Consider the following 143,154-nt stretch of genomic DNA (forward strand, 5'->3'; position numbering starts at 1 on the left):
GAGCAGTCCGTGAAGAGGGGAACACAAAGCTCTGAGATTGGGGAATGCGGGAAGAGAGATGGAGCGAGTTTAAAGGCTGTGAGGACTAGAGGGAGGGGAGAGTAACTGTGTCATGGGAAACAAGTGTTCAATAGGGAGCTGATAGTGAGATAGCCCATAAAAGATGCATAGTATATAGAGTTTTAAAACAAAGGATGAATTTGAGTCCTGATTCTAATTATTAGTGGTGTGTGAACTTGGACAAATTTTCTGGGTCTTAATTTCTTCATTTGTAAAAGATCTCATTTTTAGAATTTTTATGAAAGTAAATGATATGATAGAAATAAGCATCTACCATGTTGACTCTTTACGAATGGTAAATTATAATCCGGGTAGTAATTTAGAAACAAGCTTAATAAGGTTAGGGATGACCGGGAACATGAAGCTCAGAAGGTGAGGCATTATTAGCAGTTGTCCTAACAAGTCTTCCCTGCTCTCTCCTAATTCCATCTCCCTCTTCCTCCCTGACTTTTCTCACTGCTTCACCTTTTTTCTTACCCTTTATTTTTCTTTCTTTTCTTCCATCACAAATTTCTTATTTGTGCTTTCCTTCACATTATTTCAAGTCGTATCGTTTCAACTAACCAAACTTTAGATTAAAGACGTATTTAAAAACATTGATTATTTAGTATAGCTTTGTTTACCTTTTAAAATTAGGTGTGTTTAATGCTTATACATCTCTTTAAGCTAAAAAGGAGCAGCAGCAGCATCCACACCTAACTTAAGCAATTTTATGTGATTATATGACCCACGGATGTTTTGTTTTTTCCACTGAGGTCACTGTCTCTTAATAGAAAATGGTCCAACCTCCTGGATTAAAGGATTGGAGAGAGATTGTTTCAAGGCATTTGAGGACTGGTGTGCTGAGAGATCGCTCCACCACTGGGGAGTGGAGGTCTGGATGTCCCCCAGAGGCCAGTGACCTCTGAATCACTCCAAGGATGCTCTGGAGCACAGCCAGAACATTATGCTCAGCTGTTGGCTGGCTGTGGCTCTGAGGCTGCCCCTGCCGATGTGGAACAGGGCAGAGGCAAGGGCAGGGAAGGCCTGGTTGAAGTCTGCTAGCGGAGATGGAGACCCTGAGAAATATGTTAAGACAGATTCTGGCATGAAGGGCAATGGAAAATCCCCATTCTAGTGTTGCAGCTCCTTTGCTTGGCCAAGGAAGCACGAATTTCCTATGCATGTGTGTGTGTGTGTGTGTGTGTGTGTGTAGGAGAAATTCACAGGGCATGTTCCCAACATTCAGCTCAAGACTTATATTAAAAGTGGCCGTTCAGTTGGGAGAACAGAGTGAGGGGGAATGTTTAAGCCAAAAGGAGGTTCTGGCCTCCCCATGCTGTTTCCTGGGAAGAGGTGTTCGGTGGTTGGTGGTGGCTGGTTGTGGCCAGTAAGTCTCACCACCCGCTGTACAGCAGGACACTAATGACTCAGGATCAGAAGTGACTTGCCCAAGGCCGCACAGGGAGGCCGAGGTAAAGCCTAGTATACGTTCTGCCTTATCGAGTCACTTTTCAGTCTGGGTGACAGTGGTAGGAACAAGACGGGGTGACAATCTCTCCGTACTCTGACTTTAGGGGTTCCAGATGTCTGGCTTCAAATCCTGCCCTGGCTCGTGTTACACAGTCTGAGCTCCTCATATTTGAAGTCTGCCTTTCAGGGGGGCAAGGGTGAGTGAAGGAGCCTTGGGTTGTACACTGGAAGGGAGCCCAAGACTTACACATGGACACAGAGAAGCCAAGAGTGTTAATTGAGGGCTTACTTTAAAAATCAATAGGGTGAAGTTTTCCAGACCTACAGAGGTCCAAATAAGCTTGCGTGAATTATTACTATAGCTCCAGGCTCTCATATTTAATGCTAGGAAGGACCTTAAGGAAAACAAGACCCAAGGCCTGTGGTCTGGGCTGGTTTAGACTGGTCTGGCTCCCCAGTACCACAGCTGTTTTGTCTCAGAGGAAAGCCAAGGGCAAGTCACAGTGATGATGGAAGTTATGGACACTGAGTCCCTCTGCCCTTTTCATCCAGGTGCCTCTCCTTCTGAGGTTGCCCCTTCGGTGTCCTTTCTTGGAGCATGGTCTCCAGGAAATGAAGGGGCTGAGAGGATGGGAGGACTGGGAGGACATCCTCAGCTAAGCCTGGGCTCCCGGCTGCTTTGAGCTGTCAGTTTGCTATTGGCTCAGGCAACAGCTGGAAATAGCAAAGACACTCTGAAGTGGATGATGGTGGGGCCATCCTAAACGCCCAAGATTTCACATGCCGTATGGTGGGGGCCAAGGAGGAGAGGGGAGTGCCAGGAAAGTCTGTGTGTTTTCTTCTCCCTACTCCCAGTGCTAAATAAAATGAGGCAAGGCCCAAGGGAATCTGAACAGTCAGCTTTCAGAAGCTATGCTTTTCTACTTGAGATGTATTTAAAAAACACTTTTTTGTCTGAATGACTGAGTTAATTATTGGCTTAATTAATATATGACTGGCTATTTTCACTTTGCACCAAGATCTAAACATGAGGAAATGGGTTTTCTTAACAGCAGAGAAAGGTGGAATGAACTCCAGGAGTGCTTGTTGGAAGGGACTCCACAATGACCTGTGTGGTGGCATCCGGTGAAGATGCTTAGCAAAAGTACTGTATTACTAGCTGCCCGGGCAGCATGACACGGCAGGGGTGTCCAGGGGTCCTTTAGCAGCCCCCAACTCCTGATACGGCCTCCACTAGCCTCTTAGAAGCAGCTCTATCTAAAATGCCTTTCCATACCTCTCCATTTGTAGCTCTCATGGTGCTCATCCCTTAGCCACAATCCCTTCCAGTTTTCCCCAAACTCATCAATAGCGGGCCCTAGGGTCAAGGGTTGCAAGTGTTTCCCAGGTCTTACACTGGAGGGAGAGTGGCATCCAGAGGCTTTTGCCTTCTGGGTAGGAGTTGGGGTCAGGGCAAAGGAAGGAAGCAGAGAGGCATAGGCGAGGCTAGTTCTTTGAGCCTGAACCCCCTGGAGATCCCTGGGGGTATCTGAGAACTCTTTAGTGGGAGGAGGCAAGGATGGTGTGTCTAGATGGGCGGCCTTTCCAGGAGACTTGTAAATGTCCATGGGACCTTCAACAATCTGAGTCCACCCCACTGACTTCTGAGATTATGGGTGTGCAACCTGACCCAATCCTCTCCAGGGCCACTTGGGAGGGACAGATGGGAAGAAGAGAGAACCAGTAACCTCCCCAACTTTATCTCAAATGAAGGCTGTACCAGAAGCACAGGATACTGTACTCTGAGTAAATAAAAGCAGGCTCTAATGCCACCAGATACAACGCTTAGATTCACTGAAGAGGAAGGGAAGAACTTTGGCCCAGAGAATAATAGAGTTTCAGCCATCAATCTACTAAAGGAAAACTAGAAATTTCAACAGTCCTGTAACCACAAAGAGACATTTAATTAGCAGTTACAAATCATCCTCTATGAAAGTATGGCACAAACACTCAAGAAATAGATGAGTCCTTCAATGAAACTCAGAGAATGGAAAGATTGAACCTCTCCAACTCATTTTATAAGTTTAGCAAAATTCAGTTTAAGCCTAGAAGGCAGCAAGAGATGGCAAGGACATCCTAGAATGTAAGAAAGAAAACGTACAGGCCCATCTTATTCATTAATAAATAAGTGCAAAAACACGAGACACAATATTAACCATATCCAGTGATATACAAGAACTGTAAGCTATCAAGACTCAGATTTGCCCTAGGAATGCAAGATGAGCTTAAGAGAGAAAACTGAGGACTGTAATTTACTATGTTAAGAGAATAAAAGCAAAAAGTGTTATAAATGAAAACCATATGATAAAATTCACAGCCCTTCTACTTATTTTCTAGAACATTACAATGTCTCAGCTTTATTCCTTAGATTTTTTCTTACAGCTTTGAGATATAATTGATATACAGCATTGTATACAAGTGTACAACATAATGATTTGATCGACACCATGGAACAATTATCACAAAAATTTAGTGAATATCATCTCATATAGGTGCAAAGCTAAAGAAACACAAAAAATATTTTCCTTGTGATAAACTCAGGATTTATTCTCTAAACTTTCATATGTAACATTCAGCAGTGTTATTTGTATTTATCATGTTGTACATTACATCCCCAGTACTTATTTATCTTATAACTGGAAGTTTATATTTTTAGACTGTCTTCATCTAATTCCCTCTTCCCCCATCCCTGCCTCACTCAGTTCAGTTCAGCCGCTCAGTCATGTCTGACTCCTTGCGACCCCATGGACTGCAGCACACCAGACTTCACTGTCTATCACCAATTCCCGGAGCTTGTTCAAACTCATGTCCATCGAGTCGGTGATGCCATCCAACCAACTCATCCTCTGTCATCCCCTTCTCCTCCTGCCTTCAGTCATTGCCAGCATCAAGGTCTTTTCCAGTGAATTCGTTCTTTGCATCAGGTGGCCAAAGTATGGGGTTTCAGCTTCAGCATCCGTCTTTCCAATGAATATTCAGGGTTGATTTCCTTTAAGAGCGACTGGTTTGATCTCCTTGAAGTGCAAAGGACTCTCAAGAGTCTTCTCCAACACCACAGTTCAAAAGCATCCATTCTTCAGCACTCAGCTTTCTTTATGGTCCAGCTCTCACATCCATACATGACCACTAGAAAATCCATAGCTTTGACCAGACAGAACTTTGTCAGCCAAGTGATGTCTCTGCTTTTGTATTATGCTGTCTAGGTTGGTCATTAACTTTTCCTCTAAGGAGCAAGCGTTTTTTAATTTCATGGCTGCAGTCACCATCTGCAGTGATTTAGGAGCCCCCCCAAAACAGTCTGTCACTGTCTACATTATTTCCCCATCTATTTGCCATGAAGTGATGGGACCAGATGCTATAATCTTAGTTTTCTGAATGTTGAATTTTATGCCAACTTTTTCACACTCCTTTTTCATTTTCATCAAGAGGCTTTTTAGTTCTTCACTTTCTGCCACAAGGGTGGTATCATCAGCATATCTGAGGTTACTGACATTTCTCCCGGCAATTTTGATTCCAGCTCCCACTTCATCCAGCCAAACATTTCCCATGATACACTGCATATAAGTTAAATAAACAGGGTGACAATATACAGCCTTGATGTACTCTTTCCCCTATTTGGAACCAGTGTGTTGTTCCATGTCCGATTCTGTTGCTTCTTGACCGTCATACAGATTTGTCAGGAAATAGGTAAGAAGGTGTGGGATTCCCATCACTCTAAGAATTTTCCACAGTTCGTTGTGATCCACACAGTCAGCTTTGTTGTAGTCAATAAAGCAGAAGTAGATGTTTTTCTGGAACTCTCCTGCTTTTTTGATGATGCAACAGATGTTGGCAGTTTGATCTCTGGTTCCTCTGCTTTTTCTAAATCCAGCTTGAACATCTGGAAGTTCACAGTTCATGTACTGTTGAACCCTGGCTTGGAGGATTTTGAACATTACTGTGCTAGAGTGTGAAATGAGTGCAGTTGTGCAGTAGTTTGAACATTCTTTGGCATTGCCTTTCTTTGGGATTGGAATGAAAACTGACCTTTTCCAGTCCTGTGGCCACTGCTGAGTTTCCAAATTTGCTAGCATATTGAGTGCAGCACTTTCACAGCATCATCTTTTAGGATTTGAAATAGCTCAACTGGAATTCCATCACCTCCACTGGCTTTGTTTGTAGTGATGCTTCCTAAGGCCCACTTGACTTTGCATTTCAGGATGTCTGGCTCTAGGTGAGTGATCACACCATCGTGATTATCTGGGTTGTGAAGACCTTTTTTGTATAGATCTTCCATATATTCTTGTCACCTTTTCTTAATATCTTCAGCTTCTGTTAGGTCCATACCATTTCTGTCCTTTATTGTGCCCATCTTTTCATGAAATATTCCCTTGTTATCTCTAATTTTCTTGAAGAGATCGCTAGTCTTCCCCGTTTTATTGTTTTCCTCCATTTCCTTGAACTGATCACTTAGGAAGGCTTTCTTATCTCTCCTTGCTATTCTCTGGAACTCTGCATTCAAATGGGTATATCTTTCCTTTTCTCCTTTGCCTTTAGCTTCTCTTCTTTCCTCAGATATTTCAAGGCCTACTCAGACAAACATTTTGCCTTTTTGCATTTTTTTCCTTGGGGATGGTCTTGATCATTGCCTCCTCTATAAAGTCATGAACCTCTGTCCATAGTTCTTCAGGCACTCTGCCTATCATATCTAATCCCTTGAATCTATTACTCACTTCCACTGTATAATCATAAGGGATTTGATTTAGGTCATAACTCAGTGGTCTAGTGGTTTTCCCTACTTTCTTCAATTTAAGTCTGAATTTTACAATAAGGAGTTCATGATCTGAGCCATAGTCAGCTCCTGGTCTTATTTTTGTTGCCTGTATAGAGCTTCTCCATCTTCAGCTGCAAAGAATATAATCAGTCTGGTTTCAGTATTGACCATCTGGTGATGTCCATATGTAGAGTCATCTCTTGTGTTATTGGAAGTGGGTATTTGCTCTGACCAGTGGGGTTTCTTGGCAAAACTCTGTTAGCCTTTGCCCTGCTTCATTTTGTACACCAAGGCCAAATTTGCCTGTTACTCCAGGTATCTCTTGACCTACTGTTGCATTCCAGTCCCCTATAATGAAAAGGATATCTTTTTTGGGTGTTAGTTCTAGAAGGTCTTGTAAGTCTTCATAGAACCGTTCAACTTCAGCTTCTTTGGCATTAGTTGTTGGGGCATAGACTTGGATTATTGTGATATTGCCTTGAAAATGAATAGAGATCATTCTATCATTTTTGAGACTGCATCCAAGTACTGCATTTTTCAGGCCTTTTTTGTTGACTATGAGGGCTACTGCATTTCTTCTAAGGGATTCTTGCCCACAGGAGTAGATATGATGGTCATCTGCATTAAGTTTGCCCGTTCCAGTCGATGTTAGGTCACTGGTTCCTAAAATGTTGGTGTCACTCCTGCCGTCTCTTGTTTGGCCACTTCCAGTTTGCCTTGATTCGTAGACCTAACACTCCAGGTTCCTATACAATATTGTTCTTCACAGCATTGGACTTTACTTCCATCCCCAGTCACATTCACAGTTATTTTTGCTTTGGTTCCGTCTCTTCATTCTTTCTGGAGTTATGTCTCCACTCTTCTCCAGTAGCATATTGGGCACCTACCGACCCGGGGAGTTCATCTGTCTGTGTCCTATCTTTTTGCCTTTTTGTGGGGTCCTCAAGGTGAGAATAATGAAGTGGTTTGCCATTCCCTTCTTCAGTGGACCATGTGTTGTCAGAACTCTCCACCATGACCCATCTGTCTTGGGTGACCCTACACAGCATGGCTCATAGTTTCTTTGAGTTAGACAAGGCTGTGGTCCATGTGATCAGTTTGATTAGTTTTCTGTGATTGTGGTTTTCATTCTGTCTGGCTTCCGATCAGAATAAAAGGCTTATGGAAGCTTCCTGATGGGATAGACTGACTGTGGGGGAAACTGGGACTTGTTCTGATGGGCAGGGCCATGCTCAGTAAATTTTTAATTCAACTTTCTGTTGATGGGCGGGGCTGTGTCCCCTCCATGTTGTTTGACCTGAGACCAAACCATGGCAGAGGTAATGAAGAGAATGGTGATCTCTTTCAAAGGTCCCATGCAGGCAGTGCTGCACTCAGTGCCCCCGACCCTGCAGCAGGCCACTGCTGACCCATGTCTCTGCCGGAGACTCCTGGACACTCACAGGCAAGTCTGGCTCAGTCTCTTGTGAGCTCACTGCTCCTGTCTCCTGGGTCCTGGTGTGCACAAGGTTTTGTTTGTGCCCTCCAAAAGCATGTTTCCCCAGTCCTGTTTAAGTTCTGTAATCAAATCCCACCAGCCTCCAATGTCAAATTCCCTGGGAATTTTCAGTCCCTTTGCCAGATCTCCAGGTTGGGAAATCAGTTGTGGGTCCTAGAACTTTTTTAACAGTGCGAGAATTTATTTGGTATAATTGTTCTGCAGTTTGTGGGTCGTGTTCTTGGCAGCTCTATGGTGGGGAATGGTGACCTCCTTGAAGAGAGCTTGTGCCACATGCTGTGTGATCCAGGTCTGCTGCACCCAGAGCCCCTGCCCATGTGGCAGGCCACTGCTGACCTGTACCTCTGCAGGAGACTCTGAAACACTCAAAGGCAGGTCTGGCTCAGTCTCTGTGGCGTCCTGGTGAGCACAAGGTTTTGTTTGAGCCCTCTGAGAGTCTCTGGTGGGTACAGGGTTTGATTCAAAACTCGATTTTGCCCCTCCTACCATCTTGCTGGGGCTTGTCCTTTGCCCTTGGATGTGGAGTATCTTTTTTGGTGGATCCAACATTCTCCTGTCGATGGTTGTTCAGCAGTGTGTTGTAACTTTGGAGTTCTTACAGGAGAAGATGAGCGCACGTCCTTCTACTCCACCATCTTATCAAGGCCCTGCCCCTGAAAACCACACCACAAATCTGAACTCTTTTTCTGTGAGTTTGTTTGGGGTGTTTTTGAAGTATAATTGACCTTCAACACTAATTTAGTTCCCATTAAGTGACATAGTGATCTGATACTTCCATATATTTCAAAATGATCATATAATAAGTCTAGTTATGATATGTCACCATACAAAGATACAACATTGTTATTGACACTGTACATTTCATGCTGGTTACTCATTTATTTTGCATCACAGCCCTTCTTATGAAAACTCTCGGCAAATTAGGAATAGAAAGAAACTCCCTTTGTCTTATAAAAGGGATCTACAAGAACCCTGTAATAAATAGCATACTTAAGATTGACTGTTGCAAACATCTATCTGGCCAGAAACAAAATAAAGATGCCCACTGTCACTGTTTTTATTTACCACCATACTGGGGGTGCAGACAACAAGAAAATTAAACAAAGGTCATAAGGTTCATAATATACAACACATTCATGGAGGCGATATGATTGTCTGCATAGAACTTTCTGCAGAATAATCACTGAAATTAACAAGAAGATTGGAAAAGTTTCTGAGCATAACATCTATATCCAAACATCACTGACATTATTATACACTAGCAACAATTAATGAAAAACTTTAATTTTTAAAAATGATAAAATTTACCAAAAATTAAAAACCTAGGAATAAGTATCATAAGAAATGTATAAGATCTTTATGAAGAAAATTACAAAATTTTATTGAGCTACTTTTAGAAGATAAAACTAAATAAAGGGATATACCATGTCTTTAGAATAGGAAACAATAAAAATACAAATTCTCCCTAAATTAACCTATAAGTTTAATATAGTTCATATTAAAACCTAAACAGAATTTTTAATGAAATTTGGCAAAATGATTCTAACATGTACATGGAACGAGTTAAGAATAGCCAAGACGTTCCTGAAACAGAAAACAGAAGGATTTACTGTCCCATCTACCAAGATGGGGGACCAAGATATGGAGCTTGCATGGTGGCTCGGATGCTAAAAAATCTGAGTGCAATGCAGGAGACCCGGGTTCGGCCCCTGGGTCATGAAGATCCCTGGAGAAGGGAATGGCAACCCACTCCAGTATTCTTGCCTGGAGAAATCTGAGAATAGAAGAAACTAGCTTCATCCAGTCAGTGGGGTCAAAAGAGTTGGACAACTGAGCAACCAGCACACACAAGAAGAATGAAAAGCCAACCTCAAACTGGGAGAAAATATAGTCGGACTTGTAAAGATTTCAGGATTGGTGTTCGGAATATGTAAAGAACTCATACAATTGATAAGAAAGAGACAAACAACCCAACAGAAAAATGGGCAAGAGACACTCACTCTACTCACAAAAGAATGAATACAAATAGCTTACGACACAGGAAAATATGGTAAAGTAATGAGTAGTCATGAAAATGAAAATTTAAACCATAGTGAGATACCTATTTGCACCTCTTGGATTGGTAAAAAGGATGGAAGGCAATGTAAACTTTTCAATAGGGGGAAAAATTTGTACAATCACTTTGATAAAACATTCACCAGCACCCAGTAAAAATGAACTTATGCATGCCTCAGGTCCTATCAAGTCCTGGACACACTCTATACACACTCAGCAATAGTCATGCTCAATATGCCTCATGTCCTATAAAGTCCTGGACACACACTACACACCCTCATCAGAAGTCATGCTCAACATGCCTCAGGTGCTGTCAAGTCCTGGACACAACCTATACACACTCATCAAAAGCCATGCTCAACATGCCTCAGGTCCGATTAAGTCCTGGACACACCCTATGCACACTCATCACAAGTCATGCTCAAGACTGTTCACACCAGTATTGTTCATACCAGTATTGTCCACACTGGCCAAAAGCCGGAAGCAACCCAAAATGCCAATTGACAGCAGTGTGTATAAGTTGTGGTATAGTCATGTGAGGGACTGCTGCACAGCAGTGAAGAAGACTGGGCTCCAGCTCTGGGAAGCATACTCAGTGGGCCACAGAAGGTACCACACGTATGTTTCTATTTATTTAAAGTTCAAAAATGGCTAAACTAAACAATATCTTATTTAGAAACATATACACAGTTGGTAAAACTAACAAAAAAGAAGGAATGACTAACCAAAGTCCGGCTACAAGAGTGTGCTACTAAAGAGGGGCCCATGAGTAGCTTCAAAGTTCCTGGTAATGTTGTTTCCTTACCTCCTGTGATTGATTTCTGGAAGATACTGAATATTCATATTTTAAACACTCTTTTGCTCCTGTGGTAGATTTCATAGTTGAAACAAGATAAAGACAATAGTGCTTCGGTTTCCGTGGCTCCAGGTGAGGTGTGGCACAGTCAGAGGTGGATAATGCTGGGGCAGTCCTGTGGGCCCATCAAGAGAGCTGGGTCCCGGGTTGCATAGGGGTTAAGGATTTGCCTGTTCCAGCAGGCGTATTAGACGTGGTGGTGAATACTCAGAGTGTGCTCAGAGAGAAGACCAGAGGAACTCCTCTAGGGGGTTCAGAGTGGTCACTGCTGTTAGGAAGAGTGGTCTAACAGCAATTCATGGGCTAAGCACTAAAGTATAAGTGACCCCAAATTCCTTTTTATATAAACTGTGTGGCTCAAAGACAAGCAAATTCTAACATTTCAGGCAGCATTTGCACCTGACTTCAAAGGCCTGCTCCACTCAAGGGTGCATCACCTAGTTTATAAAATTAGGGGTGGATGGGTAGGATCAACTGGAGATCAACGGACTGGTGGATCAATGGAGACAGTCTTGTTTAAAGCAATATTTGCTATGGGGCAGGGGCTCAGATTATAGGAAGATGTAGACATATGATGGTAGACATCTGGGGATCCTATATGAAAAGCTGGCATGTCTGAGGTTAGCACTGACCACTGGGGTACCTGGCAACCAAACTGGAGTGGAACAATAGATGTGAGAGCAGGAGAAGAGACTAGGGCCTGATGGAAGGTCTTGGCACTTGACAGAGACTTTATTCTTTAGACAGGAAGAAGTTGTTGGTAGTTCTTGAGCATGGGAGATGACAGGATTAGATTCCTAATTTAGAAAGATCAAGCTAGTCACAGTGAGGAGGTTGCACTGGCTGAGAGAGGTACAAGAAGCAGACAGCCCACTGAGAAGGCTCGTGGGAGGCAGTGCTGATCATGTTGATCCAGCTAATGTGTACTTAATGCTCACCCACCCTGCCAGCAGACGGACTAGGACACTGAGCTCCCATTTCTTCCCCAAAACTCACACGACTAGTAGGTGGTGGGCAGGAAGTCAGCTCTGCTCCTGCCTGGTGCTCCCCCTACCATAAGGAGACTTCCATTCTACACTCCATTCTGAGTGGAAGTTAAGTCTCAGTTGAGACCTCAGCGGAAAAAACATGGGCAAAAGCAGACCTGTGCTCTGGACTGAAGAGCAGCTTTCAGAAGGCTGGCACACAGGCAGGGAATAGAGGGGAAGTCCCTGCTCAAGGGATCTGGTGCTGCTTGTACCCATGCAAAGAGTCAGCTCATTTCTCTCCCTACCTGTCTCCATCCTTAACTGCCTCCCTGAGTACTGCCCCCAAAACAGCCTTGGGTGAGGGCAAGACAAAATGGATCATTAGTTTAAATGGATTATGCAGATTTTATTCAAATAGAATGACCAAGATTCAGCCCAAAGCTTCAAGAACTAGCTTCAAGGATTAGTATCCTGTACAAAAGTGTATGCTTAGGCATTCAGTTGGACATGACTGAACAACTGATTGGTGCCCAATTTGCTAATGGAGAAGAACAGAGAAATAACTCCAGAAAGAATGAAGAGATGGAGCCAAAGCGAAAATAACACCCAGGTGTACATGTGCCTGGCGATGGAAATAAAGTACAATGTTATAAAGAACAATATTGCATAGGAATCTGGAAAGTTAGGTAATTGGTCCATCAGTTCAGTTCAGTTCAGTTGAGTCACTCAGTCATGTCCGACTCTTTGCGACCCCATGAACTGCACCATCCAGGCCCCCCATCCATCACCAACTCCCAGAGTTCACCCAAACTCACGTCCATCGAGTCACTGATGCCATTCAGCCATCTCATCCTCTGTCGTCCCCTTCTCCTCCTGCCCCCAATCCTCGCAGCATCAGAGTCTTTTCCAATGAGTCAACTCTTCGCATGAGGTGGCCAAAGTACTGGAGTTTCAGCTTTAGCATCATTCCTTCCAAAGAACACCCAGGGCTGATCTCTTTTAGAATGGACTGGTTGGATCTCCTTGCAGTCCAAGGGACTCACAAGAGTCTTCTCCAACACCACAGTTCAAAAGCATCAGTTCTTTGACACTCAGCTTTCTGCACAGTCCAACTCTCACATCCATACATGACTACTGGAAAAACCATAGCCCTGACTAGACAGACCTTTGTTGGCAAAGTAATGTCTCTGCTTTTTAATATGCTGTCTAGGTTGGTCATTAACTTTCCTTCCAAGGAGTAAGCGTCTATTAATTTCATGGCTGCAGTCACCATCTGCAGTGATTTTGGAGCCCCCCAAAATAAAGTCTGTCACTGTTTCCACTGTTTCCCCATCTATTTTCCATGAAGTGATGGGACCAGATGTCATGATCTTAGTTTTCTGAATGTTGAGTTTTAAGCCAACTTTTTCACTCTCCTCTTTCACTTTCATCAAGAGGCTTTTTAGTTCCTCTTCACTTTCTGCCATAAGGGTGGTGTCATCTGCATATCTGAGGTGATTGATATTTTTCCCAGCAATCTTGATTCAACTTGTGCTTCTTGCAGCCCAGTGTTTCTCATGATGTACTCTGCATATAAGTTAAATAAGCAGGGTGACAATATGCAGCCTTGACGTACTCCTTTTCCTATTTGTAACCAGTCTGTTGTTCCATGTCCTGTTCTAACTGTTGCTTCCTGACCTGCATATAGGTTTCTCAAGAGGCAGGTCAATATATCAGGGTAAATTGGAAGTGGTTAAACAGGAGATGGCAAGAGTGAACATCAACATTTTAGAAATCAGTGAACTAAAATGTACTGGAATGAGCGAATTTTATTCAGATGACCATTATATCTACCTCTGTGGGCAAGAATCCCTTAGATGAAATGGAGTAACCATCGTAGTCAACAAGAGTCAAAAATGCAGTACTTGGATACAATCTCAAAAATGATAGAATGATCTCTATTCATTTTCAAGGCAAACCATTCAATATTACAGTAATACAAGTCTATGGCCCAACCACTAATGCCAAATAAGCTGAAGTTGAATGGCTCTATGAAGACCTACAAGACCTTCTAGAACTAACACCCCAAAAAATGTCCTTTTCATCATAGGGGACTGGAATGCAAAAGTAGAAAGTCAAAAGATACCTAGAGTAATAGGCAAATTTGGCCTTGGAATACAAACTAAAGTAGGGCAAAGGCTAACATAGTTTTGCCAAGAGAATGCGCTGGTGATAGCAAACACCCTCTTCCAACAACACAAGAGAGGACTCTACGCATGGACATCACCAGATGGTCAATATTGAAATCAGATTGATTATATTCTTTGCAGCCGACGATGGAGAAGCTCTATACAGGCAGCAAAAACAAGACTGGGAGCTGACTGTGGCTCAGATCATGAACTCCTTATTGCCAAATTCAGACTTAAATTGAAGAAAGTAGGGGAAACCACTAGACTATTCAGGTATGACTTAAATCAAAACCCTTATGATTATACAGTAGAAGTGAGAAATAGATTCAAGGGATTAGATCTGATAGACAGAGTACCAAAGAACTTGGAAAGAGATTCATGACATTGTACAGGAGGCAGTGATCAAGACCATTCCCAAGGGGAAAAAAAATGCAAAATGATTGTCTGAGGAGACCTTATAAATAGCTTAGAAAAGAAGAGAAGCTAAAGGCAAAGGAGAAAAAGAAAGATATACCCATCTGAACGCAGAGTTTCGAAGAATAGCAAGGAGAGATAAGAAAGCCTTCTTCACTGATCAATGCAAAGAAATAGAGGAAAACAATAGAATGGGAAAGACTAGAAATGTCTTCAAGAAAATTAGAGATACCAAGGGAATATTTCGTGCAAAGATGAGCACAATAAAGGATAGAAATGGTATGGACCTAAAAGAAGCTGAAGATATTAAGAAAAGGTGACAAGAATATGTGGAAGATCTATACAAAAAAGATCTTCATGACCCAGATAACCACGATGGTGTGATCACTCACCTAGAGCCAGATATCCTGGAATGTGAAGTCAAGTGGGCCATAGGAAGCATCATTACAAACAAAGCTAGTGGAGGTGATGGAATTCCTGTTGAGCTATTTCAAATCCTAAAAGATGATGCTATGAAAGTGCTGCACTCATTATGCCAGCAAATTTGGAAAACTCCGCAGAGGCCACAGGACTGGAAAAGGTCAGTTTTCATTCCAATCCCAAAGAAAGGCAATGCCAAAGAATGTTCAAACTACTGCACAATTGCACTCATCTCACACTCTAGCAGAGTAATGCTCAAAATTCTCCAAGTCAGGCTTCAACAGTATGTGAACCATGAACTTGCAGATGTTCAAGCTGGATTTAGAAAAAGCAGAGGAACCAGAGATCAAGTTGCCAACATTTGATGGATTATCAAAAAAGCAAGAGAGTTCCAGAAATACATCTACTTCTGCTTTATTGACTATGCCAAACCTTTGACTGTGTGGATCACATCAAACTATGGAAAATTATTAAATAGATGGGAATTCCAGACCACCTGACCTATCTCCTGAGAAACCTGTATACAGGTCAAGAAGCAACAGTTAGAACCGGACATGGAACAACAGACGGGTTCCAAATTCGGAAACAAGTACACCAAGGCTGCTTGTTTAACTTATATGCAGAGCACATTGTGAGAAATGCCAGGCTGGATAAAGCACAAGCTGGAATCAAGATTGCCAGGAGAAATATCAATAACTTCAGATACACTGATGATACCACCCTTATGGCAGAAAGCGAAGAAGAACTAAAGAGCCTCTTGATGAAAGTGAAAGAGGAGAGTGAAAAGGGTGGCTTAAAACTCAACATTCAGAAAACTAAGATCATAGCATCCGGTTCCATCACTTCTTGGCAAATAGATGGGAAAACAATGGAAACAGTGACAGACTTTATTTTGGGGGGCTCCAAAATCACTACAGATGGTGATTGCAGCCATGAAATTAAGACACTTGCTCCTCAGAAGAAAAGTTAATGACCAACCTAGATAGCATATTCAAAAGCAGAGACATTATTTTGCCAACTATATCCATCTAGTTAAGCTATGATTTTTCCAGTAGTCATGTATGGATGTAAGAGTTGGACTATAAAGAAAGCTGAGCACCAAAGAATTGATGCTTTTGAACTGTGGAGTTGGAGAAGACTCTTAAGAGTTTCTTGGACTGCAAGGAGATCCAACCAGTCAATCCTAAAGGAAATCAGTCCTGAATATTCATTGGAAGGGCTGATGCTAAAGCTGAAACTCCAATATTTTGGCCACCTGATGCAAAGAACTAATTCACTTGAAAAGACCTTGATGCTGGGAAGGATTGAAGGCTGAAGGAGAAGGGGGCAACAGAGGATGAGATGGTTGGATGGCATTACCAGTTCGATGGATATGAGTTTGAGCAAGCTCTGGGAGTTGATGTTGGGCAGGGAAGCCTGGCGTGCTGCAGTCCATGGGGTCACAAAGAGTCAGACACAAATGAACAACTAAACTGAACTGCATGGAGCAACGAAGCACACACGTTTGTCCAGCATGCTGTGTGTGCATGCCCTTCTGTTCCATATTGGTCGATTTAAGTCTTTGTTCTGTTCCCAGAACTGGGTTACAATAAATCTTCAGTTTAAATACCTGTAAAATGAGGTTAATAATTGACCCAGACTCCTCTGGCAACTAGGACTTCCCCAGTGGCTCAGCAGTACAAAATCTGCCTGCAGAGCAGGATACTCAGGAGACAAGGTTGTGATCCCTGACTTGGGACTATCCCTTAAGGGAAGAAAGGACAACGCACACCAGTATTCTTGCCTGGAAAATCCTATAAACAAGAAGCCTGGCGGGCTACAATCCAAAGGGCACAAAGAGTCAGACATGACTGAGCGCACACATCGGGCAAAAGAGCTTAGGAGCAGTGGGCCTGGATTCTCATTCTAAAGCAGAGAGACCGTCCTGCTGCTGCTGCTGCTGCTAAGTCGCTTCCGCCGTGAACTCTGTGCAACCCCATAGACGGCAGCCCACCAGGCTCCCCCGTCCCTGGGATTTTCCAGGCAAGAACACTGGAGTGGGTTGCCATTTCCTTCTCCAATGCGTGAAAGTGAAGTCGGTCAGTTGTGTCCGGCTCTTAGCGACCCCATGGACTGCAGCCTACCAGGGCTGCAGCCTCCGTCCATGGGCTATAAGCGTACTGGAGTGGGGTGCCATTGCCTTCGTGAGCAGAGCTTTTAAGGCAGGGAAAAGCTCTTTTCTGCTGCCATCTAGTGTGCATCTTGGGAATAACACTTGAGTGGAGGTTACCAGGAAAAGTTCTCTCCAAAGGTTTCTGAGCCAGTGAATAACCCGTCAGATCCAGGGCCATGCCCCAGATGCAGTCATCTGTACCCGGGATGCGGCCCACTGGAAAATGGAGTCTTCAAGGAGAGACCTAGAGCAGAACCTGACATACCCTGCATGGACCACCTTCTCACCGGGCTCTGACCTAGGCATACCTTTTGTCACCTCCCACTCTTGGTTCTCTGCCTTCCTCAGGGTAGGTTTTGAACTAACAGAGTGCTCAGATAGCCTCTGTAAATTATCACATCTGAGGACAGTGAGGTGCAAGCCAAAGATTTATTTTTCAAGTAAAATAAGGCAGCCCAGGAAGAGCAGAACGGGGCTGCTGACAGAGGCTGCCCAAGGCTGAGAACAGAAAGCTTGGATGAGGAAAGACGCAGGAAGCCTGACTGTAGCCACCAGGGAGCGCTAGGGAGGTGGGTTGGGGAATGGTCCTGGGCCCTTACCCAGGTGCTGGGGCTGAAGGGGCCTTGGAGACTCAACTCCAGGTGCAGAGTTTGCAAGAGGAGCTGAATACCAGGCTCCTGGGGCTGCTTTGCTGGAACAACCACCCCCTGTACAACTGTAGTAACTGGACCGCTCCAGAGGGTTGGGGTGAAGCCCATCAGCTTTGCCCTGGCATGAAGCGTCTTTTCCAAGGCTGGAACCATGCTCAGGTTCAGAGGGCTGGGGTGGTGCAGAAACATCAGGTTCTGGGGGGGTCTAAAGGCATATATGGAAGACCTGGGGAAACAGCAATGATTCAAACAAGACTCCTCCAAAAGATCTCAAACCCATAGGCCAACACACAGACAGCATAGTCAGTAGACCATAGTCAGGCAGCAGTTCAACATGCCATAGCCTAGGGGCAGGGAAAGTCAGACACCCCAGGCAGAGAACAGCCATTCCTACAGCTGGAGCACAGCTCTACAGGAAACACCAGGGCTGCAAGTGCCACAGGTGGCCATCATGTGCAGACCCAACCAAGTAACGGTGAGGGCCAGTGGGGGCCACACTGAAGGCTGAGCGCAGGCTTCCTCCTTGAGAAGACAGGCTGAGCGCCCTCTGCAGGGAAGCGCTGGTCACCAACACCCTTGGCCAGCACTGGCACAATCATAAGGAGGAAGAAGAAAGTGTGAAAAGAGAACGGTTGCAACAGCTTCCTCAGCTCCTGGGGGAAGAATTTGAGAAATCACAGTACTGGGGCAGTTATTTCCTCAGAAGAAGCCAGAACCTAAGGTTCAGGGAGGTGGGGCGGGGAGGGGGGTATTCATACTTTACCCAGAATTTTGCCTCTGGCTCCTAGCCCCTTACTCACTCAATTCCTACTGCAATGTCTTGATGAGGGGATACCAACTCTGGTTACAGAAGAGGCCAGCAAAATCATCTGTGTCCAGTTTCCAAACCATGGACCCTGCAGTGCTCTCTGTTTCAGAAAGCTGAGCTGTGTGAGGGTGAGACCGTGGTGGAGGAGCCCGGGGAAGCCTGGGCAGAAGCCCAGAGCCAGCTTTCTCATCTACGCAGGGTTCTCTTCTCCACACCCCCACAGGACCACGAGTCCTGATTCCTGCTAGGAATGATTCATTCTGGAATCTTATGCATAATATAAGCACAGTGGGGGTGGGCATGAGGGTAGGGGTATGAGGAATATATAGGTTTGTGGCCTTCCTTAGACTGGAAGCCTTAACATCTCAGCCTTTTCTGTTTGGGGTGCTGTCTGCTAATTGTGAGGAGTTCAGTTACCATAGGGAATGACTAAGCTTCCCCAAAGACCTGAATCCATTTCATCTTCACGTATTTTTCCATCCCAAGGGCCTTCTTTCCCCCACCAGTTCTCTGGGGCTTCTTTAGGGGATGGCTGTGTGTCCCTTCCGAGTAGGCTTTCCTGGCCCCAGCCCCGTTAGGGGGCCAAGGCTTACCTCTAGTGTGGTGCTGGGGTTAGAAGGTAGGGGTGGTCTGGCCCCAGTCTCCCTCCCTTTTGACACCAGTCCCCACTCAGGCCTCCAACTTGTTCTCAGAGGCCATCTTCCCCTTTCCCCTCCACCATGTCCTTCTCTTGCACTTTCCTCCCCAGAAGGCCCAGCTTCCCTGCTTTAAGACTTCCACAAAAGCTCTTCCACCACAATCCATCCTCTCATCTTCCCCAGCCAGGATCATGCTTCCTCCTTAGTTCCTCCAAGGCATTTTGTCTACACCTCCGGAAGAACCTGCCTCTGTCTGCCCTTCATAACTGACATGAGACAGGAAGATGAACAAATGCAGGTCCCTCTACAGGAACCAACGACCTCACTGAGGAGAAAGATGTGGAGACAAGTAAATTACTCAAGTTTTGAGCCACCAACTTTGGGCAGCAGTGGAGAGGGTGTCATGTAAGTAAATCAAAGGGTCTATAATTTGAACATTCACCAAATATTGTCAATGGATTGAATAAAATGACATGACTTAAGGAGTTTCAAAAGGGAGGAGTTATGTGTCTACCTATGGCTGATTCAGACTTCCCTAGTGGCTCAGGTGGTAAAGCGTCTGTCTACAATGTGGGAGACCTGGATTCGTTCCCTGGGTTGGGAAGATTCCCTGGAGAAGGAAATAGCAACCCACTCCAGTACTCTTGCCTGGAAAATCCCATGGACGGAGGAGCCTGGTGTCCATGGGGTCGCAAAGAGTCAGACACGACTGAGCGACTTCACTTCACTTATGGCTGATTCATGTTGAGCTTTGACAGAAAACACCAAAATTCTGTAAAGCAATTATCCTTCAATAAAAAATAAATTAATTTTTAAGATGATATGCCTTACTGTATGCATTTTTCCTCTTATATGACTGTATAATTAGTATTTAATAAAATACGAGTATTTTCAGAGTGACACTCAGTACAGAGCAGTTTTTGTCATTGTGTCTTTTCTTGCCAAGTGATAAGGGTACAGAGTGTTATCACATGGGGTTCTGTGAGATGCTGGGATATTTCTTCCTGAAGAGATATCTCTTCTTGAAGAAATAAAAGGATATTTCTTCTTGTAGAGATTCTTAATACTGTCGTTGTTTTCGACAGGCCTTGGGCACAGAACCACCTTCTCCTAGAAGGGCTGAGTCTCACCTTAGTTTTGAAGCTCTCCACATCATCAAAACCTACCCACTATGCCCTGAAAGACATAGGGCACCTTCTGGTCCTTGATTCTGTGCTCAGCAACACCCTTCCAGGAGCAGACCTGTAGGAGAAGAAGGCAGAGCTGGAAAGGCGATGAGAGGCACTGCATGTATTGTCTCCTTGTTATGAGGAGACTCAGTTCAGTTCAGTCACTCAGTCATGTCCGACTCTTTGCAACCCCATGAACCGCAGCACGCCAGGCCTCCCTGTCCATCACCAACTCCCAGAGTTCACTCAAACTCATGTCTATCAAGTCAGTGATGCCATCCAGCCATCTCATCCTCCATCGTCCCCTTCTCCTCCTGCCCCCAATCCCTCCCAGCATCAGAGTCTTTTCCAATGAGTCAACTCTTCGCATGAGGTGGCCAAAGTATTGGAGTTTCAGCTTTAGCATCAGTCCTTCCAATGAACACCCAGGACTGATCTCCTTTAGGGTGGAATGGTTGGATCTTCTTGCAGTCCAAGGGGTTCTCAAGAGTCTTCTCCGACACCACAGTTCAAAAGCATCAATTCTTTGATGCTCAGCTTTCTTCACAGTCCAACTCTCACATCCATATATGACCACTGGAAACACCATAGACTTGACTAGATGGACCTTTGTTGGCAAAGTAATGTCTCTGCTTTTCAATATGCCATCTAGGTTGGTCATAACTTTCCTTCCAAGGAGTAAGCACCTTTTAATTTTATGGCTGCAGTCACCATCTGCAGTGATTTTGGAGCCCCAAAAAATAAAGCCTGACACTGTTTCCCCATCTATTTTCCATGAAGTGATGGGTTCTGGCTGCGTAAAACCAGCTTGAACATCTGGAAGTTTATGGTTCACGTATTGCAGAGGCCTGGCTTGGAGAATTTTGAGCATTACTTTACTAGCATGTGAGACAAGTGCAATTGTGTGGTAGTTTGAGCATTCTTTGGCATTGCCTTTCTTTGGGATTGGAATGAAAACTGACCTTTTCCAGTCCTGTGGCCTCTGCTGAGTTTTCCAAATTTGCTGGCATATTGAGTGCAGCACTTTCACAGCATCATCTTTCAGGATTTGAAATAGCTCAACTGGAATTCCATCACCTCCACTAGCTTTGTTCGTAGTGATGCTTTCTAAGGCCCACTTGACTTCACATTCCAGCATGCCTGGCTCTAGGTGAGTGATCAACATCGTGATTATCTGGGTCGTGAAGATCTTTTTTATACAGTTATTCTGTGTATTCTTGCCATCTCTTGTTAATATCTTCTGCTTCTGTTAGGTCCACACCATTTCTGTCCTTTATCGAGCTCATATTTGCCCTTGGTATCTCTAATTTTCTTGAAGACATCTCTAGTCTTTCCCATTCTGTTGTTTTCCTCTATTTCCTTTCACTGATTGCTGAGGGAGACTTTCTTATCTCTCCTTGTTACTCTTTGGAACTCTGCATTCAGATGCGTATATCTTTCCTTTTCTCCTTTGCTTTTCACTTCTCTTCTTTTCACAGCTTTTTGTAAGAGCTCTCCAGACAGCCATTTTGCTTTTTTGCATTTCTTTCCCATGGGGATGGTCTTGATCCCTGTCTCCTGTACAATGTCATGAACCTCCGTCCATAGTTCATCAGGCACTCTGTCTATCAGATCTAGGCCCTTAAATCTATTTCTTACTTCCACTATATAATCATAAGGGATTTGATTTAGGTCACACCTGAATGGTCTAGTGGTTTTCCTACTTTCTTCAATTTAAGTCTGAATTTGGCAATAAGGAGTTCATGATCTGAGCCACAGTCAGCTCCTGGTCTTGTTTTTGCTGACTGTATAGAGCTTCTCCATCTTTGGCTGCAAAGAATGTAATCAATCTGATTTCAGCGTTGACCACCTGGTGATTACCATGTGTAGAGTCTTCTCTTCTGTTTTTGGAAGAGGGTGTTTGCTATGACCAGTGCATTTTCTTGGCAAAACTCTATTAGCCTTTGCCCTGCTTCATTCCGTACTCCAAGGCCAAATTTGCCTGTTACTCCAGGTGTTTCTTGACTTCCTACTTTTGCATTCCAGTACCCTATAATGAAAAGGACATCTTTTTTGGGTGTTAGTTCTAAAAGGTCTTGTAGGTCTTCATAGAACCATTCAACTTCAGCTTCTTCAGCGTTACTGGTTGGGGCATAGGCTTGGATTACTGTGATACTGAATGGTTTGCCTTGGAAATGAACAGAGATCATTCTGCATTTTTGAGATTGCATCCAAGTACTGCATTTCGGACTCTTTTGTTGACCATAATGGCTACTCCATTTCTTCTAAGAGATTCCTGCCCACTGCCGCTGCAGTCGCTTCAGTCATGTCCGACTCTGTGCGACCCCATGGACTGCAGCCTACCAGGCTCCTCCATCCATGGGATTTTCCAGGCAACAGTACTGGAGTGGGATGCCATTGCCTTCTCTGTTCCTGCCCACAGTAGTAGATATAATGGTCATCTGAGTTAATTTCACCCATTCTAGTCCATTTTAGTTTGCTGATTCCTAGAATGCCGACGTTCACTCTTAGCATCTCCTGTTTGACCACTTCCAATTTGCCTTGATTCATGGACCTAGCATTCCAGGTTCCTATGCAATAATGCTCTTTACATCATCAGACCTTGCTTCTACCACCAGTCACATCCACAACTGAGTATTGTTTTTGCTTTGGCTCCATCCCTTCATTCTTTCTGGAGTTATTTCTCCACTAATCTCCAGTAGTATATTGGGCACTTACCGACCTGGGGAGTTCCTCTTTCAGTATCCTATCATTTTGCCTTTTCATACTGTTCATGGGGTTCTCAAGGCAAGAATACTGAAGTGGTTTGCCATTCCCTTCTCCAGTGGACCACATTCTGTCAGACCTCTCCACCATGACCCACCCATCTTGGGTGGCCCCACATGGCATGGCTCAGTTTCATTGAGTTAGACAAGGCTGTGGTCCATGTGATCAGATTGGCTAGTTTTCTGTGATTATGGTTTCAGTGTGTCTGCCCTCTAATGCCCTCTCGCAACACCTACCATCTTACTTGGGTTTCTCTTGCCTTGGATGTGGGGTATCTCTTCAGGAATGCTCCAGCAAAGTGCAGCCACTCCTCCTTACCTTGGACGAGGTCACCCGTCTGACCTTGAACGTGGAGTAGCTCCTTTCGGCCCTCCTGCGCCCTCGCAGCTGCCACTCCTCGGACGTGGGGTAGTTCCTCTCAGCCGCTCCTGTGCCATCGCAGCCTGGCACTCTTGGTCCCATGAGGAGACTAGAGACTAAAAATTCATGTCTGAGAAGCCTGGAGAACCGAGGAAGTTCTAGACTGAGTGATCTAGAACTGTGGATTTAGTGAGGCACCTGGGCTTAAGGATAAAACCAAAAGGACATACATGGGATGGAATTTATCAGACCAGAATTCACTATGCCTGGCATCCTAGTTCAGAAGTTATGGGAGAAGGAGCCCCTGCTCTGCACAGTACTCAGGGTGGTTCTGGGTTTTCTTACTTCATAGTAAGCTAGCAGTCTTTGGTTCCCCTCCGTCTTTGGTGAAGGGATCAGGAATTCCATGCCCTGTGGCTTGAGCCCTCACTGTGGTGTCCAACGAGGAGGCCAGGGTAAAGGATCGTCTGTAGGTGGGCATAGCCACCATTGTGTGGCAGAGTCCTGGTAGTAGATGAGGAGTGTCAGGGTTAATTTTCTTTGCCTTCAAACTGGGTCTGCTCATCCAAGGCTGGTGGCTCCAGAGGAGTTTCATGAACCTTTACTGGGGCTCCAACCCTGCCACCATCCTCTTTAGATCCTATCTTAGACCCTCAACCCAGTGAGAGAAGCTACATGGACCTATAGCCAAGGGCTTGGGCTCTGGAGTCTGATGGTCATTGACTGAGTAAATATTTATTGAAGGCTTGCTGTGTGCCAGGTACTGTCCTAGATGCTTGGGATAACTCAGTGAGCAAAGATCCCTGCCTTACTCAGCAACTTATTTGACTGCTAAGCCTCAGCCTTCCTATCTATAAAATGGAAGTAATAAAAGTATTTGTCTCTAAGAGCATTGTGAAAATTAAAAGATATAATGCATGTATAAGATCTAAGACAATGCAATAAAGGGGAGCTGTGATTATGATCATTACAATCACTGCTGTTTCACTTTCAGTACAAGAGCAGAGAATTTTATTTATCTCTGTATCCCCAGTGCCTAGAACAACACCTGACACTGAGATGCACGAATAGAACAAATGAGCACAGGGCTTCTTCACCACCTCTGCACAAGGCCTTCTCCCATCGTGTACTGCTTGACATAACGCCCCCAGGCTTACAACATGAGGAGGTACACCATACAGCCCTGTAAAATAAACAAATAACGAAGACTCTTCCTTGCCAGGGTGATGGGCTCATTTTCTCCAAGAAGCCATTCTGCTTTAGTCCAGATTTCCTAGTTACTCTAGCAACCTCTTAGCACTTAGGTTATTTTCACTGTACTGACTGACGTGTATTTCTTTTTGATGGTCTGTAAGATTTACCTCTTTGATCAAATTAGAGCTTTCTGAAAGCAGAGATCAGAGCACCCTGGTAAGCTCTGTGGCATTTTTATCCAAATTTGGAAAATTCACCCCTCTGATCAGAAGCAGTCTGACAGGGCACACAGTACGCAGAGTAGAAGGCCTCTTTGTAGGAGGGGAAAGGCCTCCATTCCCCCAGATTGACCCAGAGCACATAGTTTGGAGGGCACCATGCCAGTGGGGGTTCTACCCACTCACCTCTCAACTGAAGGGTTTTGTGTGTCTCCCCACATGCCCGGGCTGGCTTCCCCTGGGACCCATACAGTTTTCCAGGTGAGAGTGGAGGGTTGGGCTGTGTGAGATCTAGACACCTGGCCCCAGTGCCTAAAGAAGTATACTTTGTTTGTGAAAGAGTCACACAAGTCCTAAAGGTTCCACCTAGCTGACACACAAAGATGTGGGCTCCTCAGAATTAACAAATATTTTAATTTAGGATACTTTGTTGTTCTTGTTTATGCTAAGAAGGAGAAATGATATGGCCAGTCTTGACTTTTAAAACATAGGATGGGCTTATAAAACCATCTAGCCTACTCAGTGAGAAAGAGCTGGGCAGGAAACCCCCCCACCCAACCCCCCCAGTCTGGATTCAGGTCTGCCCTTTCCAGGGACTGGGGTGGAGTAGGGGTGGCTCTTCCCTGAGTGACGTCCCCTGAGATGCTGTCAACTTGGGAAAGCTCTTGCCTGTTAAAGCACTTTCCAGAATGTCAGTTAGTGACAAGAAGCAAAAGTTATCCATTATTGTGAAGGAAACGGGATTGAGGGTATATGAAGGGAGCAGGAACCATTTGGACTGGAAACTTGAGCTCAAAGACAGCCTCCCAAATAGTCACTGGTTTATATGATACTGTTAGATTGGTTTATTGTGTCTAATATAAGCCAAAATGCTACACATTCTGTCACATCAAGAAGAATAAAATACCTAGGAATAAATCTACCTAAGGAGACAAAAGACCTGTACTCAGAAAGCATGAAAGCTGGCTCCTGCATGGAACACTAAAAACCAACTTTTATTATCTACAAGAAGTGCCTATCTTAACACTGAACGTTAGTGAAGACTTTAAAGGAAAACATGACAGTCTGGTTGAAAAGGTAAAAGACTTTTTGAGCACTTTGTGATCTTGCTAAAGGCTACATGCAGCCAAATGATTCCACCTTCTTCAGCTTTGTATCTGCATAGGTCCATTTTCATATGACTCTCTTCTAAATCCAAGTTTTTAACTACTTTTGTCCCCAAAATAAATTTTTATATGAATCCTATACAAAAGTTAAGGTCTGCCTAGTCAAGGGTATGGTTTTTCCAGTGGTCATGTATGGATGTGAGAGTTGGACTGGGAAGAAGGCTGAGTGCCGAAGAACTGATGCTTTTGAACTGTGGTGTTGGAGAAGACTCTTGAGAGTCCCTTGGACTGCAAGGAGATCCAACCAGTCCATTCTAAAGGAGATCAGTCCTGGGTATTCATTGGAAGGACTGATGCTGAAGCTGAAACTCCAATACTTTGGCCACCTCATACAGAGAGTTGACTCATTGGAAAAGACCCTGATGTTGGGAGGGATTGGGGGCAGGAGGAGAAGGGAATGACAAAGGATGAGATGGCTGGATGGCATCACTGACTCGATGGACATGAGTCTGACTGAACTCCGGGAGTTGGTGATGGACAGGGAGGCCTGGCGTGCTGCAATTCATGGGGTTGCAAAGAGTCGGACACGACTGAGCAACTGAACTGAACTGATACAAAAGTTTATAACTAGCTTCTCTCTCTCTCTCTCTCTCTCTCTCTCTCTCTCTCTCTCTCTCTTTCTCTATCGGGGATTTAAAGAAGCAAAGACATTTAAGTATCCCTTACAAGAAGGAGTCTGGGGGTAGGTGGTTCCAGAATCATTATAGTAGTTAAACTACATCATAAAGGATCCAGCCTCCTTCTGTCTTTCCTTTATTATCCTCCTCAGATGGTCGACTCTTTCTTTTTTCCTGGTGCTTCTCATCTCACTAACCAGTTTCTTAGCTGGAAACTTTAATGCTACATAGCAAATGGTAATACGTCCTGTGTAAGTAAATTAGTGTATCTATTAAAAATTGAAACATGGAATTTAAGGAATCCCTTGTGGCTCAGCTGGTAAAGAAACCACCTGCAATGTGGGAGACCTGGGTTCGATCCCTGGGTTGGGAAGATCCCCTGGAAAAGGGAAAGGCTACCCACTCCAGTATACTGGGCTGGAGAATTTCGTGGACTGTATAGTTCATGGGGTTGCAAAGAGTCAGAGTTGATTGAATGAATTTCAGTCACTGAAAACTACAAGATGCTGATGAAAGAAATCAAAGAAGACACAAACAGATGGAAAGATATATCATGTTCATGGATTGGAAGAATTAATATAGTCAAAATGTCTATATTACTCAAAGCAAACTACAGATTCAATGCAATCCCTATCAAATTGCCAACATCATTTTTCACAGAACTAGAACAAAAAATCTCAAAATTTGTAAGAAGAAACAAAAAACCCCAAATACCCAAAGCAATCTTGAGAAGGAAAAGTGGAGCTGGAGGAATCAAGCTCCTGACCTCAGACTATACTACAAAGCTACAGTCATCAAAATAATACAGTGCTGGTGCAAAAATAGAAATAGAGATCAATGAACAGGATAGAAAACCCAGAAATAAACCTACGCATTTATGATCAATTAATCTATGACAACAGAGGTAAGATTACAATATTGGAAAGATCCCTTCAACAAAGGTACTGGGAAAACAGGACAGCCACGTGTAAAAAAATGAAATTAGATCTTTCTTTAACTCATTTACAAAAATAAGCTCAAAATGGATTAAAGACCTAAATGTGAGACCAGACACTAAAGATCTCCTAGAGGAAAACATAAGCAGAACACTATCTGACATAAATCACAGCAACATCTTTTTCAATCCATCTCCTAGAACAATGGAAATAAAAACAAAAATAAACAAATGGGGCCTACTTAAACTCAAAAGTTTTTCTTTTGAAAACTTAACCAAGTTTTCAAAAGAAAACAATAAACAAAATGAAAAGACAACCCACTGATTGGGAGAAAACATTTGCAAATGATTTGACTGGTAAGAGATTAGTCTCCAAAATTTATAAACAGCTTATAAGGCTTAACAGCATCAAAGCAAACAATCCACTCAAAAAATGTGTAGAAGACCTAAACAGATATTTCTTTAAAAACAAAATACAGATGGTCAATAGGCACATGAAAAGATGTTCAACATCACTAACTATTCAGTTCAGTTCAGTTCAGTCACTCAGTCGTGTCTGACTCTTTGCGACCCCATGAATCACAGCACGCCAGGCCTCCTTGTCCATCACCAACTCCCAGAGTTCACTCAAACCCACGTCCATCGAGTCAGTGATGCCATCCAGCCATCTCATCCTCTGTCGTCCCCTTTTCCTCCCACCCCCAATCCCTCCCAGCATCAGAGTCTTTTCCAATGAGTCAACTCTTCGCATGAGGTGGCCAAAGTACTGGAGTTTCAGCTTTAGCATCATTCCTTCCAAAGAACACCCAAGACTGATCTCCTCTAGAATTATTAGAGAAATGAAAATCAAAAATACAATGAGATATCACCTCACATCAGCCAGAATGGTTATCTCCAAAAAAATCCACAAAAATGCTGGAGAGGATGTGGAGAGAAGGAACCCTCCTACACTGTTGCTGGGAATGTAAATTGGTACAGCTACTATAGAGAACAATATGGTGGTCCTTGAATAACTAAAATTATAGCTACCATTAGATAAGGTGTTATGTCCAACTCTTTGCAACCCCAAGGATTGTAGCCTACCAGTCTATGAAATTCTCCAGGCAAGAATACTGGAGGGGGTAGCCATTCACTTCTCCAGAGAGCTACCATATGACCCTGCAATCCCACCCCTGGGCATATATCCAGAGAAAAACATTATTTGAAAAGATACATGCATCCCAATGTTCATTGCAGCACTGTTTACAACAGCCAAGACGTGGAAGCAATCTAAATGTCCATCAACAGATGAATGGCTAAACAGGATATGGTGTGTGTGTGTGTGTGTGTGTGTGTAAGAATGAAATGATGCCATTGGCAGCCACATGGATGGACATAGAAAGCTTATACTGAGTGTAGTACATCAGACAGAGAAGAGGAAATATCATATGACATCCCTTATATGTAGAACCTAAAAAGAAATGATACAAATGAACCTACTACAAAACAGAAAGAGACTCATTTAGAAAGTGAGACATGGTTGCTGGGGGAAAGGATAGTTAGGGAGTTTGGGATGAACATGTACACACTGTTATATTTTAAATGGATAACCAACAAGGACCTACTGTATAGCGCATGGAACTCTGCTCAATGCTATGTGGCATTGGATAGTAAGGGAGCTTTGGGGGAGAATGGATGGACACATGTATATGTTGTGACTGAGTCCCTGTACTCTTCACCTGAAACTATCACAATATTGTTAATCAGCTATTGCTGTTCAGTCGCTCAGTCATGTCCGACTGTTTGCAACCCAATGAACTGCAGCACAACAGACTTCCTTATTCTTCACTATTTCTGGGAGTTTGCTCAATCTCATGTCCATTGAATTGGTGATGCCAGCCAACCATCTCATCTTCTGTCATCCCCTTCTCCTCCTGCCTTCAGTCTTTCCCAGCATCAGGGCCTTTTCCAGTGAGTCAGCTCTTTGCATCAGGTTGTCAAAGTGTTGGAGCTCCAGCTTCAGCATCAGTCCTTCCAGTGAATGTTCAGGGTTGATTTCCTTTAGGATTGACTGGTTTAATCTCCTTGCAGTAGAAGGGACTCTCAAGGGTCTTTTTCAGCACCACAGTTAGAAACCATCAATTCTTTGACACTCAGACGTTTTTATGGTCCAACTCACATCTGTACATGACTACTATAAAAATCATAGATTTGGCTATACAAACCTTTGTTGGTGAAGTGATATCCTGCCTTTTAATACTCTGTCTAAATTTGTCATAGCTTTCCTTCCAAGGAGCAAGCATCTTTTAATTTCATGGCTGCATTGATTTTGGAATTAAAAAAAAAAAAAAAAGTCTGTTACTGTTTCCATTGTTTCCCCATCTACTTACCATGACGTGATGGGACTGGATGCCATGACCTTATTTTTTGAATGTTGAGTTTTAAGCCTGCTTTTTCACTCTCCTCTTTCACCTTCATCAAGAAGCCCCTTAGTGCCTCTTCACTTTCTGCCATAAGAGTAGTAACATTGCATATCAGAGGTTATTGATATTTATCCCGGCAATCTTTATTCCATCTTGAGCTTCATCCAGACCAGCATTCACATGATGTGCTCTACATATAAGTTAAATAAGGAGGGTGACAACAAATAGCCTTGATACTCCTTTCCAAATTTTGAACCAGTCCATTTTTCCATGTCTAGTTCTAACTGTTACTTCTTGACCTGCATATATATTTCTCAAGAGGCAGGTAAGGTGGTCTGGTATTCCCATCTGTTTAAGAATTTTCCATAGTTTGGTGTGATCCACACAGTCAAAAGCTTTAACAATGAAGCAGAAGTAGATATTTTTCTGGAATTCCCTTGCTTTCTCTATGATCCAATGAATGTTGGCAATTTGATCTCTGATTCCTCTGCCTTTTCTAAATCTAGCATGTATATCTTAAAGTTCTTTGTTCACAAACTGTTGAAGCTTAGCTTGAAGGATTTTGAGCATCACTTTGCTAGCATGTGAAATGAGTGCAATTGTGTGGTAGTTTGAACATTCTTTGGCATTACCCTTCTTTGTGGTTGGAATGAAAACTGACCTTTTCCAGTCCTCTGACCACTGCTGAGTTTTCCAAATTTCTAATGGCATATTGAGTGCAGCACTTTAATAGCATAATCTTTTAAGATTTGAAATAGCTGAGCTGGAATTCCATCACCTCCACTAGCTTTGTTTGTAGTAATGCTTCCTAAGGTCCACTTGACTTCACACTCCAGCACGTCTGAATGTAGGTGAGTGATGATACCACTGTGGTTATCCCAGTCATTAAAACCTTTTTTGTATAGTTCCTCTGTGTATTCTTGCCTCCTCTTCTTAATATCTTCTGCTTCTGATAGGTCCATACTGTTTCTATCCTTTATTGTGCCCTTTTTTGCATGAAATATCCCTTGGTATCTCTAATTTTTCTTGATGAGATCTCTCGCCTTTACCATTCTATTGTTTTCCTCTATTTCTTTGCACTCTTCACTTAAAGCCTTCTTATCTCTCCTTGCTATTATTTGGAACTCTGCATTCAGATGTGCATCTTCCTTTTTCTCCTTTGCCTTTAGCTTCTCTTCTTTTCTCAGCTATTTGTAGGCCTCCTTAGATAACCATTTCCCTTTTTGCATTTCCTTTTCTTGGGGATGGCTTTGGTCACTGCCTCCTATACAGTGATAGGAACCTCTGTCAGTAGCTCTTCAGGCACTCTGCCAGATCTAACCCCTAATCTTCCAGATCTAACCCCTTGGCCCTATTTGTCACTCCCGCTGTATAAGCATAAGAGATTTTACCTAGGTCATACCTGAGTGGCTTAGTGGTTTTCCCTGCTTTCTTCAACTTAACTCTGATTTTGCAATAAGGAGCTGATGATCTGAACCACAGTCAGCTTCAAGTCTTGTTTTTGCTGACTGCATAGAGTTTCTTCACCTTTGGCTGCAAAGAATATAATCATCTAATTTTGATATTGACATCTGGTGATGTCCATGTGTAGAGTTCTCTCTTGTGTTGTTGGAAGAGGGTGTTTGCTATGACCTGTATGTTCTCTTGCCAAAACTCTGTTAGCCTTTGCCTTGCTTCATTATGTACTCCAAGGCCAAACTTGACTGTTACTCCAGGTATCTCTTGACTTCCTACTTTTGCATTCCAGTCCCCTATTATGATAAGGACATCCTTTGGGGGTGTAGGTTCTAGAAGGTCTTGTAGGTCTTCATAGAACTGTTAAACTTCAGCTTCTTTGGCGTTAGTGTTGGGGTACAGGATTGAATTACAGATGTTCAATTCCAGATATTCAAGCTGGACTTAGAAAAGGCAGAGGAACCAGAGATCAAATTGCCAATATCCATTGGATCATTGAAAAGGCAAGAAAATTCCAGAAAAACATCTACTTCTGCTTTATTGACTATGCCAAAGCCTTTGACTGTATGGATAACAACAAACTCTGGATAACTCTTAAAGAGATTGGAATACCAGACCACCTTACCTGCCTCTTCAGAAATCTGTATGCAGGTCAGGAAGCAACAGTTAGAACTGGACATGGAACAACAGACTGTTCCAAATTGGGAAAGAAGTAAGCCAAGGCTGTATATTGTCACCCTGCTTATTTAACTTATATGCAGAGTACATCATAAGAAACACTGGGCTGGATAAAGCACAAGCTGGAATCAAGATTGCCAGGAGAAATATCAATAACCTTAGATATGCAGATGACACCACCCTTATGGCAGAAAGTGAAGAACTAAAGAGCCTCTTGATGAAAATGAAAGAGGAGAGTGAAAAAGTTGGTTTAAAGCTCAACATTCAAAAACTAAGATCATGGCATCCAGTCCCACCACTTCATGGGAAATAGATGGGGAAACAGTGTCAGACTTTATTTTGGGGGGCTCCAAAATCATTGTTGGTGGTGATTGCAGCCATGAAACTAAAAGACACTTACTCCTTGGAAGCAAAGTTATGACCAACCTAGACAGCATATTAAAAAGCAGAGACGTTACTTTGCCAATGAAGGTCTGTCTAGTCAAAGCTATGGTTTTTCCAATAGTCATGTATGGATGTGAGAGTTGGACTATAAAGAAAGCTGAGCATTGAAGAATTGATGATTTTGAACTGTGGTATTGGAGAAGACTCTTGAGAGTCCCTTGGACTGCAAGGAGATCAAACCAGTCAATCCTTAAGGAAATCAGTCCTGAATATTCATTGGAAGGACTGATGCTTAAGCTCCAATAATCTGGCCACCTGATGCAAAGAACTGACTCATTGGAAAAGACCCTGATGCTGGGAAAGATTGAAGGCAGGAGGAGAAGGGGACAACAGAGGATGAGATGATTGGATGGCATCACCAGTGCAACGGACATGAGTTTGAGTAAGCTCTGGGAGTTGGTGATGGACAGGGATGCATGGCGTGCTGCAGTCCATGGGGTCACAAAGAGTAGACATGACCGAGTGACTGAACTGAACTGAACTGACTGTGATATTAAATGGTTTGCTTCAGAAATGAACTAAGACCATTCTGTCATTTTTGAGATTGCACCCAAGTACTGCATTTCTGACTCTTTTGTTGACTATGAGAGCTACTCCATTTCTTCTAAGGGATTCTTGCCTACAGTCGTAGATGTATTCATTATCTGAATTAAATTTTCCCATTCCCATCCATTTTAGTTCACTGATTCCTAAAATATTGATGTTCACTCTTGTTCCTGCTTGACCACATCCAATTTACCTTGATTCATGGACCTAGCATTCCAGGTTTCTATGCAATATTGGTATTTACAGCATTTGACTTTGCTTTCACCACTGGACATATCCACAGCTGGGAGTAATTTCCTCTTTGGCTCAGCCTCTTCATTGCTTCTGGAGCTATTTCTCTGCTCCCCTCCAGTAGCATCTTTGACACCTACTGACCTGGGCAGTTCATCTTTTAGTGTCTTATCTCTTTGCCTTTTTATATTGTTCATGGGGTTCTCAAGGAAAGAATTCTGAAGCAGTTTGCCATTCTCTTCTCCTGTAGACCACAGCTTGTCAGAATTCTCCACCATGACTCATCTGTCTTGGGTGACCCTACATGGCATGGCTCATGGTTTCATAAAGTTACACAAAGCTATGATCCATGTGATCATTTTGGTTAGTTTTCTGTGATTTTGGTTTTCATTTTGTCTCCCCTCTGATGGATGAGGATAAGAGGCTTATGCAAGCTCCTTGATGGAAGGGGCTAGCTGTGGGGAAAACTGTGTCTTGCTCTGGCAGGCAAGGCCATGCCCAGTAAATCTTTAATCCAATTTTCTGCTGTTGAGTGAGGTTATGTTCCCTTGCTGTAGTTTAGCCTGAGGCCAAACTATGGTAGGGGTCATTGTGACCTTCTCCAAAGGGACTTATGCCAGTTCACCATGCCTCCCAAGACTGCTGCTGTCTGTGTCCCTGACCCTGCGGCAGCCCACTGTTGACCCACGCCTCCACCAGAGACTCCCAAACACTTGCAGGCAAGTCTGGCTCAGTCTCTTTTGGGGTTACTGCTCCTTTATCCTGTGTCCTGGTGCACACAAGGTTTTGTTTGTGCCCCTCCGAGTCTTGTTTCCCCAGTCCTGTGGAAGTTTCTCCTCGGCAGTGACATGCAACAGGAAAATAAAGCAAACAAACAAGCATGAAACAGACAAATCCTGTCTTCTCCATGCCTTGCTTGGTATCCTGCTTTTCCCTTCCATTAGGTTTCTTAAGGCTGGAAAGGGGCCACTGGAAAGGGCCTGTGCAGGGCGTTTTCTATCACTTCACACCTTGAGTCTGTCCATGACCCCACACACTCCCTGCCTCTTACAGAGGGAGCTGTCGTGCCCTGTAGTCTTCTCCCAAGAGCCATGGAAGTCATAGGCCATCAGGCTTTGGAAATCCAGGTTCCTGCATGAGGCATGGGAAGAGAGGGTGAGGGGCTAGTGAGTAGGGTGGAGCTCTCCCCCTTGCTCACTCCTTCCTTCCCCGCATGGTGTGTGGCCTGGGGAGAGACCAGCCAGCCACACACTGGGTGGTGGGAGCAGGCTCTCTCTGGCTCTGGGAGACACGAGACCCCGGTGGCACTCCCCAGTCACTGCATTATCCAGGCCATTCTCATTCTTGGCAGCTCGCGTCTTTAGCATGCTCCCCCATCTGTCCCCTCAGCACCCTCAGGACAGAGTCCATTCAGGATGCCTTATGCTATTTTGAAGGGAAATCTAGTTCAGCATTTCTCAAATTTTAGTTGTACAAATAAATTACCTGAGAATCTCATTAAGGTAAAGGTTCTGATTCTATAGGTTTGGGGTGGGAAGGAGCTAGACAACTCATTCTCCTAGAGATGCTAAGGGCTTCCCTCTTTCCCCTCCCAGGAGTATTTCAAGACTGAATTCTTAAGGGAAGGTCCAGGGCTCCAAAGAGAGGGTCTCCAGAGGAGTGAAGTAGCAGATATGGTAAGCAAATCCTTTCTGGGTCTGCTGGTGGTACAGGTGAGTCCCCACTCTGAGGGAGGCTTAGCTTGCCCTTGGTCTCTCTCCCCTGCAGAGAACACAGAGTCCACGCCATCTGCCTGAGACTCACAGAGCAATTTTGTCCACCTCATTCATATCCAGCTTCTTTGCAGGGTCGTCCTGCTGGGATGGCTCAGCTCAGCAGAAGGCATGCCTTCCTTGAGGTCTGGGCTTCCTGCTGAAAGGCATTGACCAGGTCCTGCAAGAGTAGCTCAGAGTAAACACACAGGCAGGGATGTGCCATGTAGCACAGTGAACCCCAAGCAAATTTTCCCATGCAGGAATCTGAAAACTGACCACAGGTCGATACTTTGTAGATAAATAAAGCAGCTGAGCCTGGGGCAGAGCAGCACCTATGTGTCCCCCTGACCAACTAGATCTCTCCTACCTCACCCAATCATACCTGCACCAGGGCGGTGAAGTGCTGCTTATCTGAAGGAGGGTTCCCTCAGCTTCCTGGGTACTCCCAGTCAAGGACAAGGCCATCAAAGTCATATTTGTGCAGAAACCTGATGGCTGAGTCGACAAAGGTCTGCCAGTTGTTGACTGTAGCTACCATGTCTGTCCTGAATATTCACTGGAAGGACTGATGCTGAAACTGAAACTCCCATACTTTGGCCACCTGATGCGAAGAGCTGACTCATTTGAAAAGACCCTGATGCTGGGAAAGACTGAAGGCAGGAGAAGGGGATGACAGAGGATGAGATGGCTGGATGGCATCACTGACTTGATGGACGTGAGTCTCAGTGAACTCTGGGAGTTGGTGTTGGGCAGCGAGGCCTGGCGTGCTGCAGTCCATGGGATCACAAAGAGTCAGACATGACTGAGCAGCTGAACTGAAGTGAACCAAGTCCGTGAGCCTGTGGGGTGATGAAGGGCAGTGTGGGCCTGTCTTCATGTGGTACAGGGGGTCATGCTTCTTCAGAGTCATGAGAGAAACTTCTCAGGATATTGGCACTCGGCTATCTAGGCCAGCACAGTGCTGGAGGCATGCTTCAGAAGCTGCTGGCTATTTGCTGGGGGGGTATAGGCCCGGCTAAGGGAAAGGGACAATGTAGAAGTGTGCTCTGCCTCCAAACACTGACATCAACAGGGGCACACTGACTCACTAAGAGCTCTGCTTCCCAAAATTTCCTCCAGAAGCCTACTGCCACTTCCCTGCCCAGAGATTTATCCTACTCTGAATCAGAGCTGGCTGTCAACCTAGCATGGAGGTTGGGAAAAAGAAGAGGAGTCAGTTTCTAAGATGAAGAGGAAGAGAAGCCCAGCAGGTTAGTGAGGATCTGGGTAATCTTGAGAGCCTGCTGGGCAACTTCCTTGGCAGGATAACACGGTCACTTTTCTTCTAAGTCACATTTGTAGAGTGCTTCGTGGCTATTATTATTACTGTTACTAATCCAGAGCTCTTTAAAAATCCTAAGGTGCCCCAGGAACTACCCCACCACATCCCACTTTCTCAAGAAGTCCCTGGCCTACTTGGGGGTCTTGAGTTTTTAAAGACTATTTCTATCTCTTTTTTTTTTTTTTTTTTGACTTATTTAATAGCATCAGTTTTTAAGTGGGGTTTGTGTGCCCAGGAACTCCAGGCTAAGAACTCTGAATTTCAATGAAAAATCTGTATAACTAGTGTTTTGGGAAGGGGAATCATAAAATTCATCAGGTTTTTAAAAGGGGTCATGATCCAAAAATATTAGAAAGACTGGCTTAAAATTTAGGGGACCATATTTATGACTTTCTAGGAAAACTCTGATTCCAAATATACCATTCCACTATCTCCATAAATAATCAAAAATATCTTAGAAATGTCAATATTCTGCTATCCCAGCTCGATCTCACTGACTGTCTTTGACACCCAGAAAGGAAACAAAAATTCCCAGATACACTGTTTCAGAGCTCAGAAAGTATAGGCATTAAATGTTGTCTGGGATTAGTTGAGACTCTCCCTCTACCCATTTCATGGAGGAAAAGGCTGAGGCCTGAGACAAGGTCAGAATCTCTGGGCCGCATTTAAAGCAAGACAATATACAATGGCCTGGAGCTAAAGCCACTCCACTGCCTCCCAGTGAAGTAGCAAGAACTCAGAAGGAAGCTCAGCTCTCAGAGTCCACTCTTCCCTCTCATCCCCCCTCACCCTGGCCACACCTTAGCATGGCTGATTCCCTGACGGGGGTTTCTCTGGCCAGTTCCCCATCAGGGACCCTGCCATGTAGGTGCCCACAACAACTCACTTCTGAGTGCCAAAGCTCCAGCCCCCAATGGCCAGCAGCGTCTTCAGCTTGGAATTCCTAGGGAAGACAAGAGAAGGGCCAGGATTGATCCAGCCAGGTCCTGGGACTCATTTCACTAACAAGGAAGCAAGGAGACTTGCAGGGCTGATGGGGTGAGGTGAGGTTCAGTTCAGTTCAGTCGTTCAGTCGTGTCCGACTCTTTGCAACCCCATGAATCGCAGCATGCCAGGCAAGGTTGGGGACATCTAAATCCCTATGCTCAAAATCAGTACCAGGGAAGCTCTAGATTGGGAAAGAAAAGACATATTCTGGCCTTTAAGGACCTCTTCTCTGGCTGGGGAGCTGTACACTCAAGGAGCTCAGAAAGCAAGAGACCAGGGCAGATCTTCAGACAGGCTTTATTAAGGTAGTAATAACACTTGAGCTGGGCTTCCCTGGTGGCTCAGCAGGTAAAGCGTCTGCCTGAAATGCAGGAGACCTGGGTTCGATCCCTGGGTCAGGAAGATCCCCTGGAGAAGGAAATGGCAAACCACTCCAGTACTCTTGCCTGGAAAATCCCATGGACAGAGAAGCCTGGTAGACTACAGTCCATGGGATCACAAAGAGTCGGACACGATTGACCAACTTCACTTTCTTTCTTTCTTAACGCTTGAGCTGAAAGATAGATTTTAGGAGAAATAAGGGCACTCATTCCCAGCAGAGGAAAAGTTTCACAATCCAGATTCCATGTAGACCTAAACTGGAAGGGCCCTAAAGAAGTCTTTATCTACACTCGCCTCTTCCATATAAGAACAAGAAGCTCAGAGAAGAGATGAGATTTGCCCAAATCCACATAGCAGGTCTGTAGCTAGATTGCAGTGCTGGGGAAGGTTTCTGGCTTTGAGAGGAGGCACCTGCTTTCTCCACCTCCCACCCTGACTCCCTCCACTGCAGCTCACATCTTCCGTAAGCCATGGAATTCCTTGTAGAGTGTCTCTTCATTCCACTCTATGGAGCTGAGTTGGTGACTGTCCATGCCAGCAAAGGTACGGATGAGGTGGGTGTACAGACTGGGGTCCACATCCTTGGGTAAGAAGCAAGCAGACCCCTCTCTGTACTGGACCCAGTTAGTGAAGTAGCAGACCAGTTTTGCAGCAGAGCCTGGCCAGTCGGGGCAAAGAAAAGAAATGGCAATCAGAAAGGCCTGCTGTGGACTGGCACCTTCTGCCTGGAGGCAGAACCTACGTCATGCCAGAGTGTGTTAAACATGGCCCTTTGTCAACTGAAGGCAGAGGCGGGACTTTTAAAACACAGCTTGGAATACTTTAGAATGTTAACTAAAACACAAATACTTAAGGTAGCAGAGAGGAGGCCACAGGCACAGGCTGAGTTTATGTTTCTTTAGTCTTGCTTCAAAGAGGTTTGCGTTTACTATTATCCCCATGGGGTTGCAAGGAGTAGAACACGACTGAGCGCCTTTCAGTTTCACTTGCAGGGCACCTGTTTATTAATATTACTGACAGAAAGTGAAAGTGTTAGTCACTCGGTCGTGTCCAACTCTTTGCAACCCCATGAACTGTAGCCCTCCAGGCTCCTCTGTCCATGGGACTCTCTAGGCAAGAATACTGGAGTGGGTTGCTGTTCCCTTCTTCAGGGGATCTTCTTGACCCAGGGATCTAACCTGGGTCTCCTGCATTGCAGGCAGATTCTTTACTGTCTGAGCTACTAGGGAAGCCCAAGGTTCTAATAAAAAGTGTATTTTCTCTAAGAAACGGCAGCTTGTTTCTGGCACCCTCACAGCCTGTGGAAGGAAGGACTCTGTGTGTAGGGCTTCTCCTTCCAGGTAGGAGGTTGTCTAGCAGTGATGGCTCCCACCAAAGGCAGCACTGTGTTAATTTGGCCAGAACATCAGGAAACAAGGATCTCTGCAGCTGCCAGAAATATACATTGGGCTGATCTTCTCTTTAGCCTTGGCTTAGAGGTCCCAATCTGAAAATGATGGTTTGGTCTCTGAGGGCTCGTTTAGCCTCAAGACTATGATTGTGTGTGTTGTACAGGCCAACATTTTATGCCAGAGACTTGGCAGAGTGAGTTTGGACTGGAGCATGTCTGTGGCCATGGTCTAGACCCCAGAATTTTGTTTTGCACAGACAGGTTCTCTCAGCAACCCCCTCCAGTCCCCATGTGAGCAAAGAGAGGATGGGGTGGGGAGGGCGGGGCAGTGATGAGTGGCTATAGGAGGGTGTATGGGAACCCAGAGCATGGAAAGCTGGCTGAGACTCCCCACCCCCAAGCCCATGGCGCACTCCCAGGAAGGGGAGTCAGAACCCTTAGATTGTCACTGGCCCTAACCAGTGGTACCTGGGGGTGAAGTTTGCAATTGGGACTGGAGGTGTTGCCTGAGTGATATAGAAGGAGGATTAATGACTTTCCCAAAGCAAAAGAAGGAAGGAAGGGATTAACCGGTAGAACACATACCTGGGACCATCTAGGAAGGAGCCAGGAGGCTTTTTTTAAATTTTGTATCATCTTGCCATAGCATATGGAATATTGTGCATGTATTTTTGTACTATATAGGCAACAGAGTCTGGTTAACAACAGGAACCTTGGAATTTCATGCCTAGGTTGAAATCCCAACTCTGCAACTTTTTAGCCAAATAATTCAACTCTCTGCTTCATAAAATGGGAATGATGATTTTTCTTATTTCCAGGACTATTGTGTGAATGGAGATGTGTATGAAACACACAGAGGAATGTTGCCTTAGTAAGTCTGTTTTACGTGCTTTACGTATATTAACATTAACCCTTCATCCACACAAGATTCTATTGTCATAAGTAAGAGTCACACAGCAAATTCCCACTGGCTATCTATTTTACATATGACACTATATAGGTTTCCGTGCCACTCTCTCCATACATCCCACCCTTTCCTTCCTTCCAACCATGTCCGCAAGTCTGTTCTCTGTCTGCATCTCCAATGCTGCACTGCAAATAGGTTCATCAGTATCATCTGTCTAGATTCCCTGCTGCTGCTGCTAAGTCGCTTCAGTCGTGTCCGACTCTGTGCGACCCCATAGACGGCAGCCCACCAGGCTCCCCCGTCCCTGGGATTCTCCAGGCAAGAACACTGGAGTGGGTTGCCATTTCCTTCTCCAATGCATGAAAGTGAAAAGTGAAAGTGAAGTCGTTCAGTCGTGTCCGACTCTAGGGACCCCATGCACTGCAGCCTACCAGGCTCCTCTGTCCATGGGATTTTCTAGGCAAGAGTACTGGAGTGGGCTAGATTCCCTATATATGCATTAATATACCATATTTGGTTTTCTCTTTCTGACTTTAGGCTCTAGGTTCATCCACCTCATTAGAACTGACTCAAATGCATTCTTTTTATGGCTGAGTAATATTCCATTGTGTATAGGTACCACAGCTTCTTTATCCAGTAATCTGTAGATGGATATCTGGGTTGCTTCAATGTTCTAGCTATTGTAAATAGTGCTGCAATGAACAATGAACATGTGTCTTTTTCAATTTTGGTTTCCTTGAGGTATATGCCTAGGAATGGGATTGTTGGGCCATATGGTGGTTTTATTCGTAGTTTTTTAAGGAATTTCCATACCGTCTTCCACAGTGGCTGTATCAGTTTACATCTAAACAACCATGCAAGAGTGTTCTCTTTTCTCCACACCCTCTCCAGCATTTATTGTTTGTAGACTTCGGATGATGGCCACCTGACTGGTGTGAGGTGATATCTCATTGCAGTTTTAATTTGTGTTTCTCTAATAATGAGTGATGTTGAGCATCTTTTCATGTGTTTGTTAGCCTTCTGTATGTCTTCTTTGGAGAAATGTCTATTTAGGTCTTTTTCCCCACTTTTTGATTGGGTTGTTTGTTTTTATGGTATTGAGTTGTATGAGGTACTTTTATACTTTGGAAATTAATTTTTGTCAGCTGTTTCATTTGCTATTATTTTCTCCCATTCTGAAGGCTGTCTTTTCACCTTGCTTATAGTCTCCTTTGCTGTAAAAAAGCTTTTGAGTTTAATCAGGTCCCACTTGTTTACTTTTTTGTTTTTATTTCCATTACTCTAGGAGGTGGGTCATAGAGGATCTTGCTTTGATTTATGTCATCGAGTGTTCTGCCTATGTGTTCCTCTAAGAGTTTTATAGTTTCTGGCCTAACATTTATGTCGTTAACTCACTTTGAGTTTATCTTTGTGTATGGTGTTAGGAAGTGTTCTAATTTCATTCTTTTACAGGTAGCTGTCCAGTTTTCACAGCACCATTTATTGAAGAGGCTGTCTTTGCTCCATTGTATATTCTTGCCTCCTTTGTCAAAAATAAGGTATCCATAGGTGCATGGGTTTATTTCTGGGCTTTCTATCTTGTTCCATTGATTTATATTTCTGTTTCTGTGCCAGTATCATACTGTCTCGATGACTGTAGCTTTGTAGTATAACCTGAAGTCAGGAAGGTTGATTCCTCCAGCTCCATTCTTCTTTCTCAAGACTACTTAGGCTATTAGGGGTCTTTTGTGTTTCCATATGAATTGTGAAATTTTTTGTTCTAGTTTTGTGAAAAATGCCAATGATAATTTGACAGGGATCACATTGAATCTGTAGATTGCATTTGGTAGCATAGTCATTTTCATACCATTGATTCTTCCTACCCAGGAACATGGAATATCTCTCCATCAGTTTATGTCATCTTTGATTTCTTTCATCAGTGTCTTACAATTTTCTGTGTACAGTTCTTTCATGTCCTTAGGTAAGTTTATTCCTAGGTATTTAATTCTTCTTGTTGCTATCGTGAATGGTATTGATTCCTCAATTTCTCTTTCTGATTTTTCATTGTTAGTTATAGAAATGCAAGTGATTTCTGTGTATTGATTTTGTATCCTGTGACTGCTAAATTCACTGATTAGCTCTAGTAATTTTCTGATACCGTCTTTAGGGTTTTCTATGTACAGTACCATGTTATCTGCAAACAGTGAGAGCTTTACTTCTTCTTTTCTGATCTGGATTCCTTTTATTTCTTTTTCTTCTCTGATTGCTGTAGGACTTCCAGAACTATGTTGAATAATAGTGGTGAAAGTGGACACCCTTGTCTTGTTCCTGATCTTAGGGGGAATGTTTTCAGTTTTTAACCATTGAGAATAATGTTTGCTGTAGGCTTATCATGTATGGCCTTTACTCTGCTGAGGTAAGTTCCTTCTATGCCCATTTCCTGAAGAGTTTTAATCATAAATGGGTGCTGAATTTTGTCAAAGGCTTTTTCTGCATCTATTGAGATTATCATATGGTTTATATCTTTCAGTTTGTTAATATGGTGTATCACATTGATTGATTTGTGTATATTGAAGAATCCTCACATCCCTGGAATAAACCCAACTTGATCGTGGTGTATGAGCTTTTCACTGTGTTGCTGAATTCTGTTTGCTAAAATTTTGTTGAGGATTTTTGCATCTATGTTCATCAGTGATATTGGCCTGTAGTTTTCTTTGTGTGTGTGTGTGTGTGTGTGTGTGTGTGTGTGTGTGTGTGTGTGTGTTTTGTCTGGTTTTGGTATTGGGATGATGGTGGCCTTATAGAATGAGTTTTGAAGTGTTCTTTCACCTGCAATTTTTTGAAAGAGTTTTAGAAGGATAAGCATTAGCTCTTCTCTAAATGTTTGATAGAATTCTCATGTGAAGCCATCTGGTCCTGGGCTTTTCTTTTTTGGGAGATTTTTGATCACAGCTTCAATTTCAGTGCTTGTAATTGGGTTGTTCATAATTTCTACTTCTTCCTGGTTCAGTCTTGGAAGATTGAACTTTTCTAAGAATCTGTCCATTTCTTCCAGGTTATCCTATTGTCATATAGTTTTCATAACAGTCTCTTGTAATCCTTTGTATTTCTGCACTGTCTGTTGTAACCCCTCCTTTTTCATTTCTAATTTTGTTGATTTGATTCTTCTTCTTCTTTTTTTTTTCTTGATGAGTCTGGCTAAAGATTTGTCAGTTTTGTTTATCTTCTCAAAAAACCAACTTTTACTTTTATTAATCTTTACTATTGTTTCTTTTACTTCTTTTTCATTTATTTCTGCTCAGATCTTTATGATTTCTTTCCTTATACTAATTTTGGGGTCTTCTTCTTCTTCTTCCTCTTCCTCTTCTTCTTCCTCCTCCTCTTCCTCCAGTTGTTTTAGGTGTAAAGTTAGGTTGTATCTTTGATGTTTTTCTTTTTTCTTGAGGTAGAATTGAATTTCTATAAACTTCCCTCTTAGAACTGCTTTTGCTGGATCCCATAGGTTTTAAGTTGTGTTTTCATTGTCATTTGTTAGTAGAAAGTTTTGATTTCCCTTTTGATTTCTTCAGTAATCCATTGGTTATTTAGAAATGTGTTGTTTAAATCTCCATGTGTTTGTGTTTCTTACAGTTTTTTTCTTGTAATTGATATCTAGTCTCATAGCATTGTGGTCAGAGAAAATGCTTGATATGATTTCAATTTTCTTAAATTTACAGAGGTTTGATTTGTGACTCAAGATGTGGTCTAACCTGGAGAATGTTCCATGTGCACTTGAGAAGAAGGTGGATGCTTCTGAATTTGGATGGAATGTCCTGAAGATATCAGTGAGATCCATCTCATCTAACGTATCATTTAAGACTTGTGTTTCCTTATTAATTTTCTGTTTTGATGATCTGTCCATTGGTGTGAGTGTGGTGTTAAAGTCTCTTACTATTATGGTGTTACTGTCAATTTCTCCTTTCATGTCTGTTAGTGTTTGTCTTATGTATTGAGGTCCTCCTATGTTGGGTGCATAGATATTTGCAATTTTTATGTCTTCCTCTTGGATTTATCCCTTGATCATCATGGAGTGTCCTTCCTTATCTGTTGTGATATTCTTTATTTTAGGATCTATTTTGTCTGATGTGAGGATTGCTACTCCAGCTTTATTTTGTTTCCCATTTGCAAGGAATATATTTTTCCATCCTCTCACCTTCAGTCTATGTGTGTCTTGAGGTCTGAAGTGGGCTTCTTGTAGACATCATATATATTGGTCTTGTTTTTGTATTCATTCAGCTAGTCTGTATCTTTTGGTTGGAGCATTTAATCCATTTACATTTAAAGTAATTATTATTATATATGTTCCTATTTCCATTTTCTTAATTGTTTGGGGTTGATTTTGTAGATTTTTTTTTTCTTCTCTTGTATTTCCTCACTATAGAAGTTCACTTAACATTTGTTGTAAAGCTGGTTTGATGATACTGAATTCTCTTAACTTTTGCTTGTATGAAAAGCTTTTGATTTCTCCATCAATTTTGACTGAGATCCTTGCCAGGTACACTAATCTTGGTTGTAGGTTTTTCCCTTTCAGTACTTTAAATATGTCCTGCCATTCCCTTCTGGCCTGCAGAGCTTCTGCTGAAAGATCAGCTGTTAAGCATATAGGGTTTCCCTTGTATGTTACTTGTTGCCTCTCCCTTGCTGCTTTTAATATTCTTTTTTGTGTGTTTAGTCTTTGTTAGTTCAATTAGTATGTGTCTTGGCATGTTTCTCCTTGGGTTTATCCTGTATGGGACTCTGCACCTCTTGGACTTGATTCTCTATTTCCTTTTCCATGTTTGGGAAATTTTCAACTATAATCTCTTCAAAATTTTTCTCATACCCTTTCTTTTTCTCTTCTTCTTCTAGGACCCCTATAAATTGAATGTTGGTGCATTTGATATTGTCCCAGAGGTATCTGAGACTATCCTCAATTCTTTTCACTCTTTTTACTTTATTCTGCTCTTCAGAATAAAGTTATTTCATTTTGGTGGAAATAAATAATTTACAATGGTGGAAGCTATTTCCACCATTTTATCTTTCAGCTCACTGATTCGTTCGTCTGCTTCAGATATCTGCTATTGATTCCTTCTACAGTATTTTTAATTTCAGTAATTGCGTTGTCTGTCTCTGTATGTTCATTCTTTAATTCTTCTAGGTCTTTGTTAACTGATTCTTGCATTTTCTCCATTTTGTTTTCAAAGTTTTTATCATCTTTACTCTCATTATTCTGACTTCTTTTTCAGATAGTTTGCCTATTTCCTCTTCACTTATTTGGATTTCTCTGTTTCTAGGTTGTTCCTTCATTTGTGCAGTATTTCTCTGCCTTTTCATTATTTTTTTTAGCTTATTATGTTTGAGGTCTCCTTTCCCCAGGATTCAAGGTTGAATTCTTTCTTCCTTTTGGTTTCTGCCCTCCTACAGTTGGTCCAGTGGTTTGTGTGAGCTTCGTACAGGGTGAGATTTGTGCTGAGATATTTTCCTCTGATGGGCAAGGCTGAGTGAGGTGGTAATCCTGTCTGCTGATGATTGGGTTTGTATTTTTGTTTTGTTTGTTGTTTAGGTGAGGCATCCTGCACAGGGTGCTACTGGTGGTTGGGCCATGCCAGGTCTTGTATTCAAGTGGCTTCTTTTCCGTGAGTTCTCACTATTTGATATGCCTGAGGGTTAGTTCTCTGGTAGTCTAGGGTCTTGGAGTCAGTGCTCCCACTCCAAAGGCTCAGGGTTTGATCTCTGGTCAGGAATGAAGATTCCACAAGTGGTTTGTTATGACATTGACATTGACATTGATGTCACTCAGTTGCGTCCGACTCTTTGCGACCCCATGGACTGTAGCCTACCAGGCTCCTCTGTCCATGGAATTTTCCAGGCAAGAGTACTGGAGTGGGTTTCCATTTCCTTCTCCAAGAGATCTTCCCAACCCAGGGATCGAACCCAGTTCTCCCGCATTGTAGGCAGACACTTTACCGTCTGAGCCACCAGGGAAGTCCCAACAAATATCCAAAAACGAGAAACCAAAGATGAACCCCACATAAGTGGCAGTTACAAAATCAGGCAAATAATAAATAAAATAATGGAATATACACATATACATGTACACCCATGAGCAAAGTCAAAACAGTCCAACAAAAATAAAGTACAACAGATTGACCTAGATAACAAAGAAAATCAAACAATATATTTACCAGTTAAGAACAAAACTAGCTAAAGCACAAACTGGAAAACAAAACTAAAGCAAGGTGCCAACTGGAGAATAAAGCAATGAAAATAAAACTAACAAATATGTTGAGAGGAAAGGAAATAAAGAAAAGGAAAAAAGAATAGATATGCAATGTTAAATAGAGGTAGATAAAGAAGATTTATATATATATATATATATATATATATATATATATATATATATATATCAAAGGTTAACTGCAAGGGGAAAAGAACAATAGGAAAAGCAAACAAAGGAATAAATTTAGAAAATATAATAATAGGTTTAAAAAATTAAAATTATAAAAAGAGGAAAACTCCACAGAACTGCAAAAGCCTAATGTAGAGGCAGAGGTTTATAAAATCAATAAAAATTGTTGACTGAAGAAGAAAAAAAGAAAAAAGAAAGCTCAAAAGCTTAATCAGATTTCATAGTGCCATTAAAATTGACAACAACAGCAGAAGGGGAAATAAAAGAAAAAAATCAAATGAATCTACAAAGCAAGTCAAAACATAATATTCTTATTTATTATTCCATAAATGTTTCTCTTGAGTCACTGCTGTCAGAGTCCTTTCCCTCGCTGGGAGTCACTGTCCACCTCACCTCCCTAGGATGCCCTCCAACACTGTGCCCGTCCCTGGACCTGCTGTGGGGACAACTCACATTCTAATCTGGTCCTACTCCTGTGTGATCTTGCCTCCAATGCCCACAGCTACTATGCCATCAGAACTAGTGCGTTTTCTTTTATGGGACCTCTCAGTGGCCTTTTATATATTCCATAGACACAGAGTCTGCCTAGCTGATTGTGTGGATTTAATCTGCAGCTGGTGGGAAAGTTCTGGGTCTTCTTCCTTATTTACACTGCTCCTGGGTTCCAATTGTGCTTTTGTTTCTACCTCTGCATGCGGGTCAGACTTTCCTTGTGGCTCAGACAGTAAAGCATCTGCCTACAATGTGGGAGACCTGGGTTCGATCCCTTGGTTGGGAAGATCCTCTGGAGAAGGAAATGGCAACCCACTCCAGTACTTTTGTCTGGAAAATCCCATGGACAGAGGAGCCTGGTAGGCTACAGTCCATGGGGTCCCAAAGAGTCGGACACAACTGAGCGACTCACTTTCACTTTTCACTTTCTGCATGTGGGTAGTCCACTGGGGTTTGCTCCCGAGGCTGCACTGAGGGACTTTGGCTTGAAACTGTGAGGGCCAGGTGTGGAGGTGGTGCAGCTGCTTGGGTTGCAGGGGTTCTGGCAGCACCAGGTACTCAGAGGGGCTGGCAGCTAGAGAAGCAGGAAATACAGTGCTCTAGAAGGGTATGGCAACCAGTATTGGCCAATGTGCTCCAGTATTCTTGCCTGGAGAACCCCCCTCCCTGACAGAGAACCCTGGCAGGCCACAGTCTACAGGGTCACAAAGAGTCAGACACTACCAAAGTGATCCTGCGCGCATAGACACAGGGCTTTTTTTGCCTGTGGCAGCTCTGCCCCAGTGACCGTTGAATGTGAAGGTGGTGCAGCTGCTTGGCTTGTGGGGACCCTGGTGGTGCCAAGTGTTCAGGGACACAGACTGCCTCTGACACAGGAGTTATGGCCCTATCACAGTCTTTTTGCAAGCCTCTTGTAGCTGGCGATTAGAAGGCCTCTTTGGCCAGTCTTTCTCAATAACTCCACCTGTTTAGGCACTTAGAGGGCTCCCTTGCCTGGGGTCCTTCTCTGTTGTTCAGCTTCTCAGGCACATAGGAGGGCCCCCCCTGGCTGAGGTCCTACTCTGTAGATTGGCACATCAGGCACTTAAAGGAACACCCTGGGTGGGGTCCTACTCTGTAGATCAGTGCGTCAGACGTTCGATGGGCCAGCCTCTCTATTGTTCAGCTGCTGATGCTGGCTAGTGGGGAGAGAGAGGCTATGGTGATGGCTCCACCAACTACGTGTGACTCAGCAGTATCACCTTGCTTCCATGGCTGCCTGGCTTTCCTTCACCACTATCTCCTCCCTCGCATCCCCTCGATCTGTCTCTCCGCAGTCAACAGCAGCACTTGCCCTGAGATAGCTCCACAATCCCCAGTCTCCAGCTCCTAGCCACTCCCTTTCCAGGAGACCTGCGTTCCTGTCCAGTGTATGTATGGCTGCTGCAAGGACTGTCTGATTCTCATTCCATTTAGGCTGCCACAGATCAGCTGTTTCACTCCCAGCCTTAAATGTTTCTCCTCTGACCCAGACAGTTGACCCGATGCGGGGATGGGACCCCTGCTTCAGTTCCCCCACCCGCCGAGGGCAGGTCCAGTCCTACAAACATTCCTGTTTTTCCCCCTGGTTCCTTCATCCTCCCGAGTTTTGCGTGGGTCTATGTATTCTTTTCCGCTGGTCAGGTCCTCCTGTCCACTCTCAGCTGGTGCTCTGCATGCACGTCTGTGTCTGGAGGTGTATTCCTGATGTACCCATGGAGAGACATGTACTCCATGTCCACCTACTCCTCCTCCATCTAGTTCTCCCCCTCCCCGCCCCCCACAGATCTTTCTTTATCTTGATTCCCCATTCTTAGCCTAGAGTGCTGAGGCAGTGTATTCGGTGAAAGATCAACCTCTTTGTGAGCAGTTTTTTTCAGTTCTCCTTTCCTGCTCCTGGCTTATTCGCTTCTTTCAAACTAAGAAAGCCTAGAAGAGTCTGGAATAACTATTGATATAATCCAGTTTCAGAAATTAACATGTTTCTGGATCACCCAGATGACTTTGACCTGAGATACTATATGTAAGAGCTAGATGACTTATGCCTGTGATATGGCACTTTTGAATTCCAACTCAAAGTGTGTGTGCACGCATGCACGCGCATGAGTGTGCATGTGTTGGGATTGGGAGAGGTAATTTTACGAAGGTTCCCACTCTTAGTGGATTCTAGACTTCAATTCCAGCCCCGTGAAGCTATCAAAAGTAATACTTAACCTCCCATCTGCATTTTCTTGATTGGGCAAAAGGGGCCCAGATGCAAGACTCAATTTCAGCAGATAAATCCATGATTCTTCAGTATTTTATTAGTGTTTCCATGCTCTCAAGCAGGTATTTCATTCTTTTGATCTGTTCTAGTTATTCTCAGTGGGATACTTCTGCTTCATTGATTACACTAAAGCTTTTGACTGTGTGGATCACACCAAACGGTGGAAACTTTTTCAAGAGATGGGAATACCAGACCACCTTACCTGCCTCCTGAGAAATCTATATGCAGGTCAAGAAGCAACAGTTGGAACCGGACATGGAACAACAGACTGATTAAAAGTTGGGAAAGGAATAAATCAAGGTTGTGTATGGTCACCCTGCTTATTTAACTTATATGCAGAGTTTATCATGCAAAATGCTGGGCTGGATGAAGCACAAGCTGGAACCATGATTGCTGGGAGAAATATCAACAACCTCAGATATGCAGATGACACCACCCTAATGGCAGAAAGTGAAGAGGAACTAAAGAGCCTCTTGACGAAGGTGAAAGAGGAGAGTGAAAAAACTGGTTTAAAACTCAACATTCAAAAAACTAAGGTCATGGAATCTGGTCCCATCATTTCATGGCCAATAGATAGGGAAAAAATGGGAACAGTGGCAGATTTTATTTTCTTGGGCCCCAAATCATGTGGACAGTGACTGCTGCCATGAAATTAAAAGACGCTTCTTGGAAGAAAAGCTATAACAAACCTAGACAGCATATTAAAAAGCAAAGACATCACTTTGCCAACAAAGGTCCGTCTAGTCAAAGCTACAGTTTTTCCAGTAGTCATATATGGATGTGACAGTTGGACCATATAGAAGGCTGAGTGCAAAGAACTGATGCTTTTGAACTGTGGTGCTGGAGGAGACTCTTGAGAGTCTTCTCTGCAAGGAGATCCAATCAGTCAATCCCAACTGGAAATCAATCCTGCATATCCATTGGAAGGACTGATGTTGAAGTTCCAATACTCTGGCCAAAGCATCCAATACTCTGATGCAAAGAGCCAACTCATTGGAAAAGACCCTGATGCTTGGAAAGATTGAGGGGAGGAAGAGAAAGGGGTCACAGAGAATGAGATGGTTAGATAGCATCACTGACTCAATGAACCCATGTTTGAGAAAACTCTGAAAGATGGTGAAGGACAGGTAAGCTTTGTGTGCTACAGTCCATGGGGTCACAAAGAGCTGGACACGATTGAGCGACTGAACAACACAGCCAATTAACAATGTTGTAATAGTTTCAGGTGGACAGCAAAGGGACTCAGCCATGCACATACATGTATCCATTCTCTCCCCATCTCCCTTTCCATTCAGGCTGCCACAGAACATTGAGTCGATTTCCCTGTGCTCTACAGTGGGACCTTATTGGTTACCCATTTTAAATAAATCAGTGTGTACATGTCAATCCCAAACTCCCTAATGATCCTTTCCCCTCCTCCTCCCCCCTGGCAACCATAAGTTTGTTCTCTAAGTCTGTGAGTTTGTTTCTGTTTTGTGAATAAGTTCACTTAGGGTACTTCTTATTTTTAAAATCTCTTAAACATATTAGCATCAGGAATAAAACCATAGCTATTGACATCGCTTATGACAGATGAAAAATTGAACACACTCCCCTTGCGACCATCCACTTTTTGTCAAGGTAATTTGTGATATTAAAATCTGAATCGTAATTATGAAGTCTTTATTATATATAATTGTAAGGATCTCATTTTTCTTGAGTTTTATATCATATTAATCAAAACAATTGTACTTACATAGCTTTATTAGTTTTATTGATTTAATTATTCTTTGCCTTTTGCACTATCATCTTTGGAGTTCTTCATTTGGATTCATTTCTCAGGTGGCAGGAATATCTCATAAATATATTCTCCAGAACTGTTTTATGGAAAAATCCCCGACCCCCAGTTGAGCTCACTAATATCTGGTATCAGTTATCAATGTATTACCTTTCAGCTCCAAATGCACCCTTTATACATGTCAGGGCTGTCTTCTCCCTGGCACATGCTATGCTTTATCAGCAGAGGGCACTGGAGGGACAGGAAGAGAAGCGCCTCCTCCTGGTTCCTTTGCTTTCCTGCTGACTTATTCTCAGGACTCTGAAGTCTGGTGGAGCTTACCCCCAGCAAGTTTCAGCAGTTCACCTGCTTGTGGCATCTCTACGGCTAGTTTTATGGACATCTCTTCTAGTTTCCCAGCGGCAAGTTTAGCTACATCCTTCATGGGTGGATTCCTGATGAAAGGCAGGGGTTACTGGAAAGTCCCACAAGCAACATTCTCCCAAAGAGATTTCTCAGTGAGTTCTTTGGGAGCCCTAGGTGGCTCCACCATGATCAGCTGCGTTCCCCTAAAACAACTTCCTGGGAATTTTATGGACACTCAGCAGGACACTCAGCTGGCAGCCCAAGACTGTAGTTCTTGCCCGTCAGTCTATGATCTCTGACTATGGACCAGTTTTGTCCAAAGACAACTCAGAGAATTTCTCTGCCATCCATGGGCTGCACCCACACCTTCCCCAACAAGGGCTGAACCCCAGCCTTGAGGGACCCCTCTCCTCTTCCTTCCTGTGTGTTCCTTCTTTCTGTACTCTCATCAGCCTTAGGAGATTTTTTTAAACAATCCCTTTTATTCCCACTCTGTAGTTAATTCCCTGAAAATAGTTAATTTTTATATCAAAACTTCCCTTTTCAAATGACTATGCAATTTCTCTCTCCTAATTCAACTGTGATTGGAGCACTACCACTAGTTCAGAGGCAAGGGAAAACTGGGAAATTCCTACCTAGACTTCTCTACTCAGAATGGAAAGAAGCAATGGAATCTTACCACTGTTAACATCTCTAAACATTGCACTTGTGTCTGGAATCTGCACAGGGAAGGAATCTGCAGAATTACAGCTTGCTTGAAAGGTGCTGTGTTGGGTGAGGCCACTGCAGACAAAGTTATATATAGTGAAAAGTGAAGTGAAGTGAAAATGTTAGTCACTCAGTCATGTCCAGCTCTTTGCAACCCCATGGACTATATCCTGCCAGACTCCTCTGTCCATGGAATTAATTCTCCAGGCACGAATACCAGAGTGGATAGGCATTCCCTTCTCCAGGGGATCTTCCTGACCCAGGGATTAAACATGGGTCCCCTGCATTGCAGGCAGATACTTTACCACTTGAGCCATGAGAGAATCCTGAAGTCATACCTAACAGACAGTCAAACCAGTTGGAGAAAGTGTTGTCAGTGTTCCATAAAAACTATGTCCCTTCTGACTTCTGACTTGTATCCACTGTTCTCCTAAGACCCCTTGGCTCGAATCTCAGTCCAGTTTCTCTCGTTGGTGTCCTTAGCTACTCTCACTGCCATTGCTCTATCCAAGATCTGGTCACCTAGCTAGGAATTCCCCCGGAAACGCTCACTGCTTTCCCTCCATAGGTTCCTGAGTGCCAGCTCAAACTTCACCTCCTAGAAAGCTTCCCCATCAGCTTGGCTCAGTGGTTCTCCTCATCCTGACTTTTTCTAATGTCTGTACAGATCTTAAAGCAATTTCCTAAGTCTACTCTGCCACATAACCGGGGCAAATCAACACATTCCCGATCAACCTGGGCTGCCTTGATGAAACCTGATTCAGATTAGCAGAGGAAAATAATGCACTTATTTGTATAGAAATGACATCCTCTGTTGGTAAGTATATATAATGACTGGATTTTTTCATAAGCTGTATAAGGACCCTCGCTCCCCAAAGCTGAGAAAACCGAGGAAACTCAGCTGCCCCTCTCTGCTCACCTCACTCCCTCACAGGTAACATTCAATCCACTGACCCGCTCACCAGATTTCTACCCCTTCCTAACACAAAAGAGGTCCCTGATGCCGAAGTCTCTTGGATAACAATCTGTAACATTTACTGAGTACCTGCTGTATGCCATACATAGGATTAATTTCCTTAAGTATGGTATATCATTTTATCCTCATAGAAACTTTATGAGGTAGACACTTGGGAAAGGCTCCCTGAAGCAAACTTCAGCATGTGTTAGCCGTTTAGCATTTGTCCAACCCCTGCCATATACCATGCCTGGGAAAGTGATCTGGCTGGGCACAATGTGCCAAAGAACAGAAATTCTCATTTCTACCACACAAATGCAGAATCGTAATCTTTTGTATTTATAGATTCTTCATATTTGGTATCTCGTTGAATGTTGCAATAATCATGAGACATAGTGATTATCATTCCCATTATACAAACCAGGAGAGAGACAAGCTAGGAGACTCGCTCAAGATCAACCCTCCAGTTAAATGTGTCCTGTCTGTTTGGGAATACCACTTTCCTAGATATGTAGCCAGCTGTTGTCAGTCCTAGCTCAGACTCTCCTCCGTGATGTGCAGGCTCTGAGAGTTTACCAGTGGGATAGTACAGCCCTTTTAACTCAAACTCCTACTCAGCCCTGAAGCTGATAACCACTTCTCATGAGATCAAATAAGAGAAAATATACTTCCTGACTGGAAGAGAGCCATGCCTTGCCAACCTGACATTTAAAAACCCCCGTGGCAAAAGAATGCACCTGGGGCGTTCCTCACCTTTTCAGCAGTTTTCCTTAGCCAAGTTTCATTAGAGGGGACCCAGTAGACCAGAGTCTGTTTGTGGAAATGGAGGGACCCAGGGCTACCTGAGTACAGCTTTCACCTGCCACAGGAGTGGCTGTGTGGCAAGTCTTGTGGCAGAGAGCTGGAGTTTCCTGGATCTTAGGGGAGCTGTCATCTCCACCACCCTCTCAGGGTCCTGGGTTTGGTCCCCAAGTTGCCTCTGTATCTGTCAAATGCCCCTGAGCTGTCTTTGGAATGAATGAGTATAAAGAGTCGCATCAGACAAGCTCCGCTCCTCCAATTCCCACCCCCTTACAGTTCCACCTAACAGACAATGGGGTTACAGCTGGAGCACACACAGGGCCCGAGAAGCCCTGTGGTGGGATAGTGTGGGCTTAAGATCTCATTGACTCAGGTTCAAATTCCCCACTCCATCACTTACTAAGCTAGGTAGCTCATCAGGATAAGGTACAAATGAAGGTAACAGAAAACCCACAACAACAAAGCCTTTAACAAGGTACAAGCTTATTTTCCTCCCACATAAAAGTCCTGAGAAGGAGTTCAGGACTGGTGCGATGCCCCAGTCTCATCCCAGACCGTTACTCTGTGCTCTCAGTGGTTCAGGGTGGCTCTCACCTTCCAAACAGCAAAATAGAGGGAGGGACAAAGAAGGGCTGTCAACCGCTAGAGTAAGCAGCAAGAACTTGCCTTACCTTCACGTCTACCACTGTGACATCTGTGAAAAGAGAAACTTCTCACTCACCTTTCTGATACTGCTAGCAATTTTGTAAGGAAACACCAGCCCAGCCCCTCACGGGAGCCCCAGATCTGATTCTTGCCCTGGTGCGGGTGCTGAAGCCCAAGAGAGCTGAGACTTAATTCAAGGAGAGATCTCAGATGTGCAAAAGCCTGTGGGAAAGCTGAGGCAGCGCCAGTGAAGAGGGCTCGCTGGGCAGGGACCAGCTCCTCTCACACATTGGTGTCAGACTCATCAAATCTCTCTAAGGCAGTGAGAGCGACCCTTAATCACATAACCACTGACCCCCATGTTTAGAGTATAACCCAGAGCAAGTGACAATAAATAAAAACATTTCCTTCAGTCTTCTCTTTTTTCTTTAAAATTTGTTCAAATTTTACATCAGTAAAGTACTTACATTAGGTTCCATACATATGAACCTTCAAGCTGTGAACTTTCAAAGATGTGAAACATCAGGCGTGAGTGAAATTGCAGCTTGCTCTCCGTCTCCTTTCACTGCCGACCCTTCAGCTCTGCCTTTCTCACCTCCTCTCCCTCCTCCAGTCAGTAAGTCTCCTTGCCAGTTCACTTGACACCAGCCTCCGTATGCCAGCTATTATACTGTACTACTGTACTTTTCAAGATACCATACTGTAAGATTAAAAATGTTTTTATTTTTTGTATTTGTTTATGTATGTAGTATTTGTGTGAACAGTATTATAAACCTTTTATGGTACACTGCTATATAGATAATTGTGTCTGTTGAGTACCTAGGCTAACTTTGTTGGACTTACAAACAAATTGAACTTAGGAATGTGCTCTCAGAGGGGAACTCATTCATATACAGGGGCTTACTGTAGTTACTTCAAAATGTGTGTTTGTGCTAAGTCTGTTCAATCTTCAAGGACTCTCTGTGACCCCATGGACTGTAGCCTGCCAGGCTCCTCTCTTTATGGGACTCTCCAGGCAAGAATACTAGACTGGGTTGCTGTGTCCTCCTCCAGGGGATCATCGTGACTTGGGAATTGAACCAGGGTCTCGTGCAGCTCCTGCATTACAGGTGAATTCTTTACTGCTGAGCCACCAGGGAAGCCCATTACTTCAAAATATATTTCCCTAAATGCTGCAACTAAATTTACACTCCAGAAGTGTATACCACGTTTGTCCTTTACCTTCGCTTGTCCTCAGCCCACTGTTCATGCCCTTTGGAGTCATGGCATCATCCCGTATGTTCGTGTACAATCCCATGTGATATGAACTATGACATGGACGGACAGATTTGGAAATTGAGTTTGAGAGGTTACCCAGACTGCCAAAAGAAAGACAAAGAATAACTGGTTGAAATGGCCCCTCTGGCTCTAAATCCTTGTCCTGTAATCATCATGTAAGAAAGTAGGGGCTACCCACCACTTGGTAATGGAACCTGTTGCTAAGGGCTCTTGGCCATTCAGGGGAGTCAGCAAGGAAGGGGTCCAAGGAAGGAAGGCCTCTCCTAGATGACGAGATTGAGCTTCAGGAATTGTGGGCCATTGACTCCAGGAGTTACCACCAAATCAACCTACCAAGATGCCTGAGGCTAGAGAGATGCTTCAACTAATAGCAGGGGACCAGCTTGGGACTTGTTTGGGACTCTTTTGCATATTGCCCTGAATCAAGGGTAGAGAGCCAGGACCAGATAGGACTGGGAAGAGGTCCTCACCACTGTTCAGTGACCCTGAAAAAGGCAAGATCCTTGGTGAGCTACAGTCACTCATGAGGGCTGATTTCAGCCTGAGGTTCAGGAGTTCCTGGGGGAACTGAGGCCCATGGGGCCAAGAAAAGCAAGACATGTGCACTGTCTCTCCGTTACTAGAAGGGTACACAAATGCCTCATGTGATCCTGGAGATGCCGAGCACGGAGGAGAGTTTATAGGGAATTACGGTAAGGAGGCGATGATCTAGACCTGGCTGCCTGCTAGAGACACCAGCCTATTTCAAGCCATCTTCTGACTGCCTCTGGCCATGGGTTTGGAAGTGGCTGAGTGCAGAGAAGCCCGAGGCCGGCAGTCTGGGGGATTCCCGGTGTGCCTCCGGGCTTTGTCCTGAGCTGTGGGTGCAGCTTCTCCCATCAGCTCATGTCCAAGGCCCCAGGCAGCAGCCAGGCTGCACACTTCTGCACTCAGAGAGGTTGCTGATGCTGCAGAGGAGTCCTGAACCATTCACCTCCTTGTCCAGCCCAGAAAGGAGTTATTCTATAGGCCCTGCAGGAGGATGGACCAGGCACAGAGACAGTCCTGGGAGGAAGTCCAGCCCCTGACCTCTGCAGCAGCTCCCCACCCACTTCCCTCCACCCTTTCTCCTTCCTGCTCTCCAGGTGATCGTGGGCCCAGGACAGAAGAAAGGAGCTTCTTCTTGCTTTCTTCTTGCTTTTCTTTCTGGCCTTGCTTCTCTGGCCAGAGGAAAGGAGCCAAGAGATTGCAATAAAGCCCTTGGGTTCTTGGACAAGAAGGCAAAACAAAACACAAAATAAAAAGCTCAGTGAGATCACTGTCCTGCCCAGAGGCAAGTCATTGCTCAAGTCAAGTCAGCCAACCTGGCCTCTATCCCTGCTGAGTCCCAGAGAGAGGCTGCCTGGCTGGGCAATCTGATGGGGTGGGCGGGGGAGCAGAGCCCCTGCCCTGGAGCTCCTGGCCCAGGGGACGGATGCTGCCTTCCTCTCAGAAAACCACAGGAGGGAACAGCTTGCAGGACCATTTTCCACCAAGGATAAATCAGGCTGTTTCCAAAGGGGCCTGCGGCCAAGTAAGGCAGAGATGAATCTAAACCACAAAGCATTTAAACTCAGACAAATTGCTGAGTCCCTTCCCATGGCCCAGTCAGCGGTTCTCTGGTCTTCTGACCGCCCAGGTTATCCCCTTTCAAACACTTACCGAAGGGCCACTGTGGGCCTGTCCTCCCCAAGCTGGGGGTACCGACAAGGAGCTTGCAGAGTAGGGTGGGTGCTGGGCTATTCCCATGGAGCGACAAGCTATGTAGGAGGCTTCTGCCTGGGGAGAGGTATTGGGTCTGCCTCCCAACATCTAAAAGGAAGTGATACTCACACTGAAGGGAAACCGCAAGGAAGTGATGCTCACACTGAGGAGGCAGAAAAATGATCAAAATGATCTGGGTAGATGACAGGAGCAAGGCCCCGCTGAAGCTTCTGCCCCAGAGGGAGCCAGGGTCAGTGCCAGGCAGACTCATGCAACTGTCAGTATGACCCATGGAAGACCACAGAGCACTTTAGCTCACTGAGTATTTCATTTACCTTTATTCTGTGACATAGATCAGAAAATAAAGTTCAGAGAAGTGAAATAACTAACCCCAGGACACACAGCAAGAAGCTCTGATCCCACATTCCAAGCCTCAACTAGTTTTTTATTAGCCTCTACCCCCAACTCCCAGAGACAGAACCCTGTTGAAAACGTGTCTAGAACTTGTTTTTTTCAAGTTGGTTCACATATGGAGACCCGGCTCATGCCAACCAAACACACAGGAGGTGGATGGGCAAACAGAAACCCAGTATGCTCATTTACAGGCAGCATAGGTTTGTCATTAAGGCTAGTGTTGAGAATTTGCTGAAGCCACCCATTCCTCCATGGCAATGCCCAGAAATGCAGAGCCCAAGCAAACGGAGCCAGCCCATTCTGAAGGACTCACCAGTCCATCAGATCAAGTGATGGAGAAGCAGGATGTTCTGGAAGCTTGAAGAAAGGTGACTCTGGAGCAACCTGGGTTGCAATCTCATCTCTACCAGCCTCTGATTGTGTGTCCCTGGCAGGTTACTTAATCCTCAGCTTCTTCATCTGGAGACAATCATAGGACAATGCAGAATTGTTGAAGTGGATTAGACTTGAAATGTATATGACACCTTGTCCAATATGTGGGGGAACTTAATAAATGGTAACTGCTTTGTCATTATGATAGTGGTGTAGGTTTTACAGGCTTCAAGTTCAGAGACCTTGTCTATGTAACCATGGTGTAACTGGAGTATACTAATGACAAGATCTTTTTTTTTTTTAATTAATTAATTTATTTTAATTGGAGGCTAATTACTTTACAATATTGTAGTGGTTTTGCCATACATTGACATGAATCAGCCATAGGTGTACAAGTGTTCCCCATCCTTAGCCCCCCTCCCACATCCCTCCCCATCTCATCCCTCTGGGTCATCCCAGTGCATCAGCCCTGAGCACCCTGTCTCATGCATTGAACCTGGACTGGAGATCTGTTTCACATATGGTAATATACATGTTTCAATGCTATTCTCTCAAATCATCCCAACCTCGCCCACTCCCACAAAGTCCAAAAGACTGTTCTATACATCTGTGTCTCTTTTGCTGTCTTGCATATAGGGTCATCATTACCATCTTTCTAAATTCCATATATATGTGTTAATATACTGTATTGGTGTTTTTCTTTCTTACTTACTTCACTCTGTATAATAGGCTCCAGTTTTATCCACCTCATTAGAACTGATTCAAATGCATTCTTTTTAATAGCTGAGTAATATTCCATTGTGTATATGTACCACAGCTTATTTATCCATTCATCTGCTGATGGAAATCTAGGTTGCTTCTATGTCCTGGCTATTGTAAACAGTGCTTTGATGAACGTGTCTCTTTCAATTCTGGTTTCCTTGGTGTGTAAGTCCAGCTATGGGATTGCTAGGTCGTATTGGAGTTCTATTTTCAGGTTTTAAGGAATCTCCACACTGTTCTCCATAGTGGCTGTACTAGTTTGCATTCCCACCAACAGTGTAAGAGGGTTCCCTTTTCTCCACACCCACTCCAGCATTTATTGTTTGTAGACTTTTTGATATTAGACATTCTGACCAGCGTGAGATGGTACCTTATTGTGGTTTTGATTTGCATTTCTCTGGTAATGAGTGATATTGAGCATCTTTTCATGTGTTTGTTAGCCATTTGTATGTCTTCTTTGGAGAAATGTCTGTTTAGTTCTTTGGCCCATTTTTTGGCTGGGTCACTTATTTTTCTGGAATTGAGCTTCATGAGCTGCTTGTATATTTTTTAGATTAATTCTTTGTCAGTTGCTTCATTTGCTATTATTTTCTCCCATTCTGAAGGCTATCTTTTCACTTGCTTATAGTTTCCTTCGTTGTGCAAAAGCTTTTAAGTTTAACTAGGTCCCATTTGTTTATTTTTGCTTTTATTTCCAATATTCTTGGAGGTGGGTCATAGAGGATCCTGATGTGATTTATGTCAGAGAGTGTTTTGCCTATGTTTTCTTCTAGGAGTTTTATAGCTTCCGGTCTTACATTTAGATCTTTAATCCATTTTGAGTTTATTTTTGTGTATGGTGTTAGAAAGTGTTCTAGTTTCATTCTTTTACGAGTGCTTGACCAGTTTTCCCAACACCACCTGTTAAAGAGATTGTCTTTCCTCCATTGTATATTCTTGCCTCCTTTGTCAAAAATGTGTCCACAGGTGCGTGGATTTATCTCTGGAGATCTTATACGTGAATTGCTGTTAGAGCTCATGGGTGGAAAAGTTAACTTCACAAAGAGGAAGACAGGGGAGGTTCCTTGTGGGCATTTGGACCAGGTCTGCTCACACCCATCCCCTCGTGTGTCTCCCCCATCACTGTCTTAGATCCCGCTTGTCCCCTTCAGAGCATCCACAGTGCGATCTGAGGAAAGGGGGTGGGGAGAAGGACGCCCTGCAGGACGGTCCGCTCCCTGAGCCCTCCTGCGTCACCAGGGCATTTCTAGCCTGGAGACCTGAGGGCTCTCCATGAGTCTGGGGATTTGGGATCGGGTGGGTGGAGAAGAAGCTGAGGCAGGAAGACTGAGGCCTTTCTGAAGAGCCTTTCTTCTCCCTGACAGACCCCCTCCCTGCCTCTACCCCCACCCCACACTCTCTGTACACAAACTCCTGAAGGAGGCAGGCAGTCTTAAAACAGGTCTTCTCAGGGACACCACCTCAGGCATAGCTGCCAAGAAAGCACACTCATATCTGCTGCCCATCTGCTGTGATTTGGAGCCAGTGGGTATGGATTAGGGGCTTCCCAGGTGGTGCCAGTGGTAAAGAACCTGCCTGCCGATGCAGGAGACACAAGAGACACAGGTTTGATCCCTGGGTCAGGATGATCCCCTGGAGGAGGGCATGGCAACCCACTCCAGTATTCTTGCCTAGAGAATCCAAGGACAGAGGAACCTGGTGGGCTACAGTCCACAGGGTGGCAAAGAGTCAGATAGGACTGAAGCGGCTTAGCAGCAGCCGCAAGCGTGTGACTGCGTAGGACAGTGGCGGCGCCCATGCTTGGGCTGCACACGTCCGACGAGCAGTGCTGTGGGGCAGGCATTCGGGAGGGGCTTGTTGGCTTCTCTTCACAGTTCAGCAACTGTTATTAATGGTCCCTAAACCACAAGACTCAGAAGAGGTTTTGTGACAAGTACTAAATGTATAATGACTTATATCTTGAGCATTTAAAATTCTACCAGATTCTAGACTACATTCAACCATCTCCATTTCCTAATGCTGTGAGGTTTACTGCCTTTGTTTCCACAGGCTCGGTGCTCTGGCGTCAGGTACGGAGCAGTCTATACTGTGGCATAGGCTCTGCACTTGAATATTTGGGTAACACAAGGATTTGTCCTACACCAGCCTCGACACGGAGGCAACTGTCTTCCAACCCAAAGTCGATGCAACCGAAGGAACTGGAATTTAAACTTAGTGTTAAAGTGAATGGCTTTATTCAGATGTTAGAGTTTCACATCCTTAATCAAAAGCTTTCACTACACTGCAGCAGCCCTTCACTGATTCTGGGAAAGAAGAAAGGCAGCAAAGAAGTGAGGTTAGAGGCACAGACTGCAGAGCCAGATGGCCCAGGTCCAATCTTGGGTGGGAGACCTAACTTCTCTGCCTCAGTTTCATCATCTGTAAAATGGAGAACAGATTTTTTTAATTTTAATTTTAAATCTTTATTGAAGTATAATTGGCATACAACATTTTATTTTAATTAACATTAATTAAAATTAATTTAATTAACATTTTAATTTTAAGTATACAACATAATGATTTGGCATTCGCATATACTGTGAAGTGATCACATCCACCACCATACACAGTTAGAAAAAATTGTTTTTCTTGGGATAAGAACACTTACGATCTACTCTATTAGAAACTTCAAATAGGCAATACAGTATTATTAACTGTAATCACCATGCTGTACGTTAGTTAATCCCCATAATTTACTAATTTGATAACATTTTGACCCCCTTCACCAATTTTGCTCACCCAAACCCTTCCAGTGACAACCACCAGCCAGTTCTCTGCGTCTATGAGCTTGGAGTTTTGTTTGTGCTTTTTTTTTTTTAGATTCTGAGTGTAATATCACACAGTAACAAACATTTTATTCCCATTTTACAGATAAAGAGATTGGGGCTTAAAGAGTAAGGGACCATATCCCTCACTCTAAAGTCATATGGAGAACAGGACTCAGCTCTCTCCCAAGATAAGCTCAGTTTCTACTGGTCCCAGACAAGCCAGAAGGCCAAGGAGGGCAGCGTGGCTGACACACACCCAGCTTAGCTGCCTAGTGAGAGATGCCAACCCTGGTGCTCCAGAGAGCAGGTGGGTGGCCAGCCCTTCCCCACCCAGCTTCTGACCACTGAGACAGAGCTCAGCCTTGAGAAGAGCTGTCAGAAACCTGAATTCTTTGGCCTGGAACAGAACAGAAGCACAATAAAGGACAGAAATCGACCTAACAGAAGCTGAAGATATTAAGAAGAGGTGGCAAGAATACACAGAAGAACTATACAAAAAAGATCCTCATGATCCAGATAACCATATGGTGTGATCACTCACCTAGAGCTAATGGGTGGAGAAGCCCATGGGGAAACAGTGGAAACAGTGAGAGATTTCTTGGGCTCCAAAATCACTGCAGATGGTGACTGCAGCCGTGAAATTAAAAGAGGCTTGCTCCCTGGAAGAAAAGTTATGACCAACCTAGACAGAATATTAAAAAGCAGAGACATTACTTTGCCAACAAAGGTCTGTCTAGTCAAAACTATGGTTTTTCCAGTAGTAATGTATGGGTGTGAGACTTGGACTATAAAGGAAGATGAACGCTGACAAATTGATGCTTTGGAACTGTGGTGCTGGAGAAGACTCTTGAGAGTCCCTTGGACTGCAAGGAGATCCAACTAGTCCATCCTAAAGGAAATCAGTCCTGAATATTCATTGGAAGGACTGATGCTGAAGCTGAAACTCCAATACTTTGGCCACATGATGTGAAGAAATGACTCATTTGAGAAGACCCTGATGCTGGGAAAGATTGAAGGCAAGAGAAGAAGGGGATGACAGAGGATGTGATGGTTGGATGGCATCACCGACTTGATGGACATAAGTTTGAGAAAACTCTGGGAGTTGGCAATGGACAGGGAGGCTTGGCGTGCTGCAGTTCATGTAATCGTGAAGAGTCAGACATGAGTGAGAGACTGAACTGAACTGACTGAGAGCCTACCTTCACTCTGAGAATCCCTGCGAGGCTGAGTTTTCCCTGTTTCACTCTAACTCTGGGTTTTTTGGTTTTTTTTTTTTTTGTTTGCTTTATTTTGTTTTGCTCCAGAGCTGACAATAAGGGAGAGAAGGTGATACAAATTTCTGAGCTAGGAATATGGAAGGGGAATCGGGCTGGACTCCACTGCATATCAACGTTAATTCTGTGAATCAATTTTAGCAGGTCTGCCCTAATTGGGACCTTGAGGATTATCATGGTTGAAAATATTTGATTGCCCCATCTTCTATCTCTGTCTGTCTCTTCCCCTGTTTCCTGTGTCTGTCTTTGTTTCTTTCCATAGATACAAATATACATATATAATACATACTTACATACACGTGTGTATGTGTGTGTGTGTGTATATATATATATATATCTCAGTTCAGTTCAGTCGCTCAGTCGTGTCCGACTCTTTGCGACCCCATGAATCGCAGCACACCAGGCCTCCCTGTCCATGACCAACTCCCGGAGTTCACCCAGACTCACGTGCATCGAGTCGGTGATGCCATCCAGCCATCTCATCCTCTGTTGTCCCCTTCTCCTCCTCCCCCAATCCCTCCCAGCATCAGAGTCTTTTCCAGTGAGTCAACTCTTCGCATGAGGTGGCCAAAGTATTGGAGTTTCAGCTTTAGCATCAGTCCTTCCAAAGAAATCCCAGGGCTGATCTCCTTCAGAATGGACTGGTTGGATCTCCTTGCAGTCCAAGGGACTCTCAAGAACCTTCTCCAACACCACAGTTCAAAAGCATCAATTCTTCAGCGCTCAGCTTTCTTCACAGTCCAACTCTCACATCCATACATGACCACTGGAAAAACCATAGCCTTAACTAGATGGACCTTTGTTGGCAAAGTAATGTCTCTGCTTTTCAATATGATATATATATACACACACACACACACACACACACACACACACACACACATGTGCATACATGTGTATTTCTCTGTCTCTGTCCCTAAACACTGATCTAACTTGAAGGATCACAGATGTGGATGGGACAAGAGTTTTCTCAAACATTCACTACAGGTTGGTTCTTGAACCACTGGATGTGGGTCAGATTTTCAAACAAAGTCCCACTTCTCACCGCTAGGAGTCAGTCCACACTTAGCCTGAATCTGACGGTTTCAAATTCCCTCCTTAGGCCAAACTCACATCCTTTGTACTGCAGTTTGAATACTCACTTTAGTGTGCTAGGGAAATAGTGATAAGACAGAGGTCAGAAACTGGCCTTGCCTGGTGGGTAGTGAAGTTTGATGCTCTATGGGACTAAGGCACACCAAGAGAAGGGAAGAAAGTGGCGGAGCAGCTCGGGGAGTGTGGCAGGCTGCTGTCATGGCCCTGTATGAACCCCAGCCAAGTGCTGGGTGCATTTATCGTCGCGCACACACACGTGCGCGCGTTCGTGGGAAAGCACTGTTTGTTTCCCGGAAACAGGTGCCAGTTCTCGCTGTTTCACCAGATACCCCAAGTCGCGTCATCCTGAAACAGGGAAAACTGTCTTCTCCCTGGCATCCACCTGTGAAGTGAAGAGAGATCTTTGGAAAACAGACCTAAGCACCTCTCTTCCCTTTGGAAGACTGCAGGGATTTCCCCTTGTCTTCAGGGTAAGCTTTCCCCGGCAGGCCTGACTGCCCAGTTAACTGCTCCAGCCCCAGTCCTGCTTCCTAGGGCTCCCTGAACCTCTCCCAAATCCCTGTATGTCCAGTCTTCTGAATGCGGCAGACTCCCTCATACCTCTCTCCTTGACATGCAGTTCCCCCAGCCCGGAAAGGTTTTCCATCCCTTATTCTCCTGGCAGAGTCCTACCTGATCTCCAAATCCAGCTCACACTGTCCCCAGGGACATAGTTATGCATTCCTCTGAGGGTTTAGGACTCTGCCCTCTTATCTCACTGTTGTGTTTCTATTCATATCTGTCTCTTCCTCCCATATGACCTCTCCAAGGTCAAGAACTCTCTCTTACTCATTTCTGCCTCCTCAACATCTGGGCCAGTGCCCGCAGCAGAGTAGATGTGCACTGGAGAGCTACTGAGTGAATGGATGGAATGTTTACAGCTGCTAAGAGCTCAGGGCCTGCTTTTGGTGGAAGGTTGGACTGAAATACCAGCTCCACCACTTGCTAGTCACAGGATTTTTCCAGTCACTTAGCCTCTCTGTCAGTTTCCTAATCTGTAAGGTTGTTGTTTTTGTTATTTAGTCATTAGGTCGTGTCTGACTCTTTTGTGACTCCATTCACTGTAGCCCACCAGACTCCTCTTTTCCAGGCAAGAACACTGGAGTGGGTTGCCATTTCCTCTCCAGGGGATCCTCCAGGACCAAGGACCAAACCCACATCTCCTGGATTGGCAGGAGGATTCTTTATCACTGAGCCACCTGGGAACCCCACTTATGTGAAAATTTAATGATGTGTGTACAAGCGATTTCCTGGCATCAGTTCAGTTGCTCAGTCATGTCTGACTCTTTGCTACCCCATGGACTACAGCACGCCAGGCCTCCCTGTCCATCACCAACTCCTGGAGTTTACTCAAACCCATGTCCATCGAGTTGGTGATACCATCCAACCGTCTCATCCTCTGTCGTCCCCTTCTTCTCTTGCCTTCAATCTTTCCCAGCATCAGGGTCTTTTTCAATGAGTCACTTCTTCGCATCAGGTAGCCAAAGTATTGGAGTTTCAGCTTCAGCATCAGTCCTTCCAATGAATATTCGGGACCGATTTCTTTGGAATTGACTGGTTGGATCTCCTTGCAGTCCAAGGACTCTCAAGAGTCTTCTCCAACGCCATAGTTTGAAAGCATTGGTGCTTCGGTGCTCGCCTTTCTTTATGGTCCAACATTCATACATGACCACTGGAAAAACCATAGCTTTGACTAGATGGCCTTTGTTGGCAAAGTAATGTCACTGCTTTTTAATATGCTGTCTAGGTTGATCATAGTTTTCCTTCCAAGAAGCAAACGTCTTTGAATTTCATGGCTGCAGTCACCATCTGCAGTGATTTTGGAGCCCAAGAAAATAAAGTCTGTTTCCATTGTTTCCCCATCTATTTGCCATGAAGTGATGGGACCAGATGCATAATCTTATTTTTTTGAATGTTGAATTTTAAACCAAATTTTAGGCTCTTCAGTTCCTCTTTGCTTTCTGTGAAGGGCGGCGTCATCTGCAGATCTGAGATTATTGATATTTCTCCTGGCAATCTTGATTCCAGCTTGTGCTTTGTCCAGCCCGGCATTTCTCATGATGTACTCTGCACATAAGTTAAACAAGCAGGATGACAATATACAGCCTTGATGTACTCTTTTCCCAATTTGGAACCCGTCTGTTGTTCCATGTCCAGGTCTAACTGTTGCTTCTTGACCTGCATACAGATTTCTCAGGAGGCAGGTGGGATGGTCTGGTATTCCTGGCATAGGCACATACTATTTTTCTCAAAACCCACATTTTGTCTATCAGCAAACCCTGCAGGATCCTCCTTTAAAATATCCAGCCACTTTTTACCTTTTGAATGCTAATAGCCCAATTCAAACTACAGTCGTTTCCCACAGACATGTTCTGGTGGCCTCCTCTCTGGTCTCTCTGCCTCCTTCCTTGTCCCATATCTATTTTCAACACAGTTACCAGAGGCAATCCCTTAAAAACATAAATCCAATCAGATCACTCTTCTGCCACAATCTGCCTTTGGCTTCCCTTCCCCACTGCAGACAACAAGGTTGCTGCTACCTCTGATTCCATCTCCTCACTCTCCCGCTTGCTTTCCCAGCTTCAGCCACAATGGCCAATGTGTTATAATTCAAACCTGCTGCATACCTCCCTGCCCCAGTGCCTTTGCACTTGCCATTTCCTTGGCCCGGAATCCTATTTCTCCAGAAAGCCTCATGCCTCCTTTGCTAACTTAGTTTTCATTTTCAAAAGTCACGTTCTCCAGGAGACTCTTACTGGCTATTCCATCTAAGCTTTCAACAATATTCACTGAACTTTCTGTCCCACTTCCCTCTTTATTATTAGCCTTTATCATTAATAGAAAGACATTTTTATTATTTTGTTCACCATCTGTTCGCCTAGTAGAATATAAGCTTTAAGAAGGCAGAGGCCTGTTTTGCTCACTGCTGTACCTCCAGCATCTAGAACCATATCTGGTACAAAGTACATGCTCAGTAGGTACTTTGTTGAAATGAAAAGATAAAATCTTAGATTGCTATAAAATACAGGGACAGCAGTGTCTGGGCTGAGCTTGGGCCACTCCTTGCTGGCTCTAGGCAGTCAGAGCTGACTCAGGAAGCAGAACCCCAATCCTCAGACTGGATTTTCCTCTTTTTCTAGCCCAACCCAGCTCTGCCCTGCCCAGTAGAGGGCTTGGCTGGGAACTCCAAGTTCCTCCTATTCTCTACAGAGACAGGGGCATAGTACAGGCTGCAGGAAGGAGTGGCATGTGAAGATACCCTAGGACTTGAAGGCAGGGGGACACTGCTGAAGCTGCCTTTTGTTCCATTTTCTTGGGGTTCCCACAGGTAACTTTCTCAGGAAAAAAATCAGTGCTACCCTTCTTGGACTTGTTTTCCCAAAAAAGCAACGCTCCTCAGTGTGGGTCCATGACATCACATTTCTGGGCCCGGCTCCAGGCCTACTATCAGACTCTCTGTGCAAGCCAGGAGATTCTTTATACTCAAATGAGAGCCACCCATCAGATAGTGGCCTCCTTGGGGTGGGGATTGCGTCCTTCTCACAGCCCAGCCACCTGGTCCCAAGTTTCACCCCCTCCCCTGCTTTATTTTCCTCCTTAGCACTTAACACAATGTAATCTAACATAGAATGTACGCATTCCACGTACTTATCCTGTGTATTATCTGATCCTCCACCACTCCCTTGTACACACCAGGAAAGGATTTTTTGTCTGTTTTATTCGTTGCTGTATTCCCAATGCATAAACACCTGACACAGAGTAAGTGCTTTATAAGTAGTTGTCCTATGAATAAATCCTTATCCAAAGCCCTCCATACTAAGAGCTCATTACTGAAGGAGGCGAGGGCAGAGGGATAGTACTCCTCTTACAGTAAGAGTACCCTTGCCCTCAAGGGACTTCGAGAAGCCACAGGATTCCAGAAGCGATCCTGGCGAACTCCTCCTGAGTCACCGATGCACCTTTCACCTGCTGACCTAAGGGTTGGACCACTTTGTGAAGAGTAGGGATACATTGTGATGGGGCTTAAAACAAGTAGTCCATTTTCTTCCCTCCCAGGACTTCCTTTCTTTTGCCTTATAATTACCATCCATTCTATAGGCCCCTTCGCACCCAGCAGGCCCCCTTTTCCTTCTGTGAGCCCTTAGGAGCACCAGGGGGCAGTACCATCATCTGAGCACCGATGGCCGGGTTGGCTGCTGCACTGTCAGTGGGCCCTTCACAGACATCCTGCTTCTTCCACACTAAACAGACTGTGAGTTTGCCAACAGTGTGCACATGCGCGCTAAGTTGCTTCCATTGTATCTGACTATGTGTGACCCTATGGACTGTAGCCCGCCAGGCTCCTCTGTCCATGGGATTCTCCAGGAAAGAATACTGGAGTGGGTTGCCATGCCCTCCTCCAAGGAATCTTCCCAACCCAGGGATTGAACCCATGTCTCATGTCTTCTGCATCAACAAGTGGGTTCTTTACCACTAGCGCCATTAGCTGACAGTACAGACTCTGTCTAATTTACCTTCATCTGCCAGTACCTATGTCACTTATATGCAGAGCACATCATGCAAAATGCTGGGCTGGGTAAAACACAAGCTGGAATCAAGACTGCTGGGAGAAACATCAATAACCTCAGATATGCAGATGACACTACCCTTATGGCAGAAAGTAAAGAAGAACAAAAAAACCTCTTGATGAAAGTGAAAGAGGAGAGTGAAGAAGTTGGCTTAAAATTCAACATTTAGAAAACTAAGATCATGGCATCCAGTCCCATCACTTCATGGCAAATAGACAGGGAAACAATGGAAACAGTGACAGACTTTATTTTTTTGGGCTCCAAAATCACTGCAGATGTGACTGCAGCCATGAAATTAAAAGACACTTGCTTCTTGGAAGAAAAGCTACAACCAACCTCAATAGCATATTAAAAACCAGTGGCATTACTTTGCCAACAAAGGTCGATCTAGTCAAGGCTATGGTTTTTCCAGTAGTCATGTATGGATGTGAGAGTTGGACTATAAAGAAAGCTAAACGCTGAAGAAATGATGCTCTTGAACTGTGGTGTTGGAGAAGATGCTTGAGAGTCCTGGGGACTGCAAGGAGATCCAACTAGTCCATCCCAAAGGAGATCAGTACTGGATGTTCATTGGAAGGAATGATGCTGAAGCTGAAACTCCAATACTTTGGCTACCTGATGCAAAGAACTGACTCATTGGAAAAGACCCTGATGCTGGGAAATATTGAAGGTGGGAGGAGAAGGGGATGACAGAGGATGCGATTGTTGGATGGCATCACCAACTCGATGGACATGGGTTTGAGTAAACTCCAGGAGTTGGTGATGGACAGGGAGGCCTGGTGTGCTGCAGTCCATGGGGTGACAGAGAGTCAGGCACGACTGAGCAACTGAACTGAACTGCCAGTAGCTACATTATAGTAGAGGCCCACTGAGTCATGAGTCTGTGGCTTTATAAAAGAAAAGCACGTGGAATGCAGTTATATTCAGGGTTTGGTGTATGCTAGGGCACAGAAGGGGCTCAACAGTGGAGTTTTCCTTTCTGTGAAGCTCTATCATACAAGGATTAACTATGGAGGGGGGACTACATAGCAACTTGCCTTGATGTTAGAACTAAATTGCCTACCTATTTCCTCTTACTATTACCTCCAGGAATAACAGCTCACATTAATATAATATTTACTGTGTGCTAAATACAGTTCGAAGCATTCCACAAGGATTATCTCATTTAATTCTCATAATATTTCAAGATAGGGAACATTATTATACACGTGACATGCATTTCAGAATCAGGGCTATTTCAGGGATAAAGACTATGAAGTGTTGGTGGGAAGGCCAAACTTGTGTGCTGAGAGATCAATGAACAGATCAGGAAAAGGAATTTCATCAGTGTGTAAACCCCACATATATGAGGTAGCATAACATTTTCACAGCAGAGTCAGTTCCATCTCTATCATGCCTTAAGTCCTGATACGTCTCAGGAATGTCATTCAGAATTTCCCAGTTCTTGAGGTTTAACCTTCAAAAACCCAACCTAGGAATCAAGGGTCCAATGTTTGTGAACATTTATTTGTATGCTGGCCATTTTTGACTTTTTCAACTGGCTTTCTTCCCATTTGAATTGGGAGTGAAGTAAATATGAAATCACCCTTCCCTGTCCTTATTTCCCACCTGCTTCCCATAGAAGTCTTCCTAATAAAGGATCCTGCCCTCTTTAACTTCCACCAGACAGAGGCCCTATGGGGCAGGGCCATGTCAACCCACCCAGTGGGACCTCTCTGCCCCTCCTTGCCCCACCAATCCCATGACTAGGAACCTCTCTTGATCCTTTGTCACCAGTGGTGAGCCCCTGGCCCCACTCCCAAGCACCTCTCTCTATCCTGAGAACACGCTGTCCGGGCTCCCAGCTGGGAGTGACACATCAGATACTCCTGGGTGCTCCTGAGTAGTAGAAAGAAGACGGAAAGGCAAGGACTGGTGACGGGGTGAGAAAGCCAGAGGGCAGGAGAGACCGGAGAAGGCAGCAAATCCATTCCCCTCCCTCTCAGCTTGGAAACTGGGCTTGTAAATAACATCTGAGTTGTCTCTGCTGCTGTGTTTGAATCATGACTTTCTACACCCCAAACAGACCTTGACTATCTGCTCCAGGCATTCCATGGGCACCCGGGGTAAGACTGGACCCTGTCATCCCCACTCAGGGCACTCTAGCGGCAGGATCCAGGACTCATAGGCTAACGGCAGGGTTCTGCTGAAATATGGTCAGTGTGACCTTTGCAACAGGCCTATGTCCCTGTTTTCAACAGTTCATAAGTGTGACAAATGTTGCTGTATTTTCCTCTGGAAATAAACAGATTCAGATGTTCAGGGGGCACAAGATTGGGCTCAAAAGAAATGTGTGTTTAAGCCCTATAGAAATTCATCCACTCACACCTTCCCCTCAACAAGTTTTGGGTCTCCCAAGAAGACTCTGAATGGGCAGTGAAAAGACCCCATGCAATTGCTGCTGGAAATGGCTGAGAGGAGGCAGGGTGGAGGAGAGGACGGTCAGAGCCACACAAACACGCAGCTGGGTGTTCTGACCACTATACTGTCTCTCCATGCCAGTCTCCATGCCTCCTGCCCTTTCATAGTTTATGCTCCAACAATTTTTCTTCCTTCTGCACAGCAAAGAAGTGACTGAAGAATCTGCCATCTGCTGCCTCCCCCAATGCCCAGCTCCCTGTGCTAAGGTAACCCAAACAATTTAGGAAAGTGAGATAAGATTCTTGGTGCCATTAAACATGGACAGGTCAGAGCATGGTGCTCAGCTGCCGTGAAACTCCCTGGCTGCTGCTGCTGCTGCTGCTACTAAGTCGCTTCAGTCGTGGCCAACTCTGTGCGACCCCATAGACGGCAGCCCACCAGGCTCCCCTGTCCCTGGGATTCTCCAGGCAAGAACACTGGAGTGGGTTGCCATTTCCTTCTCCAGAAACTCCCTGGCTAGTCTGCAGGGAAACGGGGAGACCAGAGCAGCTGGGCCATTAAACATGGATGGAAACCAACCCATGGAAGAAAGAGGTGGCACTTCTCCTGTTGGCCAGAGGGAGGGACAAGGAAGATTTAGCAAAGGTCAGCAGGGCTCATACTGAGCAGTATTCGGTCTCAACTACTCACACCCTTCACATTCTGTCAGTTGGACAAAAAAGGCATGGCCTCTAGAGTCAGGCTGACTTGAATTTAAGTCTCCATATGGCTTTAAGTACCCTGAATCTTAGTCTGCTCAATTATGTGCTTGCATGCTAAGTCACTGTTCAAGTATAAAATGGGCTTAATACTTAATTCCAAAGATTGTTATAAGGATGAAATGAAGTAGCATTTATAAGATACATAGCACAGAGTTTGGCCAAAAGAGGTTAGTACTCAAGGTTAATCCTCCTTCCCCTTCTTCCTGGAGGGGGATGAGTTTCTTCCCAGGGACACCTGACTCCTGCGACTTCCAGAAACCCTGATTGCATTACAGTGTGCTTGAGATGGTTGGATGGCATCACTGACTCAATGGACATGAGTTTGGCTAGGCTCTGGGAGTTGGTGCTGGATAGGGAGGCCTGGCATGCTGCAGCTCATGGGGTCACAAAGAGTCGGACATGACTGAGCAACTGAACTGAACTGAATTGAACTGTCTTACCCCACTAGTCTGGAAGCACCTTGAAAACAGCTATCTTGGCACTACTGATTTTCTACTACCCAGCTCAATGTCTAGCATATAATAGTTGTTTGGAGAATGTTGAATTAAACTGAAAAAAAATTTTTTTTAAAGGATGTAAATTGGATCAATGAACTAAAGGCAAATTACAAAAGATGAAAGGAATTGAGGTCATTTTGAAAAGAGAAGGTCATCACAGCCTGTCGAAGCTCACAGGGACCTTAGGAACAATTGGTTCAACACACTCACTCACTGTGTAGTGGAAGGGACTGAAGCTCAGCAAATTGATGGCAGAGCCTGAAAGTTCACAGGGCTCTTGAGTCCAGGCTTCACGCTGGACGACCAGCCTCTGTCCCCCTTCTCTGTGAGCAGGGCAGGACACGGCCCTGCTCAGGTGACCAGAGAGGTTGTGTGACTCTCAGCCACACAGTCTGCCCAGGGTGGACCTGAACCCAGCCAGCTCTTCGGACATTCAGGCCAGCGCTGCCACCCCTGGGGCACCTGACGTGTCTTGTCTGCAGGCTGAAGTGCACTCAGCTTTGCCATCTTGGTTCTAGCAGTGGTGTCACATAGTTCCTGTACTTTGTGAGGTCAGGGGTTAAGTGGGAGGATTTGAGGAGGGGAGAGGAGTAGCCCTTTTCCCTTCACACTGTCTGCTCCCAAATAACCCACTACCTGTTATTAAGTCCCCCTGTCCTTGTGGGACTCTGAGCTCTGCCCCCATGGAGCCATCTTGCAGCTTCTGCAATGGAATAGCCCAGGGCCACACTGGACGGGCCCCTCCTCACTCTGAGTGGCCTGCTAGAGCTGAGGTCCCAGGGGGCCTCTCTGATAATATCTTTACAGGCTATTCTGTGGGACCATTATGGAGGTTAAATGACACAACATATATGAAAGTTCTGGAATATAAACACCGTCATTATATAAAATATTTGTCAGGTGAGGGACTGAAAACAATCAGGTCAGGGACGCTCCACCAGGCAGATTTCTTACACTGAAAAGATTCTCAGACTTTCTACCTCCTGGTGCCCAGAGTGACTGCTATCCCATCATCACCCAGAGGAAGGGACTGAACTTTTTGCTCTTGCTGAAACAGGAGTTCAGAAGCCAGAAGATGTGTGTGTGTGTGTGTGTGTGTGTGTGTGTGTGTGCGCGCGCGCGCGCGCGTGCATGTGAGCGTGTGCGCACATGTGCTTGATTCAGAAGTGTCAGAATCAGGGAGAGAACTTTCTTTCATAATAGCAGAGAAACAGAATAGGAGACTTCTTGAAGTCCTTTCTCATAATAACAGTATTCATTGAGCCATAAGTGTTATGTACCCCTTACCTCATCAGTCACAAACAATCCTATGTGATAGAAACTCCTGTAGTTCCCATTTTACAGATGGAGGGGTTGAGGCACAGAGAATATTAGGTTGCTTGTTCAAACTAAGGTTTGAGCCCAAGCAATTTGACACTGCAGCCTGAACCCTGACCCCTCATTACACAGTTCTGACTATTACAGAAGATCATTCTGGGGGTGCTTGCTGGGTGAAGAGCAGCTCTTGTTACAACAATCAACCACAAGGAAATTTCTCTGGACCTTTGGAGAGAGATTCAAAACCCCTCTCCATTCCAGTTCTAGGTCTGCTTAATAAGCCAAGAACAAAGCCATCCTGTGCCTTCTAGAACCTTCTGCTCCTTGGGGCAGCAGGGAGTTTATTTGGCCAAGGATTGACACCCTAGAGGCTCATTTGGGCCAGCAAATAAGGGCAGCTCACAGATGGCATGCAGTGCCAGCCAGCTTGGACAGGAAGCTGCTGGGTATGCTTGCTCTCTGCCACATCTCTGAGAGATGACATGGCCTGGGAGGGACACTCTTCAGAGCTGAAACCATGACACTTTATCCTCTAAAAGGACGGACTCCCCCCCACCCCATCCACAGGGTTTGGCTTTGCTCAGTTGCCTGGTGGCTCAGCTGGTAAAGAATTCGCCTGCAATGCAGAAGACCTGAGTTCAATCCCTGGATTGGGAAGATCCCCTGGAGAAGGGAACTGGCTACCCACTCCCGTATTCTGGCCTGGAGAATTCCATGGATTGTATAGTCCATAGGGTCGCAAAGAGTCAGACACAACTGAGCGACTTTCACTATCTGGCCTCCTCCTGGAGGCAGCTGACTTTTTGAATGCCTACTACTACTACTAAGTCGCTTCAGTCGTGTCCAACTCTGTGCGACCCCATGGACTACAGCCTACCAGGCTTCTCCGTCCATGGGATTCTCCAGGCAAGAACACTGGAGTGGGTTGCCATTTCCTTCTCCAATGCATGAAAGTGGAAAGTGAAACTGAAGTCGCTCAGTCGTGTCTGACTCTTAGCGACCCCACGGACTGCAGCCCACCAGGCTCCTCCATCCACGGGATTTTCCAGGCAAGAGTACTGGAGTGGGGTGCCATTGCCTTCTCCCTTTGAATGCCTAGTGGATCCCAAATTAGTTTGATCCGTAAGTTTAAAATATACAAAACCCTTCTACAGCCAAAAATTGACTTGTCTATGAAGCCTTATGTGTTAAAAATAAAGTTTTACCCCCAAGAAGCTGTCTGGCTATTTGCCCTCTCCCAAGTACACGCTTCAGCTCAGTATACTTGTTACTCTGCACTGTGGGGTAATACAGGGAATGAGCTTAAATTTTCATGATGCTGAGAAAGGGGTAGAAGCAGATAAGACAAGCACACAAAGAAAGAAAGTGTAGTCACTCAGAGGTATCTGACTCTGCGACCCCATGGAGTAGCCCACCAGACTCATCTGTCCAGGGAATTCTCCAGAGAAAAATACTGGAGTGGATTGCCATTTCCTTCTCCAGGGGATCTTCCCTACACAGGGATCAAACCCGGGTCTCCCGCATTGCAGGCAGATTCTTTACCATCTGAGCCATACCTAAAGGGAAGCAGGTAAGACAAGCACACAAACCATGGAAAAAAACGTAAAAGATGTTTCCCACACCCTTAAGTAACACACACTCTTCTCCACGGTACAATTTGGGTAAGTCCTGAGGACACAGTAGCCGCCCAAGGAGGGGAGACGTGATTTGATGTTCGAGGAAGGTGTCTCCCTTTTGGAGATGGTGGTGACCTGGGCTCTATGTGAGTAGCAGGCAGAAGTAACAACGCACTGCTTACACCACTTACATCTTCACAACCACACTTCATTTGACCCTGATGACCACTCTGTAAGCAGATTCCTCCACCCTCATTTCTCAGACGAGGAAACTGAGGCTTAGAGACGTTTCTGAGTGGCCATGAACTCAAGTGGCTTCTGACTCAAGTTCTTTCTCTTATGTGGCAGTTTGCCTGGGGAAGTCTTGTAAAAGCTTATGGAGCAGGAAACCTTGTCTTCTACAAAGGCAGCTTCCTCCCAACTTTGGGCAAGGCCCACTGCAGGCCTTGGAAAGTCACAGTGATAAAAAGTAAGGGGGCCATGCTGATGAGGGCTGGTGGCTGGACAGCAGCAGGAGCAGCCAGGGGTCTGCGGGCCTAGCTCGGGCCAGGCTGCCCACCCCGCGTGGGGTGGCTCCATGCCCCACAGAGATGGGGGGCGGGGGTGGCCCCAGGCCCGGGCGTGGAGGCCTAGCCTGAGGGGCACCTGACTGAGTCTGGGATTTTGGAGGCCAGGAGCAGGTGTAAGATGAACTAGTCTCCTATTTTACTACCAAAGAGGGCGGTTCTTTGTTTCCAGGAACCAGCAGGAGAGGAAATGGGCTGCGAGGTTAAGGGTGTGGGGCAGAGAAGGGGGGTGGATTAGAGCTCTTGCATGAGCAAGTAGAACCTGTTGTCAAGGTCCCTGTTGGATCACTTGCTCTCCTCCTGGGAAGAATGGAGCGGCAGGGGTTAGAGGCTGGCAGAGCTTTCTCCCAGCCCCGGGAACCTAGAGGAAGACCAATCAGCACAATGTACCCTGAAGAAATGGGGCTGATCTTGGGCTTTGTGTGATGGGACCAGCAGGAATCCCTGAGTCTGAGCAGCGCCAGGACTTGGCTCCCCTCCTCCCCTCTTTCTGCCCTCCTCTCCTCCACAAGCTCCCAGAGGACACAGACTGCTTCCCCAAATCTACTGTGACACCGCCTTCCGGTTCCATCACTACTAGATTAAAGGAAAGCCATGATGGCTGAAGCACAGGGTGGGTGGGTGGGTGGGTGTGTGTGTGTGTGTGTGTGTGTGGTGGGGGGTGGTTAGGTATAGGAGCTGAGGCTCAGAAAGAATTCACCAAGTGGAGAGTTGGTACAGGGGGACAGTTTTCAAAGTCTTTTCACAAACTTTTTAGTCCCTTGACTTTCACAAAAATGGACACCAGCCAGAAAGGATTCTCCTCCATTTCAGTGACAAGGAGCTCGAGGCCCCAGGAAGGGTATAGCCAGCATGGAAACACCTATTTTGTGCTTCTGCACTCACTGTCATTTCTTTGACGCCTGGCTGGAATCAGCATGAAGGAGAAACTGGAGGAGGTGATGAGGTACCAGAGGGGTAAGAAAACTGAGGGACAGTGACCCCCAAAGGCAGCCCTGGAACACCTGGTGTTGCTGGCTAACTTTCCATGTGGGGTTCTGGAGAGGACTTCTATTACTGCTACTACTACTATTGGTAATAACAGTTACTACTTATTGTTTTCCTTGTACTAGATACATAAATACTGTGGAAGGGATTAATGTACAAAATGCTTTAGAAACATGATCATCTTTAACCCTCAAAAGAATCATAAGATAAATATTTTTGTTTCTATTTTTCAGACAAGGAGCTTGAGGTTCAGAACTTTCCTGAGACCTCACAGGACTCCCAAGGCCACTCTTATAACCACTGTGCACTACTGCCCAGGTGAGATACAAATGCTACCCCGTTGTTCTTATTCCTCTATACCTTTGGCATCATTCAGCCCCAGAACGCTGGTGCCTGAGAAAGCACACTGTTCATGTGCTTCTCAAGGCAAGAATACTGGTTTGCCATTCCCTTCTCCAGTGGACCACGTTTTGTCAGGACTCTCCACCATGACCCATCCGTCTTGCGTGGCCCTACACAGCATGGCTTATAGTTTCATTGAGTTAGACAAGGCTGTGGTCCATGTGGTCAGATTGGTTAGTTTTCTGTGATTGTGGTTTTCTTTCTGTCTGCGCTCCAATGGAGAAGGATAAGAGGCTTATGGAAGCTTCCTGATGGGAGAGACTGACTAGGAGGAAACTGACATTACTTTGTCAACAAAGGTCCGTCCAGTCAAAGCTTTGGTTTTTCCAGTGGTCATGTATGGATGTGAGAGTTGGACTATAAAGATATTTGAGTCCCTAAGAATTGATGCTTTTGAACTGTGGTGTTGGAGAAGACTTTTGAGAGTCTCTTGGACAGCAAGGAGGTCCAACCAGTCCATCCTAAAGGAAGTCAGTCCTGAATATTCATTGGAAGGACTGTTGCTGAAGCCACCTGACGTGAACAGCTGACTCATTGGAAAAGACCCTGATGCTGGGAAAGACTGAGGGCAGGAGGAGAAGGGGACGACAGAGGATGAGATGGCATCACCGACTCGATGAACATGAGCTTGAGTAAGCTCCAGGAGTTGGTGATGGACAGGGAAGCCTGGCCTGCTACAGTCCACGGGGTCGAAAAGAGTCAGACACGACTGAGCAACTGAACTGAACTGAACTGTTCTTTATAGTCTTAAATTCCTAGGCTTAAAACATTTTTACTGCCCCACCATTGCCCCCACCCCACCAGCCTAGGCCTCAGCGGTAGGGTGATATCTGCAGCCACGGCAAAGGGCAATGTGGCCACATCCTGGGCAGATCCTCTGACAAGAAAGGTCACTCTCTCCATTCCTGTGACTCCCACTCTCTGACTGGGGCCAGACCTTGGAGTGGAGTACAGTTTCACCCAGGCAGTTCTCTACCAGGGGAACTAGAGAGAGGAAGTGAGTCTTTAGGGGCGGGAGAGTGGGTGGGTGCAAAGGGACCGCCTGGGAGGCCCCGGGGACTTTCCCCTATGCCTGAGCTTCTCCGGTAGGGCAGCCAAGTGCCCCAGCACCCCAGCCTCTGGCTGGGTTTCTGACTCTTCCATGTCCTGTTTCTGTCACACCCTCTGTCGTGTAACCCCCCTCGCTTCATTTTAGAATCCCTTTACCACCCATTGTTCTCCTCACCCGTTCCTCCCTCCCAACTTCAGCTGAGACAAGGCAGGCCTGGGGGAAGGAGGCGCTCTAACAGGTTCCACCCAGGCAAGCTGAACTCAGAAATGAGTAGTACCCCCACTCCTGACACCACCCCCCACCCCCCACCCCCCACTGGAGGCTCCATGAAGCCTGGTTGAAATGTGAGCCTTGAGCTTCTCTTGTGATTTCTCTTCCTTTTCTGTTTACTAGAGAAGGAAACGGTAACCCACTCCAGTATTCTTGCCTGGAAAACCCCATGGACAGAGGAGCCTGCTGGGCTGGTGACTCCATAGGGTCACAAAGACTCGGACATGACTGAAGTGACTTAGCACCTGGCACTAGGTACCTTGAAACCTTCCTTTTTTTCTGCTTCTTCCCCTTCAAATCCAGGGCCGACCTGTTTTTATTTTATTTGGCTAGGGTGGTGGGGGGCTTCACTGGTGGCTCAGAGGGTAAAGAATCTGCCTGCAATGCAGGAAACCTGGGTTCGATCCCTGGGTTTGGAAGATGCCATGGAAGAGGGCATGGCAACCCACTCCAGTATTCTTGCCTGGAAATCCCATCGACAGGGGAGCCTGGTGGGCTACAGTCCATGGGGTCGCAAAGAGTTGGACAGGACTGAGTGACTAAGCACAGCACAGCACAGCAAAAGGAAGCAGCTTAGTTAAAGGGAAGCCAGTCCCTTACACCAGTGCCTGCAGTGAGACTTTCGAGGTCTGAGAGTCTCTGGAAGCACAAGTACCAAGACTCTGATTGTTTAACAAGGGAAACAATGGAAGCTGCGATTGTCTTACCCAGCAAAGTTGCTCATCTGTCTCCAAGGCGAAAATACACACCACGGCTCTAAGGTGAAAAGCGCGCGTGCTTGACAACTAGAGACAAAACAGACTGCCCAGAATACAAACACCTGCGCCCTCACAAGGACGGAAAATGGTCACTCACGCGACCCCCGTGGTGAACCCACATTTACACACACAGAATAAAGAGGAAGTTCAGAATTGGCTGCCCTGGCACGAGTTAACCTTGCCGGCCCTTCCCCACCCCTCCCCCTTGCCCCGCCCCCACCAGCGTCACCGCTCTCCCAGCTGAGTCGGGGCCGCCCCCTCCCCCCGCCCCTCTTCCCCTCCCCCTCCCCTCCTCTCCCCCAACTGCTCTCCTCCCCTCCCCCCTCCTTCCCCCTCCCTCTCCCCCGCTTCCGTCACAGTTCTCCCAGCCAAGTCGGGACCGCCCCCTCCCCCCGCTCCGTTTCCCCTCCCCATCCCCTCCCCCCACTCCTCTCCTCCCCTCCTCCTCCTTCCCCCTCCCTCTCCCCCGCTAGCGTCACCGCTCTCCCAGCCTAGTCACGGCCGCCCCTCCCTCTCCCCATCTCCCACACCTCCCTCTGCCCCTTCCCCACCAGCGTCACCGCTCTCCCAGCTGAGTCGGGGCCGCCCCTCCCCACCAGGGTCACAGCTCTCCCAGCCGAGTCGCGGCCGCCCATTCTCCCCGCCCCTTTTCCTCTCCCCCTCCTGTCCCCCTCCCCACACCCGCCACTACTCTCCTCCCCTCCCCCCCTCCTTCCCCCTCCCTCTCCCCCGCTTCGGTCACAGTTCTCCCAGCCAAGTCGGGACCGCCCCCTCCCCCCGCTCCGTTTCCCCTCCCCCTCCCCTCTCCCCACTCCTCCCCTCCCCTCTCCCCACTCCTCCCCTCCCCTCTCCCACTCCTCCCCTCCCCTCTCCCCACTCCTCCCTCCCCTCTCCCTCCCCTCTCCCCACTCCTCCCCTCCCCTCTCCCTCCCCTCTCCCCACTCCTCCCCTCCCCTCCCCTCCTCCCCTCCCCTCCCCCCACTCCTCCCCTCCCCTCCCCCTCATTCCCCTTCCCTCTCCCCCGCCAGCGTCACCGCTCTCCCAGCCGAGTCGGGGCCGCCCCCTCCCCCGCCCCTCTTCCCCTCCCCTCCCCTCCCCCCACTCCTCCCTTCCCCTCCCCGCTCCTTCCCCTTCCCTCTCCCTGCCAGCGTCACCGCTCTCCCAGCCTAGTCGCTGCCGCTGGCTCTCCCCGTCGCTGACGTGGCCACCGCGGGTGACTACCCGACCACCGGAAGCGCAGCCCTTGTAGGGCGCAGAGTCCTGAGGGCTCCGCGGGGCCGGAAGCCGGGCAACAGCCGCCCGCGGTCTCTGGCCTGGCTCTCATCTTCCGAACGACTCACCGGTCCCGCAAAGGTGAGCCAGTTCAGAGAGAAGAGGTGGGTTTCCATCTCCTACAGAGAGCTGGAGCGCCCAGGGAGGCAGCCTTCCCAGACACTGTCTCCCAGAATGCTCGCCTTATGTTTCTCCTGAAACATTTAGAGAAGGACTGAAATGCAGATGACAGCTGGCCTTTGATAGACACACTCAAATGATCCCCGTCATGCTCTGGGGCCCTCAAGTCCGAGCCAGAGGCTGTGAGGATAGGCCAGTGCTGCGTGGTGGGAAGGACAGCCTAGCCTCTGCTGGGTAACCTTAAACAAGCCTCATAGTTGCTGCCAGCCTCATTTTCCTTATCACTGAAGTATAGAAGGTTCTTGCCTTATGGAGTGGTTGTGAGCATCATATGGGCGTTCAACTTGTTCTCATAAAACAGCTTTGGAAACTGAAGTGCTGTGCAAAATTTTGGTGGTCATTTTGTACCCTCAGTTCAGTTCAGTCTCTCAGTCGTGTCTAACTCTTTGCAACCCCATGGACTGTAGCACGCCAGGCCTCCCTGTCCATTGCCAACTCCCTGAGCTTACTCAAACTCATGTCCATCGAGCTGGTGATGCCATACAGCCATCTCATCCTCTGTCGTCCCCTTCTCCTCCTGCCTTCAATCTTTCCCAGCATCAGGGTCTTTTCCAGTGAGTCAGCTCTTCGCATCAGGTGGCCAAAGAATTGGAGTTTCAGCTTCAACATCAGTCCTTCCAATGAATATTCAGGACTGATTTTTTTAGGATGGACTGGTTGGATCTCCTTACAGTCCAAAGGACCCTCAAGCATCTTCTCCAACACCACCATTCAAAAGCATCCATTCTTTGGTGCTCAGCTTTCTTTATAGTCCAGCTCTCACTGCCATACATGACCACTGGAAAAACCATAGCCTTGACTAGATGGCCTTTGTTGGCAAACTAATGTCTCTGCTTTTTAATATGCTGTCTGGGTTGGTCATAACTTTTCTTTCAAGGAGCAAGCGTCTTTTAATTTCATGGCTGCAGTCACCATCCGCAGTGATTTTGGAGCCCAAGAAAAGAAAGTCTGTCACTGTTTTGCACTGTCTCCCCATCAATTTGCCATGAAGTGATGAGACCGGATGCCATAATCTTAGTTTTCTGAATGTTGAGCCTCAAGCCAACTTTTTCACTCTCCTTTTTCACTTTCAAGAGGCTCTTTAGTTCTTTGCTTTCTGCCGTAAGGGTGGTGTCATCTGCATATCTGAGGTTAGTGATATTTCTCCCGGCAATCTTGATTCCAGTTTGTGCTTCATCCAGCCCAGTGTTTCTCATGATGTACTCTGCATATAAGTTAAATAAGCAGGATGACAATGTACCCTGGAAGAGCCTATGCAGGTGCCCCTTCTAAGGAAGGGAGCAACAGAAGCCCAGATGCTGATTTGGCTTCCAGAACCTGCCTTTCTGGAGCCTCGCCCAGCCACTCTGGGATGCCCTTTGACCCTATGGAAAAGCTTAAGCTTTATAAACAAAATCACCTGGTGGCTGCCGTCTGTGCTGCCGCGGCCGTGATAGACTGTTTGGGGCCCCCACTAGTAAGCAGGTATGGTGAGCATGCTTGAGATGACCTTTCCAGTTAAACCCGGGAAGGAAACCAGAATTGCCAAAAGCCAGTGGGGGAGCAGTCGTGTGAATGCTTGTACAGTACTGAACTGTCTTCTGCCCCTACTAATAAGACCTGCAAATCTAGCTCAGAACTTCCAGGGCCAGCAAGCTATTTCATACTGGACACCAACTGTCTGCTACTGCCTCCATTCCAACCCCTTCATTCACTTCAGACTGTGTTCGCTGGCAGCTTTGCGTGTATGTCCTCTGTATGCATGTCTCCTCCTTGTCCCCAGCTTGGAGTTTCTTGAGGTCAGGAATCATTTCTTTCAAAGTAGACTGAAAAACTTCCACCTTCCACCCTTGAGGATGGGGACCAAGCCTCCTTCCTTTTGATCACTTTAAAACAAGGAGGAGAAAAGGTGTTCAGATCCTGGGGTCAAGTGATTGATTTATGACTCATATACACATGGCACCGAGACATGGGAGGGTCAGACAAGATGAATCTCTGCAATACTCACCTCGCCCTCTTTCTCCACTTCCTGGCTCACTGATCCCCACAGAACCCCTTCCCTGCCAGGGAGAACTGTGCTGAGTTGCTGAGAAGTAAATTGCACAGTGGGCTGGCAGTTACCCTCCTTTTGGAGGTGGTTGTCCTCATTAAAGTCAGGCGCTTGAGTGTGACACCTAAGGCCATATTCCCAATGGGTGTTTGTCAGCTGAGGTTCACTGCTCCTTAGGTGCTAGCCAAGATTGGTTCAGAACTTCATTCTAAGGCCTATAGCAAATCCAGTGCCCCTCCTCAAAATATTCCAGATTCCTCTGGGAGCAAGGTTGGCTCTAGTTTTGAGCTTCTCTTTTTCTTAAGTCAAATTAGTTTAGGAATTGTGTTGCTGATCCATGAGTGTTTTTGCTATGTGAGCTAGATTTCAGGCCCTTTCCTTACAGATTCTTCCTGTTTTCTTTTGCACGGTAATTCAGCTCTTTCTAATCCCTACCCACACTTCTGTGCCTCTCTACAAATTCAGTGAGGCGGGCCCAAACCTTCTGTCTGTTCAAGTTCTTAGGCAGATTCCCTCCTCCTGTAATCTGGCTAGAAAAGGGTGGTTGGTGTCTTCCTGGACTTACATGCATTTTTAAATAAGGATACTTGGAAAAGACCCTGATGCTGGGAAAGATTGAGGGCAGAAAGAGAAGTTGGGGAGCCGAGAATGAGATGGTTGGATGCATCACTGACTCAGTGGACATGAGTTTGAGCAAAATCAGGGAGATAGTGAAGGACAGGGAAGCCTGGCATGCTGCAGTCCATACAGTCACAAAGAGTCGGACATGACTGAGCAACTTAAATTCCTCTTTGAATTCAAAACCGGGGGGTCAGGGAGTTGTTCTCTTTCTAGGAGCTTACCCATCCCCACTAAGAATATAATTCATTCTGCTCAACTTTAGGGGCTCAACCTTCTCGAAGCCCTATTAGACATATCTCATAATATCCCTGTCTCCACTCTCCTCAGGAGCTTTCACCATGGGACCGCATCTCTAATGCTGAAAAGCAGCTGAAAATACCCAGGACCACCTGATTCTCTGACTCAGTGGGACTCAACCCCTGACCTCAGGGGAGTTTCCTGAGCCATGAAGGAAGACTTGAGCTGAGCACAGAAGGAAACATGGGAAAGGATGTTGGTTATTATTTTCCCAGCTATTATCCTGACCTGATTACTCTTGTCATTATGGGCTCTCACTAAAGCTCAGTTGAGGATAACACTAAATGCTACCGAGAATAACTTCAGATTCCTCGGATCCCATGTTCCTGCATTAGGTATTCACACAGATTATGGAAGCAGCAAGGTGGGTCTCCTGGCCCACACTCTCTTATTATAGATACGCAGAGTGTGGCTCAGGGAAGTGACTCCCAGTCTGCCCACCAGGCTCCCTTCTGTGAACCACATGGATGAAATGCTCAGCCTCCCTGGGCTGGGAGCCACGCACAGCTGAGAAACACCTTGGGCCCTGAAGCCAGAGCTGGCCACTACGGTACCTCTTCTTTAGATTCTTCCTCCTGTCCCCATTTCTTGAGTCTGTCTTTCTCCACACGTTAGCTCCTTCCCCAGGGGGTTTCTGGCCATCACAACTGTGATGCCAGCTTCCTGCCTACCCCAGACACCTAGCCACAGGAGGCCCAGCCCATTAAGGTTTTGCCAAAACAACATCTGCGGCAGCTCTTCTCTTGTTTTCTGTCTGGAGATGAAGGGGGTTTGTCCTGGGCTTCAGGGAGTGAGGATGAGGAGTATTTACAACGTGTCTGTCCTCTCAGTTTGGGAAAGAGGCAATAAATTCAGCTTCAGATGTGCTGCTGTCCCCAAGTCCATGTGTTCCGCTGTTGAGTTTCCGGCACTTGCAGTCACACCTTCTAGCGCTGTTGGAGAAGGCCCAGAGGGTGAAGGTGTGGAGGTCACATTCTTGGGGGAAGGGGCCTCCAGGATATCAGACTTTTAACAGTTTCTATCCTTTTGCTCCTATGATGCACGTAGGGAATTACAAAAGCAAAAAACATCTCTGGGGACCTTTCCAACCAAATCCTGGTCTGACCATCTGTCCACATCTCCCCTGCTCAAGCTCCCACCCCGTCACTCTTTCACTCTCTCTCACGCACACTCAGCCCCTGCCGCAGGCCCATGCTGGTGAAGGAGATCGGAGCTGGAGCACTCCTCTCGTGGGTCAGCAGCTGAGAAGGGACCCTCAAGGGCACCGCTGTCTTTGGGGGACCAGATCCCCTTCATACCGTCAGCCTGTGTCACAAGTCTGATGAATTAGTAACACTTTCCATCACTCCCCCCAGCAGGAGAGAGAGCCTGCATGAGCCAGTGCGGTGAAGGATGGCGTGAAGGCGTGAAAGGTGGCTTTGGGAAGCGAAAAGCAGGCTCTGAGAGCCCAGCTCCAGGAACCTGGAGGCCTCAGTCTTCCAAGCCACAGAGGCCACCTGCAGTCCCCTGACTGACCCCTAGGAGCAACTCTCTGGGCCTCGTATCTTTGTGGCTGAGACCCTAGGCTCAGCTGTCTCCCGAGGCACAGGCAGGACTGAACCTTCACTCCTTCCCACACTGGCCACTGTGCAAGGGACAAACACACTCACTCCCACACCTCTGTGTAAGTGCCCTCCACTAACGTGACTCCCCCCACCTCCCTCCGAACCCTCGCATCCAGCAAAGTCCCTGCTAACCTCAACCTCATCCAAGCGCTTTCTGCAACTCCTGACCTTACCTGAAACATGACCCTCTCGAGGGGAGCTTGTTGCTCCATCACAGCCCACACCCCTCCAGGCCCACTTGGTGAGGCTGCATCCTCCTGCTTTGCCTTCCCTATTCCAACCATCGCTCCTCATCACTTCTCTGAAGGTCGTTTCGTCCTGCTGTACCATCATCTTTGACCTTCCTGGTCACTCTTTCTCACTGACCCCATGTCTTGCCCCTGCAAGGCTCCCAGTCTTTCTCTCTGTCCCAAATTTCTGCCTTTCCCTGACGAAACATCACTGTGTGTATGCACAGCTGAATTTTTCTGCCCCGTGGGCTCTCCACCTCCCACCCGACCTGACCGTTTCCTGCCTTCAGCCTCCCAACAGCTGCCACTCCAAAACCCACCACTGTTGCTCCAGAGCCTGGCACCAAGGGTACTCAATAAATACTCCCTAAGTAAGAGAATAAATGAATGAGGGGATGAATGAAGCATGTGTCACAAGAAGGGATGTGGAAAAATGGGAAGGGCTCTCTAGAGGTGAGAGACAGAGGTTCTAGTCCTAATCCTGCCCTAAATAGCTGTGTGACATTGGGCATCTTTTCCCATCGCATGGCCTCCTTTTCTTCATCTGAAAAATTAAAAATTTTGTGTAGATGATTTCTGAAAACGCCGCTTCTGACTGTTAGCAGTACCAGGCTGTGGTTTACTTATTTATGATATTTATGTCAAAAATAAGTATACATACTTATCTATGATATTTAAGCATTGCACTAAGCACTTTCTATATATTACTATTCATCTACCCAATAACTCTGGGAAGAACTTATTGTCATTATAAAGATGAAAACAATTGAGGATAAAAGAAATTAAAGATTTGCCTTGTCATAGATAGTAGGTGGCTGATTCAGGATTAGAATCCAAACAAAAACTTGTTTTTGTTGTGGTCAACAAAAACAAGTGTGTCTGAATGTGTCTCAAGTATCAAGATGAAAGAGGCCTCCTGTTTAAAGAGACTGCTATTTGCTCTTCTAAACTAGGCCTCTGAGGGAGCCTTCCCTGGCAGTCCACTGAAGGGGACACAGGTTTGATCCCTGGTCAGGGAAGCTAAGATCCTGTATGCCGTGTGATGCAGCCAAAACAACAGCAATAGTAAATAATATAAAGAATAAACAAGGTGTCTCTGAGGTGGCCTTCAGAATGCTGTCTGGGGGTACAGACCACTTTTTGCATAGGCCTGATCCCCACCAGTTCAGCCAACAGTTATGAGCCCGGTGCTGCAGCAAGGGAGGCGCTGACACAGATCACGGGGTCTGGGCAGATGTGGCAGGTGTTTTGGTGCCCTAAGAGTGCCTCTGAGACAGGCTGTGTTGCTTGAGGTTCATGGACCATTGCATCAGAGTGGCCTGGGTTCTTATGACAAATAGGCCTACATCTCATCTCAAACCACAGAATCAGAGCCTCAGGGAAGAAAGAGGCTGCTTAATCTGAATTTTTACCAAACTCTCTAGTGATCTGAGTTACTATACTAAGAAGTCCTAGGGTGCTGGGACTTGAATGCCAGAAAAGGGATACTTGATTAATGCTGTAGGCAATGGGAAGACTTTGAAGTCTTTTAAAAGCTGAAAAAGTGACATGTTTAGGATATTGTTCAAAGAAAATTATTCTGTCAAGTCTTCAGTGTGGATTGAAGTAAAGAGAGACTGGAGGGCAGAATAACCAGTCAGTCAGTCAGTCACTCAGTCATGTCCAACTCTTTGCGACCCCATGAATTGCAGCACACCAGGCCTCCCTGTCCTTGCCAACTCCCAGAGTTTACCCAAACTCATGTCCATTGAGTTGGTGATGCCATCCAGACATCTCATCTTCTGTCGTTCCCTTCTCCTCCTGCCCTCAATCTTTCCCAGCATCAGGGTCTTTTCCAAGGAGTCAGTTCTTTGCATCAGGTGCCAAAGTGTTGGAGTTTCAGCTTCAACATCAGTCCTTCCAATGAACAGCCAGGACTGATCTCCTTTAGAATGGACTGGTTGGATCTCCTTGCAGTCCAAGGGACTCTCAAGAGTCTTCTCCAACACCACAGTTCAAAAGCATCAATTCTTCGGCGCTCAACTTTCTTTATAGTCCAACTCTCACATCCATGCATGACTACTGGGAAAACCATAGCCTTGACTAGATGGACCTTTGTTTACAAAGTAATGTCTCTACTTTTTAATATGCTCTCTGGGTTGGTCATAACTTTCCTTCCAAGGAGCAAGCGTCTTTTAATTTCATGGCTGCAATCACCATCTGCAGTGATTTTGGAGCCCCCAAAAATAAAGTCAGCCACTGTTTCTACTGTTTCCCCATCTATTTGCCATGAAGTGATGGGACCGGATGCCATGATTTTAGTTTTCTGAATGCTGAGCTTTAAGCCAACTTTTTCACTCTCCACTTTCACTTTCATCAAGAGGCTCTTTAGTTCTTTTCCACTTTCTGCCATAAGGTGACCAGTAGGCTATGGCAATAGTCTAGATGGAACAGAAGGACTGGGGAGGGAGAATTTTGCCCATAGCAAGAGGCAAAGGCAGGAATGATGTTGCAAATGTAGTTGTGTTGTTGTGTTGGTCAGTCGCTAGGTCATGTCCAACTCTTTGTGACCCCATGGACTGTGGCACACCAGTCCTTCCCTGTCTTTCACTGCCTTCTGGGGATTTTTGTCCCTAAAAGGGACAAAAAAATTCATGTCCATTCAGTCAGCGATGCCATCTAACCATCTCCTCCTCTGCCGCCCTCTTCTTTTACCTTCAATCTTTCCCAGCATCAAGGCATTTTCCAGTGAGTCAGATCTTTGCATCAGGTGGCCAAAGTATTGGAGCTTCGGCTTCAGCATCAGTCCTTCCAGTCAATATTCAGGGATGATTTTCTTTAGGATTGACTGGTTTGATATTCTTGCTGTCCAAAGGACTCAAGAGTCTTCTGCAGCACCACACCTTGAAAGCATCAGTTATTCGATGTTCAGCCTTCTTTATGGTCCAACTCTAGGCCTTGGCAACTGATCAGAAGGGGTAGGGTTAAAGATGTCTGTCAAACTCGGCCTGGTGTCTAGACAATGAACATTAATGCTATTTTGAAAGAGAATGAAATCAGAAGTTGAGCATAAAGGAAAAAAGTATCTTGACTTGTTTAGTCTGACACATCTGAGTGACTGAACTGAACTGAACTGAGCAAGTCAAGATAATTTTTTCCCTTATGCTCAACTTCTGATTTCATTCTCTCAAAATAGCATTACCGTTCTTGTTACAGGCTTGTTATAGGCTGAGATTAAAACACCAGAAAAAATATTTCAAAATGTCCAGTTCTCAACTGAAATAAAAAGCAGTTGGCAGTTCAGCAAGAAAGTTAGGGTTAGAAATGATAGTTTGACATTTGCTCTGTATAGGGAGATGCTAATTCAAACACTTCCAGGATCAAGGTAGATAATGCAAATGAAGATTAAGTATATAAAAATCATAATAAATCCCAGCCTTTTCCCTTTGGCTCACCACTGGAAATCCTGGTGTCACCATGGGCCACTGCCCCACCCGGTGTTATAGATATTGTACGAACAAGCCGTACTCAAAGTCTTCCTTCTGCCAAGATATCCCTGATTGTAAGATCCACATCTTTGACCTGGAGTGGAAGAAGGCAAAAGTGGATGAGTTCCCACTCTGAGGTCACATGGTGTCATCCGAGTGTGAGCAGCTCTCCTCCGAAGCCCTGGAGGCTGCCTCCATTTGTGCCAACAAGTACATGGTGAAAAGCTGTGGCAAAGGTGGCTTCCACATCCAAATGTGGCTCCAACCCTTCCCTGTCACCTACATCAACAAGATGTTGTCCTGTGCTGGAGCTCATAGGCTCCAGACAGGTATGAGTGGTGGCTTTGGAAAGCCCCAGGTCACAGTGGCCAGGGTCCACATCGGCCAAGTCATAATGTCCATCTGCACCAAGTTGCAGAACAAGGAGCGTGTGATTGAACTCTGCAGGGCCAGGTTCAAGTTCCCTGGCTGCCAGAAGATCCACGTCTCCAAGAAGTGGGGCTTTATTAAGTTTAATGTGGATAAATGTGAAGACAGTGTAGCAGAAAAGCAGCTCATCCTGGATGGCTATAGGCTCAAATACATCCCCAGTTGTGGCCTCTGGACAAACGGCGAGCCCTGTACTCACGAGATCCTTGGTGTTATCCCCTCCTTACTCATGCCCACCAATAAATCCTACTTTCCTATCAAGTAATAATAATAATAATAATAAACCCCAGCATTCAGCCATGGTAAGTGATAATCACAACTTGGTCTTAGCAGGGATGCTATAAAGAGTGGGTGGGGACTGGACAAATTGAAGGACACATTCCCTGTCTTAGGTACCAGTCATCAGTAAATAAGAATGTGGAATCAGTGTAAATAGATATGTTAATTTTTAAAGAGAAATTATAATTCTGGGTTTTATTTTGATACAACATTGCTGCTGCTGCTGCTGCTGCTAAGTCACTTCAGTCGTGTCCGACTCTGTGCGACCCCAAGACAACAGCCCACCAGGCTCCCCCATCCCTGGGATTCTCCAGGCAAGAACACCAGAGTGGGTTGCCATTTCCTTCTCCAATGCGTGAAAGTGAAGTCACTCAGTCGTGTCCGACTCTTAGTGACCCCATGGACTGCAGCCCACCAGGCTCCTCCATCCTGTGGGCATGTGGGCATCCTGGAGTGGGGCACCATTGCCTTCTCCGTATACGACACTACCTAATAGTTAAAAATTGAGAGCTAATATTTTAAATGCTTAAGCACTATTCAAACCAAACAATGTATATTATGATTGAGTCTGCTTCACAGGCTTCCAACTTGTGACTTCTGAGCTATATGGATGGTAATTGGTAGAGAGAGGAAATCCAGAGACTGTGTACTATGCAGAACCATGACCCTCCCCAGCTCCCAAGTTTGCCTGTAGGTAAGCCTGGTAAAGCTTAGGCAGGCCTGTTATTTTGGCCACCAGGTGTCCGATGGGCTCCCAGGTTGGGTGGCAGGGTGCATCTGCCATGGCTGTTTCTATTCATCACTTGGAAACTGTGTGGGAAGCTGCTGAGGGTGATCCAGCGCAGGTTACAGGCTGCACACCGCCAGCAGCTGCCGTCTGTGGCTATCTTCAGCCTTCACTCTGAAGATTTTGTGTACCTCAGAGCATCTGAGTCCTGAAGCAGATATCTTGTTTAGCAGATCTACTTGCTCACTTTCCTATAAAGAAGTTCTCTTGCCAAATTTAGGTGTTTTTTGTGCAATGGCATCTTCTTTTTGCATCTTCCTTCAGAGCCATTGGGAAATGGGTTACTTTTTAGCTTTCTGACTCTTCTTCAACCCTCAACAGTTTCTCAGAAATGATCCTTACAGACTTGAAAATTGTTGTGACCCGGGGATTAGAAAGTCCTTTTCATATTTATATTTTGCCAAGCCTTCCTTCAGTCCAGATGGGTAGTTTTCCACTTAACCCTAATCATCTTTGCATTACATGTTTCTGTCCCTGTTCTCAGTTCACTTTGGGGTGAGGAAAGGGAATTAAAGACAGATACTTAAAAATCACTAACATCCCCAATTTCTTAGTCTTCTTTAACAAGTTCTAGGAACAATGTTATCTTCTTTTTGTCTTTGATTCCTGTTCCTGATTCTAAAGAGTAACTCTCAGACTGATGGTCTAGAGCTGATCTTGAAGGGTACAACTTTGTGAGACGGTGATAGGGAACTCAAAAACATATCCCGAACAGTATCCAATGATGTTTGCAAAGAATTATGAATATATTTAGCAATATTTTCATTCTGATTAGAAGAAGAGGCATTCATCCTCCCTGGGTGATGTTTCTTATCAGCTCTGGGCAGCAGAGCAAGGTTATCACCGATGAGGCCTGAAGAGAGGAAAGATCAAATTAACATCTATACCAGCCACACTCAGACACACCTGCCAAAATACACACTCCACCCAGACACAAGCACTTCACAAAATGATGTCCTTCAATATATACTATGTACATGCTAATATCTGCAAACATATATCCACAGTCCCTTCTATCCACAAATATCATGCACATTTAAGTATGTACATTCATATATACTGCCTACCTACCCACATGAATACACACGTATATACACACATACATACACACATACACATGCACACTCACACACTGACTTACTGAAACTATGCACTGCACAGTGTTAGAATGAGCTGATATAACCTCCTAGAAGATTGCAGCCCAGCCTCAGCCTGCAGATCAACTTTACTTAACCTCAGGTTTCAACATGTGGTCAGGAAACTGGGAGGTAGTCTTGACAACCGGGGTAAGGCCCTGCAGGGTCAGCAGGCTGCTGGGAGAGATGGTCACGTACAATGATCTGATTGTGCCACACTGGGGAGTGGAAAGCAGAGCATGCGTGATGACCCCACAGACAAAGCTAGGGCTGAGAACTGAGGAGAGGAACCCAGTTCTGGGTAGGGATTTGATCTGAGGAGGGTTGTTTGGGAAGCTGTGGGTCACTCTAGAGAGGCCACACAGGTAAGCTGTGCAAGTGGGTGCGATGGGCATCCAGGGAAACAGTGGGTTGGGGTCACATGCACAGAAAAATTTCAGGTCCAGTTGAGGCATACACTGGCATCACCCCCACCTCCACACTACCTGCCCAACATGGCAGTAGGTAGAGTCATAGTTCAGCAGAATGTTAGGACATTTAATGTTCAAAATTCAACTCAAGGCATTTGGGGAGAGGGGAAGAGATGAGTAAGGAGGAAGAGGAACAGGAAGAAGAGAAGAAAGAGGGAGGGACCCATGGTTCTTATCCGGATGCTAGAACTATCCCTTGGCTATGCCAAACAATGGGAGGCAGCAGGAAACAGAAGTGAAATCTGGACTTCAGAGCTTCTCAGGACCCTGGTCCTAGCAGTTTAAGGGAAGTTTCAGAGAGTTCCAAAAGTAATTTGGATTATTATAATGTATTTGCCTTTAAAAGAAACTGATTGAAAGTCCAAATCCTATAAAGTGACTTGGAAACTTTGCATGTTGGATACATTAAACTTCCTCTCGCTAGGCTTGTGTGTAGAAAGAAGAGAGGATGAGAAAGTACATGAAGTGCTTTCTGGTTCTTATTATCAATGCTCTCTACAAAGTTGAGGAATTAACCACCAATGATGAGACTAAGACACTCCCTGGGTAATGGGGGAATCTGTGGGATAAGACCTTGCTCCTATTTCAAAATGAAGAATATTCCCCTCCAATTCATTGCATCATCATCTAGAATGACAGCTCTGTGGGATGAGGTGGGACGAGGGGCCACTGTAGTAGAACAGGGGCTCCACGGTCTAATGAGAAGGGCATGATATTTGAAGTCCAGAGATCTGCTAGTCCTGGCACTAGTGAGAACTAGCTGTGTGACCTGGCGAATGATATAAAAAAACCTACATAAGGACAGAATTCTATTTCCTAAGGCAAAAAACAGGTGATGATCTGTCACAAAACTTTCCCCCCATCAATTATGGACTAGAGCAAGGCCCAGAACAGCACACCCCTGTCAACAGCATACCCAGGAAGATGTTATTTTCAGATTTTGGTGCTAAATCACTCTGCACACATGTTTATACCTTGGCCTGTTTCCCTGGTCTTGCTGACAGCTGATCTTTTTGTTTGATGTTCTCTAAGTTATCTTGTTTCCAGTTCCAGTCCTGTTTCTGAACACACATTGTTTCCCCCTCAATGAGCAGAGGTACAGCCTGATCCAGCTTTGGGGAGGAGTCAGTGAAGAGCTCATCTAAGAGATTTGTTCAATGCCAAAACACTAGAATTCCAGGGCATTTTAATGGGTTATATGAAGCAATGGAGCAGAATATTTTAAACCCAAACTGTCCTAGAAATATAGAACATATAAGCATAGTAATGGCACCCCACTCCAGTACTGTTGCCTGGAAAATCCCATGGATGGAGGAGCCTGGTAGGCTGCAGTCCATGGGGTTGCTAAGAGTCGGACACGACTGAGCGACTTCACTTTCTCTTTTCACTTTCATGCATTGGAGAAGGAAATGGCAACCCACTCCAGTGTTCTTGCCTGGAGGATCCCAGGGACAGAGAAGCCTGGTAGGAGGTCGTCTATGGGGTCGCACAGAGTCGGACATGACTGAAGCGACTTAGCAGCAGCAGCAGCAGCAACCTGTTTTCCAGTAGTCTGCAAACAAGATGTGAGCCTCTAAAAAGATCATTAATCTTATCAAACAACAGATTATAAATGCCAAATGAATGGTATGGATAATGTTAACTCTGTAGTGAGAGAATGATCAGCACAAGTTTTCAAAGTGGAGGACCCAGCTTAAGCTGTGCCTTCAGGAGTGTGAGGGATTGGGAAAGACGGCAAGGAGGCAGCGAGGTATCCAAGAGGTAATGGCATGGGTTACAGTGCAGCAAGGCCATGCACATTCATAGCACCTGGAATGGGGACCATATTACAGAGCAGGGATAGGGATCATGGGCAAATGCTGGGGGCTCTGGGATGCAGAACTGCTCTGACGCTTAGAGAACAGTGAGGAGAGTCACCTGGGAGCACAAAGTGGCAGAAACCTAAAAAGGTAGATGCAGCCAAATGATGAAAGTTCTTAACTATTACACAAAGGGGTCCATACTTAATGCAGTAGACAAATGGAGGATATCTCAGAATGATCTGAGCAAAAGAAGAGCACGTGAGTGCAGAACTTTAGGAAAGTAAATCTAACAGTGAGAAGTGTGGTCTGGGGACTGGATTTGATAGTGTCTACTGCAGTCATCTAGACATGAAGAAGCAACGGGTCTTCAGACTGGATCTAATGAAAAAGTAACAAGCCAAAAGTGAGTCTGAGTTTTCTGAGTAGAGTGACTGGGGAACCGGTGGTATTTGATAGAAATGGAGGTCAAGAAGGAGGCTGGCCTTGGAGAAGTCAGTGGAATTTAGACTGACATTGATGTAGTGGCTGGACATCCAAGAGGAGAGACACAGCAGATAGGATGAGCGGGATGAAAGGACATGTGAACAGACTTGCGGATAGGAAGGTCACTGGTAAAAACAAAGTAAATATCAAAGTGGACAACATGAACCAGATCTCTGTGAGGAAAAAAGGTGAAGAGAAAAGGAAGAGGAATCAGTGGACATAATGAGGAAAGGGGAACAGGAAGGGATCCATGGGAGACACAGCCGGGGAGGAAGGAGGCAGAGGAATCTGGGGTCAGGGAAGAAAAGAGGAGACTGCCCCCAAAGTGAAGGAAAATAAAGATTTACAGAGGCCATCGGGTTTGACTCGATATTAATATATATGTACGGGGCACCTACATAATTCTGAACCCTGGGATGTTGGTTAGGCGTTATCCTCATTCAGCAGACCTCAAGGAGAGCCTGTGATGGCACCAGGTTCTGAGGATGGCCCCCACGTGGAAGAGCAAGGCCCGCCAGTCTTGCTGCCGCCAACACTGCCGCCACCCCTGCCCAGCAGCATTAGGTGAGAGTAGGCCACGGTTCTAGGCAAGAGGACAGGCATTTCTGGAGAGGAAGAGCACAACTTGGGGAACTTGGCATTATCGTAGAAGTAAACAGAAGGCTAGTCTCCGTTTCCGGAGAGTCAAGAAGCCACTCTGACTGGTGGGAAAGTGGTAAAACGGGTGAGTGGCCTTGACAGGGTGTGGCTGAAGATGTGGGAGTCAGAAAAGGGGACCGCCTGGGGGAGGCGGCGTCCAGGAAGGCCTCTCGTCGGAGGTGTTCCTTAAGCTGTGAGGAAGGATGGGAGAGGGGAGGTCAGACCACGCCCAGCCTGACGCGCTGCTTTCCTTCCCAGAGACCCCGGCAGCTCCCGGTCTCCCTTTCCCCTGCTTGCCCCGCCGGCAAGCGGGGCTCCGGTTCCCAGCACTGACGTCACGGGCAATGACCTCAGGGCGGCGGGGGTGGCGGGGGTGGCGGGGGCGAGCGCGCGTGGGCGGGGTTTATATAGGCCCCGTCCCCTTCGCGCCGCCGGCCAATGGCCTCTGCCGCCAGCACCCCCGCCTCTCGCCGAGGCCTGAAAAGCTCAGCTCGTGTTACCAGCACTGACGTCAGGGGGCGATGACCTCAGGGCGAAGGGGGCGGGGGGCGGGGCGGGGCGGGGCGGGGCGGACGCCAGGCCCCGCGCCCCCCCCCCCGCGCCGGAGCCCCCCCCGCCCCCAGCCCCGCCTCTCGCCGTGGCCTGAAAAGCGCGTCTCCGGGAGAGTCCCGGCAGAGCCGAGGGGCGGCGAAGCGAGAAAAGGCTACCTGGACAGGCCGTCCAGTCGGAGACCGTTCAGGCCCGCGACAGGAGCCAGACACGCAGAGCCGAGGGGAGAGCAGACATGCTCCCGGAGATAGCCGCCGCCGTGGGCTTCCTCTCCAGCCTTCTGAGGACTCGGGGCTGCGTGAACGAGCAGCGACTGCAGGTGTTCCGCGGGGCTCTCCAGGCGGCGCTGACGGGTGAGCACGGGGCGGAGGGCCCGGCGCCCTCGGGCTCAGTCCCCACCGAGGGCGGGCTCCCCGCCGAGCGGCCCCGGCCCGTTCGCTCCCTCGGGTCGTGGTCCTCGGCCCAGTGCTTGGGGCTGGGTGCGCCGTGGTTCCAGCTGGCTGCTGCCCTCTGCGCTGTCGCGGGCGCAGAGTCCTGACTGCGACCCCGGGTCGCCGCTGGGTGCCGCGGAAGCGGGGTGCCTGTGGGTCTGCGTGCGGGCTGTTCTCCCTCACTGGACCCAAGACCCTGCAGGCGACAGCCCGACCAGCCGAGGGTCCTTATGGAACGAGAAGGCGCAGTGGAACCTTCCAAACAACTCGGGCTCCCAGCCGAGGCTCTTCCGGCCGCGCGGGCCGCGCCGTGCCTGGGGCAGTGGCTGGCACCTCAAGTTAGAATCCGGGTCCCCTTTCTATCCTCCGGCCTCTCTTAGCCATCTGCCACCCTTTCTGGTACCGAGAGAGGCTGGTACGCCGTAACTGCGCTCTGCGGGCCTGTGTTGGGCTTGGTGGTGGTGCGGCGTGAGATGAGGAGGTGGGCAAGAGATAAGCAGCTGCTGGCTGGGGAGAGACCTGTCTCCTAGCTGTTGGCTGGCGGGCTTGGGCAGCAATAGCCACATTTAAACGTGCCCACACAGTCCCACTTTCTGAGGGACAACATATGTTTCGTTAAAACATCCCACTTCTGCCTCCCTGAGCCACTGTGACAGGTCTTTGACTTTTCAAGGCAGAGGAAACCACCGAGGCACTGGGTGGGAGACATGACTTGCTGTGGGTCCAACAGTGAGGACGGCCTTCTTGGCCTTGAAATTTTGGCTCAGAGGTTCCCAGAGGCCCTGCCTGGACATGTCAGTCCCAGGCATATCCTCCTCCTTAAACCGGGAATGTGCCAAAGGCAATATACTGGCCACAAAGGATTGCCTCAGAGCTCTGGGACACCCTCTCGATACACATACACCCATGTCTTAGAAGGAGGGGTCTTTCCAGATTCCATAATTTTTTTTTTTTTTTTTGCTACAATGTCAGGAGGGTTTCAGGAGGGTCTTAAAACTCATGAGAAACCATGTTGCTTACCTAAAATAACTAGGCCCTTTCCTCTCCTGTCATCACCCTCACCCGGGTGGCGCACCTGCCAGTACAGAGGACAGAGACTTGGGTTCTGTCTCTGGGTGGGGAAGATCCCGGGGAGAAGGGAATGGCAACCCACTCCAGTATTCTTGCCTGGAGAATCCCATGGACAGAGGAGCCTGGCGGGCTACAGTCCGTGGGGTCGCATGAACACAACTGAAGCGACTTAGCACACATCCCATCACCCCCCACCCCTTGTGGTCGCATCCATGGCCCAGCTGCACTAACCAGTGCATCTCCCCCTTGTCCTGTCTCCACAGAGCACTACAAACACCATTGGTTTCCTGAAAAACCATCCAAGGGCTCTGGCTACCGCTGCATCCGCATCAACCACAAGATGGACCCCATCATCAGTAAAGTGGCTAGCCAGATTGGACTCAGCCAGCCTCAGCTGCACCGATTGCTGCCCAGTGAGCTGACCTTGTGGGTGGACCCCTACGAGGTGTCCTACCGCATTGGGGAGGATGGCTCCATCTGCGTCCTGTACCAGGAGGCCCCAGTGGCCACATCCTATGGGCTTCTCACCTGCAAGAACCAAATGATACTGGGCAGGAGCAGTCCTTCAAAGAACTACATCATGGCAGTCTCCAGTTAGATCCCTCGCCTGCCCCAGCTGGCACTCTACTGTACTCAACTCTGCTGTGACAGCAGGCCACTGCATATCTCAACCTGGGGAACTGTATTTTAAATGAAGAGCTATTTATATATATATATATATATATATATTTTTTTTTTTTTTTAAGAAAAGGGGAGAAAAAAACCTAAAGATTTTTTAAAGAAAAAAATCCTTAAAGGACGCTGCTTGGAAGTGGCCTCCGCAGGTGCCTTTGGAGAGAATTGTGTGCTTTATCTGGGAGCCAGTGTCTGCCTGTGGGAGGGGGGAACGGTGTCCTGGTCGAGGTGAGAGAAGCTTGGCTAACACCCCAGGGAGGTGTAGGAGGGGGCAAACAGGATTAGCAGCTGTGAACAAGAGAGCTCAGGATCTGTCCCAGGAGAGAAAAGAGGCTGAGTTCAAACTTCTCACTCTCCCAGCCAGGACACCTGCACCCCTGGCCCCTCTCTTACTCAAGGGCATTCAAGCCTGGACTCAACTCATACTATATTGCCTAATCTTCTCTTTTATTTTTATTTTTTATGAGATCCTAGGCACAGAATGAAAAGGCCTTTCCTAATTCCTTCTGTCCTGAGTAGCTTTTCTTGAAACCGTGACTTGTTTCTAATTCTGTTCTCAGAGACCTGTAGATGTTACTTCCCACCAAGAATATAAAGCTTTTTGTTCTGGAGGTCAGGGGAGTGAGGCAGGGGTTGGAGGTTACTGGAGTCGGGACAGAAGGGCATCATGTACCGACCCTTGCCTTGCTGTAATGCTGCTCTGTGTGGCGATTAACTTGGGGGTGACTTGTAATGGAATTTTAGAATCCAAAGAGTCTCCACTGGAATGTTTTTTTGGCCAAAACTCTTCTTTTTGTAACCAGATGGAAGTCCTAATGATGCTACCATTATCTCTTTGAGAAGTAGCTCAAAAGCTACGGGAACTTCAGGTCCTTGATTATTGCCTTCTTTTTAAAAGCACACACTCCTCTCCAACTGTCCCCCAACCCACCAACCGTACCCCACACCCCTCCCCTTCTGGTTGGGTCATGGAACTACCTTATTTTCTAGGACAAGAGTTCTCACTGTGCAATATGGCCTCCTGGGTCCCAGGAGGAGCTGGAGGAGAACTGGCTGTCACAACCTCCTGGCCGCCCTGGTAGGCTTAGGAAACTCTCTCTCCCTCCGTCCTCAGGACTATGGCTTTATGCTTAGCCTTGCAGGTATTCCTTGGCTGAATGAGAGAATGCCCCAAGTTACTGCTTGGTACTCTTGTAGAACTGACTCTAACAGCCAGACGTTGGGCATTGTTTTTTCCTCCTTGGTGCTCAGAGCACCCGTGGGAGAGGCTGCCGTCTCTCTCCGTACAATCCAAGTTTGTCTACAGACTTGTGCAATATTTACTGTTCTGGGTCTGAGGAAAATGGAAAATTTCACAGGGAAGAAATTCCATTGCTTCAGTTTCTCAGTGACATTGGTGAGGGGTCTTTAAGACCTTGAGTTTCCCAGACCCAAGTCCCCTTGCGAAGGCCACAGCTGGGCGTCTGGTGAACCTGGCTGCTATCTGGCTGTGGCCCGTAGTGAGGGACTTTGCTCTCCACTGCCGGTCCCCTTTCCTGGATTGCTTAACTACTCAATTCTGACTCAGAGGTGCTATTTACCAAACACTCTCCCTACCCATTCCTGCCGGTTCTGCCTCTTGAACTTTCCAAATCCCAAGCTACCTTCCCAGGCCCTGTTTCCAGTCCTTATTGCTTTAACGTTGACTTCAGGCCCGTAGACCCAAGTGCTCATTTTCTGGCATATGGGTTGAAACAAAGCTGTGAATCCCTGCAGATTGTTGTTACATCTTGTCTGCAAACAAGTTCCTGCCTTTTTATAAGCAGCCTCATGGTTTCATACTTAATCTTTTTTCTGTTCTTTTTGAAATTCACTTTAAAGACAATAAACACCCAGAGCTGGACTGTTGAGCAGGCCTGTCTCTCCTTTTAAGTAAAAATATATTTGTAAGCTATTCTGACAGAAAAAACAAAGGTTACTAATTGTATAACAGTGTTGTTATATGGAAGAATGTACAGCTTTATGGACACATGTACACTTTTTTGGGTTACTTTAATAAAAATGTAGCAGATGAAGTCCTGTGGTATAGAGAAGATAAAATTCCCACATTGCTAATTTGCGTTTCCCTCAGATCCAAATCCTTTGTGTCTCATAGTGTTTCTCTTTAGCTGGATTCAGAAGTCCTGTGGCATAGGTGGGAGGGACATTTCCAAGCATTTCCTCTTTCTTGGGAAATAGCTTCGTACTCCTTTTAATGCATATTCTAACTTCCATGTGAAAATGCTAGATGGACCCATGATCTAGTCTGAGCTTTCCTAGGTTACCCAGGGCTCATCTTACGCATCCTGTTCTTGCTCAGCCATGCTCATTAGTTCATTCAGCAAGCATTTATTGTATGTGCTAGATACTAAAAATACTAAAAATGATTAAGACACGGTCCGTTCACAGACTGGGGTAGTGAACAGAGGACACTGAACCCCTTTCCAGATTGGAGCAGAATTTTTAAAATTCTTCTCCTGTTCCCTTGTAATCTTTTGGGGCTCCCACATGACACTGACTATTCTTATTATGTTAGAGCAATTGAACCTCAGGATACAGGCATTGGTGCTGAACATGTGACAGAAGGTTAATGTTACCAGTTAACTAAAATGTGGCTATTTCTGACATCAAACACCAAGAGCAAAGGTTTGTTACCCATTTATAACTCTCTGACTGTACGGATGGGATCTGTGTTAAGGACATACGAACAGCCTTCCTTGTCCCTGACTTTTGGGTTCTACCCATGAGGTTTTGACACAGGCTTCTCCACGCCCACTTCACTTGCTAGCTCTGCAGTTCAGACTGAGGTCACAAGTGAATTTTTGACCTGGGCTATCTTTTTGTTGGCCATAAGTGGGCTATGCATGCATGCTTAGTCACTCAGTCATGTGACTCTTCGCGACCCTCATGGACTGTAGCCTGCCAGGCTCCTCTGTCCATGGAATTTTCCAGGCAAGGATACTGGAGTGGGTTGCTATTTCCTACTCCAATGGAGCTTCCTGACCCTGAGTCTCTTGTGTCTCCTGCATTGGCAGGCAGATTCTTGACCACTGCATAAGTGAACTGTACTTAAACTTAGTTTTAAATATGTCGACTTATGAACAGTGGCATACCCCCACCATATGCATACTTCATACCTCCATGACCTTCATCAACAAACACGCAGTTTGACCTAGGTGTCCTAGATCAAGTAGGCCTGGGAAGCTATGTGTGATACACTGGGAGGGTAGGTGAGCCAGGAGATGGCAGTCAGGGAAGCTAGCTCTTCTATATCACAAATAGAATTGGTTAGAGACCCATCTGTGTCGAGGAGTTGTTTAAAAGAAATGGCCCCATTTCCATGGCTACCTTCTAACACAAATGTCCTAGGTACTCATTTGTCAAGGACCTACTCTTTTGGTAGGTCCTTACAAATGAGGTTAGGGTTGACTTTTTGCTCTTCTCTTATTAGGTACAAAATCAGCATCTATCTTCTTGTTTCCCAATAGACTCCTCTCATGAAGGATATTTCATTGTTTAGTCAAAGTCCTGAAATTCAGGAAGGGTTGTCTGGAAGTGGAGAGGATACAATCAACCACTTCTGTTTCCAAGCCAGGGAAACTGTAGAATGGCAGATTGGTCTTGGGGTTGCTCTTGGTTCTAGACAGACTAGTAGTCCCTCAATTTACATAGAGGGTTCTGTGATCGAGCAGTGTGTTATTTAGTTTAGATCTGACTGGCAATAAGAGTGGAGAGCTGCCCTTAGCCAGGTGAGGAAACAGGCTGTGAACAGGAATTGCTTGAAGAGTTGCAGTTGGTGGATTTTTTGTGTTCAGGGCCCAAGCATTGGTTGGTCCCTTCTGCTCCTAGCTTCTCTACTTGGTAAACAGTGGTAGCCTGGGAGACCTGTGCTCGGTCAGCTGTTTCTGGATGATAGGCACCACCCCAGAAAGTGTAGACAGGGCTCTAAGAGCTGCAGATTAACAGCCCATCCTGGCTCCTGATAAGAAGGTTTGGGTGGGAGAGTCCTTGATGCTGCAGCAAACGAGCCCCAGTGGAAAAAAAACCACTTCAGTGAGGCTGACGTCTGCTCCTTTACCAGCCTGTGGTCAGGAAAGATCGTGGGGAATCCTGGCTTCCAGGAGAGTGCTGGAAAGAGTGGTGCAGCAGGGAGTTCTGGGCTGGGAGGGAGAATCTATGGGTTGTGGTCCAGGTTCTTCTTCCCAACTAACTGTGTAAGTTTGGATAAGTCCCTAAGTTTTCCTATCTCAGAAATTAGGAGGTGACCTCTGTTCCTTTCTTCACCTTTTGGTTCTAAATCACCTTCTTTATCCTGGCAATCACTGGAAGGCAAATTAGCACATTTCTTATTCATTATTTTCAGTTAGTTGAACCGAAAGTTCATTTGGGCTAGGAAATGGGATCAGTAATAATCTTCCCTTGTTTGGATCAGATTCCTGCCTGATAAGGTTTCAACTCCCAGGTCTAGTGAGGCAGTGCTGCCAAGAGGTCAGGAGCTCAGACGCTAGTGTCAGACTGCCTAGAAACCTAATCTAATCTAATCTCAGCTCCACCACCTACCTAGACAGTGTGTTAGAAAGCAGAGACATCACTTTGCCAACAAAGTGATACAGTCAAAGCTATTGTTTTTCCAGTAGTCTTGTATGGATGTAAGAGATGGACCATAAAGCAGTCCCTTGGACTGTAAGGAGATCCAACCAGTCCATCCTAAAGGAAATCAGTCCTGAATATTCATTGGAAGGACTGATGCTGAAGCTGAAACTCCAATACTTTGGCTACCTGATATGAAGAGCCAACTCATTGGAAAAGACCCTGATGCTGGGAAAGACTGAAGGCAGGAGGAGAGGGGGGAAGACAAAGGATGAGATGATTGGATGGCATCACCAACTGGATAGCATGAGTTTGGGCAAGCTCCAGAAGATGGTGAAGGACAGCACTGTCATGCTGCAGTCCTGGGGATCACAAAGAATCAGACACAAGTTAGCGACTGAACACCACCACCACCTACCTACTGGCTATGAAACCTGGGGCAAATTACTTCACCAGGCCTTCATTTCCCCATTTGTAAAATAGGATTAGGAATAGAATCCATCTCAAAATGTTGTGAGGATTAAATGAGATCCTTATTCTATCCATATTCTTGAATAGTGCTTTGCAGTATTCTATTAATTACTAAACAAATGAGAATTGTAGTTTTAAGTAGAACTTGACCTCATCTCTTCAAGGGCTCTGAATTGGTCCCAAGATGAGTAAGGACTCTGACATTCTGATAACTGGAAGGAAACCATTATAAAAGTAATAGTTCCTGTGAGGGCCTCCAAGAGCAGCTACAGAGAACCCCATTCAAGCAGTCTCTCTAAGTACCTGATGAATGAATGAATGAACTGATGTCTGACCTTTGTCATTATTGCTGAAATGGACAGTGTTCTTTCCAGACAGCTGACCTCATTGAAACCTAAACAGTTTTAACCTGTTGGCTTCAGGGTCTGCTGTGGATTTATACCAAAGTGGCTACATGCTCATTCACACACCAAGTGGGTGGAGAAAGAAATTTCCCAATAACGACTTTGCTTACCTCCATCCTGCCTACTTATGGAATCACACCTACCTGCTCTCCCTCCCCAGAAGACAGAGAAATGGGGAAGTTGAGAAAGGCAAGGGTGATGAGTTCTAGAGAGTTCTGCCTTTCTTTCTGCACCGTTTGCAGAGCTAGCAAGAAAATGTTTGAGCTTAGTCTAAAAGATTACCAGGGCACTGGATAACAATGATTTTATACAAACAAGTGTACCCCACACATGCAGCCAGGCCTTCCCCTGGCATTGAGAGAAGCCAGGTTCTCTGATCTCCCATCAGCTCCAGGTCATTTTGTTCCCACCAGAACCCTGGCTATTCCACTGCCCACCCTCTTTCCCATAAACAAGGATGGGTCTTAATTCAGTCCTAGCCTAGTAAACCTGATGGGTTGCCCAGAGCACATCAGGTAAGAGGTGATGGCTGGGCAGGCTGGAGCAAGAGCTACTTGATTTACCAGCAGGGAGGGACCCTTTAAAGTTTGGTGGGTAGCAGGGAGGTGAGGGAAAGACCAGACAGTCAATGGATGAGGCTAGCTGGACAGAGGACGCAGTGAACTTGCAGAGCTAGCGCAAGCCTTGTCTGAATAGGACCCCATTTATTAGCCCTAGTTATCCTGGGACACCAGTAATACCAGTTACTGTAATTTTTCTAGAGAAACCTGAAATGTAGATTTCTATTTGACATCTCCTTAAGTTCTAATCACGAAGACTACATCTGCCTAGGCTGCCAGTTTGTGACCTATGATACCTCTAGGGTGTGGGGGTTCTGACCCCCGCCCCCACAGTGAGGCTCTGCACTAAGGACACCAGTGTGGACTGCCACAGTGGCCATGGTCTTTAGGAAAGAACACCCCTGATAGAGACAAGGGCACATCTGGGGCCTCTTCCCCCTCCAAGGACTCAACTAGAAGTAGCTCTCCTTTCCCTCAACCTGTGCCTGGGACTGTGGTCTCCGAGCCTCTTCTCAAGCCTGCTCTGCCCCCTCCTACCCGCTCACTTGATCTGGTTAACTCTTGTCTATAAAGATGTAGACCTGGGATGTGCGTTCCCAGGATACTCGGTTTTTTCCACTGTCCTAGTCCTTGTAACCTGAGTTTACAGCTAGAGTGTAGGCCAGGGCCTTACCTGAGGAGTGTCTGTCTGATGTAGGTGCTTTTGAATATTGGTTGAATGAATGTCAGAGTAGCCAAGGAGTGTGTGTGTTAGTCACTCAGTTGTCTCCAACTCTTTGTGACCCAATGGACTAGCTCCAGGGGATCTTTCCAACCCAGGGATTGAACCCAAATCTCCTGCATTGCAGGCAGATGCTTTTCTATGGAAGCCCAAGAGCAGAGGCTAATAGATGAAAGGGATTTATTAATAGATCAGGGGTAGAAGAAAAAACTCAGGTCCCCTTAAGGTCTTTCAGTGAGAGGTCCCAGCTCAAAATACCAACCTGTGATTGCTCCTTAAAAAAAAAAAAAAATTCTTAGACTCTTGCAGTCTCGTAGATCTTTAAGCACCTGTTGTTGAAATGTAAATATCACTTAGAGACGGGTGGACACACTTTAAATCATAATTTGGGAGAGCCTCAGTTAACAATTAACTCCCTAAATGGGTTTACCTGGAGGGTAATCACCTGGAGAAAACAAAGGCTGGGCTGCTGTCATACAGGAATTCTGACCGAGGTGCAGGAGAGACAATAGACTCCACAATTTCGGAACACTGATCCTGTCTGCAGAAATCCTTCCCAGTGTCTAGCTGTGGCGTGGCAAAAATAACTCTAGGTTTAGGAGCTGGGAAATCGGGGCCTTAGCTTCAGGTCTGATAATATCTAGTAATAGACACCTTTGACAACTTAGAAGTCACTTCCCCCTTTTGAATCTTGGTTTTCTCATCTGTGAAATGAGTTATTTATGCTCACTCGCGTTCCCGTTTCCATATAACAGGAAAATCTGATTCTCCCCTCCCATTACACCAGCACAGAGTCCAAGTCTGTGCTCTGGACATGTCACAGCTGAAATAACACAACAGGCTTCTACCTGCTTTACTACCTGGCCTGGTCAGCAGCCCGGGATAAATGCAAACTGTTCTTATCATGCCATTCCCTTCCTGCTGCCTTTTTTGGTCATTCTGAGTCCCTTAGTCCAGTCTTTCCAACCTCAAACACTCTGTGCAGTGGCCTATCTGCACCAGGACCCCTCACCTTGTCAGTTCTCACCTGCTCGCCTTTCCTTGCGGTCCTGTCCACATTTGCAAGTTTCTCTACTCTGATAATTATGGCCAAAAACTCCTCATAGAAAAGACTTTGACACACTTTCCCCTAGAATATGAGCACTGACCGTATGCTGAGCATCAACTATTACCAGACGTTCTGCCTGGTGCCTTACACATGGAATGTCCCTTGAAATGTCCACAGCGCACTGTGAGATACTGTTACCTCAGGCTCACAGATGGAGCAAAGTACCAGTACCTAGAGGAGGAGGCTAGTGGAAACAGGTTTAAAGCCTAGGGGACACTCTAGAGTTTCTTCTGCTGCCTCTTCAAAATACTTTCCCTGGATAATCCTACTAGTCCTCTTTAAAAACATTCTTGTCTCAGGGCTTTTCAATATTTGTACACTTTTATAACACATTTCTTACTTCAGAATCTCTTAATGATATATATGTGTCACTTATCACTGTTCATACTTCCATAACAAAGAGTCATCACATCTTCGTGTTTCGCTTTTGGCTGATGTCTGGTGGCTTTGCAAGCTTGCATCCCATCTCCAATTGTTACTGCAGGAGGAACCACTGTGTTTTATTTCTTTTTATGCGTCCATGTGCTGTTCACAACTTGCATGAGATAGTCTAAGCACACTGCCTGAGTACACTGGCAGTTGAATGAAAGGATCTGGGCTGAGTGAACTGTGGTATGCCCACAGGTGGCTGTGGGGCAGCCACCTCTCCTCACTGCTCTCTTTTAATCCTCCTCTGGACCTGAAAAGGAAACTGTCCAATTTGGGAGTTTCCTGAGAGAGGTAAGGAAGCTCTGTGAGCTGAGACCCCCTGCCTACATCACAGTTCCCAACATATGATCTACACACCAGCAAGCTCTGACGGTCGGACTTCATTTGGTCTTTTCGGTTAGGTCTGTTCCACATACAACTGGAACCATAACTTGAAATAATAAGCAGTAAGTAGGTGGCTCAGTGGTAAAGAATCTGCCTGCCAGTGCAGGAGACGCAGGTGACTTGAGTTCTATCCCTCAGACGGGACGATCCCCTGGAGGAGGAAATGGCAACCCCGCTCCAGTATTCTTGCTTGGAAAATCCATGGACTGGCAGGCTACAGTCCATGGGGTCACAAAGAGTCAGACACAGCTGAGCACAAGTCAACATAACTGACTGAGCACACAAGAGCATGCATGAACATGAGGCAGGAATGCACACATCTAGATAAATAAGTTTGGAAATAAATGGAGACATCTTCAGGAAAATGCTTTCACATTCCATAGGCTGATACATCATTTAAGGATTTTGTCTTCATGCTTAGACCATGGGTTTAAATTTACATGGTCTGAAAGGGATTAAACATTCTGGCTGAGACTGAGGAGGCTATTGAAGGAAGGAGAGGGCCAGAGGCACAAGACTCCTCAGAGTCTTTCCTTTATGAGTGTTTTTGCCCTAGTTCCAGGAAAGCTGGTGCTGGAGAGAGTTGACCCCTTCCCTGTGTGTGTGTGTGTGTGTGTGTGTGGTAGGGGAGTGACATGTGTTTGAGCAACTCAGCCATTAGTTCTCAGCAGCTGGTGGGTACCCAGAGAAGGACGGTTAAGCAGCTGCACCCCTCCCCCAGCTCCTGGCTGACCCCAGTAATCCTGAAAACCCTTTCTTCTTCTGGGCAGAGCGTCTCCCTTCCAGCTGCCCGGTCCTCCAGGTGTTTCCTGTAGCTCTTTGTTTGCTGGCTTGGTGGCTGCGGGCTGCGAGAGGGAGTCTGGTTTGGCTTCCTGTTAGCCAATGGAAGCAGTGTGGGGGTGGGCCCGGCTGCCTGTATCTGGGGGAACTGCCACAGGCAGCAGCTGCCTCCTGACACCTGCCTTCCTGAGAGTGCGTGAGCAGTGCTCGGCCGAGAGGGAGAAGCAGAGCAGGGCAGGGGCTTCAGCTGGGTCAGAACAGAGTGGTCATTTCACAAGTGAGGTGTCCACAAGTTTCCCACCCCAATACCCCTTTCCCCAGAGAGGATCGGGGTCTAAAGTGTGGGGCCATAGGGACCACAGGACAAAGGCCTGGTCGCCCTCAACATTCGTGCTCACATGACAAGGGCAGGTGGTGCTGGGTCACCCGCCATTAAGTGGAGTGCATTGCTGCTAGACGCACAGGCGAGAGTAGAAGGGGCCATCTTGACAGAGCCTCTGTTATCTTATCGAAGAGCTGAAGCGACCATACAGTCCGTTTTCACCAAACCTCTCCAACCCCAGACAGTCGGTATAGAGACAAATGCTGTCTTGGGTTTCTCCCTAGCCACTCTTCCCAGGAGGTAGGGCAGTATTTGCAGTTCAAGTGTTTCCATTTTAGTTGAAGTGATCCACTCATCTGGATGATTACTCCATCTATGTCTCCCAGGAAGGCTGTTGGCTTTGGGAGCTTAGGCTGTCTATCTTGATGCTACGTTGTATCTCCAGTGCTTGCATAGGGCCTGGCATCTAGTAGGTTCTCAACAATATTCTGGAGACTTCCCTGGTGGTCCAGTAGTTAAGACTTCACCTTCCAATACAGGGAGTGCGTTCGATTCCTGGTCGGGAAGCTAAGATCCCACATGCCTTGTGGCCAAAAACTACAACTTGAAACAGAAGCAGTGTATTGCAAAATTCAACATAGACTTTAAAAATGGTTCACATCAGAAAGAAAAAAAAATCTCAAAAAATATTAAGTGACGAATGGGAATGTTACCTCCCTCTTTTCTGCCTTTGTGTTTGCAATGGGCTAACAGAATAACACAATAATAAACGGCACTAGCGCATATAATCTCATATATAGTGCATCAGACCCAGATGCTGTGGTGCTGGGTATTGAGAAGCATCAGAGGGGATCTCTAGGACCTTAAATTGAAATATGACACGTAAAAAAGAAATCTGAGGAAGACATACACATACAAAAGGCCAAATGAGATATAATGCGATAATATAATCTCATTAAACCCTCAGAGTAACTCCATGGGATGACATTATTACTCTTAGACTACAGATGAAGAGACTAAGACTCAGGGAAGGTGAAGCAAATTACCTTCAGGCATACTGCTAGTAAGTGGTAGAACTGGGTCAAATCCAGGACTGGCTGAATAGAGGGGACAAAAAGAAGAAGAAAGAAAAACTAAGGTAAAACTGGACACAGGGTGTCTTGTCTTCTAATTTTCCTTGTCCCCTTTAGTCCTCTGGTCTTCTGGATTCCAGAAACTTTTATACTGAGCCACAGTTCATATTGCAAATAGTCAAAAAAGGTAAGAAGTCTGGAATCTCAACCTTACATATATTTTATGTCCAAACTCAGACTGCCTGTCCTCTGAAATCCTGCTGTTTATCCCAGCCTTGACTAACTATATAACAACCCTCTGAATTCTTATAGGAAGAAGTTGCCATTCCCTTCCTTATTCATGTATTTGGTCTTTTGTTTGTGTATGCCTTCCTCAAATTTCTTTTTTAGGTGTCATATTTCAATTTAAGGTCCTAGAGATCACCTCTGGTATTTCTCAGTAGCCACCACAGCATCTGGGTCTGATGCAGTACCTGGGTGTGAGCCTGAGCGCAATAAGGCTGGAGGATCGAATAGTCTAGTCTATGCCCTTCAGTGGAGTTCCCCCGACTGCACAGTGATATCTCTCGATCTGTCTCTCTCTCCCTCTCTCCCCTCTTTGCTCTTTGCATCTATCCGGCTGGAGAAATCCCAATCCAGTAGAGACCAACCGGCCACATGGACTGCTTCATCCTCAGCTGCTGACTTCCCAGCTCTTGTACAAAAGAAAGGAACTCCTTGTGTTCATTGTGACCCACTTCCTTTCTTATTAGGACCTGCTCAGGGTGGAAGCCTAGGTCTCTGTGGATTCTTTTGTTTTTGCAAAAGGAAAATAATCTCCCTGTCATAGTCACCAATAGACTTTTCCCATGGCACCTTCCAGGGGGGAGAAAAAAAAATGGAACACTGTGTCCTGGGATGAGATTCAAAGATACCCAGGAGAGTGGAACAGGATATAAAAGCACTTGATTATAGTGTTATTTGAATATGAGGGATTAAAACGGGTCAGTGTAGGTCTTGGAATCCAGGGTCTATATCCAGGCTCCAGCACAGGGCCAGTTGCACATGCAGCTTGAAGGACATTTTTATGCTCAACAGCATAAACAGTTTTCAGTTTTCTGCTTGGCAGGCAGGCAATTATGTGTCCTGGAGTAAGGGCTCTCTTATGTCCAGAGATGGTTCCTTGTGAGAAACACAGTGTAGGGGTGGGCAGAGCTGAGGTTTTGTCCACAGGGTGTTGCCAGACCAAAGGAGTTGATGGGATAATTATAAATGTGAATACATAAAACACTAATATGGGATTAAATACAAACTAATGGAACTATATAGAATGATACATTATACATAAATGCTTAGATGGTTGCTAGACAAATGGAAAAGATTAGAAATGAGTAAGGTTAGATTGAGTAAGGATTGAGAGAGAGAGGTTTAAGAAATGCCTTTGTTATCTTATGCCAGAAAGAAGAAACCCCACACAATTCTGAGCACAGACACCTTGGCCAGCACTAACGAGGTGGGTGGGTGGGGAGCCAGGTAAGAGAAGAGCAGTGAGCTCTGTTCTCTGAGCCGCTCTACCCACCCCACCCCCCAGCCCCTCACTCCAGCACTACAGCTGAGTTCTTCAGCAGAAAGAGCAACCTGGGGCATTCAGCCCAGAAGAGTGCAGGCTGTGGCCTCAGAACCATAATTTTGCATTTCCTATACCTTTTTACTGTTTTAAGACACAGGTAATGATTGCCTTTTATTCTGGATTTATTAAGATCTCTTAGCACCTTAACCTAGAGTTCCCATTAATCCTCCCAAACCAGACTGGATTGATGTTGGAGGGTGGAGGGAGAAAGGAAACAAAAATCAGAAATTCAGGAGATTAGGGAACAGGAGGACCGTTCACCCCTACTCTTTAAAAAAAAAAAAAAAAGATCTTTGCATTGCCTGGACCTTTCTGGTCTCAACTGCCTCACAAAATAATAGATGTGAAGCACTTTGAAAAATGTTTAAAGTCCCTTGCCCACTCCACCTCCTGGGAGTTATAGCTGTCAGGAAATTGAAAGTAAAGCCTCCATGGGGGACTTCTCTGGTGGTCCAGTGGTTAAGACTCTGCACTTCCACTGCAGGGGGGCACAGGTTAGATCCCTGGTTGGCGAACTAAGATCCCACCAGGAAAAAAAGAAAAAGAAGGAAAGAAAGGAAGGAAGAAAGAAAACAAAGCCTCCTATTTGTGGAGCGTCTGCTGTTTATAGAGCATTGGATTGCATATCAGCTTACTTTTGATATACAGGTGGCAGGTAAATTTTTTGCCATTTATGGAGAGGAAACTGAGGCTTAAACAAGCTCAATGACTTGCCCAGGATTATATAGCAGGCAGATGATAAGTTGAGCGTGGAAGCCAGGTCTCCTGATTCTTGGTCCACTCCTTTTCACCTAGCCTCTTAATGTTTGAAAGCACCCATGTGTTATTTTGATAGGATCCCACTTTAGAACAACCCAAACTATATTACTTAATGACAGAGTACCCAGATCCCACCACTCTCCACCTGTTCCCAAAGTCTTGGGTTTTTCCATTCAGCCCTATTTTTTAAGAGGCAAAACAACGCCCAGTCAAGGCATTTTTACTGAACGAAAATCTTCCAAGCACAAGGCCCCAAGCTACCACAGTGTAGCACTGCTGCCCCAAAGCGAAGCCTCGCTTCCAGGGCCTGGCCCTGCACAGAGCTGGCCAGAAGCAGAGGAGGAGCGTGGGGTAGAGCACCCCAAAGGACAGCAGATGGGCTGGCTGGCCGCAGCATCAGCACTCTGAATAACGCATTTTCTTTTCCAGCCACACATCCAGGGTCCGTTCCCCTCTCACCTCCGGCTTCCGCCAGCCTCTCCCCCTACCTCACCCCACCCGCTGTCTGTCTTTGGGCTAGCTCTGAGGAGCTGATGCACTCTGGAGGGACAGAGGCCGTTCTCCATTATGACTGGCAGATGGATGAAAAGAGGCTTGAAGCCCGTGTGGGGCCACTGCTGCCATCTGTCTGGTGGGACGGCTGCGCGAATGGCCTTGCCCATTCACTCCTTCACGCACCACTGGGCTCTGGCCTTTTGTTTGGTCGACTGCGGGTGGGGCTGCAGTCCGTGGGCAGCGGAGGGAGGCAGTGGGGGGAGAGAAGCAGCTGCTTTGTGTCTGGAGCAAACTTTCAGTGATTCATCAGGGTGATTGACACGAGGAAGCTGCCCAAGCCCCCAGACACCCTCATGACTGACAACCCCAGCCCTCTTCCCTCTTCACACACCCCTTCACCTCCGCTTTGGCCAAGCAGCTCCCTGCTTGGAGAGGGGGTGGCCCCGGCTCCTTTGCAGGGATGAGGAGCAGGAAAAGCTGCCCTGGTCTTTTCTGTCTCTCTGTCTACCCTCTCTTCCTATTCGTTTCCCAGGTTGAGGTGGGACCACCCTTACAGAATTTTTCTTTCTGTTTGGTTTCTGTGTGTACAAGGCCTGGCAGCTGGAGCAGCCAGAGCATGAGGAAAGACCCATTAGCCACCCAGCAGCTGAGCAGGAAAAAAAAAAAAGGGAATTGAATAGAGGTGGTGGGGTTGGCAGTCTTTCAGCCCAGCTCCTGGTCTTTGAATAACACCCCAGGTCAGGGACTGGGATCAGTATGTGGAAGGCGTTAGGGCATTTAATTATTTAAAGGTCTCAATAAAAGGAACCAAAACCCTGGGGAAGGGGGGGATAGGCAGATGGTGTGCCCAAGCTGCTGGGAACCTGGGAACCAGGTGCAGGATGGGTGAGGGTGGGGGTAGGAGAGTTTAGGAGGGCTGAACCAGAGGTCAGAGCTCAGGAAGGAAGAGAATAGGGGAGGGGAAGTGAAACAGAGATTGCCCTCCAGACCCAAGCAGGCCCTGCACATAACCTTTCCCTACACCAACTGGGGCAGGTCTCTCTCCTTTCTGCACTCCTGCCCACCACGCCTCAACTTCAAAATTCATATCAGCCCTAAGAGGTATATATTTTGGAAACACACAATGAAACTGTGAAGTGAAGGGGATTACCCCTTCTCTATTAGGTTAGTGCAAAAGTAATTGCAGTTTTGACAGTTGAAATTTGCCGTCTGATATTGGAATACATTCTTTTTTTTTCTATTTTATTTTTTAATTAATTTATTTTTTAATTGAAGGATAATTGCTTTACAGAATTTTGTTGTCTTCTGCCAAACGTCAACGTGAATCAGCCATAGGTATTCCCTCCCTCTTGAACCTCCCTCCCATCTCCTTCTCCACCCCTCCCCTCTAGGTTGGTACAGAGCCCCTGTTTGAGTTTCCTGAGACACACAGCAAATTCCCATTGGCTATCTATTTTACATATGGTAACATAAGTTTCCATGTTACTCTCTCCATACAGCTCACCCTCTCCTCCCCTCTGCCCATGTCCATAAGTCTGTTCTCCATGTCTGTTTCTCCATTGCTGCCCTGCAAATAAATTCTTTGGTACCGTCTTTCTAGACTCCATATATATATGCATTATTATATGATATTTATCTTTCTCTTTCTGACTTACTTCACTCTGTATAACAGGCTCTAGTGCTGAAATTTTTTATTCTAGTTCTGTGAAAAATGCCATTTGTAATTTGACAGGGATCACATTGAATCTGTGGATTACATTTGGTAGTATAGTCATTTTCATAAGATTGATTCTTCCTACCCAGGAACATGAAATATCTCTCCATCTGTTTACACTTCTCCATCTGTATACACTTCATTAGAACTCAAATGCATTCCTTTTTTATGGCTGAGTAATATTCCATTGTTTATATATACCACAACTTCTTTATCCATTCATCTGTCGATAGACATCTAGGTTGCTTCCATGTTCTAGCTATTGTAAATAGTGCTGCAATGAACAATGGGATACATGTGTCTTTTTCAATTTTGGTTTCCTCAGGGTATATGCCCAGGAGTGGGATTGCTGGGTCATGTGGTGGTTTTATTCCTAGTTTTTTAAGGAATCTCCAAACCATCTTCCTTAGTGGCTGTATCAATTTACATTGCCACCAACAGTGCAAGAGCATTCCCTTGTTCTCCACACCCTCTAGCATTTATTGTTTGTAAACTTTTGGTTAATGGCTATTCTGACCAGTGTTAGGTGATATCTCACTGCAGTTTTGATTTGGTTTTTCTAATAATGAACGATGTTGAGCATCTTTTCATGTGTTTCTTGGCCATCTGTATGTCTTTGGAGAAATGTCTGTTTAGGTCCTTTTCCCACTTTTTGATTGGGTTGTTTGTTTTTCTGGTATTGAGTTTTATGAGCTACTTGTATATTTTGGAAATTAATCCTTTGTCAGTTGTTTCATTTGCTATTATTTTCTCCCATTCTGAGGGTTGTCTTTTCACCTTGCTTATAGTTTCCTTTGCTGTGCAAAAGCGTTTAATTAGATCCCACTTGTTTACTTTTGTTTATATTTCCATTACTCTAGGAGGTGAGTCATAGAGGATCTTGCTTTGATTTATTCCATCGAGTGTTCTGCCTATGTTTTCCTTTGAGAGTGTTATAGTTTCTGGTCTTACATTTATGTCTTTAATCCATTTGAGCTTATCTTTGTGTATGGTGTTAGGAAGTGTTCTAATTTCATTCTTTTACATGTAGCTATCCAGTTTTCCTAGCACCATTGAAGAGACTGTCTTTGCCCCATTATATATTCTTGCCTCCTTTGTCAAAGATAAGGTACCCATAGGTGCATGGGTTTATTTCTGGGTTTTCTATCTTGTTCCATTGGTCTATATTTCTGTTTTTGTGCCAGTACCGTGTTGTCTCAACTGTAGCTTTGTAGTATAATCTGGAGTCAAGAAGGTTGATTCCTCCAGCTCCATCCTTCTTTCTCAGTACTGCTTTGGCTATTCAGGTCTTACTTTTTTGTTCTAGTTCTGTGAAAAATGCCATTGGTACTTTGATAGGGATCACATTGAATCTGTAGATTACATTTCGTAGTATAGTCATTTTCATAATATTGATTCTTCCTACCCAGGGACATGGAATATCTTTCCATCTGTTTATGTCATCTTTGATTTCTTTCATCAGTGTGTTATAATTTTCTGTGTACAGTTCTTTTGTCTCCTTAGATAAGTTTATTCCTAAATATTTAATTTTTTGTTGCAATGATGAAAGGGATTGATTCCTTAATTTCTCTTTTTGATTTGTCATTGTTAGTATATAGGAATGCAAGTGATTTCTGTGTACTGATTTTGTATCCTGCAACTTTGCTAAATTCACTGATTAGCTCTCGCAATTTTCTGATACTATCTTTAGGGTTTTCTATGTACAGTAGCATGTCATCTGCAAACAGTGAGAGCTTTACTTCTTTTCTGATCTAGATCCCTTTTATTTCTTTTTCTTCTCTGATTACTGTGTAACTAGGACTTCAAAAAAAAAAAAAACTAGGACTCACCACTACTATGTTGAATAGTAGTGGTGAAATTGGACACCCTTGTCTTGTTCCTGATCTTAGAGGGAATGCTTTCAGTTTTCACCATTAAGAATAATGTTTGCTTGCTGTGGGCTTATCATATATGGCCTTTACTATGTTGAGGTAGATTCATTCTATGCCCATTTTTTGAAGAGTTTTAATTATAAATGAGTGCTGAATTTTGTCAAAGGCATTTTCTGCATCTATTGGGATTATCATGATTTTTATCTTTCAATTTGTTAATATGGTGTATCACATTGATTGATTTGCATATAGTGAAGAATCCTTGCATCCCTGGAATAAACCCAACTTGATCATGGTGTATGAGCTTTTCAATGTGTTGTTTGGAATTCTGTTTGGTAAAATTTTGTTGAGGACTTTTGCACCTATGGTCATCAGTGACACTGGCCTGTAGTTTTCTTTATTTGAGTTGTCTTTGTCTGGTTTTGGTATCAGGCTGATGGTGGCCTCATAGAATGAGTTTGGAAGTGTTTCTTCCTTTGCAATTTTTTAAAGACTTTTAAAACAGGCATTAACTTCTCTCCAAATTTTTGGTAGAATTCTCATGTGAATCCATCTGATCCTGGGCTTTTGTTTTTTGATCACAGCTTCAATTTCAGTGCTTATAATTGGGTTGTTCATAATTTCTATTTCTTCCTGGTTCAGTCTTGGAAGATTGAACTTTTCTAACAATCTGTCCATTTCTTCCAATTATCCATTTTATGGTAATATAGTTGTTCATAATAATCTCTTATAATCTTTTGTATTTCTGCATTGTCTGTTGTAACCTCTCCTTTTTCAATTCTAATTTTGTTGATTTGATTCTCTCTCTTTTTTTCTTGATGAGTCTGGCTAAAGGTTTGTCAATTTTGTTTCTCTCTCAAAGAACCAGATTTTAGTTTTATTAATCTTTACTATTATATCTTTCATTTCTTTTTCACTTATTTCTGTTCTGATCTTTATGATTTGTTTCCTTTTGCTAATTTTGTTTTTTGTTGTTGTTCTTCTTTTTCCAGTTGTTTTAGGTGTAAAGTTAGGTTGTCTATTTGATGTTTTTCTTGTTTCTTGAGGTAGGATTGTATTGCTATAAACTTCCCTCTTAGAACTGCTTTTGCTGTACCCCACAGGTTTTGAGTTGTATTTTCATTGTCATTTGTTTCTAGGAATTACTTGATCCCCCTTTTGATTTCTTCAGTAAGCTGTTCATTATCTAGAAGTGTATTGTTTAATCTCCATGTGTTTGTGTTTTTTACAGTTTTTTTTCCTTGTAATTGATATCTAGTCTCATAGTGTTGAAGTTGGAAAAGATGCTTGATATAATATCAATTATCTTAAATTTACTGATATTTGACTTGTTACCCAAGAGGTGGTCTATCCTGGAGAATGTTCCATGTGCACTTGAGAAGAAGATGGATTCTTCTGCATTTGGATGGAATGTCCTGAAGATATCAATGAGATCCATCTCATCTAATGTATCATTTAAGACTTGTGTTTCCTTACTAATTTTCTGGGTTGATGATCTGTCCACTGGTGTTAGTGTGGTATTAGAGTCTCCTACTATTACTGTGTTACTGTCAATTTCTCCTTTTATGTCTGTTAGTGTTTGTCTTATGTATTGAGGTGCTCCTATGTTGGGTGCATAGTTATTTACAATTGTTATTTCTTCCTTTTGGATTGATCCCTTGGTTGTTATGTAGTGTCCTTCCTTATCTCTTGTAATCTTCTTTATTTTAAGGTCTATTTTGTCTGATATGAGGACTGCTACTCCAGCTTTCTTTTGCTTCCCATTTGCATGGAATATATTTTTCCATCCTCTCACTTTCAGTCTATCTGTGTCTTGAGGTCTGAAGTGGGTTTCTTGTAGACAGCATATATATGGGTCTTGTTTTTGTATCCAGTCAGCCAGTCTGTGTCTTTTGGTTGGAGCATTTAACCATTTACATTTAAAGTAATTATTGATATATATGTTCCTATTGCCATTTTTAAAAAATTGTTTGGGGTTTGATTTTGCAGATCTTTTTCTTCTCTTGTATTTCCTGACTATGTAAGTCCCTTTAACAATTGTTGTAAAGCTGGTTTGGTGGTACTGAATTCTCTTAACTTTTGCTTGTCTGAAAAGCTTTTGATTTCTCCATCAATTTTGAATGAGATCCTTACCAGTTTCAGTAATCCATGTTGTAGATTTTTCCCCTTTCAGTACTTTAAATACATCCTGCCATTCCCTTCTGGCATGCAGAGTTTCTGCTGAAAGATTATCTGTTAAATATATGCGATTTTCCTTATATGCTACTTGTTGCTTTTCCCTTGCTGCTTTTAATATTCTTTGTGTTTAATCTTATTAGTTTGGTTAGTATGTGTCTTGACGTGTTTCTACTTGGGTTTATCCTGTATGGGACTTTTTGTGCCTCTTGGACTTGATTGGCTATTTCTTTTTCCATGTTGGGGAAATTTTCAATTATAATCTCTTCAGAAATTTTTGCATACCCTTTCTTTCTCTCTTCTTCTGGGATCCCTATAATTTGAATGTTGGTGCGTTTAATATTGTCCCAGAGGTCTCTGAGACTATCCTCAGTTCCTTTCATTCTTTTTACTTTATTCTGCTTCTCAGCAGTTATTTCCACCATTTTATCTTTCAGCTCACTGATCCGTTCTTCTTCTTTAGATAATCTGCTATTGATTCCTTTTAGAGTATTTTTAATTTCAGTAATTGCGTTGTTTGTCTGTGTATGTTTCTTCTTTAATTCTTCTAGGTCTTTGTTAATTGATACTTGCGTTTTCTCCATTCTGTTTTCAAGGTTTTTGATCACCTTTACTATCATTAATCTGAATTCTTTTTCAAGTAGTTTGCACATTTCCTCTTCATTTATCTGGGTTTCTGTGCTTCTAGTTTGTTCCTTCATTTGTGCTGTATTTCTCTGCCTTTTCATTAAAAAAAAAAAAAAAAAAACTTATTGTGTTTGAGGTCTCCTTTTCCCAGGCTTCAAGGTTGAATTCTTTCTTCCTTTTGGTTTCTGCCCTCCTAAAGTTGGTCCAGTGGTTTGTGTAAGCTTCGTATAGGGAGAGGTTTGTGCTGAGTTTTGTTTTGTTTTGTTTTCCTCTGATGGGCAGGGCTGAGTGAGGTGATAATCCTGTCTGCTGATGACTGGGTTTGTATTTTTGTTGTGTTTGTTGTTTGGATGAGGCATCCTGCACACAGTGCTACTTTTGGTTGGGTGATGCCAGGCCTTGTATTCAAGTGGTTTCCTTTGTGGGAGTTCTCACTATTTGATACTCCCGCCGGTTAGTTCTCTGGTAGTCTAGGGTCTTGGAGTCAGTGCTCCCACTCCAAAGGCTCAGGGCTTGGTCTCTGGTCAGGAATGAAGATTCCACAAGTGGTTTGTTATGACATTAAGTGAGATTAAAGCAAATACCCAAAAATGGGAAACCAAAGGTGAACCCCAGACAAATGGCAGTTATAGAATCAGGCAAGTAATACTTAACATAATGGAATATACATATATACACCCATAAACAAAATCAAAACAGTCCAACAAAAATAAAGTACAACAGATTGACCCAGCAAACAAAGGAAACCAAAAATGATATCTACCAGTTAAGAACAAAACTAACTAAAGCACAAACTGGAAGACAAAACTAAAGCAAGGTGCCAAGTGGGGAATAAAGCAATTAAAAATAAACTAACTAACTAACAAATATGTTGAGAGGAAAGCAAAGAAAGTAAAGAAAGAATAGATATGCAAAGTTAAATAGAGGTAGATAAAGAAGATTTATATACATTAAAGATTAACTGCAAGGGGAAGAGAACAGTAGGAAAAGCAAACAAAGGAATAAATGTAGAAAAAATAATAGGTTTAAAATTTTTTTTAATTAAAATATAGAAAGAGAAAAAAAAAGTAGGAAAAAAAAATAAATAAAAGGAAAAATCCATAGAACTGCAAAAGGCCAACATAGAGGCAGAAGTTTATAACAACAAGAAAAAGTGTAATTGAAAAAAAAAACCTCAAAACCTTAATGAGATTCCATAGTGCTAATAAAATCAACAACTACAACAGAGGGAAAAAAAGAAAAAGAAAAAAAATCCTAAAGAAACTGCAGAACAAGTCAATAGTAAATATTTTTCTTGAGTCACTGCTGTCAGGGTCCTTTCCCTCCCTGGAAGTCACAGTCCACCTCGATCCCTTAGGGTGCCTTCCAACACTGTCTTGGTCTCTGGACCTGCTGTGGGGACAGCTCAGATTCTAATCTGGTGCTACTCCTATGTTCTTGCCTCCAATGTCCACAGCTATCAGAGCTAGTGCGTTTTCTTTTGTGAGCACTCTCAATATTCTTTTATATATTCCATAGACACAGAGTCTGCCTAGTTGATCTGCTACTTGTACAGCTGGTGGGAAGGTTTTGGGTCTTCTTCCTTAGTCACACCACCCCTGGGTTTCAATCATGGTTTTATTTCCACCTCTGCATGTGGGTCGTCCACTGGGGTTTAGCACCTGAGGCTGTCCTAGATGGCTTGGGTTTGCCCCTGTGAAGGCCAGGTGTGGACGTGGTACAGCTGCTTGGGTCACAAGGGTTCTGGCAACACCAGGTACTCAGGGAAGTTGGCAGCTAGGACAGCAGGAAATATAGTGCTCTAGGAGGGTATGGCAACCAGTAGTGGCCAATACGCTCCAGTATTCTTGCCTGGAGAAGCCCACTAACACAGAAGCCTGGCAGGCCACAGTCCAGAGGGTCTAAAGAGCTGGACACGACCGACATGACCCAGTGTGCATAGACAGAAGACTTTTTTTGCTTGTGGCAGCTCTGCCCCTGTGAGCACGTAGATGGTGCAGCTGCTTGGGTCGCGGGTACCCTGGCAGCACCAAGTATGTAGGGACACGGACTGCCTCCGCCGCAGGAGTTATGGCCCTATTGGAGTCTTTTTTCGAGCCTTTGGTAGCTGGCAATCGAAAGGCCTCTTTGGCCAGTCTTTCTCCGTAGCTCCGCCTATTCAGGCACTTAGAGGGCTCCCTCGCCTGGGGTCCTTCTCTGTTGTTCAGCACATCAGGCACATACAGGGGCCGCCCTGGCTGGGGTCCTACTCTGTAGTTTGGCGCATCAGTCACTTAAAGGAGCACCCTGGGTAGGGTCCTGCTCTGTAGTTCAGTGTGTCAGACGTTTGATGGGCCAGCCAGCCTCTCTAGTGCTCAGCTGCCGATCCTGGCATCTGGGGAGAGAGAGGCTATGGTGATGGTTCCACCCTCTACGTGTGACTTAGCAGTATTGCCTTGCTTCCATGGCTTCCCAGCTTTCCTCCACAGGCATTTCCCACCACAGTCTCCTCCCTCACATCCCCTTCATCCATCTCTCCACAGCCAACAGCAGCCCTCGCCATGGGACTGCTCAACAATCCCTAAACTTCAGCTCCCAGCTGCTGTGCCTTCCAGAGGACCCGCGTCCCTGTCCAGGGTTTCTATGGCTGTGGCAAGGACTGTCTGATTCTCATTCCATTTAGGCTGCCACAGGTCAGCTGTTTCACTCCCAGCCTTAAATCTTTCTACTCTGACTCTGACAATTGCCCCGCTGTGGGGATGGGACCCCTGCTTCAGTTCCCCCACCCGCCAAGGGCAGGTCCAGTCCTACTAACACTCCTGTTTCTCCCCCTGGTTCCTTCATCCTCCCGAGTTTTGCGTGGGTCTATATATTCCTTTCCAGTGGTCATGTACTCCTGTCTGCTCTCAGCTGTTGTTCTGAAAGTACTTCTGTGTCTGAAAGTGTATTCCTGATGTATCCATGGAGAAAGATGGACTCCATGTCCACCTACTCTTCTGCCATCTTATTCTCCTCATCTGGAATACATTCTTAAATAAATGTGGTTGTTATACATCATTTTAATGCACATTTCTCACTTTATGCTTTTTTGCTAATGACATTATTTGCTGTTTATTTTATATTTATTTTAGACTAGGGAAATGAAGTTAGACAAAAAGCAAATACGAGCAATTTTTTTGAGCTCAAAATGGGTCATAAAGCAGTGGAGACAACTTGCAACATCAACAATGCATTTGGCCCGGGAACTGCTAATAAACATACAGTGTGTGGTTCAAGAAGTTTTGCAAAGGAGACAAGAACCTTGAAGATGAGGAGCATAGTGGCGGGCCATCAGCAGTTGACAGCAAACAGTTCCCAGAATCATCAGAACTGATCCTTTCGTAACTACATGAGAAGTTGCCAAGGAACTCAGTGTTGACCATTCTATTGTCATTCGGCATTTGAAGCAAATTGGAAAGGTGAAAAAGCTTGATAAGTGGGTGCCTCATGCTGCTGCTGCTAAGTCACTTCAGTCGTTTCCGACTCTGTGCGACCCCATAGACAGCAGCCCACCAGGCTCCCCCGTCCCTGGGCTTCTCCAGGCAAGAACACTGGAGTGGGTTGCCGTTTCCTTCTCCAATGCATGAAAGTGAAAAGTGAAAGTTAAGTCGCTCAGTCATGTCTGACTCTTAGCGACCCCATGGACTGCAGCCTACCAGGCTCCTCCATCCATGGGATTTTCCAGTCAAGAGTACTGGAGTGGGGTGCCACAAATCAAAAAAATCTTTTTTCTTTTTTAAGTGTCATCTGTTATTCTATGAAACAACAACAACACATTTCTTGATCAGATTGTGATGTGCAACAAAAAGTGGATTTTATATGACAACCAGCACCAACTGACTCAGTTGCTGGACCAAGAAGAGGCTCCAAAGCATTTCCTAAAGCCAAACTTGCACCAGAAAAAGGTCATGGTCACTGGTGGTCTGCCGCCAGTCTGATCCACTAGCGCTGCCTGAATTCCATCAAAACCATTACATCTGAGAAGTATGCTAAGCAAATCAATGAGATGCACCAAAACCTGCAATGCCTGCAGCTAGCATTGGTCAACAGAAGGGCCCAATTTTTCTCCAGAACATCCAACCACATGTTGCACAACCAATGCTTCAGAAGTTGAACGAACTGGGCTACAGAGTTTGCCTTATCTCCACATTCATCTGACCTCTTGCCAATTGACTACCACTTCTTCAAGCATCTTGAAAACTTTTTGCAAAGAAAATGCTTCTACAACCAGCAGGATGCAGAAAATGCTTTCCAAAAGATCATGAAATCCTAAAGCACGGATTTTTATGCTACAGGAATAAACAAACTTATTTCTCATTAGCAAAAATGTGTTGATTATAATGGTCCCTATTTTGATTAATAAAGATGTATTTGAGCCTAGTTATAATGATTTAAAATTCACAGTCCAAAACTGCGATTATGTTTGCACCAACCTAATAGCACTTAGGGAGGCTCCAGATTGGTTCAGTGGTGACCGGGACTAGGCAGATGGATAGGAGGATTTTTCCTTTCTTTCTGTGGTAAAACTTCTGCAACAAAATTCACCATTTATCTAGTTTCATTTTATAAAGTGAGACCATACAGTGAATCTATCGAAATACTGAGAAAGCAAATAATTGGAGGTCCTGCTTTTGGCAGCACACACTGCTTCAAAAGGCAGCATATGTCCCCCAGAACATAGGGGCCCTAGGTCCCTAAGAAGAAACATACTAGTTAGATGCAATTTGAATTCAGCTTCGCCATGTACTAGCTCTGAGACTATAAGTAAGTTATTTCTCAATGCCTGTTTTCTCATCTTTACAATGAGGATAAAAAATTGTTCAATCAGTATGGTTGAGGGCATTAATATAGGTAAAGCACTTAGAAGAATGTCTGGCTCTTTGTAAGCACACAATAAATGTTATTAAATATTATTGTCATTACCATTACCAGATCAGGAGGCATTCATACAGGCTACACAATGGGAACTGAGTGAAACCGGGAATTTGATGAAGGTGTTATTTGCTTCCACCCGTTCTCCCATTTGTAATGAGCTATGGTTGGAAGTGTGGTTTTTGCTATTGCTAAAATAGTAGTTTTGTTTGGGTAGCCCCCCTGTCTCACCTGCACCCCCTTCCACCTTCACCAGGACGAGTACACAGCTCCAGGTCTGGAGCTCTGATACCCTCTGGTCCAGACCCTTACTTCGTGGCAGTTTGGGCATTATTGTTAGCAGTAATTTATTGACGGGATGACAAATTCAAATGGCTAGGGGACCTGAGATATAATTCTGCTTCCTGAGGCTCTTCTCACTCTCACTAGCCCTGCCGAGACCACAAAGGCACAAGAAATGAGGGGGTCCTTTTCACCGTGGGGCACAGTGTAATGTACCGCAGCCTGTCCTCACTTCTCGGTGTGGTCAGCCTCAAACGTCGGGGGTGGGCTGCTTTCTTCGCCTTCCAGAGACACAGTTTTCCACTCTCAACACGCCGGGGACAACGGTGACGCCTGTCACCCAGGGACAGCCGCGGACTACCGCGAGGGCTGCGCGGACTCACACATCCCCAGCGATGGCAAGCTGTGGCCGGGTACGGGCGTGCGGGCGCGGGCGTAAGGGCGGGCCGGGCGCGGGCGTGAGGGCCGGCAGGTGTCTGCCTACCTCCCTCCCGGATGTGGGGCGAGGGAGGAGCCCGCGGCCACTCAGCACGTCACTCAGTCCCTACGAGGAGTTGGCTAAGACCTAGACAAGCTGCGAAACGCGCTCGCTACTCGGTTTTCCTAGTTTGGCAACATGACAGGCGCCGCAGCTTCCGCCCACTCTGGGCAGCTCGGCAACAAGCTGCTGATTGGCTGGCCGGGGGGCAGAGCGAACCAATCAAAGCCCTCCCCGACGCCCGCGGTCTGGGAGAGGAGTTAACAGAGCGGGAGAGAGAGGGACGGGGCGGGGGCCGGCGGGGGCCGGCGGGGGCCGGCAAGCGGCCGCTGTGCCCGCCCCCTCCCTCCTGCTGCTGCTGCCGGAGCGTCTCAGGCTCTTCAGTCTGAAAGTCTCCCTCGTTTCTCAGACGTCCCCCACAGCCTGACGGCCGGCAAGGCTGGTGCAGGCTTTTCTGAGTCATTCTGGAAGTTCTGGGTTTATGGAACTTCCTCGGCCGTCTTTCCAAAGCCCCTCCGGATCTGAGCATTTGTTTTCCCACGTTTGTCACTAGGGCCCTTCTGTCTTCTTGTCTGTGCGCACGCCCTACTGTGTCTCACCCACCTTCTAAAACCAAATTAACCATCCGTTTTATTACACAGTACCTTATTGGCAGCAGCCTCCTAGACTTAGTAGAGTATGCATTTCTGAGGATATACATTGTGAACTCGGTAAGATAAAGCATTTCGAATAACCTTGTTCCCCACCTCAATGCACACAAACATACACACACGTACAGATTCAAAGAATTTAGTACAGTAGCAACAAGATTAAGACTCTAGAGACGGCGACAGCGTACGATTTCAGATCTGCCTTTTACTGGCTGTGTGACCTTGAGCAGATTCTTAACCTCTCTGAACCTCAGTTTCTACCAATGGAAAATGCTAGTGGTGGTAGCACCTACTTCCTAGCATTATTATGACAAACGTCTGACATAATGCCTAATAAATTATATTATTTTAGGTATTAATAACGAAGGAAGGAGTGTTCCTTTCCTACGTTTACTGTCAGTCCTCCATTTTTGGTTTAGGTGCTAGAGGTAACACCTAGATTCTAGGAACATGTAAAATTTCTATCATTAAAGCAATTTAAGATTCAAGTTAACACTTAGCACGTTCTCATAGCCCCCAGCATTCACATGGATCCTGCTTTTAGCTCATGAATTTTATAAAGGGAGAGACCTATTGGCAAGATAGGATTATTTTTTTCCTCAAGAACTTTATTCAAATTCGTCCCTTTCAAAAATTTTAGAACAGCAGCATCTGAAGATTTACAATAATCCCATTTTATAGGATTTAACATTCTCCTTCTTTCATGGACTTCTGAAGTGCCCTTACCTGATCTCTCCTTATACTTACATTAACACCAAGATTTGATTCTTTTTCCTAAATCTCTTCTACTGAAGTCCTTTCTTGTCTTCTCAGAAACTCACCTCTTCTGCAGTCTTTGCTTTTCCTCCAAATGCTACACACTGGTCCATAGATTTTCTTCAGTGAACACAAAGGCTGGCAATTCAGTGCTCACGGACCCCTGGTGGTCACCCTGCCGTGTTCCATCACCTGCCGTGCCCTGTTGATGTCAGAAGTGACCTTTGTTGATGTGTTGTGTTGTTAAGAACAAAAGCAATCATGTCTGGGACATCTCAGTAATCCCAAGTGCTGGTGACAGGGAGGAGGCAAGGTACACAAGGATGCAACACAAAGCATTGGGGTGTAATTCAGTGGGAAGCCAGTAGACCTGGGTTTCGGTGTTGAGTCTGTGCCATTAGGGGCAAGTGAATAAGGTCTCAACTACCCTATCTGTAAAATGGGTGAATCAGACTTGTCTCCTTACTTTATAGATATTTTGGGAAAATAGAATATACTGTTGAAGGTACTTTATATTCTGGGGGGAAAAATGTGTGTGTGTGTGTGTGTAACAGGCTATTAAATCTATTTTATGCCGCTATTTCCATTTGGCCCCCCAAAATGTGTTCTAACAGTTGTTATTAAGCCTTATGAACCCGGCTTTGTGCTAACTGTTATGGGCTATATGACACAATCTCTACCTTTAAAGAATTTACAATCTAACCAGGTTGCTCAACTAACACATGAAATGATGTGGGTACTGACTGTGGGATCCCCACCTCTTCTATCTTACAATAAGGGATGATCTGGTGGTGTGACAATGGAGCCGATACGTGGATGTGCCTTGCTCCAACTAGCACATCTGCTGGCCTCTTGCCTCTCCCTTTCCATCCTTGGTGGAGTATGGGGTCTTACAAACCAGCCTCTCTGCTGCCTTCACCAGTGCTCACCAGCCATGGCCTGATGCTTTGTGACCTGAGTATGGGGAGATGCCAGTGCATTCACAGGGGCCTCCTCTCCTGCTCACGTTTGATGCTGCCCTTCACTTATACTTCGTGTTCCTGATACTTTCCCACCTGTACCTGCCCACTGACACTGCTTACACTGTTTACAAAACTGATGTGAAGTGCCATCACTGTCATTGTAGCTACCACAGCTGCTCTGGAGTGGGCTTTGGGTGGGGCACTGGGGGTGTTCTTCCTCTGTGCCCAGCAAAAAAGGCCATTTCCTTTCCCTTTTTGCAAAAAGAATGGTGCTAGTATACACCTTCTAATCTCTATTTGCTCCCCAGGCCAGCGAGACTAGAAAAGATGCAAGTTGCTTACCTTTCCCCACAGCACAGAATCCTCTTTGTGGACTCCCTCAGCCTTCTTGGTGGAGGGACCTAATCTTCGATTGCGTGGAGGACCAGTTCTGTTGCTGCATGCTCAGCAGGCAGACTCCAGCTCCAGATTCTCAGTGCAGGACCAGCAGGGTTAGCACCTTTTCTTTTTGGGGACTGTCAACAAAGCCTCAGCATAGCCTCTAAGAAGGACTAGATCAGTGTAAGGAATAGATCATCTTTGACAATAAAAGATGAGCATGCAAATTAAAATAAATATCAGCACCAAGTCTCATCCATCAGACTGTCCAAATTACTAAAGTCTGAAGCTACTGGCATCATGGGGATGTGGAAAAATGGGGACTCAGCCACTCATGGTGGCTCAGATGGTGAAAATCTGCCCATAATACGGGAGACCCAGGCTCGATCTCTAGGTCTGTCAGGAAGATTCCTTGGAGCAGGGACTGGCTAACCAGTCCAGTATTCCTGCCTGAAGAATTCCATGGATGGTGGAGCCTGACAGGCTACAGTCCTTAGGGTTGTAAAGAGTAGGACAAGACTGAGCAACTAACACTTTGGAGAGTGGTTTGACAGCATCAAGTACAGGAAAATTTGTTCGTACTTCGCAACTTAGCAGTTCCCCCCTGGGCATATATATATGCCTGTGGTTGTTAACAGGTAGTACTCCTCCCCCCGCCCCCCACCTCCAGGAACATTTGGCAGCTCTGGAAATATTTTTGATTTGGACTGGGGAGGAGACAGATGCTACTGGGATCTAGTGGACAGTGGCCAGGGATGCTACTAAACATTCTACAGGCAGTCCACCCTGTCTTCCCACCCCTTCTCAACGAAAAAGTATTCAGACTCAAATGCCAGTAGTGTACTGTTAAGGAATCCTGATGTAAACTCTAGAGAGACTCTCAAATGCAGTGTCAAAGAGACAGGTAAAAGTAGGTTTACTGCATTATTTGTATCTAACATTACAGTATTGAATATAATCTAAATGTCCCTCAAAAGGAGAATAGAGAAATAAAGTATTTCCACAACATGGTTGGAATGAATGAACTGGAATTTATAAGAATCGGTATGGGTAAATCGTGAACACAATGTTCACTGAAAGAAGCAGAGTAATAAGAAAGTGTTACCATGTGAAGTTTAAAGACAGACAATTCTCTACTTCGCCTGTGGGTGTACTACAGGTTAGTTATTGTTGTCTCCACCAAATTCCACAGCAAGAACCTGGAGACCTTTACATTCATTCTTTCATGAATGTAAAGGTGCATACTAAATGCACCAGCAATTAATATTATCTGTCTCAGGGTTTTGCATAAAGAAAAAATTTGTTGAATGTTTGAGCTGTGCTCATAGAAAGATAAGACAATGATCTGCCTTCTTTTCTTGCCTTCCCTCTATGATCTGCCTTTCTGCCTGTCTTTCCATGGCTCAATTTGGAGAGGGTCCTGGAACTTGGATGATAAAACACTGAATCTTCATTTTTCATGCAGCTAACTGAAATTTAGCATTCCAGTTATGAAGGTACCAAGTGATATCAATATTAGCAACCTGAAGCTTTGTAACCCACTGAACTTGGGTCTATTTTCATATCACGTCACAGTCACTGGAGATACTTAGAAATGCCACGTGCTCATCCGCACTTTGAAATGACTGTGGTTAGATTTGTTGCTGGATCTCGTCATTTATTACGTGAATATGCAATTTTGATAACTGTATTTCAATGTCATTGGTTTTCTTTGGAATCCAATGCATTTTATTTTATACCTTTAAAAACATTTTGAGAAAAAGGTCCATAGGCTTTGGCAGACTGCCACAAAGGTCAGGACTCCCTGGTTACACCATACCTTCTAATGTTTTGATTATTTGTTATGTGTCCAATGTACTGATCTGAGCCAGATAGGAGAAAGTGGGAATAGACTGCTGCCTTTAAAGATTTCAGGAAAGGGTCTGATGGTGTGAAATGAGATGCTGCCCACTAGTTGCTGGAAGACAGAAATGTGAGATTGAGCTGGGGCTTTGGAATGTTAGTAAAGCTTCTTGGTACTTGTGTCTGAAAGAGAATAAAGGCAGTAGATGGTTTTAGCCCTGCCTACAGCTCTAGTCTCGTTGTTCCTTGTCACTGTGCCCCCAGCCATGTCTGTTGTCTTTCGGTGTCTAGGGGCCTCCCTACATTAGGAAGTCTATGTATTCTGTTAGCTGTGCTGGACTCTCCGCTCATCTCTTCATCTCCCTTCATATCTGAGTAACTAACTGCTCCGGTCCTCCAGTCTAGGCCAGGCCTCTAGATACTCCTCATGTAAACCCGTCTTCATCTCCTTTACAGCCCTTTCTCGTTTGTAACTATGTGGTCTTCAGGTGATTCTTTAGTTCAGGGCTTGTCACCGCACTGGATTATAAATCCCCAATGGCAGGGAAGGCTTGCTTTTGTTGTCTACAGTATCTCCATTGCCTGACCAAGGCCTCATTGTAAGTATTTATTGATGAAGAGTGAATTTTAATTGGAAAATTTATTAAAGTATTGTGAATACTAGCAGAATGAATTTAGGTCCACAAAAAATAAAGTCAGATGGCCTCTGCCAACTTGTGACACCCCATCTACCACCAAGTTCCTCCATACTCCAGTAGTTCTGCATATACCAGTAACTGTGAGGTCTTCAGGCTAGCACGGTAGAGACAGGATAGCAAGACTGGCAGGCTGGGGATGGCCTGGGCACAGATCCTGGCCTTGATGCTTCCTTCCTGGGTGACTTCAGCCTCTATGTGCCTGTCTTTCCACCTATAAAATATTGAAAGTAATAGCTCCTCTGGCATAGAATGTTTAGGAACGCTAACGAGGCAACCTAAGTAAAACACCTAACCCATAATAAGTGGCAGCTTAAAGGAAGAGAGCTGACTGAGCCTGATGGATAACCCAGTCCTGCTGCCAACTTGAGAAGCCCTGGATTTAGAAATCAGGGAAGCCTTGCATCACGGCTGAGCCTGGCTCTGGATTCTTGCCCTGCAGTCTTGGTTGGGATATTCATGAGAGCTGCTAAAAAAGCAAAACTGAGAGCCAAGGGATGCCTCCTTGCAGCGTGGCGGGACCCCTTTCTGTGTGACCATGTCTCCACCTCCTTCATGTGACATCTCCCCGAACTGGTGCACCAAGGCAGATGCACTGACCTTGCTGTGCTTGAAGAGAGGTGGATGGCTAAAGTTGTGACTGATCTTTTTGCATTCTCAAATCCCTGCTTAACTCTTGCTCCCGAGGATTATAATCAAATTAGCTCACTCTGGCTTCAGATGAAGTTGTATCGTTTGTAACACGCTTGGCACAGAATTTCACAGAATTCATTATTATGTGTAATAATTATTACATATTATTATTATATGTAATAATATACATATTATTATATGTAAATAATATATTCAGCTCAATTAATATCAGTTGTGGTTATTTCTCTATTAGAAAATGATGATTTGTCCTAAAAGCACAAGGCTAGCCAAGCCTCCTGACTTACATAACAGTTGCTAAGCATCATGTTCTTAAAGGCTTTCAAGTAATGTGCATTGAGAGGTTGAACGAAAGAGCAGATGGGTTGTGCTGTGCTGTGCCAAGTTCTTTGTGAATCCTGTCCGATTCTTTGTGACCCTTTGGACTGTAGCCCGCCAAGCTCCTCTGTCCATGGGATTCTCCAGGTATGCATACTGGAGGGGGTTGCCATGATCTTCCTGATTCAGGAATGGAACCACGCTACTGACTGCTTAGTTTCCTCTTTAAGGCGCTTTGCAGTACTTGACTGCCCTCAGTTCTGCATGGTTGCCACTAGAGGGCAGGGGCACTTAAGACAATACCCTAGACCCACCAGTGCCAGAATTACTGGGTAGACAAGGGAGAATGGTTGAAGGAGAAAAATGTTAGAATGACTTGGTGGGGTTGGGGGGGTGCGATGGGGGTGGGGGGTGGGGGGGCGATGAGGGGGCGGGGGGACTGGAAAGCAAAAGAGTTTTTTTCTTTATCTCTTGGGGACCAAACGGAAGGAAATGCGAAGCTAGTGAAATTGAAGTTAGATTTAAAGAAGAACTTCCAGAGCACAAAGTTTTCTGTAGAGATACAGGTGACTTACAAAAACAAAAAACCCTTAGCTACATCTGCCCAAGCAGAATAGATGAGAATGTGAGCTCCTCCAGTTTGAGGCCTATGTGATGGCAGTAGGTCCCCTTAAAGTAATCTTTCTCTGTGTTTGCCTTAAATGACTCCATTCTTGCACGTGCAATTGTAAAATAACTTTATTGGTTGGGTTAGCCACCACTCATGCTTTTCCTGTAATAAGGATCCTTTATAGAGGCATGATGGTGTCCACATGCAGATGCTTTCTGAAGAGCCCTGGGGCAAGGGGCAGCCTTGCCCCTCACATCAGAGCTTCTTTGTTGAAATGAGCTGGTTTGGCTTTTGTGGATTTGAGGTTCTGGAGCCAAGAACATAGTTCAAGGATCCCCTCTTCTTTCTTCAGGGAACTGCTTCAAAGCATACACAGTATCAGGGAAGCAACAGCATCTGTGCAGGGAGCTCTCCTCAAGCAGTCTCTGCCCATGGCTGCCCAGATGGCCCCATCCCAGTGGTACCCCACAAAGCAGGGGTTAGGTCCCCAGGCAGCACTACTTTCAGAAACGGGAAAGATTAATTGCTCTCCAGCCAAGCTATAAAGCAACAGCCAGCTTCAGTAACGAGGGTGGCAACTCCAGGGCTGGTTGGAGTCTGTCTCTCCAATCAGGTTATTGACCTTTCTGCTTGCATAAGAGGACAAATTACCTCTCTCATACTTTGAGAGCCACATGGCCTCTGCCTTTGAAGATAAAAACTCAAGTAGGGAGCTGCTGGGAATGCAGAGAGTGCTGGGCAAGAATGACACTCCTGGGCTGCCTCCTCAGTTCAGCCAATTCAAGGTGTATTTGCCTCCACTATGGATGCTGGTAATACGCAACATCAGGTCGCTTTCCTTTTCTGAAGTCTGACCCACCTTCAGAGAACTGCCCAGTTGTTAAAATACAGCCCCACGCATTTAGCTAAGTCTGAGGTTGGCTGTCTCCTCCCACGTCAAGCCTGGAATATTGTCATCACACTGGTGACCTGTGGTGAAAAGGTGACTCTTGGTGTCCTTCCAGCCTCAGCCACCAGTGTGAGTTCTCTGCGCAGTCACTGGGCAGCTGTGCATACGCCTTGGCTTCTCCTGCCTCTACCTAAGATGTCTGTGGGGCATGGTTGAGTGGATGAGGTGGACTGAGGAGGCGGCAGTCGGGCAAGAGGTATATCTGAGAAGCAGCAACTGGGAGCCCAGAGTATCGGCACGACCAGCCCAGCACGCGGGGGAGCGGTCAGGTGCTGCCTTCAGAGTCAGACATTACTTCAAAAGCACAGTTATTCTATTGCTCAGGCAATGGTTCAGGACACTGGATCACTGTGAAGACCTTGAGGGTAATGAGATTTCGGGGACTGGGACTTCAGGGTTTACACCTTCTGCCAACCACTTCTGTCTTGGAAACGGACGTGTCATGTCCCTCAGCAGAAAGCTGCCTGTACCCTGACTCCACCTAAAACTGCCTACAGGGAAGAAGACTAGAGAGAGAGCCCATGGACCTCTGTCACACGGTCTGTCCCAGACCTTCCATCAAAAGCCAAACCAAACCATCAAGCCAAATGCAAAGAGGCGTGGGGGCATGGCCCTGCGCCCAGTGGCGCTCAGATCTCGATGAGGCTAGCCAGGCGCAGGCAGAGGGGCGCGTCAGCGGGCATGGCGCTGCGCTTGATCTCGTTGCCATCCAGGCGCAGCACCTGCAGCTTGGAGAAGTTCATGACATCCACCACGGTGCAGAAGCTGCTGATGGAGAACTCTGTGGGGACAAGAGGGGCGGGGATGGGGAGAGCCCAGATCAGGGTCCTGGGACCACAGGAAAGCCCCACGGTGTCTGTGAAGCTTCTAAGAGGAAGGGAGAGCTTGGCTGGGTGGGGCAGGAGCTTCCCAGGATCGGAGTCAAACTTGCACCCGTTGGGGAGCAGAGCCAGGGATAGAGTGAGGTCCCCGCCTGCATAGCTCAACCTCCTTACCCACGCCCCCCATGCCCTAAAACCCTGGAAGTTCCCTCCTGGCAGGCCTTGGTCTTTTCCCCTCTGCAGGCAGCAGGTGGCAGCAGAAGGCAGTCAAAGAGGAACCCTAGCAGCTTTGAAGTTCTCCCTTGATTGTGTTTGAAGAGGAGGGCGTTTCCCAATTGCTTTGAGAAGGAAGACTGGGTAGGTGGAAGGACTTAAATCTTGAATATTCCCTAACAGTTTGCAGATAGAGAAAGTGGAAAGAAATTAAAGAGAGAAAACTTGGACTGAGAAACAAGTGCCTCTGAGTGCAGAGCTTTGAGGGGGTTGTCCCATGTACATTCTGAGTACAAAGGAGTGATCTCTGCCCTGAGGTTTAAGGAGATAGATGAACAGAGCTGCCACGGAGCTCAAAAGTCAAATAATTTCCTTGCCTCTTGCATTTAGTATGATTAGTTTACTCTCCATTTTTGTAATCTCAAAAGAAGTTTGAAGATTCTCCCCCAACCCTCCAAGTCCTGTAATCCTAATAGATACAATCGTTCTGTTTGGTTTAAACACAAATCCTTCAGCTACCACTCACCCGGTTCTCCCTCTGCTTGTTCTCTTGGACAAATCAACTACCTCTGTCTCTATCCTACTGGGTCAGGAACTTGGAGGATTAAAACAAGAGCTCAGCTAGAACTCCAGCCTGTGTGCGTGCTAAGTTGCTTCAGTCATGTCTGACTCTGCAACTCCATGGTCCCACCAGGCTCCTCTGTCTGTGGGATTCTCCAGGCAAGAATGTTGGAGTGGGTTGCCATACCCTCCTCCAGGGGATCTTCCCACCCCAGGGATTGAACCCACATCTCTTATGTCTCCAGTATTAGCAGGCAGATTCTTTACCACTAGCACCACCAGGGAAGCCCCAAAACTCCAGCAGGGACAGCAAAAGTTACCACCGAAAAGCTGCTGGCACCCTAGAGGCTGCCTTCAATATGGTATGTGAGAGCATCAGAAAGATGGCTCGGGTCCAAAGGGACTTTCGGTGAGGTTATTTGTCAGGACTTGGTAGGCTGCATCTGGAGGGCTGTAACACTTAGGCAGACTCAGAGCTTGGCTTGCTTTTGCTTCCACCAGAGGCATTCCTCTGCTTGCCACAGTGGTCAGGAGCTGTGTGTCAGCCTGGAGCTGGGCAGGAGGAGTGGGAGGAAGGCTTTCCTGATTCTCTTCCTGGGGTGACTCTCAAAGGCATTGTGATTATGGGTATGGAAAGTAAGTTCTCTATGGAGAGCTTAGATAGATGAAGCAATTGTTTTTGAAATTAGCACTAGCGATTGTTCTCAGTCTCTGTTAAGAACTGACCAAGAGGAGATGGGGTAAGTCTGCAGCCAATTAACATGTGCTACAAATGTAAGACAGAAAAACCAAAGAATAATGAAAATAATGGGAAATATCCTTCTTTAGAGAACACTCAGGGAGGGTTGGGTGGAGACCCGGAATGCTTTTGGATGTTCCCTTTCTGGTCCCAGGCAATAGATCAAGTGACGTCTGAGTGGACAGGTTGCGGCAGAGTCGAGGCTGAGTCAAGTCTGGGTCTATGGTGTCTGCATGAAACGGGCAGAGTGGGTGGGCTGGAGAGAAAAACGAAGTGGCCTGCCTTGAATATCACTTCCAGCTATATTGGGCGACTGCACTTAGAGGTTCCACAATGGATTCTCTACACCAGCCTGGGGCCTTCAGACTGTCTGCTGAAGTCCTGGCTCCCAACTGTGCAAGTATAAATATGGGGCATATTTAGGAGTTGCTCAACACTCAGCATATATAGATTCTATCCACACGTTGAGCACTGTGAGCCCCCGTGTTAGTCCTCTCTAAGTTCGTAAATAGGACAGGGGCTTCTGCTTGGAGATGCTGGAGATCACTTTCCATCCCAGATTAAATTTTGACATAAGTTTTTCCAAATTCCTCCTGGTGTACTGGCCCTGTTCCACTGGATCCCAGAGCTACTGAATAACATTCTGAGCTGTGTTTCTTGCTGTTGCCAGGCTGGAAAAACTGAGGGAGGCACTAGTGGAAGAAAGAAACAGGGAGGGAGAGAGCCAGGCTTAATTCCCCTGCATTCAGCTCCTGTCTTTTTAGCTCTCTTCTCAAAGGGTTGCTTCAATCCTACCTTCATTACCCACCCCCGCTCTGGGTCCCCTGCAGGGAGACCTCCTTCACATTTGCCCAGATGAGTGGCTGAGCTTGGGGAACTCACTTTCCTGCTGGTGGTCTGAATCAGAGATGTACTCCTTCCTTTCTCAGACAGAGAAGCCTTCCTCTCAGTCCTCTGATGTTAAAGGCAGAGGCTATATTACATGATCTGGGTGACCTGAAGAGATTGCTTTTTCTTCTCTTTGTCTCAGTTTCCCCATCTTTGCAATGCAAAAGATAAAATAAAACTTTATCTGGCAACGTCAAAGTGGCAATGAGGGGAAAAGTTTATAAATATAGTTACTGTGTGTTGAAAAGCAAGTGCTTTTTCAGTTATGTGCCAGGTCCCAAATCAAAGCCTTCAATGTACTAATCCACTAATTAAGAAAAATAAGGTGTTGGTGTTCTTTAACCCCCAAAAAAGGACTAAGAGGGAGACAACCAGATACAGGAGCTTTGGCTTAAACTGCACAAGAAGGGATTTGGGGTAGACACTGAACATTTTTAGGTTTGACTTAGGAAAAACTTTCTTGCAAGACCTTAGGACGCTTAACTAATGCGATTTTATCTTTGGCAGAGCTTTTGGAAGAAGTGAACCACCTTATATTTAAAGGACATATGTGGTTCTGCAAGAAGGCAGAGTGACAAGATGCTGTGATGGAGTCTTTTCCACCCCAAGATTCACTGGTTATACAGTTCGGCAGTAACTATTGGCTTCTCTCCATTGACAGCTGCTCTTCTGTCACATTTTCAAGGTCAAACTCTGGTAAAGCACAGCATACTATATGACATTTCTGTTATGACACTCCGCCTGGATTCAGAGTGGGTAGCAGGTAAGTAGTGGTGACTTCTGGGTGGGTTGATAGACAGCTACAAGTAAATGTCAAAGCTTCTACATCACGAAACATATGAGAGATTAGAGAACGCTGCCTTGGGAATAGGAAGACCTTCCCCAAAGAAAGAGAGACTTTACATACAGAACAGTTTTCGGTGTACATGATGGTGTCTTGCACTTCAAAGTAGAGAACCAGACACCTTTTCAGCTTGCCCACCCATGGTCCACCTCTGGGACCGGTACCTCTCTCACTCGGGGGGCTGTCTGGCTTGTTAACATCTTGCCAAGTGAGTGATCTGTTCTGTGAGCACAGGGAGAGAGAAGGATCCATGGAGAGGTTGTGGCCTCAGTCCTATCTGTGCTTTGATGCTGCGACGGTGCTGTTTGCTCTCAGCAGGCTTTACTTCAAAGCCCTCTGCCAATGGCCATTAATGAGTCCTTCCTCCCTCAGGGAGAGAGGTACTTTGCTGCAGAGGAGGAGAAGTAAATGCTGGCTCAGCACTTTCCAGCTGGGCTGAGACGTCAGAGGCTCTGGTGCAGTGTAAGCACATTCTGAACACAAGACCCAGAGAGGGACCGAAAGGCACCTGGACAGTCCAGTCGGAAATGGAGACTTTGGTTCTTGCGGACAGACAGGCCATCCGTGGGCCTTGTGGGGAGTGTTGGGGAGGCCTTGTGCTTGCTCGCCACTGCAGGGTTTGGCAGGGGTCAAGCTCGTGTCACCCAGGGAGCCCTCTGCCCTGCCACCAGGGGCTCCTCGTGCTCCCGGAGAGCCAGCCAGAGCAAGTGCCGCACGCAGCTCTGAGAGGCTGCAAATTCCCATCCACCGGCTGCATGTTTAAAACACAAGCACCCAAGCATAAGACTGGGCTGATCAGGGGGAAACAGAGAGCTCGTCCTCTCTGGAGTCAATGAGAAAGTACAGATACCATGGTTTCTTAGCAGCCCACTTTCCTCCTCAACTTAAATGCCCCTGTCTATGAATCACCCCCTCCCAAACCTCTCCAAACTCATTTCTCACAGCTTGGCACATGACCCCTTCCTGTGAGACACGGGAATCTCCTAGCCGTCCCCTCAAAGTGACTTGGTAAATGACCGGTCCCTTTGTGGCGATGGCGCCTCTAAGGATGGCTCGGTCCTATGTTCCTCCAGCCCATACCCATTTATCTCTCAGGACCTAAATTTAGACTTACCTCTTCTGAGAATTCTTCTTCCATACCAACCCACTCCCCAGTGACTTTTCCTAGCACTGCCATGCAGTCTAAGAGTATGCCACAATGTACCACTTTGTACGGGGATGTGGCAGGGTTCTCAACTTGCTTCATCAATATTCTTTGGTTCTCCTACTTCTAATTCTTCTGTGTTGCCCCCAGCACTCAGGATCAGATCTTTCCAATGCAACAGACAGCACTCCCCACTCCCCTTTGCCAGCGTCTCACCATTGATCCTATTGCCTTGGAGGTAGAGGTTCTCCAGGTTGGTGCTGACTGGGGGGATCTTCTGCAGCTGGTTGTAGGAGAGGTCGAGCTCAAGGAGGCTGCTGGAATTGAAGGTATTTGAGGCCAGGCCATTGTTGGTGAGGCTGTTGTGGGATAGCCGCACATACAGCAGCTTGGGTGACCCCCGGAAGTAGCTGTCGGGGACTGAGAAGACGTTGTTGTGCTCCAGGTACAGCTGCTCAAGGGCTGAGGGCAGTCCATCAGGTACCTTCCTAAGGTGGTTGTAGCTCAGGTCCAGCAAGATCAATGATCGGAGGCCTTTCATAGAACTGCCCACTTCCTGGATCTCGTTGTGATGAAGGTACAAGGCTGTGAGGTTCTCCAGCCCCTCCAGCGCATTGTTGGGGACCCTTGAGATCTGGTTGTGGTCAAGATGGAGCTCTCTCAGGGACCGAGGCAGTGGGCTGGGTATCCGGGTCAGGTTGTTGTGGTCCAGATACAGCCTCTCCAGGTGCCTCAGCTTGGAGAAAACCTTCTTGCCCACCTTATCACTGGTGATCTGGTTGCCATGGAGAGCAATCCAGAGCAGCCCAGTGGCATTGTCGAAGACACCCTCCTGGATGGAAGAGATCTGGTTGTTCTGGAAGTAGACGTATTTCATGCGGGAGGGGACGAAGGGCAGGTACTTGAGATTGCGATTGTCGCAGTACATGGCTGTGGGGAAGTTGGGGGGACAGTCGCACTCCTGGGGGCAGTCTCGGGGCTCTGGTTGGGGTGGAGAGCCGTAAGCATAAGCTGGACCTTCTTCTCCCCCGTAGGGGTAAGGCTCATAAGGCTCATAGGGGTAGGGGTCATAGGGATCGTCGTAGGTGGACTGCTGGTTGCGGAGGAACTGAAACCACCAGTGAGAGTCTTCCTCATATTGGGCCCAGGAGAGGGAGCAGAGCCCTGCCAGCAGCAGGATGGACGCCCACTGCATTTTGTGTTTCTGCAAGAAGGGAGAGAAAATAGAGGAATCAGGTGTGAAGGAGACTCCAGGGAGTCAGAGAGGCAGAAGAGGTGAGCCTTGGGCTTTGAGCTCTGCAGACCTGACCTTCAGCAGAAAGCAGCTCCGAGCAGAGTCCTTGCTCCGCCTCCTCTGGGCCTGTCCCAGCACTGCCTCTACGTGCTGGTCCGGATGAGCCTTGGCTCCCTGGGGGAGCTAGGTGCACTTCCCTCTGCTCGAAGAGTCACAGAAACAGAGCCTTTGAGATCAGAAGGAGCTTGAATGGAGGTATTGCTTTTCTTTTTTTCTTCAGAGAGCAGGCCCATAGGCACCTCTAGCAACCTGAAGGTACTGTTAGGGAAGCGAGAAAGCCCACAGCAACTTCCATAGGAGTGGGGGTGGTGGTGGGTTCTATTTGGGCCTGAATTTACATCCAGTTTGAACTCCCCAGGGAATAATGTTTGCCAAGAGTCCAAGGAAAAAACCCTCTGGCTCTTTCCATATCTCTGGGAAACACCCAGGAGTGGCTTGAGGTCTCAAAGGGGAAGATCTGCACTACTTGGGAAGTTCTGGTTTTGAGTCTTTGGGGAAGGGTGTGGTCCCCTGCAGCCATCACAAGACTTGGGCTTGTGGTACCAGCATGTGTAACAGTGCCAGAACCTGTAACAGTCTACTGGTGGGGAAACTCTCTGGTTGGCAGTTTGTGGCTATACTTGCAACTTGGCTGGCAAGGGCCATCATACAGCAGTTACAGATTCTCTTCAGAGGGGCTGTGGCCCCCCAGTGTGGCCCTTGTGTTCTAGAAGGGGTATTGAGAGCATGAAGTCTTAGTGCCCTGGGCTGTCTTCCATGGCATCTAGTAAAGTGTTAGTACTTCTCACGCTCCGCCATGGACATTATGCCAGAGCCAGCTGAGGCCAAGAGAGATAACAAGGAACATCAAACAATGGAACAGGAATTGAAGACTCGTGAGTGTTCCCAGGGGAACGTGACTTTAGAATGGGATTCTGGCGTCCTGCTCTCCCATCCGAAGCCCTTGGTGATGACCTCTGGGTTACCAGTCTCTGTAGCCAGGCCCCACATTGCCTGGCAGCTCACTGCTTTTGAGCTTGTGTGCTAGTGAGACCAAAGCAGGTGAGGCTTGGAGAGAAGTGTGAGTCTGATGTCCCCTGAGGGGGAAGCTGAAGGCGTGGAAGAGGAGGGTGGCCTGTCCGGCTGGATGTCTTACTCTGGATACCGACAGCCAGAGCACCGCACAGCCCTTACGAGCAATGAGCACCTTCCAGAGGGGTGAGTGTCACCCCTGGGTAGAGAAACTTTAGAACCTTTCTTGGTCTGGGCATAGTCACATATGCTGTTCACGGTGCTGTTGGCCCTTGCTGGGGACAAGAGAAAGAAAGGACTCTAAAAGCCAACGTCGAAGCCCATGAGCTGATGAGAAGGCCCCTGGGGGTAACAGTCAGTCTGATCCCTTTCTGGCCACCGTCTCCCTCAGACCTCTCTGTCCGCTGCGAGCAAGTCCCTCGGGCCTGCTTCATCCCAGTAGCCCACGGGCTCCAGGAAAGAGGTGCCTCACTCATCTTCAGCAGCCTCAGACAAAGAGCCCACAGTGTTCCTGGGGAGCCTCCCCAGCCGCCCACTGCCTGGGCACGCTGGCTGGGCCCTGGCACTGCCCAGGAGAAAACGGATAGAGTGGCCCACTGCCAGCAGCACATTTTTCCATGCTAAGCTCTGGGCTGCTGCAGGCCCAGGGTGGCTGTCTGGAGGTTGGCACAGTGAGCCTCTGTGTCCATTTCTCCTTCCAAACTAGGCACCTTGGCAGGCAAGAGCAGCCCTCCTCTTCAAGCCTTCCAGGGCTGTGCATCCTGCGCACTCGACTCTCTTTCGGTGTCATGACTGCTGAAAGGGGTTGTTGGGGACCTTGTGCCTCTCTTTACCCCTTCCCTATCTCTTAGCAATGTTGCTCCAGGCTTTATATTCTTAAATCCTCTCCACCTCACCCCCAATACTAGAGACATTCCTGTGCTCCAAGTTTTGTGAGGTGGAAAGCTTCTAGGACTGGTACTTTCTGAGTTGGGGGGAGCTTACTCAGGAGTTACTGCTGTTCTTTCATTTTCCATTCTAGAGAAGCATGTCTCCTTCCTATCAGAGTCCAGGGTGTCAAACCAAAAGCTGCTTTGTAACCTGAATTAGGTCCCCATTTCACAGTTCCTTGGACCTGGTCAACTCTCAACACTTCTGTGTGTTTTTTCCCTTTCACCCCAACAACATACAAGCACACACATACACACACACACACACACACACACACACACACACACTACACAAAATTCCCTCTCCCCTCATATAAGAGTGTTTAGGTGCCTCAGACCCTCTGAAGAGACTGCAGGGCACAAATCTAGGATGGTGGACTTTCTGAGTAGTAGTGGGGCAGAGCTGGCTTCCCCAGATACCTGGCACTTCACTTTTTCACACCTGAAAGCTGAAGGTTCCCCAGCAGTCAGAAAGGAACTGTCGGACAAAGGTGGCATGTGGGAACTCCCTCCTCCAGCTCCCTTTCCCTGCTCCAGCATCCTGGGACGTGGTCCAGATGGGGAAGAAAGAATTGTTCCTTCTGCCCTGGGCCCTGTCCCCTCTCCCCAGCCTCTTTCCTTTGCTCCTTTAATGGAACTACCAGGGACAAAATCTGAAGGAAAAATGACAGACTTACCTTGAAGTTGAATCTTTCAGAGAGTGACCACGTCCCTCTGTCTGGCCTCCTTGGTTGGAGAGCGTGTGAGCAGGAGAGGAGTGACTGTGTCTACTGAGAGTGTGCGCGCCTGTGCCAGGCCAGGGCCCGCCCCCAAATTCCTAATCAGACGTCGTGAAGAGAGAGGTTGAGGAGCCCAGATCCTGGCTTTCTCAGCGCTGCTGCAGAGGCGGAGCTCACACTCAACCGCTCAAAATTGCTATAAAAACCACCTTCTTTCCACTCACTTATCTTCCCTGAAGCATTGGCAGCTTGGGGTCTCTTTCTGCTGAATGAGTTAGTGGTGCTCTGGAGGTTATTTGTACAGTCTCTTACAAAGGCCTGGATTTCTCGTTAAACCCATAGGGCAGATGCAGGGATAGGGAGGGCCAGGATTTGCCAAGAGGCATCTTAACTCTTTCAACAACCCAGGGTCCCACTGGAGAGCGAGTGCTCACCTTTCTGGGCTCCAGCACCCTCTGTGGGCAAGTGGTTAGGCTGATGGACAATGGAGAGGATACAGGGTAGCTGGCGTTGGCTCCAATTCCATCCCTGACCAGTGTAGACATGTCTGGGCTATAGGATTTCTCTCTCCCCACTGGGATAAAAGGGTAGAAAGGGACTCTCATATTTGTTAGTCATTTACTGTGCACTAGGGCTTCCTTCATATCTCAGTTGGTAAAGAATCTGCCTGCAATGCAGGAGACCCCAGTTTGATTCCTGGGTTGGGGAGATCCCCTGGAAAAGGGATAGGCTACCCACTCCATTATTCTTGGGCTTCCCTTGTGGCTCAGCTGGTAAAGAATCCACCTGCAATGGGGGAGACCTGGGTTCGATCCTTGTGTCGGGAAGATCCCCTGGAGAAAGGAAAGACTACCCACTCCAGTATTCTGGCCTGGAGAACTCCATGGACTCTATAGTCCACGGGGTCGCAAAGAGTCAGACACGACTAAGTGACTTTCACTTTCACTTTACTATGCACTAGCATCATGCACACCCACCTAATCTCATGATGACCCTCAGGTTAACACTACCTTGTGAGTTGTAGTAAGGTCTCTATGAGGTAGTTTGTGTGAGGTCCCTGGCCCAGGACACAGCTGATGCTCACGCAGTCTGTGGTAGAGATAATTGCTGTTATTACCCATTTTACAGATGTCGAGACTCTGAGCAAGGGGAGGATGAGGTCATAGAAGCAGGCAGGAACTACACCATGAAAGGACTTTTAGGCCATGGAATGGATTTAACTTTTATTCTGAATGTATTTTAAAAACTTGTTTTAGGGAGAGAAAGTGAAAAGATCTGACCTACATTTTAAAAAGTCCATGGGAGAGACTGCTGTGCGGTGAAAAGGAGGAAAGTGTGGAAGCAGGAGCTCTAGCTCTCCTCTGTTGAGAGATAACAGCAGATAGGGCCAGTGCCGTGAAAGAGGGAACTATGTATGTTTAGACAAGTTGAAAAGTCTTGAAGATGGACCAGAGAAGGAGTTAGGGAAAGTGACGGATGAGTCCTTGATTTTGAGTTTGAGCAACTGGGTGGGTGGTAGCACCATTTCCTGACATTAGAAAGATGGGGAGGGACAGAGCCTAAGTTAGAGATGCCTGTTCGGCATTCCAGTGCAGATGCATGCAGGCAGTTAGATATACCAGGATAAATTGGAAGGTCAGGTACTGGAAGAATCTGGATTTCCTAGAATCTCAGTAGCTTAGATGAACCCATGCATCTGAAATGTTCATTCTTCAACTAATTGCTTCCTGCTAACATCCAAGGAACACCCCTTAAAATTTTTTTGTTTTAACTGTGGTAAATTACACATAACATAAAATTTACTATCTTAACAATTTTCACAGTTCAGAAGTTTTAAGTATCGCTATACAACCAGTCTCCAGAACTTTTTCATCTTTCAAAACTTAACTTTATATTCACTAAACAAAAATGCCCCATTTCACCCTCCCCCAGCCCCTGGCAACCACCAGAGTAGAAAGAATTACTTTCTCTCCCTATGAATTTGACTACTCTACATGACTCATACAAATGGAATCATACAATATTTATCTTTCTGAGACTGGCTTATTTCACTTAGCATAATGCCTTCAAAGTTCATCCATGTTGCAGCGGGTGTCAGAATTTCCTTCCTTTTAAAGATTGAATAATACTCTATCATATGTATATACTATATTTTGCTTATCCATTTATCTTTCAATGTACATTTGAGTTGCTTACACTTAGCTATGGCAAATAATGCTGTTATGAACATTGGTGTACAAATATCTCTTCGAGATCCTACTTCTAATTACTTTTTTCTTGTATGTCCAGAAATGGAGTTGTTGGATGGTATGGTAATCTGTTTGTATCTTTTTTAAGGAACTTCCATATTGTTTTCTAAAGTGTAGTCATACCATTTTACATTTCCATCAACAATAAACAAGGGTTTGAATTTGAAACACTCACTCCTGTTTTTTTAAAAAATACTAATTGAGAAAGCTTCAGATTTGAAGAATTTAGAATTTGAATTTTAAACAATGGAACTTTCAGTTGCTCCAATAGGTTTTGAACTGTTGACATAATATGAAAACTCCTTGTTAGGGACCCAATCTCCTCAGAAATTTCAAAGTTTTTTAAAAGATTAAATATAATGAATGGGCCTTTGCTTACTACCTACTATAAACTAGAGGGTTTACGGATATTATCTCATTAGTAATCACAGTAGATACTTTGTGTTGAAAATAGAGGATCGCAGGTATACAGTGATTAGATTGTAAAACAAGGATTTGAA

General features: G+C 45.8%; 3 protein-coding genes, 2 long non-coding RNA genes and 1 pseudogene across 7 annotated transcripts in view; 3 read left to right on the plus strand and 3 right to left on the minus strand.

Moving 5' to 3' along the window:
- Positions 1 to 9,272: 9,272 nt before the first annotated feature.
- CHIT1 (chitinase 1) lies at positions 9,273 to 57,309 on the minus strand. The gene is given in 17 exon segments (XM_059875853.1): positions 9,273 to 17,537; positions 17,540 to 17,687; positions 17,689 to 17,711; positions 18,286 to 18,384; positions 18,387 to 18,411; positions 20,062 to 20,101; positions 20,103 to 20,173; positions 23,572 to 23,589; positions 23,591 to 23,804; positions 34,120 to 34,242; positions 34,915 to 34,934; positions 34,936 to 35,043; positions 35,248 to 35,410; positions 37,073 to 37,129; positions 38,011 to 38,292; positions 54,341 to 54,429; positions 57,223 to 57,309. Coding segments are annotated over 17 exon segments (1,638 nt in total). The 3' UTR covers positions 9,273 to 17,466.
- A 2,436-nt stretch (positions 57,310 to 59,745) lies between these two features.
- Positions 59,746 to 74,418, minus strand: LOC107133212 (uncharacterized). The gene is made up of 2 exons (XR_001502008.3): positions 62,161 to 74,418; positions 59,746 to 61,230 (listed from the first exon to the last, which is right to left on the minus strand). It is a non-coding gene; the product is annotated as an uncharacterized lncRNA (long non-coding RNA).
- A 5,849-nt stretch (positions 74,419 to 80,267) lies between these two features.
- LOC100847554 (large ribosomal subunit protein uL16-like) lies at positions 80,268 to 95,483 on the plus strand (annotated as a pseudogene). The gene is made up of 2 exons (XR_237666.5): positions 80,268 to 80,573; positions 83,650 to 95,483. The product of XR_237666.5 is annotated as a large ribosomal subunit protein uL16-like (transcript).
- A 135-nt stretch (positions 95,484 to 95,618) lies between these two features.
- Positions 95,619 to 99,725, plus strand: BTG2 (BTG anti-proliferation factor 2). The gene is made up of 2 exons (XM_002693879.6): positions 95,619 to 95,847; positions 97,260 to 99,725. Exons 1-2 carry the CDS (start codon positions 95,730 to 95,732, stop codon positions 97,592 to 97,594), a joined length of 453 nt encoding a protein of 150 aa, XP_002693925.2. The 5' UTR covers positions 95,619 to 95,729; the 3' UTR covers positions 97,595 to 99,725.
- Positions 99,726 to 130,403: 30,678 nt separating this feature from the next.
- On the minus strand, positions 130,404 to 140,430 carry FMOD (fibromodulin). Of its 2 annotated transcripts, XM_059875219.1 has the most exons (4): positions 140,364 to 140,430; positions 137,762 to 137,885; positions 136,669 to 137,656; positions 130,404 to 132,023 (listed from the first exon to the last, which is right to left on the minus strand). In XM_059875219.1, exons 3-4 carry the CDS (start codon positions 137,645 to 137,647, stop codon positions 131,872 to 131,874), a joined length of 1,131 nt encoding a protein of 376 aa, XP_059731202.1. In that variant the 5' UTR covers positions 137,648 to 137,656; positions 137,762 to 137,885; positions 140,364 to 140,430; the 3' UTR covers positions 130,404 to 131,871. The 2 variants fall into 2 exon arrangements, with proteins under 2 accessions (XP_059731202.1, NP_776483.2); NM_174058.3 differs by lacking the exon at positions 137,762 to 137,885.
- The window catches only part of LOC107133214 (uncharacterized), a 6,973-nt gene continuing 1,670 nt past the window's right edge, over positions 137,852 to 143,154 (plus strand). The window contains exon 1 of the long non-coding RNA XR_003029667.2: positions 137,852 to 137,941. This is a non-coding gene — a long non-coding RNA (uncharacterized lncRNA). The remainder of the gene's footprint in view (positions 137,942 to 143,154) is intronic.

The sequence above is a fragment of the Bos taurus genome, chromosome 16 (genome assembly GCF_002263795.3).
Source record: "Bos taurus isolate L1 Dominette 01449 registration number 42190680 breed Hereford chromosome 16, ARS-UCD2.0, whole genome shotgun sequence".
Lineage (NCBI taxonomy): Eukaryota > Metazoa > Chordata > Mammalia > Artiodactyla > Bovidae > Bos > Bos taurus.

Bases quoted from the DNA above. Each gene is read 5' to 3' on its own strand.
- BTG2 (XM_002693879.6), top strand. From the start codon at position 95,730: ATGCTCCCGGAGATAGCCGCCGCCGTGGGCTTCCTCTCCAGCCTTCTG. The intron at 95,848-97,259 runs GTGAGCACGGGG...CTGTCTCCACAG, and splicing joins TCTCCAGGCGGCGCTGACGG to AGCACTACAAACACCATTGG.
- FMOD (NM_174058.3), bottom strand. From the start codon at position 137,647: ATGCAGTGGGCGTCCATCCTGCTGCTGGCAGGGCTCTGCTCCCTCTCC. The intron at 132,024-136,668 runs GTGAGACGCTGG...TTGTCCCCACAG, and splicing joins CCAAGGCAATAGGATCAATG to AGTTCTCCATCAGCAGCTTC.